The sequence below is a fragment of the Pleurodeles waltl genome, chromosome 2_1 (genome assembly GCF_031143425.1).
Source record: "Pleurodeles waltl isolate 20211129_DDA chromosome 2_1, aPleWal1.hap1.20221129, whole genome shotgun sequence".
Classification (NCBI taxonomy): Eukaryota; Metazoa; Chordata; class Amphibia; order Caudata; family Salamandridae; genus Pleurodeles; species Pleurodeles waltl.
The window spans coordinates 246,858,035-247,002,213 of NC_090438.1; positions in this window are offsets into that span (position 1 = coordinate 246,858,035).

Below are 144,179 nucleotides of genomic sequence, written 5' to 3' on the forward strand. Positions count from 1 at the left end.
ATAAAAAGAGCACTAATACCTAGCCCTGCTGGATAATCCCTAGAAAGTAAATAGCCATCAGTAGTTTCGCCTGAAAGACCATACCCTAGAGCAGCAGAGACTAGTTATGAAGTTCTCGCAACTCCTATTTCTTGCATGATGCTCTAAACATTGGCATGATTTATGTGATCAAAAGCAGATGAAAGATAGGTAAATTTTCCCCTCCTTCACCAAAGTGCATTTATTAATCAATAACCAAAGCTTTAGGCACTGTTCAACAGTGCCTAACCTGCCGTGAATCCATACTGCAGGTCAGACATAGGTGGTCATTATGACCCTGGCGGTATTATAACCGCAGGGCCAAAACGACGGGAGCACCGCCAACAGGCTGGCGGTGCCTCCCAGCGTATTTTGACCTCAGCGGTAGCGCCGCGGTCACACCGCCGGGGCCGGCGGTTTGGCGGATGTTATCCGCCAGGCCAGCGCTGCCCAGGGGATTACGACTCCCCGACCGCCAGCCTTTTTCTGGCGGTCTGAACCGCCAGGAAAAGGCTGGCGGTAAGGGGAGTTGAGGGGCCCCTGGGGGCCCCTGCACTGCCCATGCTGCTGGCATGGGCAGTGCAGGGGCCCCCTGAGAGGGCCCCATGCGGCTTTTCACTGTCTGCTTTGCAGACAGTGAAAAGCGCGACGGGTGCAACTGCACCCGTCGCACGGCTGCAACACCGCCGGCTCCATTTGGAGCCAGCTCCTATGTTGCGGCCGTGATCCCCACTGGGCAAGTGGGCGGAAACCAGGTTTCCGCCCGCCGGCCCAGCGGGGATCTCCAAATGGCCGCGGCGGGGTGCAGCCGCATTGGCGGCCGCATGGCGGTCAGATCTTGGCAGGCGGCTGATGCCGCCTGCAAATGTCGTAATGACCCCCATAATGTTATTGTCCTGGGCCCGGACATCTAGCCGGTGTGCAATAATTCTACCTGTGGTTTTCACTACATAAATGATCAGGGAAGTGGGCCAATATAATCTAGGACTGCCTGTGTCACCCTTCTTAAAAATAGGCACTATATCAGAGTGTGACCAAGATTTCGGAGGGCCAACCATGGATACACCGTTCAGGACGATTGTTAAAAGAGGAGCCCAAAGTCGATGTTGTCTTTAAAAGGAACAGTGGAAAACCTGTTGGGCCAGGTGCCTTGTCTGGAAGGCATTTGTTAATGGTGTTTATATCTTTGTCCAATTCAATGGACAATTTAACATTTGATGCCACAAAGCCACCCATCTCTATACGCTTAAATAGGGGAAATGGATGGGCAGAGCAGTAGATTTCTTTAAAATGCTCAATCCAATTGATGGGGCTGACAGTCAAAGCAGTATCAGATTGGGGGAACCACACACGCTCAGGGGTGTCAGATTAAGGAGATTCTTTGAAAAAGGGTTTGTTAATCACTCCCCAGAATAGGTGATTATCTCTCCCATTACTGCCAACTATCTGGGATTCAGAGGCATCTACTCTGATCTCATTTTGTCTTGTTTCGAGTGCCAGTTTGTATGACCTACTACATGACCTAAGGAGAGCACCATCACAGGGGACCACTTTTATTGCTTTGAGAATGACCGAATGTGACTTAGTACAATTGGTGTCAAACCACCTACCTGGTTCTTGAGGAGGATTTGTAACCTAAATGGTAAGCACCTTCTTGACCGTAGGAAGTTATAATATCTAGTGGGACTCCATTTCAATCTAAGGATGAAAGCAATACATCCCTGTTGTGCATCACTAAATTAGTAAACATCTGAGCCTTGCCCATTCTGACCCATTTGTGAATAGTGTTACACTAATTCCTGGGTTGGTTATAGCCCAGAAGTTACACAGTTAATAGGTTATGATCACTAAGTGCATTGCCCTCAACACTGTACCCTATGAGAAAATCTGTCAAATCACAACTAAACAGAATAAAATCAATTCTACTCTGGCAGTCTTGATCAATGAAGTTTGCTTTAATAACAGGGCGTTCATCTGTTGTAACAAAGACATATAGTAATTGATATTTCACAACCAACACACTAAGAATCTCCCCAAAAGGGTTAAGTACAAAGTGCATCAGGAGTGTGCTGTGGGTGTATCCTAGACCACATGCCATTTCATTGCCTAAAGTACAACAATGAGTGTGAAAATCGCACATCCAAATAATGGAAGATCAGACCCCAACCCCTGATAAAGCACCCTTGAGTTTGCTTCTCATGGTATTTATTAGACCTGACAGCCTTAGGATGGTCACCGTTAACTTTTTTTTGCCTGCCTCCCTCCACATTTTAGATACTGTTTTTGCTGGTTTAAAGACTCTGCACACTTTACCACTGCTATCCAGTGCTAAAGTGCATAATCTCTCTCCCATTAAACATGGTAGAACACCCAAAGCCAATTGGACTATTTAATTTACTTATAAGTCTCTAGTAGAGTGCACTATATGTTCCCAGGACCTGTAGATTAAATACTACTAGTAGGCCTGCAGTACTGATTGTGCCACCCACCTAAGCAGCCCCTTAACCTTGTCTCAGGCCTGCCATTGCAAGGCATGTGTGTGCAGTTTCACTGACAATTTGACTTGGCATTTAAAAGTACTTGCTAAGCCTAAAACTCCCCTTTTTCTACATATGAGTCACCCCTAAGGTGTGCCCTGGGTAACCCCTAGGGTAGGGCGCTTTGTAGGCAAATGGCAGGACATGTACCTAGGTAGTTTACATGTCCTGGTAGTGTAAAACTCCTAAATTCGTTTTTACACTGCTGTGAGGCCTGCTCCCTTCACAGGCTAACATTGGGGCTGCCGTCATTCACTGTCTGAGTGGTAGCTGCTGATCTGAAAGGAGTAGGAAGGTCATATTTAGTATGGTCAGAATAGTGATAAAAAATCCTGCTGACTGGTGAAGTTGGATTTAATATTACTATTTTAGAAATGCCACTTTTAGAAAGTGAGTGTTTATTGGCACTTAAATCCTTCTGTGCCTTACAATCCATGTCTGGCTGGGTTTCGTTGACAGCTCCCTTGTACATTTACTCAGACACACCCCAAACACAGGATACTCAGCCTCACTTGCATACATCTGCATTGTGAATGGGTCTTTCTGGGCTGGGAGGGTGGAGGGCTAGGCACTTGCATGTCAAGGGACAGTAGCCTGCCCTCACTCAAAGGACTGTCACACCCCCTACTGGGACGCTGGTAGTCAGGATTGAATTGAAAGGGGACCTTGTGCACTTATAAGCCACTCTTTGAATTCTCCCCCACTTCAAAGGCACATTTGGGTATTTAAACCAGGCCTCTGCCTCTACCAACTCAGACACTTCCTGGAGAAGAATCTTGAACCAGAACCTGCATCCTGCTAAAAAGAACTGCCTGACATCCCAAAGGACTCACCTGTCTGCTTTCTGTGAAGGACTGCTGCCTTGCTGTTGCCCTGTTGCTTTGCTGCTTTCTGGCTGAGGTGAAGAAGTGCTCTCCAAGGGCTTGGATAGAGCTTGCCGCCTGTTCTCTGAAGTCTCAGGACCAAAAAGACTTCATCTGTTCAAGAAGGACTCCTTGTGTGGTGAAATTCAACACACAGCCTGCCAGAAACGACACACAGCCTGCACAGTAGTGAACATTTCTCCGCACGCCAAACCAGAACAACGCAGCCCAACTTCGCAATGAGAACATCGACGCAGCACCAGCGTAATGACCGGAAGTTCAGTGCATGGCCCACCGAATCAACGCACAGCCGAGATGGAACGACACAGTCCGACTTCGAGAGAGGAATCATTGCAGTGCCTGCCGTGCGGTAGAAAATTTGATGCAACGCTCACCAAACTGACGCAGCTCCTGTGATTTCATCCTGCCAGAGCAGGAATTCCATGCATTGACCCCAGGGCTTCTGAAAACCCCACAACCCGAAGAGGATCCACAACGAGCACTGGAAATCGATGCACAGCCATCCCTGCGTGAAAGGTAAACAACGCATCGCCATGTGCGGCCTGAGAAATTGACGCACACCCCTTTTTTTCCACGCATTTCCTCCTCTGTGGTTCTTTGCAGAGATTTTGCACGCGAACCAGGTACTTTGTGCTTGAAAGAGACTTTGGTGGTCATTACAACCCTGGCGGTCGGTGTTAAAGTGGCGGTAATACCGCCAACAGGCCGGTGGAAAAAAAAAGGGAATTATGACCGTGGCAGAAACCGCCAACATTGACAGCCACTTTAACACTCCGACTGCCACGGCGTTACAGACAAGCAGCGCGGTGGTCACCGCCAACAGACAGGCGGAAGACAATATACCGCCGACAGTATCACAACCCGCCAATCCGCCACATTTTCTGGGGCGGATTTACCGTGGATAAAAACACGGCAGAAACAGCTTTTGCAATGGGAAAACGCTCACCTTAACCTAGTCCATGAGGAAGGAGGCCACCATGGAGCCCGAACTCCAAATACTCCCTGCGCTTGTCTTTCTGCTCCTCTACGATCACCATCTACCTAGGCGCCGAAGACAACAGTGAGTACTGCACCTACGACATAGGGGAGGCATAAGTCAGGGGGACACACATGCAACACCCCCACCCCCAACCCGACCCTCACCCACTACAACACACACACCAATGCATTTCCAAACAGCACAGTAACAACCCACAACCCCCCCCGGAAGAATGCAAAGACAAAAGGAATTTAGTTCAAACATTGTAATGTATCAAAATACAGTTACCAAATATATACAGATAGATATACACATTCCAGATTTCATACATTACGAGAAGTAGTGCAGGTATGCACATATCAATGTCCGTGCACCACTGGGCCCAAATGCATGGGCGAGTCCCACACTAGATACCTGTCCACAATCGGAGAGAACATTGCAGGGGCATCAGATAGAAATACAACAGCCACCTCAGGGGGAAGGGAAGGGGGGGGCACCTCAGCCGGATTACAGCAACACGCCAGATCCACAACGGGGCTCCATGCCCATTGATGTATCCTGGGGAGTGCAAAGACACAGTCTCTCAAGTCTCTCCAGTGAGTGGTTTGCCCACTGCTTTATCCTGGGGAGTGCAAAGCCACAGTCTCTCAAGTCTCTACAGTGGGTGGCTTGCCCACTGCTTTATCCTGGGGAGTGCAAAGCCACAGTCTCTCAAGTCTCTCCAGTGGGTGGTTTGCTCACTGCTTTATCCTGGGGAGTGCAAAGCCACAGTCTCTCAAGTCTCTACAGTGGGTGGCTTGCCCACTGCTTTATTCTGGGGAGTGCAAAGCCACAGTCTCTCAAGTCTCTCCAGTGGGTGGTTTGCCCACTGTTACATCCTGGGGAGTGCAAAGCCACAGTCTCTCAAGTGGATAACAGTCTCCACTGGTTCTGGAGGGGGACTGGTGCCCAGACTGCATCAGGCTCCCCATGACGGTTCCTGTTCCGTCACTGTCCCAGCTGCACATGGGATAACGATGCTTGATGTGGCGGTTTGTTCCCTGTCCAGCGGTGCTTTGGCATGGCGGTCTCTGACCTGTTCAGCGGTGCTTTGCCCTGTTCAGCTGTGCTTTGCCATGGCGGTCTTTGCCCTGTTCAGTGGTGCTTTGCCATGGCGGTCTCTGACCTGTTCAGTGGTGCTTTGCCCTGTTCAGCGGTGCTTTGCCATGGCGGTCTATGCCCTGTTCAGCGGTGCTTTGGCATGTCGGTCTTTGCCCAGTTCAGTGGTGCTTTGCCATGGCGGTCTCTGACCTGTTCAGCTGTGCTTTGCCCTGTTCAGCGGTGCTTTGCCATGGCGGTCTTTGCCCTGTTCAGCATTGCTTTGCCATGGCGGTCTCTGACCTGTTCAGCGGTGCTTTGCCCTGTTCAGCGGTGCTTTGCCATGGCAGGCTTTGCCCTGTTCAGCGTTGCTTTGCCATGGCGGTCTTTGCCCTGTTCAGCGGTGCTTTGCCATGGCGGTCACTGACCTGTGCATTGGTGTGTGGCATGACGGTCCCTCATTGCCCAGCGGGGCTGTGTCTGCCGGGGCCCTCCTGGGCACTGACTCTGGTGGTGGTCTCCGGACCAGTGACGATAGTGCTGCCCTCCTGGGCACTGACTCTGGCAGTGGTCTCCGGATCAGTGACGATAGTGCTGCCCTCCTGGGCACTGACTCTGGCAGTGGTCTCCGGACCAGTGACGATAGTGCTGCCCTCCTGGGCACTGACTCTGGTGGTGGTCTCCGGACCAGTGACGATACTCCTGGCGGTGGCGTCCGGGCCACCTGGGAGGATGGCGCCCTTCTCCGCCGTGCTGCTCTTCCCAGACTGTGCAAACTTCTTCTGGCCCTTCACCACCTTTGGAGGAGTCACAGCTGACTCTGCACTCCCCCTGTGACCCTTGTGAGCAGTTTTGCCGCCAGGAGTCTTCACCCTGTCCCGTCGGCCACTTTCCAACTTGAGGTGTTTTACAGGGGGTGGACTGGCAGTGTTTTGGCTCAATGTCACACTGCCTGCCCTGGTGGCCAGTGCACTCCACACACCTTTAACACGCACCACTGGTACTGGACTTTTTTTGGCTGAGGTGCTACTACAGGACCTATCAATTGGAGGGGTGGGGGCAAAGAGGTCAACGTTGCTGAGGAAGAGTTGCTGACGAAGACTGGGATGGGTAGCTGGAGGGGGTCTGGGAGTGGAGGAAGAGGAGGTGGTTGTAGGAGGTGTAACTTTAGGTGATTTGGGTGCAGGTGCAGGTACTGGAGGCTGTTGTGAGGTGGATGGATGTTGGGTGTGTGGGTGCCCGCGTTTGTTTACTTTGGGAGGGGGCGTCACAGACACACTGGGAGTGGACACAGGGGACGTGTAAATGGTAGTGAGGGTGGTGAGTGCAGGTGAGCTGGGTGTGGTGGTTTGACCGTGCCACTATCCAGGAACTATGTACACAGTTGGAGCCAGACCTGATGTCACCAATCTGCCATCCCACTGGAATCCCCCCTGACGGGCAGGTGCTGTCAGTGCTCCATTTCCTTGCAAGTGGGTCTTTTCAGACAACAGTGGCCATGGCATCAGGGATGTCCCAGCCTATGTTTTCCGACGTGTTGTCCAGAGTGTTGTCTGCCCTGCTGAAACACGTAAGGAGATACATTGTTTTCCCTCAGGTGGAGGATTTGGCTACAGTTAAAGGTGACTTCTATGCCCTTGGACATATCCCCAACATCATAGGTGCTATTGATGGCACGCATGTAGCTCTGGTCCCCCCCCCCCGCAGGAGTGAACAGGTGTACAGGAACCGGAAGAGTTATCATTCTATGAATGTACAGATGGTATGTTTGGCAGACCAGTATATCTCCCAGGTCAATGCTTTGTTCCCTGGCTCTATGCTTGACGCCTATATCCTGCGGAATAGCAGTATCACGTATGTGATGGGTCAACTCCAGAGGCACCGTGTGTGGCTATTAGGGGACTCTGATTTCCCTAACCTGTCCTGCCTATTGACCCCAGTGAGGAATCGCATGACCAGGGCAGAGGAACGCTACAATGAGGCCCATGGGCGGACTAGGAGGGTGATTGAACACACCTTCGGCCTCCTAAAGGCCAGATTCAGGTGCCTACATATGACAGGTGGTTCCCTATTCTACTCACCGAAGAAGGTGTGCCAGATCATCATCGCCTGCTCCATGCTTCACAATCTTGCTTTGTGACGCTAGGTGCCTTTTCTGCAAGAGGATGGTCCAGATGGCAGTGTTGTGGCAGCTGTGGAGCCTGTGGAGCCTGTGGACACTGATGAGGAGGAAGCTGAGGAAGAAGACATAGACAACAGGGAGTCAGTTATACAGCAATAATTCCAGTGACACACAGGTGAGAACATTTTATTTTACAATTACATTCACTTTCACACTTCTACCACTATCCTGTCTGTCATTTTGTAGCAGTATTTGGTAACTGAGTTAGACCTTTCCATTACGGTTTCACAGGTGTGGTTACCAACGTGTGTCATTTGCTTGCATCCTTCATGGCCTTGTGATGTGTGACATAGGTATGTTGGCATTACAGTTGAAAACGCATTTTGACACTGTCATTGATAATACAAATTTACCAAATCTCAGACTGACTCCAGATTGTTTTGTGCTTCAAGGGTGTTTATTTAAGTGCTCAAAAATGGAGGGGGGGTGTAAAATGGTGATGGGTGATGGTGGAGGAATGTCCATGGCAGAGTCCAGTCTATTGGTCACACAGGTGCACTGCCCATATGGGCATAGGAAGTGGAAGTGTCCACTAGCGCTGGCAGAGGTGGTGGGCAGTTCATCGTCCAGGCTAGTGTCAGGGGCCCCTTGGAATGCCACGGTGTCCCTCATGGTCTTCTGTATGTCCTTCAGCACACCTACGATGGTGCCCAGGGCAGAGCTGATGGTTCTGAGCTCCTCCCTGAACCCCAAATACTGCTCCTCCTGCAGGTGCTGGGTCTCCTGAAACTTGTCCAGGACCGTCGCCATCGTCTCCTGGGAGTGGTGGTATGCTCCCATGATGGAGGAGAGGGCCTCGTGGAGGGTGGGTTCCCTGGGCCTGCCCCCCCCGTCGTACAGCAGCCCTCCCAGTTCCCCTTTGTTCCTGTGCCTCCGTCCCCTGGACCACTGCCCCCAGGTCCCTGTTGTTGTTGGGGTGGTGGGTTATCCTGGGGTCCCTGTAGTGGTGGACACACCGCTGATTGACGTGTCCTGGGTACGGAGGTATGGGCCCGCTGGGTGGGTGCTGTGCTGGTGTTACCAGAGGGTGGAAGGTCAGTGTTGGGCTGTGCCTCTGCAAGGGGAACCGACTGTCCCGAGGCCCACGATGGTCCGGGCTGGTCATCAGGATCCAGTAGGGCAGAGCTGCTGTCGTCACTGTGGGCCTCTTCTGTGGGTGGAGTGGAGATGTCTGGACCCTCCTGTGTGGTGACGTTCCGTAGTGGTCCTGCAGGGATATGAGAGCATGATTATTGCATCTGTGTGTGTATTGGTGTGCAATGGGTGGGTGTGCGTGTACCCCAGTGCAAGCATTCCTGTGTGTGGGTTTGTGTAATGATGGTTAGGGGGTTGTTATGGGTATGTGCAGTGAGCATGCTTTGGTTAGGGGTGACCATGCTTAGTTGTGTCATGCAGGGCTTGGTGTTGGGATGAGTGGTTTGTGTTATTAGTACATTAGTGAGGAGTTGGAGTGATAGGGGAGGGGGTGAGGGTGGGGGTGTGTGATAGCATGCAGGTAGGGTGGGGGATATGATAGTTAAGATTTGACTCCACCGACTCCTCCGAGGCCCTCAGGATGCATGATGGTCAAGATTTGCTCCTCCCATGTTGTTAGTTGTGGGGGAGGAGATGGGGGTCCGACGCCAGTCCGCTGTACAGCAATGTTGTGCCTGGAGACCAAGGAGCACACCTTCCCCCGTAGATCATTCCACCTCTTCCTGATGTCCTCCCGATTTCTTGGATGCTGACCCACAGCGTTGACCCTGTCCACGATTCTGCACCATAGCTCCATCTTCCTGCTATGGAGGTGTACTGCACCTGTGAGCCAAATAGCTGTGGCTCTACCTGTAGGATTTCCTCCACCATGACCCTGAGCTCCTCCTCGGAAAACCTGGGGTGTCTTTGGCGTGACATGGGGTGGTGTGGGTGATGTGTGGGTTGGTGTAAGTGTTGATGTGTGTGGTGATGTGTAGTGGTGTGTGGTGCTTTGTGCGTGGAATGTTGTATGGGTGATGGTGTTGTGTGCCTCTGTGTGGTGGGGTTCTCAATTGCTGTGCTCTCTGTCTCTCGGCTTCCTCAAAATTTCTGGTCATAGGGGTTTGTGGGTGATGTGGGTGTGTGTTTTATATTGAATTGGGTGTGTGGGAGTGGTGTTTGTATGTGTATCAGGTGTGTGTATTTGGAATTGTCCAATGTGGTTGTGTTTTGTAGATGTGTGTGTATTTTGAGCGCGGCGGTGTGTACCGCCAATGTAATACCGCGGCTGAAAGACCGCCGCGTGGATTCGTGGGTCGTGATAGCATGGGCGTGTTTCTGTTGGGGTGACGGTGGAGGAATTGTTTTCGCCAGTTTAACACTGACCTTTGGTGTGGCGGAGTTGTGTGTGTGTCTGAATTTCGGTGGATTCCAAGATGTGGGTCATAATAGCTGTGGTGGAATTCCGCAGCGGCGGCGGTGTATTGGCGGTCTTCTGCACGGCGGTAAGCGGCGTTTACCGTCAATGTTGTAATGACCCCCTTTGTTTGCTTCTAAAAAACTTAAGACACTTTACATCACTTTTACAGTGATATCTGAACATATATTTTAATTGTTTTGACCTGCATCTATCCAGATAAATATTACATATTTTTCTAAACACTGTGTGGTGTAGTTTTGTGGTGCTATATGGTGTTATTGTATAATTTATTGCACAAATACTTTACACATTGCCTCACTGCTCAGTACCAAGCTACCAGAGGGTGGGCACAGGATGATTTGGATTGTGTGTGACTTACCCTGACTAGAGTGAGGGTCCTTGCTTGGACAGGGGATAACCTGACTGCCAACCAAAGACCCCATTTCTAACATTGGTGATAAGTGGTGAGGATAGGACTTGTATTTGTGCAGTGACATACAGTAGCTAAGTATTTTACTACCTACCCACAGTTGAAGATCAACTTTATTTTTTATCTTTTTCTGCATTTTCGTTTTTCCTGACAATTTTTTACTAAAATCCTCATTCAACATGTTTCTGGCTGGGTCTAAAGCAGGAGACGAAGATGTTGATCTGGCCATGCTGGAGACCTAGACTGTTAAAAAGCTGAGGGCGTTCTGCAGAGATATGGGTGTATCTATCCAGAAAGCCTCCAGAAAGGAGGAATTCCAAATGGAGCTGAGGGCCTAGGCAGAAGCCCATTCAGATGAGAATGTTGAGGAGGAGGGTCCAGAGGATGGCCCTCAGAGGATTTGTTGCCATCAGTGGATAAAGTTACCACTGCAATTGTGCCCCCTGCCAAACCAGGGAGCAGTGTCTCTGATCAGGGCCTGACCGCAGAGGAAAGGAGAGAGGAGAGGGAATTTCAATTGCAAATGGCAAGGCTGAAAATTGAAGCTCAACAGGAGGAAAGGAGGGCAGAGAGAGAAACCAAACAGGCTGAAGATGAGAGAGCAGCCAAGCAGGTTGCAGCTTAGAGAGCCTTGGCTGAGAAGAAACCTTTGTTGGCTCATGAACTGATTCTCAAGGAGCTGGAGATCAAGGCAAGATAGTCTGAGTCCAGCAGTGATGGTGGCAGCATACATGCAGGATCTGTTGGGGAGAAAAATGTTTGCATACCCAAGAATGCGGGGCCATGTTTTGTGGTGGGAGATTACATTGACAAGTGGTTGGCTGGCTGTTAAGTTGCACTAAGGGCCCATCGGACCTTTGAGGAGCAATGGTGGGCGGCCTTGTTTTTTTATGTACCAGCAATGGGCAGGGACACACTTCTTACACTAGCTCCATATGATCAGAATATCTATGCACCCATGAAAGCTGCTTTACTGGCCTAGTTTGGGCTGGACCCTGAGAAATGCTGTCAGAGGTTTAGGGACAGCACCAAACTATCCACACAAACTTGGGTAGATTGTTTAGATTTCTCCAGTAAGGCACTGAATGGATGGGTGTGGGGCAGCAAAGTAGATGATTACAAAGGGTTATATGACTTGATTCTGAGAGAGCATATGCTCAGTATTTCTTTTACAGAGTTGCGCTAGCACTTGGTAAATAGTAAGCTGACTGATCCCAGGAAGCTTGCTGAGGAGGCGACCTCTGGGTTAGCACCAGAATGTCCAAAAAGGCATCTGGGGTGGGACACCCACAAAGGTGGTCAGGGTTTCCAACTGAAGAAAGAGGGGTGACATAAACATAAAGTTAAGTAACTCTCAAAAGGCTCCCAAAACAATTGCCTGGGGGGGCTGGTAACCATTCCTCTTCTAGATGTGAGAAGACACCAAAGTTCTTTGACAAGAAGTTAGGGAAGTTCATCCCCAAATGCTTAGAGTGCTACCAGCATGGACACTCCAAGGGCGATTCTCAGTGCTCCAAGAGAGAACAGTCCACCAATGGACAGATACCTGGGTTGGCTAGTGTGGCGCTCGGGGGGAGATAGTCCCAGTTAGCTTTGGGGGGCAAACAGAGGCGTCCCTAGTATCCCTGGAAGATAGAGAGATGATGCCTAAACCCCACATGCCTGCACTTGGTAAATAGTAAGCTGACTGATCCCAGGAAGCTTGCTGAGGAGGCGACCTCTGGGTTAGCACCAGAATGTCCAAAAAGGCATCTGGGGTGGGACACCCACAAAGGTGGTCAGGGTTCCCAACTGAAGAGAGAGGGGTGAGATAAACATAAAGTTAAGTAACTCTCAAAAGGCTCCCAAAACAATTGCCTGGGGGGGCTGGTAACCATTCTCCTTCTAGATGTGAGAAGACACCACAGTTCTTTGACAAGAAGTTAGGGAAGTTCATCCCCAAATGCTTAGAGTGCTACCAGCATGGACACTCCAAGGGCGATTCTCAGTGCTCCAAGAGAGTACAGTCCACCAATGGACAGATACCTGGGTTGGCTAGTGTGGCGCTCGGGGGGAGATAGTCCCAGTTAGCTTTGGGGGGCAAACAGAGGCGTCCCTAGTATCCCTGGAAGATAGAGAGATGATGCCTAAAGCCCACATGCCTGCAAATACTCCAAAGTATAGGCATAGTGTCACTATTGATGGGCAAAGAGTGGAGGCTCTACAAGACACAGGAGCCAGTATGATTACTGTCAATAGTCAGCTGGTGTCAGCAGAGCAGATAGTCCCTAATTCATTTCAGCAGGTCATAGCCGCTGACAACTGTGAGAGTTGCTTACCGGTGGCTCTGGCTCCCTTTGATTGGGGGGGGGGCTCTGGTACTCTGAAAGTAGCTGTGAGTCCTGCCATGCCTGTAGATTGCCTGTTAGGTAATGATCTTGAGCATACTGCCTGGAAGGAGGTAGAGCTCAGATCCCACCTGGAGATGTTAGGTTTGCCTGAGTTGGTCTTCATGACTACAAGGTCCATGGCTGCCTGGAAAGGGAGTCAAGGGCATCTGGAGCTTGGAACGATGGCCCAGACAGCTGCAAAGAGGAAGGGCAAGAGGCACGGGAAACCCGCCTCAGATGTTCCCACTGTGGTGGAAGGGGCCCCTGAGGACGAGGAGGCCCCTGAGCCAACTAGAGAGGACATAGCTGACCTGGACAACCTTGCCAGCTGGCAAGTAGAGGGTGGGCCAAACCAGGCAGAATTCTGCAAAGTGCAGAAGGAATGCCTCACCCTTCAGGGTCTGAGGTGACAGGCCACTGCCTAAGCAGCTGGTAAAGCCTCTGGCGATCACCATATCCACTGGGAGAATGATCTCCTTTACAGTGAGCCTAAGGTTCCGGCCATTGGGGCAGCACGTGTGCTGATGGTCCCCCAGTGTTACCTGGCCTTCCTACTGGGTCTGGCTCACGACATACCCCTGACAGGACATTTGGGCCAAGACAAGACCTTTGCCATGCTTGTCACCCACTTCAATTAGCCTAGAATAAGGGTAGCCTCAGATAATTTCTGCAGGGTCTGCCCCACCTGCCAGGCTAGTGGGAAGACAGGGAAAAGGCTTAAGGCCCCCCTGATCCCACTCCCCGTTGTTGTCATCCCTTTAGAAAGGGCGGGCATCAATGCCATTGGTCCCTTGGACCCCAAAACTGCCTTGGGCAACAGGTTTATCGTGGTTTTGGAGGACCATGCAACCCGCTATCCAGAGGTGATCCCCTTGAGAACCGTAACTGCACTGGTGGTGACCAGAGCCCTGATGGGAATATTTACCCATGTGGGATTCACAAGAAGTTGTGTCTGACAGAGGCATGAACTTCATGTCTGCGTACATGAAGTCCATGTGGGATGAGTGTGGGGTGACCACCCCTTATCATCCTCAATCCAATGGGTTTGTTGAGAGATTCAACAAGACCCTTAAATGTCTTAAAGGCATGATCACAACCCAAAGCTTTTGGAAGCAGACCAAGAGTAACCTTGAGACCAGTCAAGAGGTGATGAAGGAATGGTATGACCGGAGGGCCACTCTGGTTGAGTTTCCACCTGGAGCTAAGGTTTGGGTAATGGAGCCATTAGAGCCTAGGGCTGTCCAGGATCGTTGGTCTGGCCTATTTGAGATCAAGGAGCAGAAGGGGGAGGCCACTTACCTAGTGGACCTCAAGACCCCTAAGCACCCTCTAAGGGTTCTCCATCATAACAGACTCAGACCTCTTTGAGAGATCTGAGGTCAGTATGCTCCTTGTGACAGAAGAGGGCATGGAAGAGGAGAGTGAACCTCTCCCAGACCTCCTCTATTCAAAAGAAGGTGATGGGTCAATGGAGGGTGTCAATCTCTCTGACTCCCTGACTCTAGATCATAGAAGAGACTGCTATGAGTTTTTGGAGCATTTCTCTTCCCTGATTTCCCTTACTCCTGGACTCACCGATCTGTGTGTCCATGACATTGACACAGGAGACAGTCCTCCTGTACAGAACAAAATTTACAGGTTGTCAGATAAGGTGAAGGCCAGCATCAAGGAGGAGGGCTCCAAGATGTTGACCCTAGGGGTTATTGTGAAGTCCAACAGTCCCTGGGCCAGCCCTGTGGTGCAGGTACCGAAGGCTGATGCCCCTGGTGCCAAGCCAGAACTCCAGTTCTGTGTGGACTACTGGGATCTCAACTCAGTCACACGAGTGATGCTCACCCCATCCCCCATGCTGATGAGCTCGTTCACAGGCTAGGCACTGCCAAGTTCCTGAGTACTTTTGATCTCATATCAGGGTACTGGCAGATCGCTTTGACTGAGAGGCTAAAGGGAGATCTTCATTTTCCACACCCGATGGCGATTACCAGTCCATGGTGATGCCCTTTGGGTTGAAAAATGCCCCCGCTACCTTCCAACGGTTGGTTAACGAGGTCGTAGCTGGCAAGGATGCCTACTCACTTCCAGATTCAGACAGAGCACTGGCCCCTCAGATGGCTCATCCAGTTGAGGGGTGAGAATCCTAAACTCTTGAGGTGGTCCATTCCCCTTCAGGGGATGGACTTTACGGTGGAGCACCGCCAGGGGTTTGACCATGACAATGCAGATGATCTCTCCAGATACTTCCTCCTTAGCGATGAGAGCTCCCAGGAGGTTCGGTAGCTCTCCCAACTTTCAGCTGGGGGGGCACATGTTAGACCTGACAGCCTTAGGGTGTTCAACCCAAACTTTTTTGCCTGCCTCCCTCCACTTTTTAGATACTGTTTTTGCTGGATTTTAGACTCTTCTCACTTTACCACTGCTATCCAGTGATAAAGTGCATATGCTCTCTCCCTTTAAACATGGTAACATTGAATCATACCTGATGGGACTATTTAATGTACTTGTAAGTCCCTAGTAGAGTGCACTATATGTGCACAGGGCCTGCAGTTGAAATGCTACTAGTGGGCCTGCAGCACTGATTGTACCACCCACTTAAATAGCCCCTTTACCTTGTCTCAGGCCTGCTATTGCAAGGCCTGTGTGTGCAGTTTCACTGACAATTCGACTTGGCATTTAAAAGTACCTGGCAAGCCTAAAATGCCCCTTTTTCTACATATAAGTCACCCCTAAGGTGCACCCTGGGTAACCCCTGGGAGAGGGTGCTGTGTAGGCAAAAGGCAGGACATGTACCTAGGTTGTTTACATGTCCTGATAGTGTAAAACTCCTAAATTTGTTTTTACACTGCTGTGAGGCCTACTCCCTTCATAGGCTAACATTGGGGCTGCCCTCATACACTGTTTGAGTGGTAGCTGCTGATCTGAAAGTAGTAGGATGGTCATATTTAGTATGGCCAGAATGGTGATACAAAATCCTGCTGACTGGTGAAGTTGGATTTAATATTATGATTTTAGAAATGCCACTTTTAGAAAGTGAATATTTCTCTGCACTTAAATCCTTCTTTGCCTTACAGTTCACGTTTGACTGGGTTTAGTTGACAGCTCGCTTGTGCATTCACTCAGACACACCCCAAACACAGGATACTCAGCCTCACTTGCATACATCTGCATTTTGAATTGGTCTTCCTAGGCTGGGAGGGTGGAGGGCCTGACACTTGCATGTCAGAGGACAGTAGCCTGCCCTCATACAAAGGACTGCCAAACCCTCATACTGGGACCCTGGCAGACAGGATTGAACTGAAAGGGGACCTTGTGCACTTCTAAGCCACTCTTTGAAGTCTCCGCCCCACTTCAAAGGCACATTTGGGTATTTAAAAAGGGCCTTTGCCCCTACCAACTCAGACACTTCCTTGCTGTCGCCCTGCTGCCTTGCTGCTCTCTGGCTGAGGTGAAGAAGTACTCTCCAAAGGCTTGGATAGAGCTTGCCTCCTGTTCTCTGAAGTCTCAGGACCATAAAGATTTGACGCACAGCCTGCCAGAAATGACACACAGCGTGCACCGCAGTGATAATTTCACTGAACGCCGAATCCACACATCTTCCCCGGGGCATCTGAAAACCCTGCAACTCGAAGAGGACCCACGACCGAGCACCGGAAATCGATGCACAGCCGTCCCTGCGTGAAAGCTAAACAACGCATTACCGTTTGCGGCTTCAGAAATCAATGCACACCCCTTTGTTTCCACGCATCTCCTCCTCTGCAGTTCTTTGCAGAGATTTTGCATGCAAACCAGGTACTTTGTGCTTGAAAGAGACTTTGCTTCTAAAAGACTTAAGCCACTTTATATCACATTTGCATTGATATCTGAACATATACTTATTGCATTTTAATCATTTTGACCTGCATCTATCCAGATAAATATTATATATTTTTCTAAACATTGTGTGGTGTATTTTTGTGGTGCTATATGATGTTATTGTTTGATTTCTTGAACAAATACTTCACACATTGCCTTCTAAGTTAAGCCTGACTGCTCAGTGCCAAGTTTTCAGAGGGTGGGCACATGATAATTTGGATTGTGTGTGACTTACTCTGACTAGAGTGATGGTCCTTGCTTGGACAGGGGGTAACTTGACTGCCAACCAAACACCCCATTTCTATTAGTACTAATAATAGCACAGTTATCAATAAAAAAAAATAAAAAAAAGAGTCTTCATCATTTTAAACACACACTAACACTGCTAGTGTGTAAATGTACCTTGGGTGCGTCAAAAATAAACCCACATGGGTGAGTGTGCATCATAAAGGGCTGCGATGCTTTGATTTCACTCACGAGCACAAGCTTGCGTCGTTTCTCCTTTCATCGGGTCGGGCACGTTGTTTCTTCTCTCTGCAGGAGAGCGATGTGTCGATCCGGTCAGTACTCTCGGGTCCGGGCAGGTATTGTGTTGTTTTTACACGCCCAGTGGTACTTGCGTCGGACATCACGCTGATCCGAAAACCACGCAGCGTGATTTGTGATCTCACAAGTTTCCGTCAGCGATGCTATGCGTTGTTTCTCCAGCCCTGGGCATCGATCTTCGGGGCATGTTGCAGGTGAGCGTCGATTTTCAGCTGCAAAACCGGCGGCACATTGATTTTTCAGCTGAAGATCGGAAGTTGCGTCAATCTTTTCCCCTCACGGCGTACTGTGCGTGGATTTCTTACTCTTAGGCTGTCAGCTTCTCCTTTTAGGGTCCCAGGAACTGGATGGGCACTACTTGGTAGAGTAGGAGTCTCTCCAGAGACTCCAGCTGCTGGCAGAGAGAAGTCTTTGCTGTCCCTGAGACTTCAAACAACAGGAGGCAAGCTCTAAAACAAGTCCTTGGAGATCTTCACAAGATGGAAGGCACACAAAGTCCAGTCCTTGCCCTCTTACTCTGGCAGAAGCAGCAACTGCAGGATAGCTCCACAAAGCACAGTCACAGGCAGGGTAGTTCTTCTTCCTAAGCTCTTCAGCTCTTCTCCAGGCAGAGGTTCCTCTTGGTTTCCAGAAGTGTTCTAAAGTATGTGGTTTTGGGTGCGCTTCTTACGCCCATTTTCTCCTTTGAAGTAGGCCTACTTCAAAGCAAGGTCTCTCTTGATTGTGAAATCATGCCTTGCCAAGGCCAGGCCACAGACACTCTCCAGGGGGTTGGAGACTGCATTGTGTGAGGGTAGGCACAGCCCTTTCAGGTGTAAGTGAGCTCTCCTCCCCTCCCTCCTAGCACAGACGGCTCATCAGAAAATGCAGACTACATCCCAGCTCCCTTTGTGTCACAGTCTACAGTAGTGTGAAGTGCAACCAGCCCAACTGTCAAACTGACCCAGACAGGGAATCCACAAACAGGCAGATTCACAGAAATGGTTTAAGCACGAAAATGCTCACTTTCTAAAAGTGGCATTTTCAAACACACGATCTTAAAATCAACATTACTAAAATATGTATTTTTAAATTGTGAACTCAGAGGCCACAAACTCCACATGTCCATCTGCTCCCAAAGGGAATCTACACTTTAATCAGATTTAAAGGTAGCCCCCATGTTTACCTATGAGAGGGACAGGCCTTGCAACAGTGAAACACAAAGTTAGAAATATTTCACTGTTAGGACATATAGAACACATTACCATATGTCCTACCTCAACCATACACTGCACCTTCCTTTTGGAGCTACCAAGGGCCTACCTTAGGGCTGCCTTACATGTAAGAAAACGGGAGGTTTAGGCTTAGTCGAATTTACAGTTTAAAATTGCACACAAAGACACTGCAGTGGCAGGTCTAAGACATGATTACAGGGCTACTAATGTGGGTGGCACAATCAGTGCTCCAAGCCCACTAGTAGCATTTGATTTTTCAGGCCCTGGAACCTCTAATGCACTTTACTAGGGACCTACTATTAAACTAAATGCTTCGACAACAGCTGGTATTGTGGACTTAATGATACCATAATGTTTTTTAAATCCTTTCTATTGTTCTTCGGCTGTGGTATTGTAATATTCATTTTGATTCGACAAAGAAATCAGCAACATGAAGTACACATACTCAGCTGAACACAAATGCAGAGAAACTCTATCATGCTGTCTGGGACATGCTTGGCTTTCAGAATGTAGTGAAAACTGGGTACTGTTTTTTCATAAAATAGATGCTAAAGAAAAGAGACCTGTTTTCTGGTGCATAAAATGTCCAGCAGAAATCATCTTTCTACATCTGAAACAGCCCGCAAAAATTGCAATCACATCAGAGACAATTCAGAGCAATGGAATTATCCCTATTTCAAGATGTTAATTGTGATGGATCAATTTCACCAGTATAACTTTTTGACGAGATTCTTAATGAGATCATTGCTCTCATTTAAACCTCCAAGTGAAGTACTCTTACTATTGCAGAGTTCCTTAGAATTATAACCACTTCCTGTCTATCTACTTTGCAAGCTAACAAAAACAACCATGCTGTGACTGTTCTTCTTTATGACCACATATATGCTGTATTTGAGCCTGTAGAAATGTTCAGATGAGGACTGAGATTTGACAAGAAACATCCCCATTATCTTGTATCTGCTATAAAGACTGTGTCCTGAAGCAAAGGAACAACAATCCTTTTTTCCTTTTCTTTTTAAAGCTGCATTATTTTTGATTTTGCATAGTTACTATCATTAAAATGGATCTCTCTTAAACCAACATAATGCTATAATGTGTTTTTATAAAAATGTTTTTATACTGTTTTTATTTTATAACCTTTTGAATATTGATTTGCTTGAAACATGCAAAGCTTATGAAAAGTGTTTATGCACAACCTACTGTATTATTCCTTGCTATTTTATGCCATGATACCTTTTATGAAGTTACATGTATGTATATTCATTTTCATTTTTTATATGTATGTGACACATTGTATGCAATTATCTTAGATATAGAGTTTTATATCTCACTGTTATGAAAGCATGGTTTCTTTATAAATTAAACAAATGCCTAGACATATCTACTCCTAGACTATGTTACAATCAGACGTACAAGCCGGGTATGACATTACATCCCTAAGTCCAACCTCAATTTTGAGCAGGTCGAGACTCCATATTCTCTGTTTTCATCTAATGATTGGCATGGCTGCCTTTGACGCAGAGTGCTGTCTGTCCTTATGAAAAAACCTGTGAAAGTGTCAAGTTATTCAGACAATGACACTGATAAGACACCTGATTCAATATCAGTCTGGGACAAGTGCCTTGTTATTTCAATTCCAAGGTCAGATAATAATACTACTATAATCAATGCAGTCTGAATAGATGTGTTTGTACATTACTAGTTCATAAGAAAGTGTATAAGACTAGCATCTTAATACATACAGGTTATGCCAAGCATTCCTAAGGTTATGTCAGAAACTCCCCATATTAGTTAAACCATGGCATAGAAAAGCGATAAAGTGAAAACATGGCAGGAGAGGTATTTTGCCCCAGATTATCACACAAGATACTGCCAGATGATATTGAGAGGGACTGCACTTGATGCTGCAGCATTCTGGTCTGCAATGAAAGTTAATACCCAGCCAAGACCGAGAGTAAAGGAATTAAATTAATGCATGTTTTTCAAGGGATTACTCTCTTGGTTACTGATAACTAGAGTCTCTTGCTGTAAACAGGTATGCAGGGTACTGATTTACCATAGGACATTCTAGATGCAATTTATGCTACTCCATGCTAGGGTGCTAGGTTGCTGGATGATATTTTCACCTTGCTAGAAAAGTTCATATTGGTTTTTTTTATCACAACATCCATTAGTGCTGTTTTAACAACATTCTGTATGGTTAGTGTGGTTATTTTAAATACACTAAGCAACAGGCTGAGCCTGTTAAAAACACATTTAAGCATAAAGTATACTTTTTAGTGCATTTAATATGTGTGATATTATTGAGAATGAAACAGGGCTTTCAATTTTCCTACTCCATCCCTGAATCCCGGAATAGGGCCTATTAGTGACCTAGAAAGCAAAAACACAAAATCAACTATGTATTGAGTGAGGTTCTGTGGGGTAAACCAACCTTTTATTTCATATTCAATTGCTGGTGCATTGAACTAATTTTGCTTGTGACACCTGTGGATGATAAGGCAAACTATGTAAAGCGAAGTCAGAAATAAAATAGTTTTACAGTAAATAAGGAGCAATGCTTCATTTGTGGTGCCATCTGTGAGTCCCTATGCAGTTTCTTGGAATTGGAGGAGTTTCTGTAGCTAACCACAACTAGTTAATTTAAATAGTTCATCTGTTTTAGAGCATAGAGCAAATCATGAAACGTTTATTAATATATAAACCCTTTTAAACATGTAGTTTAAAACACCATTTCAACAAAACTGTTAAAAAGAATTTAAGCTAAATATGAGGTGTCCCAGCACAGGGAATCTGCCTTTTTTCATTACGCCCTTGACAAAGGTAAGCATGAGCAAAAGTAGATGACCAGATTGACTTTAAATACCTGTAGTGTCAATGACATTCAGAATCTTTCTATCAAAAAGGTATGAGATTCCCTCCCTGCCTGTCATAACCTTAAATAGTATTGGATGGTAAAGTTGGGCTATGTAACAGAAGTATTGTTATGACGAAAATAAAGTGCTGAGAAACAACAAAGGAGGAATTCCCCTGCCGAGTCCCCCGGGGTCACAATGGAGAGAAAACTGTCCAGCGGAGAGGAGTGGTTCCGAGGTCACGCCCCACAAGAACTGCGAAAGTTTGGTGAGGAGAACGGATGCGGAGGAGCAGAGCGAGGAAGAGAAAAAGACGCGGGAGAAGCCGGTGCGAGAGGCTCAGAGTGAGGAAGAGAAGCAGACACAGGTCAAACCGATGAGAGAGGAGCAGAGGGAGGAAGAGAAGTAGATGCGGAAGAAGCAGACGCTGGGGTAGAAAATACAGGTCCCAACTGGAAGAATCTGGAACTACGTACTCGGGTGACAGTGAGGCGAGGAAGGGAAAAGAGCGTTGGCATAGGGAGCTGAGCGGCCCGGAGAGAGTTATCCAACAAGACAGCCACGCCACATTCCTGGAGAGACGTGGCTATACAAGTCCATGTTTTTTTTGTTCCAAGGGGGACCGGTCATGATTCTGACCCAGGGAGAGAGTTACCATACAAAGGCAGAAGTGATCTGGAAGGCAAGGGGATGCAGGATCTGACCTAAAGAGACAGGAGAGAAAAGAAAAAAAAGCAGTATATGAAGTTACTTGTTCCACCTCTGAGACAAATTAAATAAAAATAAATAAACTGGAAAAAAATCTTTAAGAGGACCGCGTTATTCCATGACATCCCGTGACAGGCTACTTTTATAGGCCAGAGTGTTTGAGGACACAGAGGAAGGATCAACACAATTATGGGATTTCTACATAAATTATTAAAATCAGAATAATGTCTGACTATAATTTCAATTTACTATTGGGTCCACAGAGGGGCTGTGACACAGAGGGAAGAAAGTCTTCTCACCCACCTTCAGATGATCATTACCAAACCCCCACTAATTTAATGATGTTACTATGGTACTTATTTAGTGTCCATCAAAACAATTTCTTCAGTTTCCTTGCTAATGATGAAAGTACCCAGGCTGATCCTGGTACACTACCAAACCTATTTTCAAGATTTGCTTCAACAGTACCCTGTAGTTCACCTCGTAAACCGTAGTTAATCATTATTACTGATCAACTTGATGATTTTAACTGCTAGAGAAAAATACCCAGAAATGTTCTTGTGTTACAAAAAACCTTAGGATTTTACTAGGGTGATCCTTGCTAATTTCTACACATAAGTATTTAAATCAAATGGGCCTGGATGTCCTTGCAGGCATGCCTACATCAACTCTGAAGAGAAGAGAATAAGGCTAGCAAAACATGGCGTGACCCTCTTGATACACCACCGGAAAGGGTTTAGTCTACTTACAATGTAAACTCAAACATACTTTGGAACTTTCCTCACATACAATGTTCATATGACTGAAATGAATCCCACTTCAAGCACCTGCCCCTGAGGTTTATCAAAGTAGTCTGCTTTTGATTCAAGAAAAGATGCAGTTTAAATCTTTAAAGGCTAGATAAAATAGTGCATTTTTGAATTTAAGATATGTGGATGCTATTTGCTGGAAGGGTATATTTTTGTCTCTTTAGACCAACGTCTATATCCCTGTTCAAGTTTCTATTAAAATGGTGGTGCAACAATTGTACACCGTTATTTTGATAGCAAAATGTGACAATCACATTAATTCAAATGTACCAAGATACAAGCAATCCCGAATAACCTCCTCAGCATAGTATCTGTGGGTTAAGAGATAAACATCATCATTAATCACAGCCAATATCTGTGTGTGCTGTGAACCATACAGTGAGCACTGCACATTATATGAAATCTGTGAGAATCACAGTGTAATAGATTTCAATAACATATAGTTTTTTCTTTTTTTAAATGCTCCACTATAGAAGTAGGTTTCCTAAAGCTTGATTAAAGAACACTGGATCACCTGTCAAATCATAGTTGCCTTTTCCCTTTTACACTCTCCAACTTTTAAGTAATGAAGCCATCAGTTCCAGGAGCACCAATTAACATAAAAAAGTCGAACCTCGTTAGAGAATGAACTTACACACAAATAAGCTAAAAGTTACTGTGGAATATATTTCTAATATAACTTGTTCTATCAACCTATAAGCAATTTGGTCATGATAATTGAGACGATTGCCTCCAAGTCTTTACTCTAAAATACTACAGTTTGGTGAATAACTGAGAGTAAAACACTGACTGGTGAACCTAGCATTTTAAAGTAGTTAATAGTCTTCATACATGGTACATTTTAACTAAAGTGTTGAGTAGTATCCTAACTACACTTTTGTAGCTTCCACAGTTCATCTCCTCCGTTAGCGAATGAGTGCTCCTATATTCCAGGTCTCATATCCAGCCATGTTGATGTTCACGATCACTTTCTCTAGTCCATTGTTGTGAAGGGACATTAGGCAATGGGTTGTAAAAGGGTAAAGATGCTCGCTTTTAAGCAGCGTGCACATCCATTGTGGTGCAATGAGATAGGGATGAGAGCTGTAGTAGCTGTGCATTTTGCCTTCATGCTGGCACTGCCAAGATGCGATCAGGCTGATCAGAATTGCTCTGCCTCATCTCCTACACTCCTCTCTGAGGTACCTGGAGAACCACCTGCCATCCAGCTCTGTGACTATTTTGTTTGCCAGCTCTTTGGCTCACTATATTGCCCACAGCCGGCTCTCAACATTCTCTGTCTTTCCCTGTCATATCCTGCCAGTACACTTGCGTGTACCAGGGCTGTAGAGGCAGCAGAGAGAAAAGTGTAATTGTGGCACCATGGTCAGTCCATTGAGAGGTAAGTAAAGGTGGTGCATGGAGGTGGAAGGATTTTGAACGTGGCCTGTGCCTAGAGCACATAACTTTAATCCGGAATTTGGTGACTTGTTCTGTGGTTGATTGGGAGTGGTTTTGGGTTATGGGATTCTGGTGATCTATAGTGAGTCTGAGTTAAGGAAAGAGATTGACTAAAATGTTGAAAAAAATATTGTGTGGCCACAATATTGCAGCATGAATATAGAAAACAAGAATATAGTGAAGCTAAGTCCCTATGGACAAGGAAAGTTTTACTATGCTTATCTCCATTTAAAAGTACCTTAAATATATAACAAATCTGCAAAGTGCATAGATATCGAGTTAAGAATAGTAATTCAGTACCTGCCTAAATGCACTTACCTTCTCAATATTCTTGCCTCAATAATTTTGGAATACTATTTTGACTGCATGATTGGTTCGTCTTCCATATTCTGTGAGACAGCTGTTGAGGAGTGTTCCTTGGCCATTGTAAGACTGGGAGGGCAGTGGCAGAAGGCTGCTTGTCTTCTGCATGTGTATTTGCTGCCCTGTGATTTAGAGCTCTTGGGCAATTCGGCAATAAACCATTGAGAAGACAGAAACACAACAACTGAAACTGCAGAAACTAGGGCACGGTCACAAGACACAAATATTGCACTTATTACCAAGTTTAGTGATACATATTTAAATGCAAATACAGACAAAATGATCAATAGGACAAATAAAACCATGAAAGTTCAGAAACAGTAAGCCAAACAATAACGCTGCAAGGAAATGACTTGCTCTCAAACTGATAGCGTTTTTACATATCAACAAATCGACTGTCCAGTGTGGATGTGCTGCAGATGGCAAATAAGTGGCCACAAAACAAGTATTGGTAGAGCCAATAATTCTAGGTTTCTCCAGCAGGTATGATGGCATTTGTTTGCAAGCTTATAAAAGAGAAACAAAAAGAAAACAAAAATGCAACTGCATGGTTTGTGGTTACCATAGGGCTGTAATAACAATTGTAAAAATAGGATACATTAGCTATTGCATAAAATGAGGACCGCTAGTATTGTGTGATTCTGTGGACTTTTTTTAGCATAATCATGGATTGGCTTTATTTGCTAAATAATCCGTCATCTGCTGCGCAATCTGCCGAGTTTCAGAAAAAACATATTTGTAGCTCAAACGGACTAAAGTTACTAAACAAAATTGCAACATGATCGTGAGCAGTGGAGGGCCCTCCTCAAAGGTCAACTGATCATCTTGTATTTGCTTATTTTTGTTTTTGGTTGTTAGACTGACACTAACGAGGAGAAATCTTTGCCGAGGCATTATTGGCATGAATAAAAAATGATAAAATTATGAAGTAATTTTATCAAGAAATGTGCCATATTATGCTGCTTCATTTCATTTTCATGTCACATAATTTAGTCAACCCCCAAAGTGGTGCTCCCCTGCCGCATAAATACAGTGGCACTACACATAATTTCAATGGAACAGTATCTTTGCTCTTCATCAAGCATATGTACTTAGGCATGGTATCAATACACTTTTTAGACAATGCACATTATCGAAAATTAGGATTTTTATTAGTACAAATAAAAGTTACCATTGGCTTTGAATTACTTTAACTTGAGGACAGTATAAACACACAAAGGGCACTAAACAAATAAGCAAGTGATGCCAAAGCCGATAGTTGTTGTATTTGGGGCCTATTTGCTACGTGAATGGATTAGGCCATGCCATACAACACAATCTCCCGGACCCTATGTCGCATGTCTAAAGAATTTTAAAAGAAAATTGATGCAGCCAGTCATAAATTTTGAAAGCATGTACACCATGCTTGCACACAGCTACAAAATAAATTGGTTGTTTTTTTTCTCTTTTTCGTTACCAATCCTACTTGCATTGGTACCTAAAAAAAAGTGAACATTTATTCTATAAAGTGGTTGGAGGAAACAACACAGGGAGGGAGATAGCAACAATGGTGAGGTAGCAACGTTTGGGAGGGAACCAACATAGGAGTCTGGGAGAGTTAGAAACAACACAATGGTTGAAGAGGGATGCCTGAAAGCCTCTAAATGTAAGCATATTTTATGTATAATTTATAGTCAAATCAAAAGGTCTTGGCTATAGCTAGATCAAAAAAGAATCGTAGAAGGCAGGCAAGACCACAAACAGCCCACCTCATGCAAAAATTGAAGTCATAATATAACCCTGCAGACATTTCGGTTATTCTCAAGCTCTAAAAAAAGATGAGAAATGTTGCATTAGAAACCTCATTCATGGAAAAATAGAACACCAAGCAAAAGCAAATTTCAACGATGGCGCTTTTATAGAAAATCACAACACAATAGAAAAAGCCTTAAAGGTGAGAATACCATGGACCCCATAGCCTCGGAGAACATTGCTCTGGAGGTACAGAGGGCCTGATTTATGAAAAGTTAGTGCCGCCTTTACATCTTTTTTTGATGCAAAAGTGGCGCAAACTTACAAAATCTAATTATATTTTGTAAGTTTGCTCCACTTTTGTGCCACAAAATGACGTAAAGGCAGCGCTAAACTTTCATAAATCAGGCCCTAAGTGTCCCAACACAAGCCCATGTACAAGCAATCAAGTTAAAGACCAACAGAGGCAAATTAAAAGATACCTCAATGCAAACGTTGCCTGCTTAAAATACATTCTTCAACTCTGCCCACAGGATCTGCTCACACTAGTGCCCTGAAGTGAATTACCAACACACTCAGTTGTTTATCAGTGGCAATTTCAAAAAGATTAAACAAAGACAAACCCTTCCTCATTCTTGCAATTATGAGCATTGGAAGAAGAAGCCAAGGATGAGGATGACCGAGGACCAAAGGAACAACAACAAGCACAGATATAGGGACACCTGTCATCATCATCATCCTGAACAAGGGCTTATGGAATGGTAGCAGGAATGGTCAGTTACTTCAAACACTCAGATATCACTGTTAGAACCAAGCGAACAAACAGAAAACTGGCAGAACGAAACACTCTTGGCTTAGCCATCCAATTAATTATTTCACAAGAAGCTTAACAAATAAAGAATGGATGCCAGTCAATTCCACATGTCCAACTAATAAGTACCATATGCTGGCCATAGAAAGAAGATCAACTGTCTTAACCCTCAAAGAAATACATGACTCCTGCAGCTAGATTTAACCAAAAGTACTGATCACATAAAAGCCAGAATATTTTAAATAAAGTACCAGTGACAGTGGCATCAAAACAGGAAAGTAGAATATACTTGGTTACAAATGAAAAACGAAATAAGGCAGTGCTAAGGAGCCATCATAAAGGTGGACAGATAGAGGGGACAATTGAAACCAGACATTGCTTGAAAATAGAGTGGACAATATAACTTCAATAATAAATACCATCAAAAAGAAGCCCCTAAACATGATAAGTGGGTGTTCAAGATAAACAGATGAGAGCGGAATGATACTTATTTTTTCACATGGCTAGAGTTGCAAATTAGATACAAGGGCCAAAATAACAATCAACAAGCAAGAGGAAGCCAACAAGCTCAGCCACACAGTAACCAACACTCATTAATGAAGTCAGTTGTGGAATTGACATGCAATTTTAGTGGGGAATTACTTGAATTAACAACACTTGCTGGCCCTCTTGTGACGTACGTTTTACTTCAGGGGAAACAATGCTTGAGAAGGACAGGGATAACAGTGCCACTGATTGACCAACCGAAGTAAAGGTTCACAAAATAGCACACCATCAGGAATGGCCAATTCCTTTAAATGGTCAAAGACACATAGGTGGTAATCAATATGAAATTATGACCACGGCAGAAACCGCTCAGACAGACAGCCACTTTAACACACCGACCGCCAGGGCGAAATCAAAAGGCACCATGGCGGTAACCACGTACAGCCAGGCGGAAGACAATGTTCTGCCCACTGTATTATGACACACCAATCCAACACCTTTTCCGGGGTGGTACCAATGACATCAAAAGCCGGGCGGAGGATGGGATGAGTGGATGGCTTCTTAAACTGGTTCTGGAGGGAGCATTGTGCCCAGTGAGCTTCATCCTGTGGAGGATGGGGTGAGTGGAGGGCTTCTTCCACTAGTTCTGGAGGGAGCAGTGTGTCCAGTGAGCTTCATCCTGTGGATAATGGGGTGAGTGGATGGCTTCTCCCCTGGTTCTGGAGAGGGCATTGTGCCCTGTGATGAAGAACTTGGGGAGTGCAAGGTCACAGTCTCTCAGCTGGGTTTCAGAACCACAGAATTTGCTGGGGCCAGGCTGCATAACAGCCCATGGAGGCAGGACTACACTGTCCACCGGTGGTGACGGCTGCTCAGTGGTGGTAGTGCTGGTGCTGCTGGTGGAGCTGAGAGTGTTGGGGATGCTCCAACCCATCCCCTGCAGCCTCGGATGGCTGCCCACTGGGGCTGCTGTTGCTGGCAGTGGTGCTAGGGGCAGTGATGGTGGCGGTGCAGGTAGTGGTGCTGGCAGTTGTGGGGGGAGGCTCCAGCCCTTCCCCTGCAGCCTTGGATAGCTGCCCACTGGGGCTGCTTCTGCTGGCAGTGGTGCTGGTGGCGGTGCAGGTGGCAGTGCTGGCAGTCGTGGGGGGATGCCCCAGCCCCGCCTGCAACCTCGGATGGCTGCCCACTAGGGCTGCTGCTGCTGGCAGTGGTGCTGGTGGTGGTTCTGGTGGCGGTGCAGGTGGTGGTGCTGGCAGTGGTGGGGGGAGGCTCCAGTCCTTCCACTGCAGCCTTGGACGGCTGCCCACTGGTGCTGCTGCTGCTGGTGGCGGTGCTGGTGGCGGTGCTGATGGCAATGCAGGTGTCGGTGCTGGCAGTGGTGGGGGAGGCTACATGCCCTTCCCCTGCAGCCTCAGATGGCTGCACCACCATGGCTGGTAGTGGGGGCTCCAACTAAGTCCCTGCACCAGACTCCTTTTCTCTACTACCTGCTGTTGCAGGTCCCTTGCCCCTCCTTCCTGCAGCTGGTGCTGCCTCCTTGTCCTTCCATCCTGCAGCTGGGGCTGCCTCCTCGCCCTTCCATCTTGTAGCTGGTGCTGCATCCTCGCCCTTCCGTCCTGCAGATGGGGGTGACTCCTTGCCCTTCCTCGATGCACTTGGGGAAGGAACCCTGTTTGCCTGCCTGGCTGGTGGCCGGGATCTTTTCCCACCTGGAGTAGTTGGGGACACTACTGTGCCCGTGGACTGGGTGGCTGAGGTGCTTGCCTGGATTTTGACTGCCCTGGCCTGACGTGAGGGACAGGGGGAGGGGTAGGGAAGAAGTCGATGGTGGAGAGGAAAAGCTTCTTAGAGACATTGGGGTGGGAAGAGGAAGAGGGAGATGGTTTGGGAGAGGAGGAAGAGGTTGTAGGAGGTGTCTGTCTGCTGTGTTTGGTTGCAAATGCATTGGCTGATGCTGTTGTGAGGTGGATGGATGTTGGGTGTCTGAGTGCTTGCGTTTGTGTACTTTGGGAGGAGGGGGCACAGACACAGTGGGAGAGGACACAGGGGACATGTGCATGGAAGTGGGGGTAGTGTCTGCCAGTGAGGGGCATGTGCTGTTAGGTGTGCTGGTGATGGGGGTAGTGGATAAGGATATAGTGCATATAGGTGTGGGTGGAGACGAAACTGGAAGGGTGGTGGATGACGAGGAGGAGGGGGCCACAGTGGAGGCAGTGGACGTTGGTATGTCTGCTTCTGGATGGTGTTTGTGTGAGTGCCTGTGGGATACAGTGTGGTGCTTGTGTTTGCCATGTCCACTCTTGCGTGATGTCCTGGGTGCATGCTGGTCTGACTATGTGCTTGTGATAGGATGGGGTTGAGGGGAATGGGATTGGGAAGAGGAAGTTGGAGAAGAGAGGCTGGAAACAGGGACAATGGCTGCCATCAGAGAGGACGCCAGATCCTGGATTGATCTCTGTTGGGCCGTCGAGCCAGTGTGAATGCCCTCCAGGAATGCATTTGTCTGTTGCATTTGGGCTGCCAGTCCCTGGACGGCATTCACAATGGTTGACTGCCCAACAGAGATGGATCGCAGGAGGTCAATAGCCTCCTCACTCAGTGCAGTGGGGCTAACTGGGGAAGGGCCTGAGGTGCCTGGGTCGACGGAGATGCCCACCCTCCTGGGTGATTGGGCACAGGAAACTCGCTGAGGAGCTACTGGAAGGGGGCTGCTGGCATGGGGGTGGCTGTACTGGGTGAGTGGGCACAGGAAACTCACTGAGGAGCTACTGGAAGGGGAGTGCTGGCATGTGGGTGGCTGTACCTGTAGCTGGGGTGGGCACAGACGTGTCCGCCACCACCAGGAAGCTCCCAATGGAGGAGGTATCCATGTCCAAACTGTTCCCTCCTGTCTCTGCCGTGGTGCTCCTCTCACCCTCCATCCTACTGGTGCCATCACCATCGGTGGATTTGGCCTCCTGGGTCCTGTGGGATGCAGCTCACTCCATCGCCGGTGTCTCTGCTCCTCTGCCAGATGATGCTAATGCACATAAGGACAGGGTGACAAAAAAAGGAGGGGAGACACAAAGGATACACTTGGTCAATGGCGCCAACAACACCACCATTGGCGTACACAACACACTCACACACAGGGAAGAGCCGTACGCACTAGGCAATGCACTTCCAGTCACAATGCTAGTCACTAGGCCATGGTTAGGGACACCTAACACCAATTCCAGTATACCTGAGACCCACAGACCCCTGCCCAGTAGTGGATGCCTACTAGCTTGGTTGGAGTACTTTCACATCAGAACCCTCCCCAACATGGGACCTACCCTACAATGCCAGGCCTGGCCTACGGGTTCCCACAGGGTCCAAACCCCCCACCCGCATACCATCCCACCAGGCGCAAGTTGTATATTGGGGCACTGTACTCACCCCCTTGTTGTTGCTGTGATGCCCCCAAGTGCCGATCTAGCTCCAGATAGGCCACTGCCAGTATGTGGGCCATCAGGGGAATCAGGGTTCGATGGGCACCCCTTCCTCGTTGGGAGGCCACCCCCAGCTGGGCCTCCACAGTCTTCCGTGCCCTCCATCTCCGGTCCTCCCACTGTTTCCGACAGTGGGTGCTCCGCCTGCCATAGACCTCCAGGGACAGCACATTCTTGGTGATGGCATGCCATATACCCCTCTTTTGATGGGCGCTGACCTGCAGGGAAACAGACACAGGTAAAGGTATTAGTCTGACCATCCTGCCTGTTACACTCATGGCCCACCATGCCCCTTCCCATTCCCATTAGCACAGACATGTCCTACCATACCTGCTGCACACTACCCAGGGCCCATCCACCACCCACCCCCTACATGAGGCCTTCGCACACAGCACTTCATGTATTAACGCACCATGCATCGTACTCACGGTGTACTCACCTGTTGGTCTGCAGGCCCATACAACATTTGGTACCAGGGTAGGACCCCATCCACCAGTCACTCCAACTCCACCGAGGTGAAGGCATGGGCCCTTTCCTCAGTCACTCAAGCCATGGTCAGTTCCAGACACAGGTCGCAGCAGCACATGCAGTGTAGGTCATCTCCTGTTGAAGGTCAGGTAGCAAGTGAGGAATTAGATAGAAAATGGCTGTCACGTCCGCAGCGGTGCATACCATCACCACCGGCGTACATCACAATTGGCGACTGTACCCGATAGGGCCCAATGTTAACCAATGAGGAGTTGCACAAGGTTCTCGTCCGCCTCCCACAACAGCGCATAACGTCAGCGGAATTACCTCATTACCACCTGTCCCTCCATACAGGACAGGCGGATGCCATTTCGGGGGAGGGGGGAGGCCATGGATCCTAACTGCATCACAGTACACAAATGCACCTTTTGGACATCTCCAACAAAATACTGTTACAATCACAACATGCATTAAACTGTAGTGGTTGGAATTAGGAGATAATGACCAGCTGCTCACTATTTTACCCCATAGTTTGCAACCGCTGCTGATGAATAGGAGATGGAGACATCCCCTGTGTACAGACCCCTGGTGGACTTGGCAACAATGGAGGACGGGCACATTATCCTCACCTATAGACTTGACAGGCCCACAATCACAGAGCTGTGTGCCCAATTGAAGCCTGACCAAATCTCTGCTATCCGTCACCCCACTGGGATCCCCCCTCTTGTGCAAGGGTGATCAGTGCTCCATTTCCTGTCAACTGGCTCCTTCCAAGTGATAGTGGGCTTGGCAGCAGGAATGTCTCAGCGGATGTTCTCAAGAGTGCTGACCAGAGTGTTGTCTGATTAAACATATGTGCAGCTACATTGTTTTCCCCCAGATGGAGGATTTGGCCACACTGATTTTTATGCAATGGGACCTATCCCCAACATTATTAGGGCTGTTGATATAACACATATAGCATTCCCCCCCCCCCCCTACCGGCGAATGTGCATGTGCGTGAATGTGCAGATGGCGTGCCTGGCGGACCAGTACATCTCCCAGGTCAATGCAAAGTATCCTGGGTCTGTGCATGATGCCTGAGGAATAGCAGCATCCCAAATGTGATGGCTCAACTCCAGAGGCACAGGGTGTGTCTACTAGGTGAGCCCTGGTTCCCACCCAGTATATGTTGGTTTATGGGTGGGGTGTGGACCCTAAGAGTTAGTGTGTGGCTAACAGTTGTCCCTCGATATTTGCAGGTGACTCTGGTTACCCCAACCTCTCATGGCTACTGACCCCTATGAGGAATCCCAGGACAAGGGCAAAGGAATGTTACAATGAGGTACATGGGTGAACTAGAAGAATTATAGAGAGGACCTTTGGCCTCCTGAAGGCCAGGTTTCGTAGCCTCCATCTAACATGTGGATCCCTGTGCTACTCACCCAAGAAGGTCTGCCATATCATCATGGCATTCTGTTTGTTGCACAACCTTGCCTTGCGTCAGCAGGTGCCTTTTCTGCAGGAGGAGGAGGCTGGAGATGGGCGTGTGGCAGCAGTGGACCCTGCGGACAGTGAAGATGACGAGGCAGAGGATGAGGATGAGGACAACAGAGGTGCAATTATTCGTCAATACTTCCATTGACACAAGGGTAAGACAGTGTAACTTCACATTTAATTGACAGTTTTGTGTTTGAGAATGTCACTGGAAGGCAGTTTTTCCCACTTCTATGGCCACACACTGTACTCTTTGGCATCTCTATTTGCAGATATTGGTGCCCCCACTATTGCTCCTGGTGTGTTCACTGCAGCCAACTACAGGTCTTTCCTATGTATACAAAATTGTACTGTTGAATTGCAGTGTTTAAATCTTGATAAACGAATACATACTTAATTCATTTGACATTCTCTATACTATTCTCTATAGTGCAATGGGCTGGGGTGATGATGGAGGAAAGTCAAGGATAGAGTCCAGTTTATTTGTATAACGGGTCCATTGTCCAAGGGGCATAGGAAGGGAAGCAATGACAGTTCAAGGTGGACAAGATGACAGAGTGGGACACAAGGGTGACAATCAGGAGAGTCTTATTTCCTGGTGGGGGTCTTGGCAATAGTCTCAGACTTCTGCCTGGATTGCAGTGAACATTTGTTGGGTGGTTCTCCCTCTGCAGGGGTAGTGGTGCTGGAGGCCTGTTGGTCCTGGGGCGGGGCCTCCTGTCCACTAGCAACAGCAGAGGTGAAGGGCTGTTTGTTGGTTTGGCTAGTGCCAGGGGCCCAGTGGTGAGCCACTGCCTCCCTCATAGTGTTGACCATGTCTGCCAGCACCCCAGCAATGGAGACCACCGTGGTGATGATGTCCTTCAAGTCCTCCCTGATCCCCTGGAACTGTCCCTCCTGCAGCTGCATGTTCTCCTGCAACTTGTCCAGTATCTGGTCCAGCGTATCCTGGGAGTGTTGGTATACTCCCAGGATCACGGTGAGTGCCTCCTAGAGAATTGGTTCCCTGGACCTGAAACACAGCAGTCCTCCCAGCTTCCCTGTTGTCCTGTGCCTCCGTCCCCTGAACCGCATGTCCACTGCCACTGACCCCAGGTCCCTGATCGTCCTGTGTTTGTGGGGTAGCCTGGGGTCCCTGTAGTGCTGGACACACTGCTAAATGACATGTCCTGGGGACAGAGGTATGGGCCCGCTGGGTTAGTGCTGTGGTGGTGTTTCTTGAGAGGGGAGGCTCTGTGGTGGTGTGAGACTATGGCTGGGTAACAGACTTTCTGGAGATCCCTGATGGGGCAGCTTGGTCATCCGGATCCAGGTGACCAGAGCTGCTGTCATCACTATGGGCCTCTTCTGTGGGGGGACTGGATGTTGCTGGCACGTCTTCTCCGGTTACATTGGCTGGGATATCTGTGGGGATGTAATTGCAGTGTTATTGTTTCTGCGTGTGACATATTGTGTATGGGTGTGTTGCCCTCTATGGTTGTTATTGCCCTGGTAGATTTGCCTTGTGTGAGTTGTTATTTGGTGGGCTAGGTGATTCTCTCCAGTGTGCATGCAGTGGTGATGGGTGTCCATGCAGGTCTGTGAAGGGTGTCCATGCATTGGTGTTGCATGCAGGGCTTGGTACTGGGATGAGTGGGTTGTGATGGTAGGGTATGTGGGAGGTGGTGGAGTGATGGGAGTGAGGGTAAGGGTGGGGGTTTGTGATGGCAAGCAGGTAGGGGGGGGTGATAGTAATAGAGATTTGACTTACCAGAGTCCAGTCCTCCTCCTACTCCTGCCAGGCCCTCAGGATGCATGATTGCCAAGACTTGCTCCTCCCATGTAGTAAGTTGTGTGGGAGGAGGTGGGGGTTCACCGCCAGTCCTATGGACTGCGAGATGGTGCCTTGCTGCCATGTAACACACCTTTTTCCCATAGGTTGTTCCACCTCTTCCTGATGTCATCCCTTGTTCTGGGGGTGCTGTTCCACAGCGTTGACCCTGTCCACGTTTCTCCACCATAGCTCCATCTTCCTAGCAATGGATGACTGCTGCACCTTTGATCCAAATAGCTGTAGCTCTACCCGGATGATTTCCTCCACCATGACCCTTAGTTTCTCCTCTGAAAACCTGGGGTGTTGTTGTGGTGCAGGGGTGTAGTGTGGGTGTTGTGGGTGGTGGTGTGTGGGGTGATGTGATGGGGTGTGTGATGTAAGGTGCGTGGGTGGTGTAGGGGTGATGGTGTTATGTGGCTCTGGATGTGTGGGTGCTCTTGCTGTATCTCTCTCTGGTGGCCACACTTTGTAGTCGTAAAGGGTTGTGGGTACTGTCAGTGTGTGTTTTATAGTGGTGTGGGTGTGGTGTGTGTATGGGTGTCAGGTGTGTGTAGTTTGAATTGACCAATGTGGTGTAGTTTTGTATGTGTGTGTGTATTTTGAGCACAGAAGTATGTACCGCCAATGGTTTACAGCCATTGAGGGGGTCATTCTGACCCCGGCGGTCAGAGACCGCCGGGGCCAGGGTCGGCGGGGGCACCGCCGACAGGCCAGCGGTGCCCCGCAGGGCATTCTGACCGCGGCGGTTCGGCCGCGGTCAGATGCGGAAAACCGGCGGTCTCGCGCCGGTTTTCCGCTGCCCTTGTGAATCCTCCATGGCGGCGGAGCGCGCTCCGCCGCCATGGGGATTCTGACACCCCCTACCGCCATCCTGTTCCTGGCGGGTCTCCCGCCAGGAACAGGATGGCGGTAGGGGGTGCTGCGGGGCCCCCGTAAGAGGGCCCCACTTTGTATTTCAGTGTCTGCTATGCAGACACTGAAATACGCGACGGGTGCCACTGCACCCGTCGCACCTTCCCACTCCGCCGGCTCAATTCTGAGCCGGCGTCCTCGTGGGAAGGATGATTTGCCCTCGGCTGGCGGGCGGCCTTTTGGCGGTCGCCCGCCAGCCCAGGGCAAATCCCAAAATACCCTCAGCGGTCTTTCGACCGCGGAGCGGTATTTTGGAGGGGGAAGTCTGGCGGGCGGCCTCCGCCGCCCGCCAGACTTAGAATGACCCCCTGAATGTCCACTGCGGTGATTCGTGGGTCATATTGTGATGGGTGTTGTTCTGTTGGCGTAACAGTGTGGGTTTTGCTACGCCCAATTTATCACTGACCTTTGGGCTGGCGGATTTGGGTGTGTGGCTGTATAGTGACGGATTGGTATGTTTGTGTCATAATATGGTTGGCGGTGATTCGCCACTGCGGTGTTATGTTAGCAGCAGTCGGCATGGTGGTAAGCGGGATTTTCCGCCATTGTCATAATGAGGGCATACAATGCAAGGAGGTGGTGGTAAGATGGGGCACAGAGAAGGCAGGCTTCACTTAGAAGGCAATATGTAAAGTATTTGTACAATAGCCCATACAGTAACACAGTGATAACACCACAAAAAGTACTATGTACCACTATAGGAGAAAAGATAATATTTATCTGAATAAAATCAGACCAAAATGACAAAAATCCAAAATGAACAATGTTGGAAATGGCCTTTCTGCAGGGTCACCCCCATACTTTTTGCCTTCCTCCTTCTTTTTTTCTGACCTCGTTTTTGCTGGCTTTAGGACTCTGCACACTTTATCACTGCTAATCAGTGCTAAAGTACATATGCTCTCTCCCTAAAACATGGTGACTTTGGCTCATTCCCAATTGGTATATTTAATTTACTTTTAAGTCCCTAGCAAAGTACACTACATGTGCCCAGGGCCTGTAAGTTAAACACTACTAGTGGGCCTGCAGAACTGGTTGTGCCACTCACATAGGTAGCCCTTAACCATGTCTCAGGCCTGCCTTTGCAAGGACTGTGTGTGCAGTTTCACTGACACTTCAACTTGGCATTTAAAGGAATTGCCGTGTGTTCAAGTCCCCTTTTTTCTACACATAAACCATCCCTAAGGAAAGGCCTTAGTATCATGTGGGGCGAGGTGCTACATAGGTAAAAGGCAGGACATGGACATGTGTGTTCTATATGTTCTGGTAGTGTAAAACCCCTGCATTTGTTTTACGCTGCAGTGAGGCGTGCTCCTTTCATAGGATAGCATTAGGGCTCCCCTCATATACTGTTTGAGTGGTAGATTCTGATCTGAAAGGAGTAACCAGGTGATATTTAGTATGGCCAGAATGGTAATAGAAAACTCTGCTTAATGGTGAAGTTGGATTTAATATTACTATTCTAGAAATACCACTTTTAGAAAGTGAACAATTCTCTACACTTACATCCTTCTGTGCCTTACAATCTACATCTGGCTGGCTAGCTGATAGCTCCCTTGTGCATTTCACTCAGACAAGCCCAAACACAGGATGCTCAGTCACACCTGCACACATTTGAATACTTCCTGGGCTAGGAGGGTGGAGGGCCTGACACCTCCATTTGAAAGGACAGTGGCCTGCCCTCACACAATGGACTGCTAAACTCACTTCTGGGACCCTGGCAGTCAGGGCTGTACTGAAAGTGGACCTAGTGCACTTCCACTCTTTGAAGTCTCCCCCACTTTAAAGGCAGGTTTGGGTATATAAACTGGGTCCCCCACTCTCCCAACTCCGACACTACTGGGGAAGAAACTCTAAACGAGAAAGTGCAAACTGCAAAGAGAAGCTTTCTAGCTGCCCAAAGGACTCACCTTACTGCTTTGCTGAAAAGGACTTCTGCCTTGCTGTTGCCCTGCAGCCTTGCTGCCCTCTGGCTCTGCTGAGAAGTGCTCTCTAAGGGCTTGGATTGAGCTTGCCTCCTGTTTTCTGATGTCTCATGACCAAAAACACTTCATCCCTGCAAAAAACTCCTTGTGTGGCAAAAATTGCTGCACAGCCTGCCAGAAATCGATGCACAGCTTGCTTCACAGTGAGAAAAATCACTGCACGCTGAACCGGAACAACGCAGCCAGATCCCCGATTGGAGATTGACACAGCGCCAGCTTTGCGACCGGAACTGTGACATACAGCCCTCTGGATCAAGGCATAGCCGAGCCAGAACAATGCAGTCCGACTTCCTGCGAGAGGAATCGATGCAGCACCTGCCATGTGACAGAAATTTCCACACATCGCCCAGTGGATCAACGAAGCTCTTGTGACTTCGTCTTGCACATCCAGGATTTCTCTGCATCGTCCCCGGGGTGTCCAAATATCCCACAACCCAAAGAGGATCCAAGTCTGCATGCCCGAAATCGACGCAAAGTCCTTGTTGCATGAAAAAGCATCAACGCATCGTCTCTGTGTGCCCGGAGAAACCAATGCACACCTCCCTGTTTTTCACACATCTCCTCCTCTGCGGTCCACTGCAGATAATTTCGGCACAAACCAGGTACTTTATGCTTGCAAGAGACACATTACTTTTTAAGAACTAAAGACTCTATTTATCATTACCAAAGTGACATTTCAACTTGTATTTATCAAATCTTGATCTTTTTGACCTTATTTTAACCAGATAAATATCCTATATTTTTCTAAACCTGTGTGTTGTATTTGTGTGGTGTTTATACTGTTATTGCATGTTTTATTGCACAAATACTTTACACATTGTCTTCTAAGTTAAGCCTGACTGCTCAGTGCCACGCTACCAGGGGGTGGGCACAGGGTAATTTGGATTGCGTGTCGCTTACCCTGACTAGAGTGAGGGTCCTTGCTTGGACAGCGGGTAGTCTGACTACCAACCAAAGACCCCATTTCTAACATTGGTGATCAGTCGTGGGATAGGACTTGTATTTGTGCAGTGACATACAAAAGCTACATGTACACAACCTGCCCACAGTTAAAGGTCAACTTGATTTTTTATCTTTTTCTGCAATTTCATTTTCTGCCAGACATTTTAACTTAATCCTCATTCAACATGTCTTTGGCTGGGTCTCAAGCAGGAGCTGAAGAGTTTGACCTAGCCAAGCTGGAGACAAACACAGTTAACCAGATGAAGGGGTTCTGCAAGTGGATGGGAGTACCTACCCTGGGTGCCTCCAGAAAGGAGTAATATCAAAAGGTGCTGAGGGCCTGGGCAGAAGCCCATTCACAAGAGAATGTTGAGGAGGATGAACCAGAGGATAACCCCTCAGAGGATTTTTTGCCAGCAGTGGGGAATGTTACCCCTGGAACAGTGCCCCCTTCTAAACAAGGGAGCAGTGTCTCTAGCTATGGCCTGACCACAGAGGAAAGGAGGGAAGAGCAAGAATTTCAACTGCAAATGGCAAAGTTAAAAATTGAAGCTCAACAGGAATAGAGGAGGGCAAAGAGAGAAGCCAAACAAGTTGAGGCTGCAGCTGAAAGATCCTTGGCTGAAAAGAAACTTTTGTTAGCTTAATAAAAGTCTCAAAGAACTGGAGATCAAGGTGAAGCAGTATGAGTCCACCCGTGATGGTGGCAGCATATATGCAGGACCTGCTGGGGAAAGGAAGGTTTGTATACCCAAAAATGTGGTGCCAAGTTATGTGGTGGCAGATGACATTGATAAGTGGTTGGCTGCTTAGGAAGTTGCATGGGTTTCTAAAGAGCAATGGTGGGCAGCCTTGTGGTGGTATGTACCAGTAGTGGGAAGGGACACACTCCTTGCATTGGATCCATGGGATCAAAACACATATGCTCCCATGAAAACCGCTTTAGTTGCCAAGTTTGAGCTGACACCTGAGAAATACCGTCAGAGGTTCAGGGACAGCACCAAACTCTCCACGTAGAAGTGGGTAGACTTTTTTGATTTCTCTGGTAAGGCCCTTAATGGATGGGTGTGGGGCAATAAAGTAAATGATTACACAGGGTTATATAATTTAATTCTGAGAGAGCATATGCTCAGTACTTGTTCTACAGAGCTGTGTCAGCACCTGGTTGACAGTGAGCTGACTAATCCTAGAAAGTTTGCTGAGGAGGCGTACATCTGGGTTTGCACCAGAGTGTCCAAAAAGGTACCTGGGAGTGACCCCAAGAAGGGTGGTTTTGCCCCCCCCTAACAGAGTGAGGGGGAGGTTAAAGATAGCCCAGACAAGTCCCAGAATAAGGGGGAAGGAAAGGGTTCCCATGCCCCATCTAAGAAACAGGTTGGTGGTTCTGGTGAACAGTGGCCCAAAGCATCTCATTCCTGACACTGCAGCTTTGAGTGCTCCCAGCTAGGGCACAGGAAGGGGGACTCTGTATATCCAAAGACATCACCCACTGGTGGGAACTCTACAGGGAGGGCCCATGTGGACTTAGGGGAAAGTAGTCCCCATTTAAGGTCATAGACCATTCCTTCATCTCCTTCAGTTGGGAAATAGACTCAGAGGGTAAGCTGGTGATCCCTGAAGGTGGGAGTCATCATTCTCACCAGGTAGGAGTGAATGAGGACCCAGTCACCGCTTTGAAGGACACATGGGCTAGTCATACCATGATGGTGGAGTGAGTAGTTTCCCCAGAGCAGTACATTGGCCAGGTGTGTAGGGTGACTCCAGCCCATGGAAATCAATGGATATCTCTTTAGCACAAAGTACATGGGATGCATCAAAAATAATGATGCATAGGGCCACAGAGGAGGTGATGCATAGTAAATTAAAGTGATGCAACCATTTTTCTGGCGTAGCAGAGGTGATGAGTTGATTCTTTCCTCGTGGGCAAGATGATGCATCAATTTCCGACACAGCCTTGTCTCCTTTCTGTGACACAGGAATAATTTGACGCCTAGGGACAATGCACTGATAATCCAAAATGTACTGCAAAGATTAAACAAGCACTGCGTCAATTCAGTAGGCACTGTAGTGATTTTCCAGCTGTAGGACGGGTTCTATGTTGATTCTGAAGGCAATTAATTGGTTTTTTGAAGGCGTTTCATTGAGTTTGCGGTGCAGTGGATTGTCTCACATTGGTGAATTATTTGATGTCCTTGAAACTTTTTAACAGGAGGCAAGCTTTTGGAGATCACTTATGGGGGAAGGCAAATTCCTTCCAGCAGGGTCAGGGAAGAAGACCACATTGGTCCTTTGGGCAGCACGGCAGTCCTTCTGACAGAGTCCGGTTGTAGGTCTAGAAATGTCAGATTTTGGGAGTCCACAGACCAAGTATATATACCCAAATGTGCATTTGAAGTGGATAAGACTTCAAAGAGTGATTTTGAAGTGAACTAGTTCCCCTTTCAACCCAGTCCTGTCTGCCAGGAGATCTGTGGAACTGTTATTAGTCCTTTGTCTGAGGTCAGACCACTAACCTTTAAATAGTAGGTGAGAACCCCTCCACCCTTCCTGATAAGGAAGACCCATCAGTATGTAGATTAATGCAGATGAAGCTGAGTGTCCTGTGTTTATGGCTGTTTGGCCTACTTTCTAAAGGAGGCATTTCTAAAATAGCAATGTTGAATCCAACTTCACGAGTAAGCAGGATTTCTCACTATCATTCAAACCCTACCAAACATGACAGAAATTACCACCTAAAAGTATATAAGAGAATTTCAAATGCTGGCCTATGAGAGAAACATGCTTCACAATAGTGAAAAACGACTTTGGGTGTTTTTCACTACCAGGACATGTACAACTTACAAGTACATGTCCTGTATTTTTCTTACATAGCACCTTGTCCTATTGGCTACCTAGGGCCTACCTTAGGGGTGACTTGTATGTCATAAAAGCAGAGTGTAAGGCTTGGCAAGAAGTTGTAAAAGTCAAAGTGGCATTGACGTCCATGCACTGGCCTTGTAATGGCAGGCCTGAGACATAGCTAAGAGGCTACTTATGTATGTGGCACAATCAGTCCTGAAGGCTCACTAATAGCATTTAATTTAAAGGCTGTAGGCACATGCAGTGCAATTTACCAGGGACTTACCAGTAAATTAAAAATGCCAACTGGGAATGAGCCAATGTTACCATGTTTTAGGGAGAGAGCACATGCACTTTAGGCATGGTTAGCAGTAGTAAAGTGCCCAGAGTCCTAAAGTCAACAAAAACAAAGTCAGAAAGAGAGGATGAGTAAGCCAAAATGTTTGGAGTGACCCCTCAGAGAGGGCCACTTTCCAACAATGACCTATCAAAAATGGGCTCCTCACCGACCCACAGTTTGATAAAGAGTTCATTAGGTGATGCGTTTAGAAGAGCTAAGAAGGCTCAACTCAATGACTCATCTGAACAAAGCTATAAACACCAATGCTGGGGGGTATACTATTGTACAGAACAGAGATATTATCTAGCAGTAGACCATATGGGAGAGCTAGAAATGGGAAAAGAGTCCTTGCAAACTATGCAAAGCTTACCTTTGGAATTCCTTAAAGCCATTATGCTATTTCGATGTTACCCTTCACTTAAGTCATTAAAATTGCAACAAGCACAAACAACAAACTAGATAACAAATGCTAGAGAAAAAACCAAATGGCCCTAACAGAGGCCAAATTACAAAAAAAGGAGCTCTACAAGGAAGCAGCAAAATTCAGCATTGAGGTCATCTTCGAGCTAGGGACACACTCCCTGCTCTATAGGGCAATATTGAACACAGTTAAGTTGGATATTTACATGTATTGCACTGATAAAAACAGAATGCATGAAGCACACTTAAAAGTGTGCCTTGGCATGAAGTGTTTTAACATGATTGGTTTATGAGTGCATTAATGCAACACCACTATGAAACGAAGAGTACCAACTAATACCTCCTAAAAATGAGAGACAATAGGAAGCTAAATGATGTCTAGCCAAGAGCAACACATGTATCCATGAAAAGGCGCTGACAACTCATCCTCCTGTGCCTGTTCTACAAAATATTCTGGAAAAATCAAATTCCTCAGTTATTGAGAAATTCTAGTGTTACCAGATGACATGAGATAATGACTTATCTAATAATAGATCAAAATCCATTTAGAGAGTCTCTTGGAAAAAATGATCCATATCACAGGCAACTAAAGTCTTGATTTAGATTTTGGCAGACTGGTAGTCAAATGGATAGGAAGTTGCTTTGGCCCTGATTAGGAGTTTGGCGGATGAAAATACCTGTACACCAAACTCCTGACAGGGTGGCCGCCCTGCTGCCCCCATTATGACTTTCCTACTGTGCTGATGGACAGAAACCAAGGTTTCTGACAGTCAGCCCAGCGGGAAAGTGGTGACAGTATTATCACCGGCTTGTAATTGAGCCTGCAGCAATGATGCTGCACGCAGGGGACACGAGCACCCTCGTAATTCGCACTGTATGCACAGAAGACAGTGCACATTATGAGAGTGTTGGGCAATGGGATCCCTCTGGCCCCTGCACCTGTTCTCCACCAGCCTTTTCATGGCATTGAAGCCACCATGAAAAGGCCGGCTGAGAACCAGATTGTAATCAGTAGGGCGACGCTGCGTGCCGCGAAACCCTGAGGATAGCAACCTGCACCCATTGTTACCCGTCACGATCACGGATCCTGGCAGAGACTGTGGTCCCATGGTGGTCAGACCACCAGGGTCATGATGTGGCAGTTGGACAGCCACAGCAGTAGTGGTCCACTACCACAGGTCTGGAAGTCCTAGGAACACCAGACTTGTAATTAGGCAATTTGTCTTTCATTAACTGATGTGATATTTGTTCCATGCCTGCATGCAGGTGTTGAGTTATGGTAGAAGTCTCAGATATTTTAAAAGGGATGGACCATTTTAATGTCTCTCTACTAGTTAACTGGTAGAAAATCTGACCTCTCTGCTCACCTTCTACAGTGACGCTTGGGTTCTCTTTCTTTCTCTAGTGAACACTTAGAGCCTTGTTCTCACCTTCTCTCTCTCTGAAAAACATGAACTATTGGTATCACCTTATGTTAGACCTGGCATCCTTGATGTGGTCTCCCCTTACTTTTTGCCTCTGCTTCCCAGGTTGTTGACTATGTGCTGGACTCTGTTTTTGCTGTTTTTGTTACTCTGTGCACTTTACCACTGCTGACCAATGCTAAAGTGCAAGTGTTTCCTATGTGAAATTGCATGTGTAATTGGCCTATTTGATTTACTAGTAAGTCCTTAGCAAAGTGCACTAGAGGTGCCATGGGCCTGTAAATCAAATGCTACTAGTGGGCCTACAGCACTGATTGTGCCACCCACATGAGTAGCCCTGAGAACATGGCTTGCACCTGTCACTGCAGTGTCTGTGGATGAAGTGTTAAACTGACAATTCAACCTGGCAAGTGTACCCACTTGCTAGGCCCAAACCTTCCCTTTTCATACATGTAGGGCACCGTTAAGATAGGTCCTAGCTAGCCCTATGGCACAGTGAAGTGTATTTTAAAGGTGAGACATGTACTGATGTGTTTTACTTGTCCTAAAAGTGAAAGAACTGCCAAATTTGGTTTTCACTATTGCAAGGCCTATCTCTCTCACAGGATAATATGGGGGCTGCCTTTATAAATCCTTAAAGTTCAGTTTCCCTTTGAGAGCAGATAGAAATTTGAAGTTTGGGGTCTTTGAGCTTACAATTTAAAAATACATCTTTTAGTGAAGTTGGTTTGAAAATGTCACTTTTAGAAAAGTATGCATTTTCTTGTTTTAACCATTCTATTACTTTTGTGGATTCCATTTCTGGGTCAAACTGAGAGGTGGGCTATTTGTGAATCTCCTATAGAGAGTGATACAAAAGGAGCTTGGCTGTATGCTGCATATCGTGATGAGCCATCTGGGCTATAGTGGAGGGAGGAGTTGTCACTTACGCTTGAACGGGCTGTGCCTGCCCTCACACAATGCAGTCTCCAATCCACTGGTGTGTGTCTATGGCCTGATCTGGGCCAGACAGGGTCCTGTAAACAACAATGACTTTCCTTTGAAGTTTGCCTACTTCAAGGGCAGAAAAGGCTATAAATATTGGACCCAAAAAACCAGGTTTTTAGATCACTTCTGGGACCAAGAGGAACCTCTGCCAAGGAGAAGAGCTGAAGAGCTGAGGAGAAGTGCTGTCCCTGCCTGTGACTGTGCTTTGTTGCGCTATCCTGAAGTTGCTGCTTCTGCCTGTGTAAGGGGACAAAGATTGCATGTTGGTGTGCATTCCTGCTTGAGAAGAATCTCCAAGGGTTTGACCTGGCTTGACTCCTGTTTTGAAGTCTCAGGACCATCAAAGACATTCTCTGCCAGCACCTGGACTCTCTGCTGAGAATCCTGCCCTGCCAAGTGGTGCCCTATCCAGTCCCTGGGACCTTTTTTTTAAAGGTGCAGTTGGCAGAACAAGGACTGAAACAATGCACAGAGCACGTGCAGGGAAATCTTCGATGTACCACCTGCAACACGGCTGAAAAATGACGTGCCACCCACTTTTCAGATGAAACCGGTGTGGCCCATCTGCATCACGGCTGAGAAATTCATGCATTGCAGCTGGAGAAACGAACAACACCCGCATGCAGCTACTGATAATGATGCACTGCCTCACTTGCGAGTAAGGAATCGACGCATCGCTGACTTTTCCAATGCACACTTGCCTGTGCGGCTTTATTTTTTACACAAACCAGGTAGTTAGTGTAAAATCAACGTTTCCATTGTTTTCTATTGGATTTTTGTTGTTTTGGTATTGTTTTATTTAGATAAATATTGCCTATTTTTTCAAAACTGGTGTGGTGTCCATTTTATAGAGTTTTCACTGTATTATCGTTTGTGTTGGTACAAATAATTTACACATTGCTTCTGGGTTAAGCCTTTCTGCTTGTGCCGAGCTACCAAGGGAGTGAGTGGGGGCTAGCCAAGTGTGCTTCTCCTTTACCCTGACTAGGTGAGGGTCCTTGCTTGGACATGGGGTAACCTGACTACCAACCAAAGACCCCATTTCTAACACATTAAAATCAAGGAAATCAATACTTTTAAGTAAAGGATGTAGTGCACACTGTAAGTAGCATACCTCAAGTATGCTTCGAGTTTTCTTCCTCAAAGACCAGGTGTACTGAAAAGCAACAGTTAAGACAGCAAACATGTATGTAATTTAGGGATTCAGATTTGTCACATCCTGCTTGAAATGTTTTCACACTGTTACAGTCTCTCAGAAAGTTTCCATGTTAGTGCTTATTTTATATTCTTTTTCTCTCCTCTTTATTTATAAGCTTTCGAAAGTAGCGAATTTGGGGATTCTTCAAGTTCTGCAGTTTACAAGGGCCCTCTGGTAAAGATTCCAAACTACACTAGGCAACACCCTCGTTCAAGATAAGTATTCTGCTGAGCAATTTCACATGTCTGATTGGATATAGCTTACATAGGGACTCCGCATCCAAAATGACTGAAGCTCTTGGGCATTTTTTTAATGTTAGCAGAGTTAAAGGAGTGTGCTGGTCATGTTCTTGTAGTTTTTCTTCCTTCTTAAAGGAAGTTCCTTTGGCTCCAAAAACATAAACAAAATATTCTAGGTGTACTAGACTTTTAGTGGTGTTGGGGGATAAAATTTGCTGATGATTTCTCAGACATCTTATGGGGGAGAACATGTTCCAGCTTTGGGTTGGGGGGGGTCCCTACTCTCCAATCAGTACCCATGTGATGACTGTAGAATTAGGGTCATCACCATCTATTTGATAGCCACTACAAAGGGGAGGATATATGAAACCCCGCCTAGATTTTCTAGTAAGTTCTGTCCAAGATGAATGTTCCTGTTTGCTAATACTCTTGGCATAGTTTGGTGATAACATGTAATAATCCTATTTTTAAAGACTTTCCTTAGGTCAAATCTCCTTCTGATCTCACACATAAAGGTTTAGCTCATTCTGTTGAAAGTCTTCATGAAGAGCGTATTACCATACTGAGTAGTGCAGTATACATGTAGGTACTGCATTACAGATGATCCAGGCCTGGTTTGGGAACTTCACTTCACCCATACCCATACCGATCTTTGCTATACTGTCAAAGACTGTTCCAATATAGGAATGACACTTGAGGCAAACATGTTGCATACCCATCAGTGGAGTTGAAATGATTTGAAAACTTGAATTGGTATCAGTACTTCAGCTTCAGATATAAGAGTTATCAAAATTGTCTTCTTGAGATTTGATATTTTGGGTATGTTAAGCTCCGCAGCAATCTCTTTCTGATTTGATTCAATGCATCACACCCTTTTTCCTCTAAGGATCTCTTAGTACTCTCTCAATTGGTCACCCTTGTCTCTACCATCATCTTGTGGCTTATTGTCTTAATGCCCCACAATACAGGTAGGGTTTTTCCTTGCCCCAACATGATAGCTAGTAGTGTGAGAGCTTATTTCCAGTTGTGTAGACCTCACACTTTACTGCAAGTGACATCTTGTCTGATGCATTCGTCAAAAACATATTACATTAGCATCTGATCTTCAATAACTTTACCAGGTTGCTATGGTTACTGATTGTTTTTGTTCCATTTGAGCTTCACTTTGAGCTTTGTTTAGCTCCTTCTCTAGCTTAGCATGGGCCAGTGGTCTACTTCTTTTGAGCTGCTGCTAGTGTCATAAGTTTAAGCACTTCTTTCAGGATATCCCATATTGCACCTTAAAAATGTTTCTAGTGTAAGTGAGTTCTATTTATTCCCTGATCACATTTTTAACCACTTCCCAGGGGACTTGTCTTGTAAGAGATGTCTCCTCAAGTGTTTTCTCCTGTATCTCAGGGAGAAACAGTGTAAAATAACTCAACCGTGGCAAGCGTGTTGTCTGAGATTGGAATGCATCCTATGTCTGTCTTTATTGCTCCTTCTATAAAAGCATTAGGTATGCTCTGGTTCCTCTAGCACTAACCATACCAGTCCCTCCTCCCTTCATAGGCAGACAAAAAGGCAAAACCTCTAACTCCCCCTTTGTAGTAGGCTGGCCGGGTTTGTAGTCGGTACCTAAGGTACTTACACCTTATACCAGTTCAGTTATCCCTTATTAGTGAAATGTAGGCAGTGTCTGGAAGCCAGGCTATATAGGGTAGCTGTAGCTGAGCAGCCAACGCTTATCTAGGAGGCATGCAAAGCTCATGCAATGCCACTGTAGTCACAAGGTGCTCACACACATGAAAGAAAATACTCAGTGTTACAAAAGTAAATGTACTTTATTTTGGTGACACAAATGCCAAAAATACCATAGAGACTATAATCCCTTAGGAGGTAAGTAATACACATTATATACACTAATATGCAGAGATAGCTGTAAAAACAGTTTGAGAACAGTGCAAATAGTGAAAATCACAATAGTTAGAAATGGGCCTGGGGGAACACAAACCATATACTAAGAAAGTGGAATCTGAAAGTTGGTTTCCCACCTAGGCAAGTGCAGTGTGTTGATGGGTGCTGGGGGTATTAGAAAACACCAAAGATAAGTAATAGAACCCACTCCAGAGCCCAGGAAAGCAGGAGTAAATCACAGGAACTTTCCTAGAACACACAAGAACAGGAGAAAGAAGATTATGCAAGAACCAGAAGAGACTGTGAGACACAAATGATGGATTCCTGGACCTGAAGACCTGTGGAAGAAAGGGACCAAGTCCAAGAAGCACTGAAGAGTCCAGGTAGAACAGGAGCCCCTGCCAACCCAGATGAAGGTGCAAAAGAAGAACCAGTGGTGAAGAACAACCATCACTACTACACCCAATACGATGGATGCGGGTTCCTAGTTGGTGCAGAGGATGTCCCATGCTGGATATATGATTGCAGTCTGGTTTGCGTCACTGGATTTCACCAACAAGCCTTGGCACATGCAAAGCTTGCGGTTAGTAGAAAATGGCACTGCCAGGGTCCAGGACTCTACCCAGGAGGGGGAGACAGAAAGGGCTCTCAGCAACTTAGAGAGCTTTCAGGAAACCAGGCAACATGCCCAGGAGTCCCACTGCATGGGGACAAAGAAGGTGCAAAAGGAGGCCCAATCAACACTACGCAAAGGGATCCCACTCCACCGGAGAACCACGCAGGTTGCTGTGCGTTGCAGGAAGAAGTGATGGGGCTGGAGCTGCAAGGTGCATGAAGAAGTTCATGGAAGAATGCCAACAAGCTTTGACAATTGCAAAACACACTGTGCACAGGGGTGCTGTCTTGTGTGGAAAGGCAAGCTCTTACCTCCACCAAAGTTGAATAGCTGGACCTCTTGACCATCGGACCACTTCAGTCCACCACCCATGATGATGAATCCACGCACTTTGTCAGGAAAGGGGACTCAAACCACAGATCATCGCTACAGATGAAGCAGGGAAGTGACTCCTTCACTTCCAGGGAGATTCTTTCATTCTTCTGGTGCAGGCTGAAGACAGGGAGTCCATGGAGGAAGCACGACCTGGAAACAGTTGCAGGTGGTGGCAGGAGGTGAAGATACAATGTTGCAGAAGTTGTCTTTGATTCCTTATTGCAGTTGTAGAGTTCCTGGAGGGACCAGATAGAGTTTCTTTGTTAAGAAGGTGACATAAAGGATACAGAGGATTGGTGCTAGAGCCTTTCAATCTGAATTTGAAGAACAACCCAAGAGAGAGACCCTAAATAGCCCTGAAAGTTAGATTTGTCAGCTAAACAGGTAAGCAGCTATCAGGGGAGGCCTCTGACGTTATGTGCTGACACTGGCCACTGAGATGCTCCCAGAGTTGCCTGCCAACTTGGAATCCAAGATGAGAAAACACAGGGACCCTCTGGAGGAGCTCTGAGCACCACCTCTGGGGTGGTGATGGACAGGGGAGTGGTCACTCCCCTTTCCTTTGTCCAGTTTCATGCCAGAGTAGGGACTGGGGGTCCATGAACTGGTGTAAACTGAATTATGCAAGGAGGGCACCATCTGTGCTCTTCAAAGCATTTCCAGAGTCTCTGGGAGGTTACATCTCCCATGCCTGTAACACCTATTTCCAAAGGGAGAGGGTGTAACACCCCTCTCCCAAAGGAAATTCTTTGTTCTGCCTCCCTGGGCTCGAGATGCTTGAGCAACAGGAGGGTAGAAACCTGTCTATGAGGTGGTAGTAGTTGAGGCTGCCAGAAACAGCTCAGAGGTCTGTAATGGCAGTACTGGGGGTCCTCTAAGGAGCCCCCAGAGTGTGCGGAATCATACAACCAATGCTTGCAAAAGTCTTTGGGTATGATTCCAACATGTTTGACACCAAACTTGGCCATATTCAGAGTTACCATTGTGAAGCTGGACATGTCCAGTGCACACATAAAATGGCATCCCCACACTTACAAAGTCCAGGACAATGGTCCTAGAGGTTGTGGGGGCACCTCTGCTAATGTAGTGGTGCCCTCACACACAGGTACTTTGCACTCAGCCTTTAAGGCTGGAGGCCTGCAATATGGGTGACTTATAAGTGACCTGGTGTACTGTAAATGGCAGTGAAGAGGTGCATGCACCATTTCACAGAGGCTGCAATGTCAGTCCTGTAGAAGCTTGTGCATATGCTCCCTATGGATGGCAAAAGAAATGCTGCAGCCCATAGGGATCCCCTGGAGCCCCAATGCCCTGGTTACCTAGGTACAATGTACTAGGGACTTATGAGGATGGACCAATATGCCAGTTTTGGGTAAAATAATGGGTTCCCAGTATGCAGTGACAACATTTAGAGGACAGAGAGCGTAATCACTGGGGTCCTGATTAGCAGGATCCCAGTGAACACAGTCAAACACACTGACATCAGGTACAAAATGGTGTAACATTCTAAAAAGAGAATACTTTTCTACATTTGACACCAAACATGCCTAAGTTTGGAGTTACCATTATGTAGCTGGACATAGGTAGTGACCTATGTCCAGTACACACGTAAAATGGCGTCCCCGCACTCACGTAGTCCAGGAAAATGATCCTGGAGGTAGGGGGACACCTCTGCCAGTGCAGGGGTGTCCTCACACACATATACTATGCACCCTACCCTCAGTGCTGGAGGTCATGATATAAGGGTGACGTATAAGTGACCTGGTGCAGTATAAATGGCAGTGAAAGGGTGCATGCACCTTTTCATGCAGGTTGCAATGAGAGTCACACAGAATACTTTGCATGGACTCCCTATGGGTGGCAAAAACAATTCTGCAGCCCATAGGGATCCCCTAGGACCTCAATGCCCTGGGTGCCTAGGTACTATATACTAGGGACTTATAAGGGGGCACCAGTATGCCAATTTTGGGTAAAATACTGGGTTACCACTATGCAACAACAACATTTACAAGAGAGAGAACGTAATCACCGGGGTTCTGGTTAGCAGGATCTCAGTGAACACAGTCAAGCACACTGGCATCAGGCAGAAAATGGGGGTAACCATGGCAAAAAGAGGGTACTTTCCTACACCCTTCCTAGAGAGTAAACTGGAGAAGGAGAATGCTCGACTGTGACAGGCCAATAATCTCTCTCAGAGATCCACTCAGCTTGTGATGCATCTTAGCATTTGACACAAGCATTGTGACTGGGGAGCATGGCTTATTACCACCAAAGATGGTTGCACGTCATACAAAACGTCCAGTGAAAATATATCACAAGGCCGATTTCCAGTTGCCCCACTTTGGAATATTTATTACTTCTCTGGCCTCTGCCAACATGTTTGTTGTCACATAGGCACCCTGCAACTTCATTAGGGTTAAAAATAAAGCAAAATCTCCATTTATACAAACTGTCCTGAACATAGAATTTCACTAATATCCCAAACCTGGTGGCAATATCAAAGTGGCAACATCCAAAATAAAACAAAATAAATACCATATTGCTTTATCCTTTGTTGAAACCCTTCAACACTCAAAGAATAGAGAGTACATTCAAAACACCCAAAATGCAAGTGTGTCTAACTAATTACTGTTCATCAGTATCACAGACAGTCCCATAAATAGATGTCCACAATACATGCTCACCCCATTGTGACACATTTTGCCTCTCCATCGCCATAGATAAAATTAAATTGAAAACATTATAGTGAAACACAAAAAAACAGTACCATATGATGAAACCTGTTGGCAGAGGGCAGGTAAGTGATGAAGATGGAAAGTGTGATAGCTGGAAATTGGACTTGTGATATATTGTCAGTGGACATTTTATATGACATGCTCAAGGACTTCTGTTATTGTGTAAAAACCCTTCTGGTAGATTAAGGGTGTGAAGAGACCATTGTTCCTTTGGAACACCATAATTGTGGTATCATTGTTCAATTTATAACTCTGTATAATATAAGTGGGCACAAGTGTTCTCCAGTCACAATTCGATTTGTTCTGGTACTTTTGAATGTGGCAGCTACTTATGTGCATATATTGATTGAATATACCTTGTGAGTGTGTTAGAGGATCACAACAAAATGGCAGAAGAGCTATTCAGGAATGTGGATACAGGTGGGACATATGTCAAGTAGTGGAAACCCACATAGAAAAGAAGGTTTAAGTGATTAAATTCATTTGACTTGAGAAACTGAAAAAGTCTAAAAAGTCTAAAATGCCTAAGTGGTGGGGTGGAACCACTCTTAAGAAATATTTGAAATTGAATAGGATACCGGGGGAACTTAGGTCAGAGAACATTTCCACATAAAGTGTTTTGGTTGAGGACTTATTTATGAAACGGTGGAAAGTAAGTACCACTAGCTCAATAAATTAATGGGTATCCTAATTGATAATGCTGAAAGAAAGGTTTTTAGATATTCAGACTTTGGAATTGGAGATCAATGATATGAATCTTCTGAAACCGACATAAAAGAACTATGGAATTTTGAATAATGTACTGAGGAAATACCAAGAGAATATCAAACAGAAGAAAGCTAGGACATTGAGAGGGAATGAAATTGATTATCACACTGGCAGGGTCTTTACTTCTGCAAAGAGATATGACTATTTGGTTAAAAATGATGAGACTAACAACTTCCAAGAGTCATCGTGATAAATTAGATTAGTACATTCTTGGGTAATATATCCAGTAGAAAGGCTGATGAGTTGGATGTAGCGGAGGGTACTTCCAACCAGAACCCACGTAATAGTACTTTACGAGAAGTGCAATAAATCAGAATGGACAATCAAGATCAAAATGCAAACATAGGAATGGACAATTCAAGAAAACAATAAAAGGATAAGACTAGGAAGACCAGCCAAGCAAAAGAAAAGAAAAGCAGACATGGAACAAGAAGAAGTAGAGACTGGAGGCAAGGAGGTATCCCCTGCTTACTTAGACATTTTTATTTTTAAACTGTCCAGTAATGAACTTAGTACTGACATGCAATCATTAATGAAGAAAGTAATGGGCTTTTGCCCAGGAATCAGTGGAGATTTGTGTAATTTGAAATTAGATGTGTTCAAATGTATTAGAAGACTGGAACTAAAAAAGTGCTTTTGTTTAAATCTGAAGATAAATAATGCAGATGGTACTATAAAATGGATGTGAAAAATATGGTTTGTAGTGAATTAATGATACTAGGATTTTATGATATTGTAACACTATAATCACTATCACATATGAAGCGGATCCGGTTATGATTGCCATTGTTCTTAATGATTTGGACATCAGTATGAATGCCAGTGTAGGCAGTGGACTTAAATGTATCTCGAGATGGACACCATAATTGACTGGTGGCAATAATTTGAAATCTTTCATAAACTTGTTTGTGCAGATTGAGATAAGTGGAATAGGAAGAGTATGAAGAGATCTGGCAGGGGTAGAGATAATCTCAACCCAGGTGAACGTACTGCCTTGAGACAATTGCAGTGTGACAGAAATTTGGTAATCACAGAAGCAGATAAAGGTGGAAATATTGTGGTTATGAACCCGAGTGGATTATAGTCAGGAGATTTGCATGCAGTAGAGTGATCAGAATGATTATGCAAAGTTGGGATCTAAACCTATCTTTGTATTGACTAAATTAATTGATGGTGAATTGAAGAAGTGGCATGATGGAGGTTCACTCAATGATGATGAATACTTCTATTTACAGGTTGATCGTCCTAGATATCCTTATCTTTATAGACTCCTTAGGGTACATAAGGATTTACTTTTTCTGCTGGGTAGGGCCATCATTTCAGGAATTGGTGGACCTACTGAGCAGATTTAAATGTGTAGACATTTTCTTGCAACCTGACGTAATAAACTTACCTTCTCATATTAGAGGTAGGAAACATATCTCAAATCTGTAGAATGATGTAACAATAGAACTGGTATATTAATGGTGACCTTTGAAATTGCCTTATTTTACATGACTATTAAACATGACAAGGGTGTCATGGCCTACACTGAGATTCTAAGTACATGGTCATGGTTAAAATGGTATTGGGGAACAATGTATTTTTATTCAATGCCAAATGGTTCGCTCAACTCCAGGGAACAGCAATGGGCTCCATATTTGCCCCTTCTTATGCCAACATCTTCAAGAAGTGGTTTAAGGAGGGACAGAACTAGGGTCTACTGGGTACACAATGGACTGCTTACATTCTTTTACTAGGGAATTTATCGACTAATTAATTTATTGATGACTGTTTTTTGATTTGGACTGGAGATGTCAATGAACTCAAGAGCTTTGGTGATGATTTGAATATGAATGATTCTAAAATGGGTTTAACATATCAATATAGTACAGATGTTGAGTTGTATTTCAAAATTAACAGGATTATCAGTAGGATATTTGAGAAGTTTACATCTTGCAATTCGATGTTGTATGCACCTCTGCTCAAACCCTAACTGTCAGATTCATGTTAGACTTTTGGTGACATGATGGGGAGCAAACGTAATTGTAGTGATGAAATGAATTTTGGGAATGCATTCAAGGCTTGGAAATGAGATTTGTGAAGAGAAGATATGATGCACATGTGATTTAATCCACTAGGAGCATACTTCAGAAAGTTGATCAGAGTAAAAACACTTTGTGTTAATAATCAGAGAAATGTTCAAAAGCATAATAAGGTATCATTAATCACTAATTATTGGAACTCTGGTAAACTTTGGAAATGTTTACGCAAACATTGACATTTATTCCAGTCAGATGGATTATTGAGAGAGTTTGTTTCAAACCAACCTGACATCACTTATCGTGAGGGTAGATCCCTAAGAAGAATTTTGAGTCCCAGTTACCCTAGAAAACAGGAACAGACTATTTGGTTGATGCAAAGTGTCTTCAAATGTGGTCACTAAAGCATGTGCAGATGGGTCCTAGATAGTAGCAACTATTTTAGTAATGTAACTGATGAGGAATTTGTGATTTACATGAATATCAATAGTGGTACTAAATTTGTTGTATATATACTTGTGTGTAAATGTGGCCAAATATATATGGGAGCAGAGGTACAACACTTAGAGATAGGGTTGGTGAACACTTACGGGCCTTGAAACAAGGTGATACCAAATATCCCATGGCAGCTAATTCTATGGAATGCACAGCACAGAAGCAATACCAGAGTTTTCAATTTTATGGTATAGATCATGTAGCCAGGGGTGGCAGTAATGGAAAACTAAACGTCCAATGCTGTGAGGCTATGTGGGTCATGAAATTGAAGTCATTGGAAAGAAGGTTGATTAGGGAGTATAAGTTACAATATTTTTAGGCAATCACTAGTCTAGATTACATTATTGCCTCACCATATATTGATCTTCTTGACTACTTGACTGCTAAGTTTATCTTACACAGTTTAAATTACTAGGCCTTGGGACGATGGGTTAAACATTAATACACACATACTGTGTATTTTCCTCTCCAGGATGGCAGCAGTTTTTGGCGAGTGATTATACTGATGTTGGCCATGAGTGGGTATGGAAATTTGTGCTATTCTGTGATGATTTACTATGTTGAAGTTTGTTACCATAATGGTTACTATTAGAAATGGGGTTTTTGGTTGGCAGTCAGGTTACCCTCTGTCCAAGCAAGAACCCTCACTCTAGTCAGGGTAAGTCACACACAATCCAAAATTATCCTGTGCCCACCCTCTGGTAGCTTGGCACGAGCAGTCAGGCTTAACTTAGAAGGCAATGTGTAAAGCATTTGTTCAATAAATCATACAATAACATAATATAGTACCACAAAAATACACCACACAGTGTTTAGAAAAATATATAATATTTAGCGGAGTATTTGCAGGTCAAAATGATCAAAGATGCAATATAAATTTGTAAAGATATCACTAAAAACGGATATAAAGTGTCTTAAGTCTTTAAAAAGCAAACAAAGTCTCTTTCAAGCACAAAGTACCTGGTTTGGAGTGGAAAATCTCCGCAGAGGGCCGCAGAAGAGGAGATGCGTGGAAAAATGGTGTGTGCGTCGGTTACGCCCCTTCACACACGGACTTGTATTTTTCACTCGGGGAAGACGTGTGTCGTTTTCCGGCACGCGGACTGTCTCCTTCTATGGATCGCAGGATTACCAGATGTCCCAGGGTCTGTGCGTGGATTCTTCGGCTTGTTTTCCAGCTGCGCATCGTTCGGCGAGGCTGTGCGTGGAATTTTCTTTCTCACGGCAGGCGTCGCGTCGATTTCCCCTCTGGAAGTCGGGTGGCGTTGTCCACGCAAGGCCGTGCGGCAAAGTTTCGGTTGCCCCGTAGGCATTGCGTCAAGCAGCGTCGGCGTGCGGCGATTTTCTCACCGCGGAGCAAGCTGTGCGTCGAAATTTTCGGCACACGAAGAGTCCAAATGAAAAAGAGAAGTCCTGAGACTTCAGGGAACAGGAGGCAAGCTCTATCCAAGCCCTTGAAGAGCACTTTTACAGCCAGACAAGAGTTCAGCAAGGCAGCCGGCCAACAGCAAGGCAACAGTCCTTTGTAGAAAGCAGACAGGTGAGTCCTTTGAGCAGCCAGACAGTTCTTCTTGGCAGGATGTAGTTTCTGGTTCAGGTTTCTTCTTCATCAAGTGTCTGATGAGGTAGAGCAAAGGCCCTGTTTTATACTAAATTGTGCCTTTGAAGTGGGGGTGACTTCAATGAGTGGCTAAGAAATGCACCAGGTCCCCTTTCAGTTCAGTCCTGTCTGCCAGGGTCCAGGTCCCCTTTCAGTTCAGTCCTGTCTGCCAGGGTCCCAGTAGGGGGTGTGGCAGTCCTTTGTGTGAGGGCAGGCCCTCCACCCTCCCAGCCCAGGAAGACCCATTCAAAATGCAGATGTATGCAAGTGAGGCTGAGTACCCTGTGTTTGGGGTGTGTCTGAGTGAATGCGCAAGGAGCTGTCAACTAAACAGAAGTGGATTGAAAGGCACAGAAAGATTTAAGTGCAAAGAAGTGCTCACTTTCTAAAAGTGGCATTTCTAGAATAGTAATATTAAATCTGACTTCACCAGTCAGCAGGATTTGTATTACCATTCTGGCCATACTAAATATGACCTTCCTGCTCCTTTCAGATCAGCAGCTGCCACTTCAACAATGTATGAGGGCAGCCCCAATGTTAGCCTATGAAGGGAGCAGGCCTCACAGAAGTGTAAAAACAAATTTAGGAGCATTATACTACCAGGACATATAAACTACACCGGATACATGTCCTGCCTTTTACCCACACAGCAACCTGCTCTAGGGGTTACCTAGGGCACATATTAGGGGTGACTTATATGTAGAAAAAGGGGAGTTCTAGGCTTGGCAAGTACTTTTAAATGCCAAGTCGAAGTGGCAGTGAAACTGCACACACAGGCCTTGCAATGGCAGGCCTGAGTCAAGGTTAAGGGGCTACTGAAGTGGGTGGCACAACCAGTGCTGCAGGCCCACTAGTAGCATTTAATCTACATTCCCTAAGCACATATAGTGCACTCTACTAGGGACTTACAAGTAAAGTAAATAGCCAATCATGGATAAACCAATCAATTGTACAATTTACACAGAGAGCATATGCACTTTAGCACTGGTTAGCAGTGGTAAAGTGCCCAGAGTTCAAAAACCAACAACAACAGGTCAGAACAAATAGTAGGAAGGAGGCAAAAAGTTTGCGGATGACCCTGTCAAAAAGCCAGGTCCAACAGTTACTATCAGATTTTATGACGGAGTATAGTAATATAGGATGGTATTGATATTATCATGGCTATTGGGTGGTTGTCCTCTCCAAGATGGTGGCAGTTTTGGGAAGTGATTCAATTAATTTCGGTCAGATACAATTGGGAGCTAAGAGTAGTACTAATATGTGATGGTTTACAATGATCAAGCTTGTGAGTGTAATTGGCATTATCCCACTTGGTGAAGAAATATACAAACGTAGGAAGGCGTGCTTTGTGTTATAGGCATTGTGAAACATGAAATTAAATTAGACAGATCTATTTGCATTGGTGTGATGTTGGAAAATACTCTGCCCAAAATGGCAGCTATTTTGCCTAAGTAAAAACCTAGTGTGCTTACAATATACTGATGAGGTATTCTGAGTTTTCTTAATGGAGGTCGAATTTAAACACTAATTTTATGAATAGATCAGTCAGGATCCACTAATGTATTGGTGTTGTCATTCAGTTTTTGATGATTTTGTGGGAGGTATTGTCCCCATAAAAGTGGAGTGGCAAGCATGGTGGACTATACCTTGGAAAATGATTTATTAGTAGGTGCAAGTAGGTACCTACAGAAAGTAATAACACAACAATCACAAATAAGGTCCAGTCAAAGACTTAGGTTAGTCCTTGCTCAACCCATGGAAGCTTGGCTGATGAGCAGTCAGGCTTATCTCAGGGGACAGATGTGTAAAACATTTGATATCAACAAAATAGTAAATAAGTAAGGCACAACACACAATAAAAATCCACAACAGCTCAACAAAATATAGAGAATAAATGTGTGTTTATCAAACCACCAAAATGACAAAAATCCAATGTAGGGAACAGGAGATAAACATTTTAAAAGATTTAGGCCCTCATTATGACCCTGGCGGTGAGTGATAAAGTAGTGGTAATACCGCCAACAGGCTGACGGTAATTACTGCCAAATTATGACCATGGCGGCAATAATTCCCATAGACAGCCAATGTACCACACCAACCACCAGGACTGAAACAACACTCACCACGGCGGTAACCATTAACAGACAGGCGGAAGACAAAGTACAGCCCATCATATTTTGACACATCAATCCACCATGTTTTCCAGGGTGGATTGATGCATCTGTTGCTTACTGGGAGTCAAATCTAGATGCAGTAATGCCAAGACTTGCTCCTCCCATGCTGTGAGCTGAGGGGGAGGAGGTGGAGGTCCACCGCAAGTCCTCTGTATGGCGAGCTGGTGCTTTGTTGCTATGGAACATACCTTCCCCTGAAGGTCGTTCCACCTCTTCCTGATGTCATCCCTTGTTCTTGGGTGCTGTCCCACAGCGTTCACCATGTCCACGATTCTCCGCCATAGCTCCATCTTCCTGGCAATGGATATCTGCTGTCCCTGTGCTCCAAACAGCTGTGGCTCTACCCTGACAATTTCCTCCACCATGACCCTTAACTCCTCATCAGTGAAACAGAGGTGTCTTTGTGGGGACATGGGTGTTGTGTGGTGTGTGTTGGTGAGAGTGTGTTGAGTAATGTGGTGAGTATGTGTTGAGTAGTGTGTTGAGTAATTGAGTAATGTCTAGTTGTCTCTGTGCTGTTCGTGTCAATCTCCTTGCACTAATTGTTGTCTGTAAAGGGTTGTGGGTACTGTGGTTGGGTATTTTATAGTGCTGTGGTTGGGTGGGTGTTGTGTGTGTATGAATGTTCATTGTGTGTTTTTTGTATATTGGCCAATGTTGTGTTGTTTTGTATGTGGGTGTCCATTCTGAGCGCACCGGTCTGTACCCCCAGTGGTTTACCACCATTGAATGTCCGCTGTGGTGATTTGTGGGTCATAATGTGGTGGGCGTTGTTTTGTTGGCGTAACGGTATGGGTGTTCATATAGCCACTTTATCACTGGCCTTTGGGCTGGCGGTTTGTGTATGCAGCAGTATTCTGTCGGATTGGTGTGTGTGTGTGTCATAATATGGTGAACAGATATTCGCCTCTGCTGCGGTATGTTGGCAGCCGTCACCGCGGCGATAATGAGGGCCTTAATGTAAAAACATGCTAACTCCAAGAAATCACCAACTGTAGCTATGTGGTCACACCTGACTGGGTCAAAGTCAAAGTTTTATGCTTCAGTCAAAAGTGTACCTTCGCACTTAATAGCTTTTTTGGTTCTTTATGTCTTGTCTTCGAGCAAGGCTACTTACAGGACAGCTTGCGAGTCAGCACCAGGTGAATTCCTGGAGGTCATGGTTCTCGTCATTGATAGACAGAGATCCGGAGCGTTCAGCAGGCAAACCTGAATTTCAGGCCAGGTCACTGTTCAAAATCGTCAGCTTGACTCTCAATGACAGGTCAGTCCTCTTATAGAGCTTCTTCACAAAAATTCTCCAAATGGTCCAAAACCTCTTGAGCTTCTTCTAGAAGTCCCTTTTGGGGTCATGAAGGGTCCACCACACCAGCCAACAATCTACAAGCTCTGAGTTCCGCCTTGCATAGTTGGGACTACAATTTCCACAATGCATCTGGTCAAATTCTTAAAAGTCTACTGGAAACTGGTAAGCTGGGCTCCTCTGGCAAGAATTGATACAGGTGACTCTTGGTAGATCCTTGGCATCTGTTGCTTACTGGGAGTCAAATCTAGAATCTTTTAAAGCAAAGCAAAGTTATTTTTGTGGAGCCCAAAGTCTGCAGCAGGTGCAGTCCTTATGAGTGCAGTCATTCTTCGTGCAGACCAGGAGTTCAGCAGGGTAGTCCTTCTTCTTCTTCATGTTTCCAGTGAGCAGAGATCTGAGGTGCTGTTCAGCTCTCCCACAGTTATCCTGGCAAGCAGGGGGGCAGCCCTCAACCAATGGTATACAGGGTATAAACCTCTATGATGACAATTACCTTAGAAGTGTGGCACATTTTTGTCCCATAAAGCACTGTTTAACAGCAATCCAAAAGTGAGAAAAAATCTCTTCTGGAGGTTCAGGTCTGGCTAAGCGCACCCACAGGTGTGGCCAACTTTCCCCTAAACTACCGTTCTCAGACCCTGTCCTAATTCAATTCCAGGAGCAGCCATCTGTCTGCAAGAGCAGGAAATGGGGGTGGGACTGGTCTCCATCGTGTCTTTCTCTCTTTGAAGACCAGTTTGACTACTAAAGCCCCCGTCCTCACATATGCTGCTGCAGATCTCCTCCAACCAGATGTATCTTTTGCCTCAGCCCAGGCCACTTCACTCCTCATCAGAGCTGCACAGCCTACCCAGGACTGACCAATCAAAAGAGGCTGCTACAGGGTTGATTTTAGGCAACTTTAAGAAAGAGTTATAAACTCTTTCCCTGCAATAGTTATTGTCAGAAATGGGGCCTTGGGTTGACAGTCAGGTTACCCCCTGTCCAAGCAGGGACCCTCACGCTAGTCAGGGTAAAAGAGATTCACCATCAGCTAACCCCTGCTCACCCCCTTGGTAGCTTGGCACGAGCAGCAGGCTTAACTTCAGAATGCTAGGTGTAAAGTATTTGTACCAACACACACAGTAACTTAATAAAAACACTAAAAAATAACACAACACAGGTTTAGAAAAATAGAAAATATTTATCTAAACAAAACAAGACCAAAATGACAAAAACCCATAATACACACGTCAAGTTATCAATTAAAAACCAAAAAGAATCTTCATGTAATTTTAAACATAACGCTAATGCTGTTAGCGTGAAAATTTACCTGGGTGCGTAAAAAATAACCCTGCATGTGCGAGTGTGAGTCAAAAAAGGCTTGCAATGCGTCGATATCACTCATGAGCGTGACCATGCGTCATTTCTCCTTCAGTCAAGTCAGCGTGCGTCATTTATTCTCTCTGCAGGAGAGTGATGCATCAATTCAAACCGCACTCTTGGGTCCCGGCAGGCCTTGTGTCGTTTTTGCACGGCAATGATGTTTACGTCAGAAATCCTGCTGCAAGATGATCCAAAAACCACACAGCGCGGGTTTCGATCTCACGAGTCTCCGGGGCAAATTCTAACAGCTATGATAGTGCTAGCCTTGGCAAGTTGTTGGATTTATCTGAGCTATTATTTTGACACTTTGAGTCACTGTTCCATTCCAATCCAAATATTGACTTTATTAAAGCCTTCCCATGTTAAGCCTACAGGGCTAGCAGTTCTACAATGGATAAAAATGAATTTGGTGTTTTTTTCATCACCAGGATATGTAAAACATATTTTATAATGAACTTGTTTATTATTACAAGGTACCCTACCCTGGGGGCACCCCATGGTAGACCTTAGGGGTAAACATATGTAAAGATATGGTTACTGAAGACTTTGAAGGCACTTTTCAATACAAGGTCGAATTTGGACATGTTTTTTAAAGCAGTCTGAAAGACAGGGCTGGCTTTAAAAAAACAGCAGACAACAGAGTAGTGCACATTTAAGTGCTTTATATCTACTGGGCCTCCAAACCTACAGGCCCTACCATATACTAGAGACTTCTAGGTAGGTTGTCAGTACCAATTTTAACTACACCTAATTACCATATACGTTTTGATCCAAGCACTGGCCCTGAGTGTGGTTAGCAGAGCCTATGGCACAAACAGCTTCAGAAAACACCAGTATCTGTCAAAAATAGAGACAAAAAGTGTGGGATGAATGCAAAAAATCTTTGTTTTCACACACTACACATGGGAGATTGTTCCCTCCCAGGATGGCAGCCAGAAACTGGAACCATGAGGATTTTTTTGTTTAAATACATGGTATTGTGTAGTAGGAGCAATAAAACTTATATGAACAGCCTCTATAGGATTTATTACTGCTGAATACTTTACAGTGGAATTAACCTTAGATGGATTGATTTTAATGGATGAGAGACAGAACTAATGTTAACATGGTAGCCATTTGGATGATGACATCATTGTTCTTTCGTGATAGTTGGTACTATTTAACCTGTTCTGTGCCTTGGATGAGATGATCTCGTCCAAGGCTACAGTTCCCCTGTGCCTTGGACGAGATCACCACAGGGGAACTTGGGGGAGCGCTAGCGCACCCCCCGTGCACCCCCTCCCCCCCTAAGGCGGGGATGGAAGGGGAAGACCTTCCCCTTCCACCCCCGCCCCCCCGGCAATCCGATGAGGTCAGCGCGCGCACACAGCGACAACGTCATCTAGTGTTTCCGGGCGCGCTGGAAGCCATTTGCTTCCAGCGCGCGAAGAGGAAAGGACGAAAAGGTGAGTCCTTTCCGTTTTTGGGGGGCAGGGGGGGGTGAAAACAGACACAGGGGGAAAGGAAAGGGTTTTTCCTTTCCCCCTGTGCCTGTTTTCACAAGATTCATGCTCCACGATCGCAGGCAGGGCCCGCAATCGTGGAGCAGGAATCTCCACTAGACCTCAGGGATTTTTTCAAATAGGTTTCTTTTGGGGGCGACCCCTTGGGCAAGGGTCACCTCCCTGGGGGGCAATTTTTTCAGTATTTCGCCACCCCCCTGGGGGCAGATCCGCCGATTTTTTGGGCGGATCTGCCCCCGGCGGGGGAGCGAAAACCACTAGACACCAGGGATTTTATTTTTGGTGTGTATTTTGGGGGTGACCCCTTGGGCAAGGGTCGCCCCCCCCGGGGCAATTTTTTTTTGTATTTCGCCCTCCCTGGGGGCAGATCCACCGATTTTTCGGCGGATCTGCCCCCGGGGGGGGCGAAATCCACTAGACACCAGGGAATTTGTTTTTATTGTGTTTTTTGGGGGTGAGCCCTTGGGCAAGGGTCAACCCACCCCCGGGGTCAATTTTTTTAGTGTTTCGCCCCCCCCTAGGGGCAGATCGCCTTTTTTTCAGCCAATCTGCCCCCAGGGGGGGGCAAAATCCACTAGACACCTGGGATTTATTTTAGTGTTTAGTATTTCGCCCCCCCGGGGGCAGATTGCCAATTTTTGGGCTGATCTGCCGCCAAGGGGGGGGGGGGGGCGAAATCCACTAGACACCAGGGGCCATATTTATACTTTTTGACGCAAAACTGCGCTATCGCAGTTTTGTGTCAAAAAAATTAGCGCCGGCTAACGCCATTCTGAAGCGCCATGCGGGCGCCGTATTTATTGAATGGCGTTAGCCGGCGCTAGCAGACCGGCGCTGCCTGGTGTGCGTGGAAAAAAACCACGTACACCAGGCAGCGCCGGCGTTGGGGAAAATGGCGTTAGGGCGTCTTAAAATGGGGCAAGTCAGGTAGAGGCAAAAAAATCGCCTCCACCCGATTTGCGCCATTTTTAACGACGCCCAGACGCCATTTACACGACTCCTGTCTTAGTAAAGACAGGAGTCATGCCCCCTTGCCCAATGGCCATGCCCAGGGGACTTATGTCCCCTGGGCATGGTCATTGGGCATTGTGGCATGTAGGGGGGCACAAATCAGGCCCCCCTATGCCAATTTTTTTTTTTTTTTTAATACAAAATTATACTTACCTGAACTTACCTGAATGTCCCTGGGATGGGTCCCTCCATCCTTGGGTGTCCTCCTGGGGTGGGCAAGGGTGGCAGGGGGGTCCCTGGGGGCATGGGAGGGCAGCTGTGGGCTCATTTTGAGCCCACAGGTCCCTTAACGCCTGCCCTGACCCAGGCGTTAAAAAGAGGCGCAAATGCGGGGTTTTTTGCCCCGCCCACTCCCGGGCATGATTTTTGCCCGGGAGTATAAATACGACGCATTTGCGTCGCAGTCATTTTTTTAGACGGGAACGCCTACCTTGCATCTCATTAACGCAAGGAAGGCGTTCACGCAAAAAAATGATGCTCATTCCTCATACTTTGGCGCTAGACGCGTCTAACGCCAAAGTATAAATATGGCGTTGGTTTTGCGCCGAATTTGCGTCGAAAAAAACGACGCAAATTCGGCGCAAACGGAGTATAAATATGCCCCCGGGGATTTTGTTTTTATTGTTTATTTTGGGGGCAACCCCTTGGGCAAGGGTCGCTCCCCTGGGGGGCTATTTTTTTTTTCTGTTTCGGTCCCCCCGATGGCAGACCAGCCATTTTTTTGACGCTCTGGCCCCCGGGGGGTGGAAGCACACTAGGCGCCAGGGATTGTGTGGTGTGTGTGTCTGTGGTGTGTGTGTGGGGGCACCCCTTGGGCAACGGTCGCCCGCCTAAAGTGGGGAAAGTTCGTATTGGCCATCTCTGCCCCTATTTTTGTAGGCCCATCTGCCCCCATGGAGGGCAGAAACTACCAATACGGCAGGGATTTTTTTGTTTTGTTTTGTGTTGTGCTGGGGGTGCACCCTTTGGAAAGGGTCGCCCCCTAAAGGGGGCACAGAGGTGTTGCCCATTTCTGCCCCCCTTGGGGGCAGATTGGCCAATTGTTTTACGCCCATCTACCCCCGGGGGGGGGCAGGATCCACTTAGGTACCAGGGACAACTTCTAAGATCTTGATGGTGGGGTGTTGGTCAACTGGCAAAGTATTTGTACAGTATTTGTGACTATAACAATTTATTTCTTCTTTTTCTTCTAGTTCAACGCTTTTGCTTCCTTTGCTGTGGATCTTTGCGGTTTTGGGAGTAGTTGTCCAGCGGTTTGCATAGTTGCATGTTTTAGGTAAGTGAAAGCAATTTACTCCAAAGGAGTATTGTTGACATGCATGAATGACAAGTTTGTAGGTGGTGTACTAAATGCAGTATTGTGTGTTTGACATTGTCCTTAGATTTGAGCACAGTGATGTTTGTGTTGTCATATGTCTAATTTGCGTTTTTCTTTTTTCTTTTTAGTGGGATATCATTGGTGATTTCTGTGTCTGTGTAGAGTAGTTGCTTGGTGAGTAGCTTTTTCAGGCAAGTGAGTGGTATAGTTTTTTGTAGTACATAACTCTTTGTGATAAAGCTACACTTTGTTTATTACTTATTTTAGTGCTAGTTGTTGTTGGCAATCCATTTGTTGTTAGGATCATGGCTAGCCGCAAAGTGACCACTCAGCAGGTTGTTCGCATGCTCTTTGAGTCGTCTTCAGACCATGATTACGACACTGACTCTGCATCTGAGGCAGAGGAGGAAGCAGGAGATTCTGGAAGTGAGTTTTCTGTCCGAGAGTATTCTTCTGATGAGGAAGCTACTCTCAGTGCAGAAGAAGGGCCTGTGTTAGAGGAGGACATTGATGTGCCAAGAGTGCAGCAGCCTGAGGCTGAAGGGTTTCCCATTAGTAGACCTGACACCTGGATTGCCCCAAACATGGAGCAGCCACAGTTACCCGCATTTACTGGTCTCCCAGGGTGTAGAGTTAATACGGAAAACTTTTTGCCTGTCCATTTCTTTCACTTGTTTATGGACGATGTATTTTTGGAAGAGATTGTGAAGCAGACAAATGTGTATGCAGAGCAATATTTGCGGGACAACGCTGCCAGACTTAAGCCTCAGTCTAGAGCAACTCATTGGGTTCTCACATATCTGGAAGAGATGAAAAGGTTTTTAGGTTTGTCTTTTTTGATGGGGTTGATCAGGAAGCCGTCACTGGCTTCTTATTGGTCTACTAGTCCCTTGATGGCAACTGCTATATTTCCTGCAACTATGACACGTAATCGGTATTTGCTTCTTCTTCGTATGCTGCATTTTGTAGAAAATGCTTTAGCCTTGCCACGAGATCACCCTGATTGTGACCGCCTTTTTAAGATTAGGCCTGTCCTTGATCATTTTGTGGATCGGTTTTCAGAGGTCTATGTTCCAGGCAAAGAGATAAGTGTGGAAGAGTCTTTGGTCCTTTTCAAGGGGCGTTTAGTTTTTAAGCAGTACATTCCTAGTAAGAGGGCACGGTATGGGATTAAATTGTATCTGCTGTCAGAAAGCAGTACAGGATATGTGTATAATTTCCAGGTCTACACTGGTAGGGATTCCAGTATTGACCCTCCTGGTTGTCCAGCCACTTTTGGAGTTAGCGAAAAAATTGTGTGGGAACTTGCTAGACGGCTGTTTAACAAAGGTCACCATTTGTACGTAGATAATTTCTACACTGGAGTGCAGATGTTCAAGGAGTTGTTTAGGATGGACACTGTTGCTTGTGGCACAATCCGTTCTAACCGGAAAGGCTATCCAAGGGAGCTTGTCTGTAAAAAACTTGAGAGGGGACAGTGTAGTGCCTTGCGGAATAATGAGCTGCTAGCTCTGAAATTTTCAGACAGGAGGGATGTGTACATGCTATCGACCATCCATGATGAGAGTACTTCCTCTGTGGCTGTTTGGGGTCAGGTTGCGGAAGTGCGCAAACCTGCATGCATTTTGGACTACAATAGGCACATGGGTGGTGTTGATAGAGTAGATCAGAGGTTGGAACCTTACACTGCTCTTCGTAAGTCTTATGTGTGGTATAAAAAGTTGGCCCTACATTTATTTCATTTGGCAACTTTTAATGCCTTTATTGTATACAAGGATTGTTCACCTGAGTCAAGGATGACATTTATTAAATTTCAGGAGTCGGTAATAGAAAGCCTTATTGTGGTGGAACCAGCAAGAGTTCCTAGAGTAGAAGTGGTGGAGGATGTGGCTAGATTGAAAGATCAGCACTTTCCAGATCACATTCCTCCCACTCCCAAAAAAGACATGCCCACAAAGAAATGTAGAGTATGTGCCCGGAGATCAATCCGGAGGGAGAGCTGGATGTACTGCCCCGAATGCCCTTCAAAGCTTGGGCTGTGTGTGCCCAGCTGTTTTAGAAGTTAACACACAAGGAAAAACTTTTGGGAAATACTGTGAGCGTAAGCTGTCTGTTTTATATTTTCATATGTTTCACGGTTGGCATCTCTGTCGTGTATTTAGTTAGAGCTTTTGTGTTTGTAGTTTTGTGCTTATTTTATAATTAGTGGTTTCTTTGTTGTTTATAAACAAAAAAAGTGATGGCGGTGTGCGTGGGGTGGCGCTTGGCTGTCGGTGTGCGTGGGGTGGCGCCTGGCTGGCGGTGTGCGTGGGGTGGCCTTGGCTGACGGTGGGCGTGGGGTGGCGCTTGCTGGCGGTGTGCTTGGGGTTGCGCTTGGCTGGCGGTGTGCGTGGGGTGGCGCTTGGCGTGGGGTGGCGCTTGGCTGGCGGTGTGCTTGGGGTGGCGCTTGGCTGGCGGTGTGCTTGGGGTGCCGCTTGGCTGGCGGTGTGCGTGGGGTGGCGCTAGGCTGGCGGTGTGCTTGGGGTGGCGCTTGGCTGACGGTGTGCTTGGGGTGGCGCTTGGCTGGCGGTGTGCGTGGGGTGGCGCTTGGCTGGCGGTGTGCGTGGGGTGGCGCTTGGCTGGCGGTGCCAGCCAAATGGCAGTCCACACTCCCATCAGCTGGTGTGATTCTTGTATCAGGCATGTGGGCGTATGTAAGTGATGGGCCCTTGAGTGGCGCGGTCTGCCGATGTGAGTGTTGTAATGTGCTGGGCCCGTGGCTGGCGGTGTGAATTGTCTTGTGCTTGTCATGTATGAAAGGTGTGTGAATGGACTGTAAAGCGGTTGGTGCCTTGTCGCTGCTTTACAGCTCACGAGCTGTGAGTCATTGGTTCACTTTTTTGCCTTTCAGTTATTAGCAGTGCATTTAATTTTTGTGAAATCTCTAGTTAATAAAATTTGATCCACTGAACCATCACTCACCCTCGTGCCAAATCCAACCAGTATGTGTGCTAAAAAATGACAAAACCTGCTCCGCTGTAATCAGGCATCGCAGCACACCTGTGACACGCTAGGTGCCTCGGGTGGGACCCCGATGATGAAGCATGCCACCAAATTGGTTGGTGGGTGAGGGGTCTTCTTCACATAACCTAAGTGTGTTTCTTTTCACAATTGTAGTGTTTGGCACATCACGGACGTATGTGCACACATCAAAATGATATATTACAAAAATACCTGTGTTTGGGGGGGAGGGCCCACCTATGTTTTTGGTCCTGGGTGCGGCCTTCATCTAGGGAAACCTACAAAACCCAGAATTTTTTTTAAACAAGACACCCCAAGGAGTCCAGGGAGGTGTGGCTTGCATGGCTCCCCCAACATTTTCTTACCCAGACTCCTCTGTGAACCTCAAAATTTGCATAAAAAAGCATATTTTCCTGACTTGTCTTAGTAGGATCACCGCTCCAGCACAAAATTCCTACTCCCCAGTTTTCCCCTCAGTCTCCCAAGGAAAATGACACCTCACTTAGGTGGGTCCCCAAAGCAGAGTCCGTCTAAAGATGTATAAAAGAATATGCCCTTATAAACTCGCTGTGCTATCCCTTCTATCTCTTCAAGTTTTGGGCCTTATTCTGTTGCAGGCACCTGGCCCACCCACACAAGTGAGGTATCATTTTTATCGGGAGACTTGGGGGAATGCTGGGTGGAAGGAAATTTGTGGCTCCTCTCAGATTCCAGAACTTTCTGTCACCGAAATGAGAGGAAAGGATGTTTTTTTAGCCAAATTTTGAGGTTTGCTAAGTATTCTGGGTAACAGAACCTGGTCCGAGCCCCACAAGTCACCCCATCTTGGATTCCCCAAGGTCTTTAGTTTTCAAAAGTGCACAGCGTTGGTAGGTTTCCCTAGGTGCCGGCTGAGCTACAGGCCAAAATCCACAGGTAGGCACTGTTTTCTTTCAAAAAATGGGATGTGTCCACGTTGTGCTTTGGGGCATTTCCTGTTGCGGGCGCTAGGCCTACCCACACAAGTGAGGTATCATTTTTATCAGGAGACTTGGTGGAACGCTGGGTGGAAGGAAATTCGTGGCTCCTCTCAGATTCCAAAACTTTCTGCCACAGAAAGGTGAGGAACATGTGTTTTTTTAGCCAAATTTTAAGGTTCGCAAAGGATTCTGGGTAACAGAACCTGGTCCGAGCCCTGCAAGTGACCCCTCCTTGGATTCCCCTAGGTCTCTAGTTTTCAGAAATGCACAAGTTTGGTAGGTTTCCCTAGGTGCCGGCTGAGCTAGAGGCCAAAATCTACAGGTAGGCACTTCGCAAAAAACACCTCTGTTTTCTTTCAAAAATTTGGATGTGTCCACGTTGCGCTTTGGGGCGTTTCCTGTCGCTAGGCCTACCCACACAAGTGAGGTATCATTTTTATCGGGAGACTTGGGGGAACGCTGGGTGGAAGGAAATTTGTGGCTCCTCTCAGATTCCAGAACTTTCTTCCACAGAAATGTGAGGAACATGTGTTTTTTAGCCAAATTTTGAGGTTCGCAAAGGATTCTGGGTAACAGAACCTGGTCCGAGCCCCGCAAGTCACCCCTCCTTGGATTCCCCTAGGTCTCTAGTTTTCAGGAATGCACAGGTTTCGTAGGTTTCCCTAGCTGCCAGTTGAGCTAGAGGCCAAAATCTACAGGTAGGCACTTCGCAAAAAACACCTCTGTTTTGTTTAAAAAAATTGGATGTGTCCACGTTGCGCTTTGGGGCGTTTCCTGTTGCGGGCGCTAGGCCTACCCACACAAGTGAGGTCTCATTTTTATCGGGAGACTTGGGGGAACGGGGGTGGAAGGAACTTTGTGGCTCCTCTCAGATTCCAGAACTTTCTGCCACAGAAATGTGAGGAACATGTGTTTTTTTAGCCAAATTTTGAGGTTTGCAAAGGATTCTGGGTAACAGAACCTGGTCCGAGCCCCACAAGTCACCCCATCTTGGATTCCCCTAGGTCTCTAGTTTTCAGAAATGCACAGGTTTGGTAGGTTTCCCTAGGTGCCGGCTGAGCTAGAGGCCAAAATCTACAGGTAGGCACTTCGCTAAAAACACCTCTGTTTTCTTTCAAAAAATTGGATGTGTCCACGTTGCGCTTTGGGGCGTTTCCTGTTGCGGGCGCTAGGCCTACCCACACAAGTGAGGTATCATTTTTATCGGGAGACTTGGGGGAACGCTGGGTGGAAGGAAATTTGTGGCTCCTCTCATATTCCAGAACTTTCTGCCACAGAAATGTGAGGAACGTGTTTTTTTAGCCAAATTTTGATGTTCGCAAAGGATTCTGGGTAACAGAACCTGGTCCGAGCCCCGCAAGTCACCCCATCTTGGATTCCCCTAGGTCTCTAGTTTTCAGAAATGCACAGGTTTGGTAGGTTTCCCTAGGTGCCGGCTGAGCTAGAGGCCAAAATCTACAGGTAGGCACTTCGCAAAAAACACCTCTGTTTTGTTTAAAAAAATTGGATGTGTCCACGTTGCGCTTTGGGGCGTTTCCTGTTGCGGGCGCTAGGCCTACCCACACAAGTGAGGTCTCATTTTTATCGGGAGACTTGGGGGAACGCTGGGTGGAAGGAAATTTGTGGCTCCTCTTAGATTCCAGAACTTTCTGCCACAGAAATGTGAGGAACATGTGTTTTTTTAGCCAAATTTTGAGGTTTGCAAAGGATTCTGGGTAACAGAACCTGGTCCGAGCCCCACAAGTCACCCCATCTTGGATTCCCCTAGGTCTCTAGTTTTCAGAAATGCACAGGTTTGGTAGGTTTCTCTAGGTGCCAGCTGAGCTAGAGGCCAAAATCTACAGGTAGGCACTTCGCAAAAAACACCTCTGTTTTCTTTCAAAAAATTGGATGTGTCCATTTTGCTCTTTGGGGCGTTTCCTGTTGCGGGCGCTAGGCCTACCCACACAAGTGAGGTCTCATTTTTATCGGGAGACTTGGGGGAACGCTGGGTGGAAGGAACTTTGTGGCTCCTCTCATATTCCAGAACTTTCTGCCACAGAAATGTGAGGAACATGTGTTTTTTTAGCCAAATTTTGATGTTCGCAAAGGATTCTGGGTAACAGAACCTGGTCCGAGCCCCACAAGTCACCCCATCTTGGATTCCCCTAGGTCTCTAGTTTTCAGAAATGCAGAGGTTTGGTAGGTTTCCCTATCTGCCGGTTGAGCTAGAGGCCAAAATCTACAGGTAGGCACTTCTCAAAAAACACCTCTGTTTTGTTTAAAAAAATTGGATGTGTCCACGTTGCGCTTTGGGGCGTTTCCTGTTGCGGGCGCTAGGCTTACCCACACAAGTGAGGTATCATTTTTATCGGGAGACTTGGGGGAACGCTGGGTGGAAGGAAATTTGTGGCTCCTCTCATATTCCAGAACTTTCTGCCACAGAAATGTGAGGAACATGTGTTTTTTAGCCAAAGTTTGAGGTTTGCAAAGGATTCTGGGTAACAGAACCTGGTCCGAGCCCCACAAGCCACCCCATCTTGGATTCCCCTAGGTCTCTAGTTTCCAGAAATGCACAGGTTTGGTAGGTTTCCCTAGGCCCCGGCTGAGCTAGAGGCCAAAATCTACAGGTAGGCACTTCGCAAAAAACACCTCTGTTTTGTTTAAAAAAATTGGATGTGTCCACGTTGTGCTTTGGGGCGTTTCCTGTCACGGGCGCTAGGCCTACCCACACAAGTGAGGTCTCATTTTTATCGGGAGACTTGGGGGAACGCTGGGTGGAAGGAAATTTGTGGCTCCTCTCAGATTCCAGAACTTTCTGCCACAGAAATGTGAGGAACATGTGTTTTTTTAGCCAAATTTTGAGGTTTGCAAAGGATTCTGGGTAACAGAACCTGGTCCGAGCCCCACAAGTCACCCCATCTTGGATTCCCCTACGTCTCTAATTTTCAGAAAAGCACAGGTTTGGTAGGTTTCCCTAGGTGCCGGCTGAGCTAGAGGCCAAAATCTACAGGTAGGCACTTCGCAAAAAACACCTCTGTTTTCTTTCAAAAAATTGGATGTGTCCACGTTGCGCGACTTGGGGGAACGCTGGGTGGAAGGAAATTTGTGGCTCCTCTCAGATTCCAGAACTTTCTATTTATTGTACTCTCTGTGATATTGATAATTAGTAATGAGTTTAGACACAATTGCATTTTGGGTGCAGTGAATGTTCTATGAATTATGTTAAGTGTTAGAGGGTTTTACCACAATGGATACACCTATATGATATTTACTCTGTATTATTTTGGATGTTGCCACAAGGTGTGGGTTATTAGTAGCGATGTTATATTCTGGACATCTTGTGTAAGTAGAGATTCTGCTTTATTTTTATCCCTGACAAAGTTGAGGGGGGAAAAGCCTGAGTGACTAAATATGTGTGGGCTGATGGCAGACAAGTAATAAAGACTTCGAAGTGTGGCAACTGGAAATTGGACTTGTGATATATTTTCAAAGGACTTTGTATATGACTCAATGACTGCTATCATTGTGTAAAAACCGTTTGAGTGCATTATGGTTTGAGGTGGCCACCCTTCATTTGGAACACCGTAATTATGGTAGCATTGTTCAGTTTATAACTCTGTGTGCACTAGTGTTATCCAGTCACCATTGGATTTATCCCACCAAAGATAGTTACTTGAGTGCAAAGCTCTGCACCACTATTATTCTTATACAGTTAAACCCTGGCATACTCACCTGTGCTTCTAGCACCATAAGTGCTGACAATGTAGAGACATGGCAGTCAAGCCATGGTGGTGTGTGTGCCTCAATGCCATTTGTTGGGTGTCCAGGCATGTGAGCCTTGGTCTTCTGGGCTCTATGGGCTGCATGTAGTGCCATCAACAACACAGGCTTTCAAATCTGCCCCATGTTAATGGACACAAAAATCTACTACTTTACCACCAGAATGGGCCTGGTGAAAGAATGGCTGGATGGTCATGGTGACCACATAATGAGGTGGAATGCCTAATATCAACTCTGCATGATGATACAATAGCCTTTTGTGCACAATTAAATGCTTCAAGCATAAACTAGCCAAAATAGTAGCAATGAAGATCTAGAGTCATGCTTCTGTTGGAACAACATCAGGATTACTGGTATACCTAAAACTATGAGGGTGTGGTAACCTAAAACATTCTCTGAAACACTATTAATCACCCTCTTTCACAAAGTCTTGCCCGGAAACACAGTTTTTTTCATTTTGTAGGATCCATTATTTTGATATACCCAGACCTAACAATGACAGGACAGAAGGCGTGACAAGCCTTCACTGAGGTGAAAAATGTGCTGCCATCTCAAGAAGGTAAATACGCTATTCTATTTCTGGCCCTGGTGCATATACATGGTGGGAGAACATGCATCTTCTTGAACTTTGCAGGAGCCATGAAGTTTGGTAAAACAACCATTAAAAAGGCTAAGGACTGTGGGCATCGACTTTCCACAGAGGAGTTGGATGGGGAATAATGGAACTGTATTCTACGACAAACATTGAGACATGGGTAATACCTTTTTGGGATCCCAACAAAATTGACCTTTCCTGGGCTATTTGTTTATAAACTTGCTTCCACAGTAGCAAGACCTACATGGGAGATGAGAAACCATGGGGCATATTTACAAGGAACTGGAGCATCGGTTCCGATGCACCAGTTTCCTTATGTTGCCCAGCCAATGACACCATGGTAGCGCTATATTAACGATGCAGTGCGCCATGGAGCACATTAGCACAGTAAAGTCAAAATTGTTGATGCTATTGTGGCACTTTGCTGGACTACCTATCTCGGGCCCATAGGAAATAGCCTAGCATCACTTTAACGCCTGCAGTGAGCAGGTTTTTAAAACATGACACTAGAATGACGCAGTGAAACCTTGTAAATTTCACTGTGCCATTTTTTGGGCAGAAAGTCCTCCTTGTACACATTATACCCGTCACAGGTACAAGGTGGGGCAAGGGTTTACAAAGTGGTGCAATGCCAGCATCGCACCACTTTGTAAATAAGATGCAGGGTGCGGTCCTGTTTAGGGCCACTTATGCTTAAGAAATAAAGCTATAGTGACTCTAAGGGGCGCCAGGGGGATGTAAATGGGCCCCTATGCTTCAGCACTAGATGTGCACTTTAGAATATGCATTAAGCATTCTCTATGAGTCCTGACAGGGATCTCCAAAATATTTGTTGGAAATGGCCCTTTCTGCAGGGTCATCCACAAACTTTTTCTGACCTTGTTTTTGGTGGATTCAGGACTAGTGCTAACGTGCTTGTAGTTTCTCCTTAAAACATGGTGCTTTTGGCTGATATCCAATTGGCAAATATAATTTACTTATAGTTCCTTAGTAATGTGCACTACATGTGACCAGGGCCTGCAAATTAAATGCTACCAGTGGGTCTGCAGCACTGCTTGTGCCACCCATATTCATAGCCCCTTAACCATGTCTCAGGCCTGCCATTGCAAGGCCTGTGATTGCAGGTTTACTTCCACTTCAACTTGGCATTTAAAACTACTTGCCAAGCTGGAAACTCCCCTTTTATTATATATGTCATCCCTAATTAGGCCCTATATGACCCACAGGTCAGGGTGCAGTGTATGTAAAAGGTAGGACATGGACTTTTAAGTTTTACATGTTCTGGTTGTCACAAACAGTCTATTTTGTTTTTCACCACTGTGAGGATTTCTCCTCTCATATGTTATTGGTGAATTACATTATATCATTTTAGGTGGTGATTTCTGATTTGAAAGTAGTGGCGTTGTCATGTTTGCTATGTTTGGATTGATAATGAGAAATCCTGCTTACTGGCAAAGTTGGATTTAACATTACTATTTTAGAAATATCACTTTTGGAAAGTAGGCATTTCTCTACTCTTACTGCTCTCTGTCCCTTACATCCTGTCTCCAACACAAATCTGGTCTATGCTGGGTGACCGCTCCCCTTGTGCATTCCATCCAGACAGCCATATTAACAGGATACTCAAGTGCATCTGCATTCATCTGCATACTGCTAGATTTTCCTTGGTAGGAAGGGTGGGGGGACTCACACTAAGGGGGTAGTGGCCTGACCCCACATAAAAGACTGATAACACCCCACAGATAGCTTGGCAGACATGACTGGACTGAAGGGGAACTAGTGTACTTCGAAACCTCTCTCTGAATTCTGCCCCACTTCAAAGGCCCACTTGGGTATACGTACTGTGTCTCTAACCCATCAAATCAGATTCTTCTGGACCTACAACTGGACTCTGTCAGACAGACTGCTGGGCTGCTCAGAGGAGTGAACTGAACTGTTTTTCTAGAAGGACTACTTTTCTGCGTCTTACCCTGCTGCCTGCTACTCCCTGATTGCTGCAATGACTGTACCTTCCCACTACAACTGATCTCCAAGGGCTTCATAACTTGCTTCCTGTTTCCAAGTCTCAGAAACATCAAAGACTTGGACCATCTGAATCTGGACTCTACAAGCTGTGAGTCTGCCCTGGCTTGGAAGTGGGCCTCAGGTATTCTAACTTCTGTGGTGTTCATCGGAACTGCCATGAAACAACGCAAAGCCTTGCCATGCAGGTGCCAGCCTCACTAGACTCCACACCAGGAGGCACGAAGACTCACAAAGCCTTGCCGTGCAGCTACTACCCTAAGGAGACCAACTTACATTGACAACAAGCCATAGAAGGCATTGCCGCACAGCTCCACAGGATCAACGCAAAGTGACACCAAGCCCTGGAAAGCGTTACAGCACTGTTTCTTGGAGCCAACATCAGACATCACGAAGCTTCGCAAAGTGACACAACGTTGACCTTGCATCAGGATTTAAGGTACTGTGTCCAGGGGGCCCAAGTGGGTCACTGGAGCCGGGCTGCACTCAGCCTGATCCTATGCGTGAATTAATTTACATTGTTTGTATTTTAAATCAGGCACATACACTGACATTTGGGTGATAAGGGTGGTAGTTTTGAGGGGAATCAGTTTTCTTACAGAGGATTCAGTTTTTATGACAGAATATGGCTTAAGTGGATTACAGGATGGCATAATTTATGGATGGATTAAGACATTGTTTTCAAGATTTTTCCATGCGCGTCCTTTAGCACCCTCCATGAGACAGATTAAGAATGTAAGCATGAACATTAAAGGCCTTGGGAATCTCAGGAAGTGATGGCCAGTATTAGCCGACTTGGGGAGACAATGGCCCATATTTATACTTTTTAGCACCGCATTTGCATAATTTTTTGACGTAAAATTGGCACAAACTTACAAAATGCAATTGGATTTTGTAAGTTTGCACTGCTTTTGCATCAAAAAATTACGCAAATGCGGTGCTAAAAAAGTATAAATATGGGCCAATGTGTTCAGACTGCCTTGTTTCAAGAGACACAGTTGAGGAATGAGGTATCCTGCCCATTTGCCTCCACATGGGACCCTCACAGATACTTTCCTTCTTGCAGCAAATATTCATGCAGAGTGGCGATCCAGACAAAGTGCTCTTTCAATCTTAAACCATACTCTACATTTTTGTATGTTATATTAGGTTATGTTGTATCATTTAATGTGTGACAAATACCCACAAGGGTGTCCTTGTGCTCAAGACTGAGCATTACAACAAGATCAAAAGTAGCAGGCAGAAAATTAATTGCTGAAAAGCCACGTCTGTTCATTAAACATGTCATCTCCTTGTCTAGAGAACACTAACCTGGAAGTATCGAATGGTGCAGCGATTTCAAACTCACAGTTCAGTCCACATTTGATAGTGATAACCCACATCATTTAGGCCATGCAGGGTTAATTAACATTATGAACCATGTCCTAGAAAGTGATGACATGCAAAATGTTTGCTGAGAAAGGCATAGGACGACAAGTCTTTTTCTTTTTATCCCTCAGATAACAGCTTGTTGTACCATAAAAGTGGAGATTGCAAGACATTTCTCAAAACCTTCCCACAAAAACTACAAAGCATCAATCAACTGGCAGTCCAGTGGAGACAGCTAAAGAGGCATACACCAAGGTTGGAAACTACCCCAATGCTGCTCATGAGAATGGAAAGTGGAAGGCTTGCAGGAATGATTATGGATGACCACTGCTAAGTGCAGGGGCAACCCCTTTCCCTCTAAATGCTGCCTCATAACTTCCAAATGACAGAAGATTGTTGTTAAAGAGACAGGGACAGGAATGGGGCAGACCTGAGAGGGGAAGGGGAGCACGGCGACTCTGGATCTGCAACAGCTTGAGGTGGGAAACCACAACCTTCTGGGCCAAAAAAGGGACCACCACAATCATCACCCTATCCTCCACCTTCAGAGGAAAGATCAATGGTACAGGAGGAAAGGCATATCTGGCAACAGGAGAGTCAATGCATCCAACCCCCAAGCTCCTTCCTTAGGACCCCAAGAACAAAACCTGGGAATTTGAGCACTGAACTGGGAAGCAAAGAGGCAGACGAAAGGCACACCAAACCTCTTGCACAACTGATGAAACTCCTCTCTGGTCAATGACAGTTCCTGAGAAGGAGGAAACAATCTGCTGAGGAAGTTCACCCCTATTGTCCAACCTTCTGACAAGCATCATCACTACAGGGAGCATTCCCCCCACTGAAAAATCAAGGTAGCTACTGAATTGCGGCACCATGACCAAATACCTCCCGGGTTCAGATCGGCCACTATAAACTGATTGTCAAATATGACCACCAGATTGCAACCGACCAAAGCAGACCTGAAATCATAACACTGTATACAGCCATGGGTTCCCTTCAATTGGAAGCATGTCTAAAACAACAAACTATCCTGAAGAGGCCTATCACCCAGCATAGCCCCCCACCAGAGGTAGAAGGCATCTGTTGTAAGCACCAAAGGAGGATCCCACTGAAGAACTATCCCCATGATCAGGGTGGCAGGCGAGGACCACCACCACAGGAGCTCCATCACCCTCTCTATCACCAGAACCATGCAACGGGTATCCCAAATACTATGGAGATGAGACCACAGGGGATGAAGGTAGAAGTGAGCCCAGGGCACCATGAACACTGCTGCTGCCATATGCCCCAACAACCTCAACCACTGTTGCACAGGTAGGGACGGACAACCCATGGAGTGCAAGGCCAAAGGACCTCAGAACCACTGCATTCATTCCTAGAAGAAATAACCGGTTGAGGTTCATCCAAAAATGTGCCTCAATAAATGCCAGATCCTTGGAGGGGGCCAGTTGGCCTTTAGCTGATTGATGAGGAACCCAGGAGTCTGAACTGAGAGCAGATGGGGTCCAAATCCTGAAGCAGTTGGCATCTCATAGGAGAATGCAGCAGTCAATCGTCGATGTACAGGTGAAGTTGGACCACCTGCAGATACAGAAAATCTGCTATAGGAGTCACCACCTTCATGAATACCCAGAGCTCTGACTTAAGCCCCAACGGCATCACCCAGAAATGAAAGTTCTAGCTTGAATGCAAAACCTCCAATACTGTTGGTGCAGGGGATGTATGGGGACATGTCAATACATGTCCTTTAAATCCAACATACACATCCAATGCTCCCTGAGCACAAAAGGAATATTCCTCAAACTAAAGAGCCTCCATCTTGAATGGTAATATCATTACAAGCTTGTTGAGCCCAATACTACAATAAACGTCCTCCTCCTGCTCTGAACTAGGGACATTCATGATGGCATATTCCAAGAGAAGTGAGTCTATTCCTTTAGAAAGTTCCAGGCATTTCTCTACCCTTGGAGGCCAAGGAGAGAGCCAGTAACCTTCACACAGAACACCCAAGCATCTAAAGTAGATGCCTCCTAAACAGGAAGGAACCGCCAAAGATGACCACCTATAGCCTGCTCCTGGGATGCTACCATATAGTCAGAAGTTGGGTTTTGGAGGTGATTTGACCTTCTTGTCTCTACCCATCTGGGCCTGAAGCCTGCTCTGCTGAGGTAATCACCAAAATGGATGAGGAAAGGGTGATTTGCACTTAATCAGAAGCTGGATGCTGGATGCTTTAGGGAGGAGAAATGCTTCTTCTCCTTGAACAACTTGTGCAGTTGCTCCTCACACTCACCTCAAACAACTGAGCTCCTTGAAAGGAAGCCAAAGGAGAGAAACCTTTTGAGCAGAATCAGTGCTCCTGTCTTTCATCACCAAATTATGCCAGGCTGAAATGCAAGCACCCCCAGACAGTGCAGAAGCCCTGACCACTTCAAAGGAGATGCCAGATAAATATTCAACCTGACACTCGATGATCTCCAGTAACCCAGCGCAATCAGAGCCGTCCACCATGGGCCAGTAGAGAGCCTTACATTCCAAAATCAAATATTGTGCCACATAAGGCCCTTAAATCCCAGCATGTAGCGCCAAATGTGCACCAGAATAAACCTTTTTCGAGGGTGCCTCCACCTTCTTGTCAACAAAGTCCTTAATTACAACATCCCCTGCAAGGGACATAATCCCTGCCAAACTGGACACAAAAGAGTCAAAAGAGTCAATGGGGATAGAATCTGGGAGATCCCTCTGCGTATCCTGAAAAGGATACAGTTTGGCTATGAAGAGAGACAAGATCATTTTATCAAGGTTCCTCCATTCCCACTTAAGTACCTCTGAAATCCAAGGACGCACCAGGACAAAACTCATGTTCCGCTTCACATGCCCCAGCAGATCATACAACATATTCCTGGCAATATAGTTCTTCTTATGCTCCCCCACCCCAGGGACTGCCTCTGCTGACTCCAAGGAGCTAGAAGAGGGCAGAGGTAACACATCTTTGTGCTGAATGGGCCAGATTACATTTCCTCCCAATGTCTCCTTAGTCAGTCAATGCAGCCTGACATCCAAAAACTCCTTTAGGTAGGAGGGAGATGAGGAGGAATCCCAAGAGGAGGAAGAGGGCTCCATATTCCTACTCGTTCTCATATGCTTCTCCATTGCCTTAGGTCAAAGTGGCAGCAAAAAACACAGTACCAACAACAAAACACCTCTTAATATTGGATTAATCAATGTCAATGCACACAGTGATACATTTACATATATGAACAAAGTTGCATCACTGTTATTAGATTCCTCTTTTTTGAATTCTCCACCAACCCCAGCACATTGAGGTACATGTCAGACAGGCTCTGAGACCTATGCGTGAAGTTAATGACTGACAGGTTACAGGTGGGGTAACACCTAGCCACCAAGCAAATGTGCAAACAGGGAAACTTGGATCAGATCCCACCGTTAGACACAGCAACACCACAATGGTCCCAGGATATTAGCCCCAATTAAACACACATGGACAGAGCGATGCATGCATTCTTTAAAAAAACATACAATTAAATGCCAGATGCAGTTAGGAACACTTAGCCAATCTGAAAACAGCACACACATGACCACATGCCCCAGTGGCTGGACACCTGGACATGTGCTGCTGACCTACATTGTGTTGACGCTAGGTCGAGGCACACCTGCATGCGGAAGTATATTTATGATTCCATGGCAACTGTTCACATTTTTACCAAGAAAGGAAAGTCTTTTATTGGTTTATGGAACTCAGAGAAAGTCATAAAAACCTACTCCAATCTGACAAACTTCGAGAGACAGTCCTCATAACTCTGTTTTGCAGCTGCTCACCTTGGCATAATGTTTAATTAAACAAACTGTTACTGCTTTGTCAAGATGGCTCTTGTCTTTTGTGCTTTAAAGGAAAAGTCTCACATGAACAACATTTTGGTGAGTCAGCCAAAAGCTGATTGGCTCCTTGGACCTGACTCTGACCGAAGGAAGGGGACCCTGCTCGTCGGATTCACATTTGTGCAACAAGAAAGGTGAGCAGATGCCGCAATTGATTGAAAGTTCTTCTGAATGTGGATATTCACCCTGAAGCCATTGTCAGAGGATAAGAGACTACATCAGAGCCTTAGCCCTAGTGTTTTGCATATGGAAAACTAGGCAAAACTGTAACCCTGTGGGAGTTCACCTTTTTTGTGAGCATCAGGAAAGGTGAATATTGCTTTGAATGTTATTTGGGTTGCTGTTCACTTGGACTACTAGACGTGACACCAATGGTACACAAAAGACTCTTGGTGTGACATAGGGCCAACACCTCTGTTTTAAGGGGGGCCTTTTGTTTGGAAGGCTGGGTGTGACAGAGATGGTAGGCATAGGTGATTTAGGATGCACATTTCAATCTTACTAGCCCAAAGAGGTTTTCTCAGTGCTCGATTTCTTAACATTCTTAGGGGCTGATTTAAGAAAAGTGGCACTGCACCCAGTGCAGCACCACTTTCCTTGCGCCCCCCAATGCCACCATGTGTGTGCGTATTAAAAATACCATGGTGCAGGGTAGGGGCAATAGCAGTTTTTTTAACGCTTATGATGTACGCTGCAGGAGTAGCGCTAAAATGTCAATAGCATGCCCCTTTTAAGACCTGCTCTGAGCAAGCATTAAAAGTGTTCAGAAAAATGGTGCAAGGAAATCTCTTAGATTTAGAGAGAGAGGACACTATAGATAGGAAGTCCTTTACTGGGTCCTTGCTTAGCAGGCAGCGCTGCTTCCCATTCCCTGTTGCTTGGGGAGCTGAGAGATAGGTGGGAAGAGAGGAACCTGAAGCTTCAGCTAGCTGGGCTGACTGTAGAAGAGAGATGGGCTGAGGTAGAAAAGACCTTAGTTCAGGAGAGGATGGCAGATGCTGAAAGTGCCTTTGCCAGGGAAAGACTCGCTCTAGAGTGCTGTCTGACAGATCTGAACTCACCAGCACTGCAGGTGGAGTCCAGTGGTTGCAGCATTGATTGTAGTGTTTGGCACAATCCTTACCTATCCACAGACTTGGTGCTTGGTTTCAAGGAGGGGGATGACATACGTCAGTGGCTAAGGCAGTATGAGGAAGCTCTAGTTGTACGCGGGATCTCTAAGTGGGATTGAGAAACTGTCCTAGAGAGCTATATTCCTGAGGTGGAAAGGGATGCCCTACTGTCCATAGAAGGGAGTGACAGGCAGGGGTATCCCCACATCAGAAAGGCCCTGATAGAAAAGTATGGTCTCACCCCTGAAGACTACAGGTTGAGGTTCGGGGGCAGAAAGAAGCCTTCTCACCAGTCTTGGTAGGATATCATGGGGAATTGTTGCAAAGCACTAGAAGGATGGGTGGAGAGTATCACAACAACCACTTATGAAGGGCTGTTTAATCTCATTATAAGGGAGCACATCTCCCTTTGCTGTTTTTCAGAGCTACCCAACACCTGTGAGTTCTCTGATCCCAGGGAACTTGCAAATGAGGCCTACCTCTGGCTTAGTGCTAGAGGAACTGGTCAGGCATTAAGGGCTGTCTTAGGTTCACGCCGGCATGTGGTGGGGAAGGTTCTGTGTTAACTAGGCCAAGTTCTGGGCGGGGAGGGTGCAGGATCCAGAGGGGCCTGTCCTCTTATGCTAGTTTTGAAAGGCACCCACAAGGGGCCCAGGGAAGAAACTTAACCAACCCCAACAAGATCCGGAGTGAGGAGGGTGCAGGATCCAGAGGGACCTGACTTTTTCCGCATGTCCTGGAAGGCACCCAGAAGGGGACCTAAGGTGGGAAAGGGATCCCCTGGTTAACAGGTTATATGTGCTCCTGCACTGTATTTGACAGTACATAGATAAATTGAGGAGTCCCTTTTAAACATCAGTACATGTTATAAATGACACTTCATGTGATAACATCTTGGAGAAGTCGATGACAATACAACAACACATAACCCACATGGGCAGAAGTGCACCAAATGCAGTTATCCTAAACATTGACACTGTCTCTTTCTTTCAATTTCATCTGTTAAGGGCTATGGGATACAGCAGTGGGTATTGACCCTGTAAGCCAAACCCCAGACAGAGCTGGAGAAAACATATAAGCAGGCCCATATAAGGACATGTAATGTGGTGGGGCAGACCTTTGACCTGATCAAGGCCAGGTTACTCTGCTTGGATGATTCTAGGGGTACCTTGCTGTATTCTCCTTGGTCTGCAAAATTGTAGCGGTGTGTGCCATACTGCACAGAATGTGTGTGCACAAATGTCCCCTGGTAGGAGGATCAACCACAGGAAGACCCAATGGAGGAAGAGGATGCAGCTGAGCATGGAGACTCTCAGAACTCTGCTGCAGGCACTCTCAGATGCACATACATCATCCAAAATCTTTTTACTTAAATCACATCTGTGAATGTATCACTACAGTATGTATGACAGTGCTTCCACATCATAGTACATAATCAATGTGTACTTGTGTTTCGTTCATAGTTTCAGAAAAAACTAAATGTAGACCACAACACTTGTCAATTAGGTTTGAATGCCAACATCATTCTCAAAGTGCCAAACACAATGCACTGATCTTTGTAAAATGTTGGGTGTAATGTGTGCATTGCCCGTTGAACAATCATGTTGTTCTCAAGACACACATATCAGAAAACTATGGCCCTCATTGTAACCCTGGCGGTGGGTGGTAAAGCGGCGGTAAAACGGCCAACGGGCATGCAGTAAAAATGTTTTAATTATGACCGCAGCGGAAACCGCCAACATAGACAGCCACTTTAACACTACGACTGCCACGGCGGTACAAACAAAAAGCATGGGGGTCACCTCCAACAGACAGGCAGAAGACAATGTACCGCCCACACCATTATGAGAGGCCAATCTGGCACCTTTTCCAAGGCGGATTCAACGCAAACAAAACACGGCGAAAACTGGACTTGGAAGGGAAAACTCTCACCTCTACACACCCCATGAGGAACCAGGACGCCATGGAGCCGGAACTCCAAATTCTACCTGCGATTGTCTTCCTGCTCCTCTACCAGGAGCACAACTGATGGCGGCGACGACCACAGTGAGTACTGCACCTACAACACAGGGGAGGGGGGAGGGAAAAGAGATTGACACACACACGCAGCACGCAACAACCCCACCCCCACCCTCACACACAAAACACACACACCAATACATGCTGAAACATTACATGTACACCCCCCCAAAGCCCCCACGGAAGAACGCAAGGACAAATGGAAATGAGGTGAACAAATTGTAATCAGGAAAAAGCCATTAGTCAAAAATATATATGCACTTTTAACAAATATGTACACCAATTATTCAAGTCCATGTACTGCACCTATATAGTCCGTGGACCACTGGGCCCAAACTGCATGGGTGAGGCCCACACTCAATACCCAATCCAAACAGAGAGAACACTGCAGGGGCATCAGATCGAAATAAAACAGGCACCTCAGGGGGAAGGGAAGAGGGATGAGTGCTCCACGAGGGGGCTCCATGCCCACTGCTTTATCATGGGGAGTGCAAAGCCACGGTCTCTCAAGTCTCTACAGTGGGTGGTTTGACTACTGCTTTATCCTGGGGAGTGCAAAGCCACAGTCTCTCAAGTCTCTCCAGTGGGTGGGTTGCCCACTGCTTTATCCGGGGGAGTGCAAAACCACAGTCTCTCAAGTCTCTCCAGTGTGTGGTTTGTCCACTGCTTTATCCTGGGGAGTGCAAAGACACAGTTTCTCAAGTGGATAACAGTCTCCACTGGTTCTGGAGGGGGCTTTGTGCCCAGAGTGCTTCATTCTGTCAAGGACTGAGGTAGTGGATGTCATTCTCCACTGGTTCTGGTGGGGGCTTTGTGCCCAGAGTGCTTCATCCTACCAAGGACAGAGGTAGTGGATGTCATTCTCCACTGATTCTGGAGGGGGATTTGTGCCAGAGTGCTTCATCCTGCCAAGGACTGAGGTAGTGGGTATCATTCTCCACTGGTTCTGGAGGGGGCTTTGTGCCCAGAGTGCTTCATCCTGCCAAGGACAGAGGTAGTGGATGTCATTCTCCACAGGTTCTGGAGGGGGCTTTGTGCCCAGAGTGCTTCATCCTGCCAAGGACAGAGGTAGTGGATTTCATTCTCCACTGGTTCTGGAAAGGGCTTTGTGCCCAGAGTGTTTCATCCTGCCAAGGACAGAGGTAGTGGATGTAATTCTCCACTGGTTCTGGAGGGGGCTTTGAGCCCAGAGTTCTTCATCCTGCCAAGGACTGAGGTAGTGGATCTGACACTTCACTGATGGTGGGGCAACATGGAAGCTGTCCAGGCCCCTGGAACTGACCACCAGCCTCGTACGACTGACCACTGGGGATGGCAGCCGTGTCTGCGGTGGTGCCCCTGGTACAGGATGTGGTGTGGCCGCTGGCGGTGCTGGCGGCGGCCTCAGTAGCGGCAGTGCTTGCGGCGCTCATTGGGCAGCGGTGCTGGTGGGGGGCTCACTAAGCGTGCTGCTGGCAGCGGTGTCCTGGGCGGCTGTGCTGCTGGGGAGCTCACTGACCGTGCTGCTGGCGGCGGTGTCCTGAGCGGCAGTGCTGGTGGGGGGCTCACTGAGCGTGCTGCTGGCAGCGGTGTCCTGAGCAGAGGTGCCTGTGGCGGCGGTGCCTGTGGCGGTGCTGGTGGGGGTCTTGTCCCCCGTGCAGGTTGGCCGCGACTTCCCTTTCTTTCTCTGGCCCTTCCCCACCTTGGATGGTGGCACAGCTGTCTTGCCACTCCCAACTGTTGTCCTGGCTGAGCCCTTGGTGCAGGTGTTTTGGCCTTCTCCCTCTGGGCTGTGGGCAACTTCTTTTGTTTTGGAGGTGGGGGAATGTCCTTGGCCTGGCTCCTTTGGACACTGGCTGCCCTGCTGCTTGGCGCACTCCAGAAGCCGGTTACTGCTGGCACCACTGTTCCCGGTGATGTGGTGGCTGAGGTGCTGGGTTGGAACCTGGAAAGGCGGGCCCTAGGGGATGGAAGGGGTGGGGGAGGTGAAGGGAAGAGGTAAAGGTTTGACAGGAAAAAAAAAATTTACACACTGGGACGGGTAGATGGAGGGGGTTTGGGAGTTGAGGAAGAGGTAGTGGTTGTAGGAGGTGCTCGTTTGTTGACTTTGGGTGAAGGTGCATGGGCCGGAGGCTGTCGTGAGGTGGATGGCTGTTGGGTGGGTGTGTGACTGCACTTGTGTAGTTTGGAAGGAGAGCTCACAGACACACTGGGAGTGGACACAGGGGATGTGTGAATGGTAGTGGGGGTGGTGAGTGCACGTGAGCAGTGTGTGGTGATGGGCGTGCTGGTGATGTACGTAGTGGCTGAAGATGTAGTGCATGCAAGGACCCCTCCAGAACCAGTGGAGATTCACATCCACTACCTCAGTCCTTGGCAGGCTGAAGCACTCTGGGCACAAGGCCCCCTCCAGAACCAGTGGAGACTGTTATCCACTTGAGAGACTGTGGCTTTGCACTCCCCAGGATACAGCAGTGGGCAAATCACCCACTGGAAAGACTTGAGAGACTGTGGCTTTGCACTCGCCAGGATAGAGCAGTGAGCAAACCATCCACTGGAAAGACTTGCCAGGCTGTGGCTTTCCACTTCCCAGGATACAACAGTGGGCAAACCACCCACTGGAAAGACTTGAGAGACTGTGGTTTTGCACTCCCCAGGATACAGTAGTGGACAAACCACCCACTGGAAAGACTTGAGAGGCTGTGGCTTTGCACTCCCCAGGATAAAGCAATGGGCAAACCACCCACTGGAAAGACTTGACAGGCTGTCGCTTTGCACTCCCCAGGATACAGCAATGGGCATGGAGCCCCCTCGTGCAGCAGTGGCGTCGTGCGTTCATCCAGCTGAGGTGCAACCCCTTCCCTTCCCCCTGAGGTGACTTTATTTTCGATCTGATGTCCCTGCAGTGTTCTCTCCGTTTCGAGTCAGGTATCTTGTGTCCGCTTCGCCCATGCGTTTTGGAACCACTGGTCCACGGACAATGATTGGTACAGTATCCGGACTTGTGTAGTTGGTGTACATATGTGTATATACTGAATTTTGAAATTGCACTTTTTCAGATTTTTCATTATTACAATTGTTACAATCATTTAATTTTGTCCTTGCGTTCTTTCAGAGGGTGGGGGGTGTATATGTAATGTTGCTGCATTTATTTGTGTGCATGGTGTTGTGGGTGAGGGTGGGGGTGGGGGTATTCCCTGTTGTGTGTGTGCATCACTCTCTTTTGCCTCCCCCTGTGTTGTAGGTGCAGTACTCACCGTAGTCGTCGACGGCGTCCGTCCTGCTCCTGATAGAGCATGAGGAAGACCAGCATGGGCAGGATGTGTAGTTCAGGCTCCATGGCGTCCTGGTTCCTCGTAGGGTGTCGAGAGGTGAGTGGTTTCCCTTCTGTGTACTGTTTCTGCCGTGCTTTTGACAGCGTTGGTTCTGCCCCAGAAAAGGTGGTGGATAGGCCTGTTGTAATACAATGGGCGGTACTTTGTCCTTCGCCTGTCTGTTGGCGGTTACCGCCGCAGTGTTTGTTTCTACCGCCGTGGCGGTCGGAGTGTTAAAGTGGCTGTCTATGTTGCCGGTTTCCGCCATGGTCCTTGTTAGACCTGACAGCCTTAGGGTGGTCACCCCTAACTTTTTGCCTGCCTCCCTCCACTTTTTGGACACTGTTTTTGCTGGCTTTTAGACTCTGCACACTTTACCACTGCTAACCAGTGCTAAAGTGCATATGCTCTCTCCATTAAAACATGGTAACCTTGAATCATACCTGATTGGACTATTTAATTTACTTATAAGTCCCTAGTAATGTGCACTCTATGTGCCTAGGGCCTGTAGATTAAAGGCTACTAGTGGGCCTGCAGCACTGGTTGTGCCAACTACTTAAGTAGCCCCTTTTCCTTGTCTCAGGCCTGCCACTGCAAGGCATGTGTGTACAGTTTCACTTTCACCTCGACTTGGCATTTAAAAGTACTTGCCAAGCCTAAACCTCCCCTTTCTCCACATATAAGTCACCTCTAATGTGTGCCCAGGTAACCCCTAGAGCAGGGTGCTGTGTGGGTGAAAGGCAGGACATGTACCTGTGTAGTGTACATGTCCTGGTAGTGTAAAACTCCTAAATTAGTTTTTGCACTACTGTGAGGCCTGCTCCCTTCATAGGCTAACATTGGGGCTGCCCTCATATAGTATTGAAGTGGTAGCTGCTGATCTGAAAGGAGTAGGAAGGTCATATTTAGTATGGCCAGAATGGTAATATAAAATCCTGCTGACTGGTGAAGTTGGATTTAATATTACTATTCTAGAAATGCCACTTTTAGAAAGTGAGCATTTCTTTGCACTTAGATTTTTCTGTGCTTTACAATACACGTCTGGCTGGGCTTAGTTGACAGCTCCTTGTGCATTCACTCAGACACACCCCAAACACAAGGTACTCAGCCTCACTTGCATACATCTGCATTTTGAATGGGACTTCCTGGGTTGGGAGGGTGGAGGGCCTGCTCTCACACAAAGGACTGCCACACCCCCTACTGGGACCCTGGCAGACAGGATTGAACTGAAAGGGGACCTGGTGCACTTCTTAGCCACTCTTTGAAGTCTCCCCCACTTCAAAGGCACATTTGGATATAAAACAGGGCCTCTGCCCTAACTCATCAGACACTTGCTGGAGAAGAAACCTGAACCAGAACCTGCATCCTGCCAAGAAGAACTACCTGGATGCCTAAAGGACTCACCTGACTGCTTTCTACAAAGGACTGCTGCTTTGCTGTTGCCCTGCTGCCTTGCTGAACTCTTGTCTGGCTGTAAAGGTGCTCTCCAAGGGCTTGGATAGAGCTTGCCTCCTGTTCCTTCAAGTCTCAGGACCAAAAAGACTTCTCTTTTTCACTTGGACGCTTCGTGCACAAAATTTTCAACGCATAGCTTGTTCCGTGGTGAGAAAAACGCCGCACACCGACGCTGATCGACGCGACGCCTTCAGGACGACCGGAACTTCGACGCACGGCCTCGCAAGGACAACGGCACCCGACCTCCAGAGAAGAAATCGACTCAATGCCTGCCGTGAGAGCGAAACTTTGACGCATAGCCCCACAGAACGACGCGCAGCCAGTAAAAAAGCAGGAGAATCCACGCACAGACCCGGGACATCTGGTAATCCCCGCGATCCACATAAAGAGACCGTCCGCGCGCCGGAAAATAACGCACGACTTCCCCGCGTGAAAAATAACGACGCAAGTCCATGTGTGCTGGGGAGAAATCAACACACACACCCTTTTTCCACGTATCTCTTCTTCTGTGGCCCTCTGAGGAGATTTTCCACCCCAAACCAGGTACTTTGTGCTTGAAAGAGACTTTGTTTGCTTTTTAAAGACTTAAGACACTTTGGCCCTCATTCCTACTATGGCGGGCGGCGGTCACCGCCCGCCAGGCGGGAACCGCCAAACAGCCGCCACGCGGTCAAAAGACCGCTGGCGGCATTCCGACCTTCCCGCTGGGCCAGCGGGCGCTAATTATGTTAGCGCCCCCTGGCCCATCGGGAAGGTGGCCTGCAACACAGAAGCCGGCTCTGAATGGAGCCGGCAGTGTTGCAGGTGTGCGACGGGTGCAGTTGCACCCGTCGCGCTATTCACTGTCTGCTAAGCAGACAGTGAAAAGCTTCATGGGGCCCTGTTAGGGGGCCCCTGCACTGCCCATGCCAGTGGCATGGCAGTGCAGGGGCCCCCAGGGGCCCCAGGACACCCGTTCCCGCCAGCCTCTTCCTGGTGGTGAAAACCGCCAGAACAGGCTGGCGGGAAGGGGGTCAGAATCCCCATGGCGGCGCTGCTTGCAGCGCCGCCATGGCAGATTCGCCCAGCCGGGGGAAATCCGTCAGGAAACCGCCGGACCCGGTTTTCTGGCCGCGGCTTTACTGCCGCGGTCAGAATGGGCCAGGAAGCACCGCAAGCCTGTTGGCAGTGCTTCCGTCATTCGCGGCCCTGGCGGTTTTTACCGCCAGGGTCGGAATGACCCCCTTTATATCACTTTTCAGTGATATCTCTACAAATTCACATTGCAACTTTATTCGTTTTGACCTACAATTATCCTGATAAATATTATATATTTTTCTAAACACTGTGTGGTTTATTTTTTGTGGTGCTATATGGTGGTATTGTATGATTTATTGCACAAATACTTCACACATTGTCTGACTGCTCGTGCCAAGCTACCAGAGGGTGGGCACAGGATAATCTTGGATTGTGTGTGACTTACCCTGACTACAGTGAGGGCTTTTGCTTGGACAGGGGGTAACCTGACTGCAAACCAAAAACCCCATTTCTAACATTGGTGATCAGCGGTGAGGATAGGACTTTTATTTTTGCAGTGGCATACAGTAGCTAAATATTTCACTACCTACCCACAGTTGAAGGTCAACTTGATTTTTATCTCTTTTTGCAAATTCATTTTTTCCTGACAATTTTCAAAAACAAAATCCTCACTCAACATGTCTCTGACTGGTTCTCAGATAGGAGACTTTGACCTAGTCCTGTTCGATACATATACGGTCAAACAACTAAAAGGATTCTGCAGGGCAATGAGGGTACCCACCCAAGTGGCAGCCACAAAGGAGGACTTTCAAGTGGCGCTGAGGGCCTGGGCAGAAGCCCATTTAGAAGAGTATGATGAGGAAGAGGAGCCAGAAAATGGCCCCTCAGAGGATTTGTTGCTATCTGTGGATGGTGTAGTCTCTGTGCAAAGCCTGACCACAGAGGAAAGGAGAGAGGAAAGGGAGTTCCAATTGCAAATGGCAAAACTGAAAATTGAGGCTCAACAGGAGGAAAGAAGGGCAGAGAGAGAATCCAAGCAAGCTGAGGCTGAAAGAGCAGCCAAACAGATTGAAGCTGAAAGAGCTGAAGCTGCAGCTGAGAGAGCCTTGGCTGAAAAGAAACTGTTATTGGCTCATGAACTGAGTCTCAAGGAGCTGGATCTCAAGGCAAAGAAGTCTGAATCCAGCAATAATGGTGGCAGCATACTGACAGGACCTGCTGGAGAAAAGAAGGTTTGTATACCCCAAAATGTGGTGCCCAGTTTTGTGGTGGAAGATGACATAGATAAATGGTTAGATGCTTATGAAGTTGCACTAAGGGCTCATGAGGTTCCTGAAGGGCAATGGGGGGTAGCTATGTGGGGTTATGTGCCGCCATTGGGGAGGGACACACTTCTCACATTGGATCAACCTGATCAAAACACATACCCACTTCAGAAAGCCACTTTACTTGCCAAGTTTGGGGTGACCCCTGAGGGATACCGTCAGAGGTTCAGGGACAGCACCAAACAAACCACACAAACATGGGTAGATTTCTGTGACTTTTCCAGTAAGGCACTGAATGGATGGGTGCGGGCAACAAAGTAGATGATTATAAAGGGTTATATGACTTGATTCTGAGAGAGCATTTGCTTAATAGTACTTTTACAGAGTTGCGCCAGCACTTAGTGTATAGTAAGCTGACTGATCCCAGGAAGCCTGCTGAGGAGACAGACCTCTGGGTTAGCACCAGAGTGTCCAAGAAGGTACCTGGGGGGGACACCCACAAAGGTGGTCAGTGTTCCCAACAGAAGACAGAGGGGGGAGATAAACTAACAGATAAGGAACTCTCCAAAGGACCCCAAAAGAATTCCCAGGGAGGGGGTGGCAACCATTCCTTTTCCAGATTTGGGAAAAAGTCAGGGACATATGATAGGTCAGGAAAATCCAACCCCAAATGCATGGCCTGTTACCAGTATGGTCACTATAAAGGCGACCCCCAGTGCTCCAAGAGAGCACCGTCCACTACCGGACAGGCACCTGGGTTGACTAGTGTAGCGCTCGGGGGGGAGATGGACCCAGATAGCTGTGGGGAACAGGTAGAGATTTCCCTAGTGTCCCTGGGAGAAGGAGAAATGGTGGCCAAAGCCCACATGCCCCAAAATAGTTCCAAGTATTGGCAGTGGGTCACCATTGATCAATCAATCAATCAATAAATTTATAAAGCGCGCTATGTACCCGTTAGGGTTTCAAGGCGCTGAGGGGGGGGTAGCTGCTATCGGTCGAAGAGCCATGTCTTGAGGAGTCTCCTGAAGGTGAGGAGGTCCTGGGTCTGGCGCAGGGAGGTGGGGAGGGAGTTCCAGGTCTTGGCGGCGAGGTAGGAGAAGGATCTGCCGCCGGAGGTCTTGCGCTGGATTCGGGGAACTATGGCGAGGGAAAGGTTGGCAGAGCGGAGTTGGCGTGAGGGGACGTAGAAGTTGAGTCTGTTGTTCAGGTAGGCGGGTCCGGCATTGTGTAGAGCTTTGTGCGCGTGGGTGAGAAGTTTAAAGGTGATCCTCTTGTCCACGGGGAGCCAGTGGAGGTTCTTCAGGTGGTGGGAGATGTGGCATCGACGGTGTATTTCGAGGATCAAGCGGGCAGATGCGTTCTGGATGCATTGGAGTCGTTGGATGTCTTTTGTTGGGATGCCTGTGTAGAGTGCGTTGCCATAGTCAAGTCTGCTGCTGACGAGGGCTTGGGTCACAGTTTTTCTGGTTTCCGTTGGGATCCACTTGTAGATTCTGCGGAGCATGCGGAGGGTGTTGAAGCAGGAGGAGGAGACTGCGTTGACCTGTTTGGACATGGTGAGCGCGGAGTCGAGGATGAAGCCGAGGTTTTGTGCGTGGTTGGCTGGGGTAGGAGGAGGGCCTAGTGCGGTGGGCCACCAGGAGTCGTTCCAGGCCGAGGGGGAGCGACCGAGGATGAGGACTTCCATCTTGTCGGAGTTTAGTTTCAGGCGGCTGTTTCTCATCCATTCGGCGATGGATTTCAGTCCCTCGTGGAGGTTGGCTTTGGCAGTGTGTGGATCGTTAGTAAGGGAGAGGATGAGATGTGTGTCGTCGGCGTAGGAGAGGATGCTGAGGTTATGCTGATGGGCCAGTTGTGCGAGGGGTGCCATGTATATGTTGAACAGCGTTGGGCTTAGCGAGGAGCCTTGGGGGACGCCGCAGATGAGGTTGGTGGCTTCGGAGCGGAAGGGTGAGAGTCGGACTCTCTGGGTTCTACCAGAGAGAAAAGAGGGAATCCAGTTGAGGGCTTTGTCTTGAATTCCGGCTTCGTGGAGGCGAGTAAGTAGGGTGCGGTGGCAGACCGTATCGAAGGCAGCGGATAGATCTAAAAGGTTGAGGGCTGAGGTTTCGTCGTTGTCCATTTGTTGTCTGATGTCGTCTGTGGCGGCGAGGAGAGCAGTCTCGGTGCTGTGGTTGCGTCTGAAACCGGACTGGGAGGGGTCTAGGATAGAGTTGTCTTCGAGGTAGTGGGTGAGCTGTGTGTTGACGATCTTCTCGATGACCTTCACTGGGAAGGGGAGGAGGGAGATCGGTCTGAAGTTTTTGAGGTCGTTGGGGTCAGCCTTGGGTTTCTTGAGGAGGGGTTGGATATCGGCATGCTTCCAGCTGTCCGGGAAGGTTGCGGTGTCGAAGGATAGGTTGATGATCTTGCAGAGTTGGGGGGCGATGGTGGAGTCGGCTTTGTTGAAGACGTGGTGTGGGCAGGGGTCAGAGGGAGATCCAGAGTGGATGGAGTCCATGGTCTTTAGGGTTTCGGCGTCGTCTACGTGGTTCCAGGTGGTGAGGCGGTCGGCGTGGGAGGAGTTGTTGGGGGTGGGGTCTGGCGGAGGTATGGTGATGAAGCTGTCGTGGATGGCGGCGATTTTCTGGTAGAAAAAAGTGGAGAGTGCGTCGCAGAGTTTCTGGGATGGTGGGACGTCGTTGACGTTGGCGTTGGGGTTGGAGAGCTCCTTCACGATGCAGAAGAGTTCCTTGCTGTCGTGTGCGTTGTTGTTTAGGCGTTCTGTGAAGTGGGAGCGTTTGGCGAACCGGATAAGTTGGTGGTGCTTGCGGTTGGCTTCCTTGTGGGTTGCTAGGCTGTCGGGTGTGCGCTCGAGAATCCACTTTTTCTCGAGTTTCTGGCAGCTGCGTTTGGAGGTGATCAGTTCGTCTGTGAACCAGGCTGCTTTTTTCTTTTCTTGGTTGACGGTGGGCCTCTTGAGAGGTGCGAGGGTGTTGGCGCAGTTGAGGATCCACTGTTGGAGGATGATGGCGGCGGAGTCCGGGTCGGTGGGGTCGGTCAGTGGGTTCTTGGCGAGGGTGCTGGTTAGTTGGTCTTCGTTGACTTTTCCCCAGCGGCGGTGAGGCGGTAGAGGGGTGCGGTGGTGTTCGGTGTTTTTCTTGAATGTGAAATGGACGCAGTGGTGGTCGGTCCATTGGAGTTCGGTGGTGTGGCTGAATACGATGTGGTTGCTTGCAGTGAAGAGTGGGTCTAGGGTGTGACCGGCGGCGTGTGTGGGTGTGTTGACCAGTTGTCGGAGTCAGAGGTTGGAGAGGTTGGTGGTCAGAGATGCGGTGTTGGCGTCATTGTTGTTCTCCATGTGGAAGTTGAGGTCTCCCAGGAGGATGTAGTCTGTTGAGGCGAGGGCGTGGGTGCTTGCGAGGTCGGAGATGGTGTCGCTGAAGGGGGCTTTTGGTCCTGGAGGACGGTATATGAGGGTTCCTCTGAGGGTAGTGTTGGGGTCCGTGTGGATCTGGAAATGGAGGTGTTCGGCTGTCTTGAGGGTGTCGTCCGTGTGGGTGTGGATCTTGAGGGTGGATTTGTGGGCGATGGCTATCCCTCCACCGATTCCATTGGTGCGGTCTCTTCTGGTGATCTTGTAACCATCAGGGATGGCGATGGCGATGTCTGGGGCCGAGGAGTCGTTCCACCAGGTTTCGGTTAGGAAGGCAACGTGTGGGGCGGTGGTGTCGAGCAGGTCCCAGAGCTCGATGGCGTGCTTTCGTGCGGAGCGTGTGTTGAGGAGGATGCAGTGGAGGTGGTTGCTGTTGGCTGTTGCAGGCTTCGTTGTTCTGTTGCAGGTGAACTTGCAGGTGCGGCAGGAGAAGGGTCCTTTGGTGTGCTTCGGGGTAGCCTGGAAGCAGGCTGTGGAGGGGCCAGGGTTGAGGGCGAGGAGTTCGCTGGCCGAGTAGCGAAGGCTGGGGATGCGGGGCGTGAGGACCAGGGGGGTGGCGCTGGGCGCGATCCAGGCCCGGACGGGCGCAGACGGGCTTGCCCCTGGCGCGCCTCCGGCACGCCAGCGGCACGGACGCACAGCGCCAGCCATTAAGAAGGGCAGAAGGTGGAGGCTCTGCGTGACACAGGAGTCAGTATGACTACTATCAAAAGTCATCTGGTGTCAACAGAGCAGATAGTCCCTAATACATTCCACCAGGTCATAGTCGCTGACAATTGTCAGAGTCACCTACCGGTGGCTCTGGTTCCCTTTGAGTGGGGAGGGTCTCTGGTACTCTGAAAGTAGCTGTGAGTCCTGCCATGCCTGTAGATTGTCTGTTAGGCAATGATCTTGAGCATACTGCTTGGAAAGAAGTGGAGCTCAGATCTCACCTGGAGATGTTAGGGTTACCTGAGTGGGTCTGCATGACCACACGGTCCATGGCTGACCGAGAGGGAAGTCAAGGGCGTCTGGAGCCTGGAACAATAGCTCAGAGAGCTGCCAAGAGGAGGGGCAAGGGGAGCGGGAAACTGGTCCCAGAAGTTCCTGCAGTGGTTGATAGGACTCCTGAGGAGGAGTCTCCCGAGCCAACTGGGGAAGACATTGCCACCCTAGGTGACCTACCTGAGCTTGCTGGCTGGCAAGTTAAGCGTGGAACCACAAGGGAGGAATTCTGCAAGGCGCAGAAAGAATGTCCCACTCTAGAGGGTCTGACGAAGCAAGCCTCAGACCAGGCAGCAGGTGAAGCCTCTGGCAATCACCACATATATTGGGAGAATGATCTCTACAGTGAGCCTAAGGTTCCGGCCTTTGGGGCAGCGTGTGCGCTGGTGGTCCCCCAGTGTTACCGAACCTTCCCATTGGGTCTGGCTCACGACATTCCTCTGGCAGGACATTTACGGCAAGGCAAGACCTTTGACAGACTTGTCACCCACTTTTATTAGCCCAGAATGAGAACAAACTCAGATAAGTTCTGTAGATCTTGTCCTACCTGCCAGGCCAGTGGTAAAGCAGGGAAAAGGGTTAAAACCCCCCTGATTCCACTTCCTGTCATTGGCACCCCCTTTGAAAGGGTGGGCATCGACATTGATGGTCCATTGGAACCCAAAACTGCCTTAGGCAACAGGTTCATCCTGGTTTTGGTGGACCATGCCACCCATTACCCAGAGGCCATCCCTCTGAGGACCGTAACTGCACCGGTATTGACCAGAATTCTGATGGGGATATTTCCCTGTGTGGGATTCCCAAAGGAGATAGGGGGTCATTCTGACCCCGGCGGTCATGGACCGCCGGGGCCAGGGTTGGCGGGAGCACCGCCAACAGGCTGGCGGTGCCCCGCAGGGCATTCTGACCGCGGCGGTTTTGTCCGCGGTCAGATGTGGAAAACCGGCGGTCTCGCCGCCGGTTTTCCGCTGCCCAAATGAATCCTCCATGGCGGCGCAGCTCGCTGCGCCGCCATGGAGGATTCTGACACCCCATACCGCCATCCTGTTCCTGGCGGTTCGCCCGCCAGGAACAGGATGGCGGTATGGGGTGTCGTGGGGCCCCTGGGGGCCCCTGTAGTGCCCATGCCAATGGCATGGGCACTGCAGGGGCCCCCGTAAGAGGGCCCCACTTTGTATTTCAGTGTCTGCTTTGCAGACACTGAAATACGCGACGGGTGCCACTGCACCCGTCGCACCTTCCCTCTCCGCCGGCTCCATTCAGAGCCGGCGTCCTCGTGGGAAGGTTGTTTTCCACTGGGCTGGCGGGCGGCCTTTTGGCGGTCGCCCGCCAGACCAGTGGAAAACCCAGAATCACTGCAGCAGTCTGACGACCGCGGTGCGGTGTTCTGGCGGGGGTACTTTGGCGGGCGGCCTCCGCCGCCCGCCAAGGTAAGAATCACCCCCATAGTGTCTGACAGAGGCACTAACTTCATGTCTGCATACATGAAGTCTCTGTGGGATGCGTGTGGTGTAACCTACAAGTTCCCCACACCCTATCACCCCCAATCTAATGGTCTTGTGGAGAGATTCAACAAGACCTTGAAAGGCATGATTGGTGGCCTCCCTGACGCCATGAGGCGTAAGTGGGACGTCCTCTTACCATGCCTTCTCTTTGCTTACCGAGAGGTCCCCCAGAGGGGGGTGGGGTTCAGTCCCTTTGAGCTTCTCTATGGGTACCCTGTCAGGGGACCCATAAGCATTGTCAAGGAGGGGTTGTAGAGAGCTCCAAAGGCACCCCCTCAGGACGTGGCCAGCTTCATGTTGGCCCTCCGCAACCAGATAACCAGCTTCTGGAAAGAGGCCCAAAGTAACCTTGAGGCCAGTCAAGAGGTAATGAAACGCTGGTATGACCAGAAGGCCACCCTGGTAGAGTTTCAACCTGGAGACAAAGTGTGGGTAATGGAGCCAGTAGAGCCTAGAGCTCTCCAGGTGCGCTGGTCTGGCCCATTTGAAGTAAAGGAGCTGAAAGGGGAGGCCACTTACCTAGTGGACCTCCAAATCCCTAGGAACCCCCTAAGGGTGCTCCATGTCAACCGACTAAAGGGTCATTTTGAGAGGTCTGAGGTCAACATGCTTCTGGTCACAGATGAAGGAATGGAAGAGGAGAGTGAACCTCTCCCCGACCTCCTCTCTGCCCAAGAGGGTGATGGGTCAGTGAAAGGGGTCATCCTCTCTGACTCCCTGACTCTGAACCAGAAAGGAGACTGCTATGAGCTGTTGGAGCAGTTCTCCCCCCTGTTCTCCCTTATTCCTGGACTGACCCACCTCTGTGTTCATGACATTGACACCAGTGACAGTCTCCCTGTGAAGAACAAAATTTACAGGTTATTGGATAAGGTGAAAGCCAGCATCAAGGAGGAGGTCTCCAAGATGTGAGCTTTAAGGGTTATCGAGAAATTCAGTAGTCCCTGGGCCAGCCCAGTGGTGTTGGTCCCTAAGGCTACTGCCCCAGGTGCGAAGCCAGAACTCCGGTTCTGTGTGGACTACCGGGGTCTCAACTCAGTCACCCGGACTGATGCTCACCCCATCCCCCGAGCTGATGAGCTCGTTGACAGGCTAGGTGCTGCCAAGTTCCTGAGTACGTTTGATCTTACTTCAGGGTACTGGCAGATCGCTGTGACTGAGGGGGCTAAAGAGAGATTCGCATTTTCAACCCCTGATGGCCATTACCAGTTCCGGGTGATGCCATTTGGATTGAAAAATGCCCCTGCTACCTTCCAACGGTTGGTTAACGGAGTCCTAGCTGGCAAGGATGCCTTTTGTGCAGCCTACCTGGATGACATAGCTTTCTACAGTTCCAGCTGGGAGGAACACCTGCTTCACCTCAAGGAGGTGCTTCAGGCCCTGCAACAGGCAGGCCTGACCATCAAGGCTAGTAAGTGCCAGATTGGGCAGGGTTCCGTGGTGTACTTGGGACACCTAGTGGGTGGTGGCAAGGTGCAGCCACTCCAGGCCAAGATTGAAACTATCAAGGTCTGGCAACCACCTAGAACTCAGACTGAGGTGAGAGCCTTTTTAGGCCTCACAGGATACTACCGCAGATTTCTCAAGGGCTATGGTACCATTGTGTCACCCTTGACAGAACTAATTTCCAAGAAACAACCTAGGTTGGTGAATTGGACAGAGGCTTGTCAGAAAGCCTTTGACTCTCTGAAGGAAGCCATGTGCACGGCCCCCATGCTCAAGGCCCCTGACTACTCCCAGGAATTTATCGTGCAGACAGACGCTTCAGAGCATGGCACTGTGGCGGTCCTAGCACATCTAAATGAGGAGGGCCTAGACCAACTAGTAGTCTTTATTAGCAGAAGGCTATTACCACGGGAACAGAGGTGGAGTGCTATTGAAAGAGAAGCTTTTGCTGTGGTCAGGGCACTGAAGAAGCTAAGACCCTACCTGTTTGGGACTCACTTCTGGGTTCAGACAGACCACAGGCCCCTCAGATGGCTCATGCAGATGAGGGGTGAGAATCCAAAACTCTTGAGGTGGTCCATTTCCCTACAGGGGATGGACTTCACGGTGGAACGTCGCCCCGGGGTTGACCACGCCAATGCTGATGGTCTCTCCAGGTACTTCCGCCTTAGCGATGAGAGCTCCCAGGAGGTCGGGTAGCTCTCCCCACTTTCAGCTGGGGGGGACACATGTTAGACCTGACAGCCTTAGGGTGGTCACCCCTAACTTTTTGCATGCCTCCCTCCACTTTTTGGACACTGTTTTTGCTGGCTTTTAGACTCTGCGCACTTTACCACTGCTAACTAGTGCTAAAGTGCATATGCTCTCTCCCTTAAAACATGGTAACCTTGAATCATACCTGATTGGACTATTTAATTTACTTATAAGTCCCTAGTAATGTGCACTCTATGTGCCTAGGGCCTGTAGATTAAAGGCTACTAGTGGGCCTGCAGCACTGGTTGTGCCAACCACTTAAGTAGTCCCTTTTCCTTGTCTCAGGCCTGCCACTGCAAGGCCTGTGTGTGCAGTTTCACTGTCACCTCGACTTGGCATTTAAAAGTACTTGCCAAGCCTAAACCTCCCCTTTCTCTACATGTAAGTCACCTCTAATGTGTGCCCTAGGTAACCCCTAGAGCAGGGTGCTGTGTGGGTGAAAGGCAGGACATGTACCTGTGTAGTTACATGTTCTGGTGGTGTAAAACTCCTAAATTCGTTTTTGCACTACTGTGAGGCCTGGTCCCTTCATAGGCTAACATTGGGGCTGCCCTCATACAGTATTGAAGTGGCAGCTGCTGATCTGAAAGGAGTAGGAAGGTCATATTTAGTATGGCCAGAATGGTAATATAAAATCCTGCTGAGTGGTGAAGTTGGATTTAATATTGCTATTCTAGAAATGCCACTTTTAGAAAGTGAGCATTTCTTTGCACTTAAATCTTTCTGTGCCTTACAATCCACGTCAGGCTGGGCTTAGTTAACAGCTCCTTGTGCATTCACTCAGACACACCCCAAACACAGGATACTCAGCCTCACTTGCATACATCTGCATTTTGAATGGGTCTTCCTGGGCTGGGAGGGTGGAGGGCCTGCTCTCACACAAAGGACTGCCACACCCCCTACTGGGACCCTGGCAGACAGGATTGAACTGAAAGGGGACCTGGTGCACTTCTTAGCCACTCTTTGAAGTCTCCCCCACTTCAAAGGCACATTTGGGTATAAAACAGGGCCCTACCCTACCTCATCAGACACTTGCTGGAGAAGAAACCTGAACCAGAACCTGCATCCTGCCAAGAAGAACTGCCTGGCTGCCTAAAGGACTCACCTGACTGCTTTCTACAAAGGACTGCTGCCTTGCTGTTGCCCTGCTGCCTTGCTGAACACTTGTCTGGCTGTAAAAGTGCTCTCCAAAGGCTTGGATAGAGCTTGCCTCCTGTTCCCTGAAGTCTCAGGACCAAAAAGACTTCTCTTTTTCAGTTGGACGCTCTGTGCGCCGAAATTTTAGATGCACAGCTTGTTCCGCAGCAAGAAAAACGCTGCACACCGACGCTGATCGACGCAACGCCTTCGGGACGACCGGAACTTCGACGCACGGCCTCGCAAGGACAACGCCGCCCGACCTCCAGAGGAGAAATCTACGCAACACCTGCCGTGAGAGCGAAACTTCGACGCACAGCCCCGCAGAGCGACGCACAGCCGGTAAACAAGCAGGAGAATCCACGCACAGACCCGGGACATCTGATAATCCCCACGATCCACAGAAAGAGACCGTCCGCGCACCGGAAAAAGATGCACGACTTCCCCGTGTGAAAAATAACGACGCAAGTCCATGTGTGCTGGGGAGAAATCGACGCACACACCCTTTTTCCGCGTATCTCTTCTTCTGTGGCCCTCTGAGGAGATTTTCCACTCCAAACCAGGTTCTTTGTGCTTGAAAGAGACTTTGTTTGTTTTTTAAAGACTTAAGACACTTTATATCACTTTTCAGTGATATCTCTAAAAATTCACATTGCAACTTTATTCGTTTTGACCTACAATTATCCTGATAAATAAATATTATATATTTTTCTAAACACTGTGTGGTGTGTTTTTGTGGTGCTATATGGTGGTATTGTATGATTTATTGCACAAATACTTTACACATTGCCTTCTAAGTTAAGCCTTACTGCTCGTGCCAACCTACCAGAGGGTGGGCACAGGATAATCTTGGATTGTGTGACTTACCCTGACTAGAGTGAGGGCTTTTGCTTGGACAGGGTTAACCTGACTGCCAACCAAAAACTTCATTTCTAACAGTCCTGATTCCATTTTTCTTTTCGCTGGCCTGTTGGCGGTATTACCGCTGCTTTACCACCGTCTGCCAGGGTTGTAATGAGGGCCTATGTGCCTTAATTACAGGGTCACAACAAGCCATGAAAGGTGGCATCATTCAGTTTGCCAAATATGTTCCTGCTGTGCATGTCACATGAGCCCCATAGAAAGTTGTTCTTCGAGGACTGAGGGACTTGTGAATGAAGTCTCTAAGTGTAGCAGGACAGATGAAAATATTCCACACTTGGAAATACAGTTGAAATGCCAAATCATGCTGTGTGATGTCCCATACTCTATGTTGGATAGATCAACATTACTATCCCCTATCATCTTCATAGATATAGCAATCTGTGTTTGACAAGAAGAAAATGTCTGCACAACAAAGTCATACGACAAACCAATACCCAAATCATCTTTGACTAGTGCTGGCCATGAGAGTCTCCAAAATGTACCTCAAACAGGATCATACTTTGGACGGCATTTGACATTGACAACTCAACATCCCTGTGCCGATGAGATGGTGGGCATGCATGCTTACACCCATCTAATGGTTGTGCTGATGTGCATCAAGGTGATATGAATATCTGCTACGTATGTGCAGACAATAGGCTGCTTAGCTGGACATATGCAGTTACACTGGGAGTATGTAAAATGTCGGGGCACAGCACAGCATATACTTTCAGGTGTTCATATAGGAGTTGTTTCACCTATCTTTGTGTGATGTGAGAGAGCCATCCACTCTCCATTCTTACATATGATACAAGGCACATGTAAATTCTGTGTATCAATGTGTCTTAATATGTTTTTGTCATACCAGGCACCAAACACTGTGACACAACACATGTCATTTTCAGGTCTAGCTCATCTTACTTTGGCTAGTTCCAATGGAATTAAGGGCAATGCAGGATGCAGAAGATACACTAATGATCATTGAAACATGAAGGGGGCAGATTTACAAGGCCTAGTGCCTCTAAGTGCCACACCAGCTCCAGGCATAATGTGTTGGAAGGGGGGTGATCAGGCAGTGGGAGGCCTGTAAAAGTGGCACAGTGAAATTGACAGCATTTCACTGTGCCATTTGTAGCGTCATTTTTAACACTTGCTCATAGCAGGTGATAAAATGTTGCACCCATTACTTTCAATGGGCCTACCTTTACTTTGCAAGATTAGCGCCATTATTTATGGTGCTAATCTTGCGAAGTATCACAGTAGCGTCAATGGAGCTATTGGACTAACTTGTGCCATGCTGCACCTATTGTAAAGAAGGTGCTACCATGGTGTCGTTAGGTGCTGTTGGGGGGATGTAAGAAAAGTGGCACATCACAGCTGATGCACCACTTTCTTGTAAATCTGGTCCGAAGTGTGTGCCATACCATGCTCACAAAACAGCATTGTTCCTAAGCATACTCAATGCTGACATGGTAATATCTAGTTGTTCCAAGACAGTGCATTTATATTATGCAACATTTGCTTAACGATGGTACTTTGACCATAGTAACATTGGACATTATAGATATTAGGCAGATATATGATTACTTTGACCGTTGAGATATATTTGGGATATGGAAAGGCAACATATGGTGTTTGAAGATATGATAAATGTATGATGGTTGATCTTAACTTTACAAATTAATCTTTATATAACACGACCCCGGCCATCCAGGGGCTAGCAGCCCAGATGCAATAATCTAATCCATTCCTGGAGGTCATTCACACTGGATTGGTGGCCCAACAGAGATCGATTCAGGCTCTGGCCTCCTCTCTGATGGCAGCCATTGTCCCTGTTTCTACCGTCCCCCCTCCAACTTCCACCTCCCAGTCCTGTTCTCCTCAACCCAAACCCATCCCAGCCACACATACAGACAAGCATGTACCCAGGAGTGACACAGGCAAACACAAGCACCACACTTCATCCCACAGGCACTCACACAAACACCATTCATTTTTAGACACTACAACATCCACTATTACCACTGTCTCCACCTCCTCCCCTTCTACCACCTCCGTCCCAGCCACCTCTACACTCACACCCACATGCATTAAATCATCATCCATTACCTGTATCACCACCACACCAAGCAGAACACACACCTCACTGGCAGACACCTCCACAACATCCATGCACACATCCCCTGTTTCCTCTCCCGCTGTATCTGTCCCCCCCCCAAAGTACACAAGCGCAAGCACTCAGACACCCAACAGCAATCCATCTCACAACAGAATACAGCCCAGGTACCTACACCTAAATCCAGCAAACAGATACCTCCAACAACCACTCCCTCATTCTCCACTCCCATTCCTTCTCCCTCTTCCCGTCCCTTAAAAACTTTTCCTATCCACCATTGACATCTTCCCTACCCCCCGTCCTGCATGTATGGCCAGGGTAGGAGAATCCAGCCAAGCACCTCAGCCACACAGTCCATGGGCCCACTTCCATCTGCACCTACTTGTGATGGAAAGGGATTCAGACCACATTTACTAAAGGGGAAGAAGCCTGCACCAGCCTCCCTAAAGGGGAAGGAACCTGCACCTGCCACACGAAAGGGCAAGGATCCTGCACCAGCAGGCAAGAAGGGCAATGAGCCTTCACCTGCCACCCAAAAGGGCAAGGAGCCTGCACCAGCAAGCAAGAAGTGCCAGGAGCCTGCACGAACAGCTGTCACAGAGCCCCCACCACCAACCATGTTTGTGCATCCATCCGAGGGTGTAGGAGATATGCAGGAGCCTCCCACCACCACCAGAACCACCAGAACCACCACAGTGCATCCATCTGAGGGTGCAGTGGATGTGCAGGAGCCTCCAACCACCACCGGCACCACCACAGGGCATCCATCCGAGTGTGCAGGGGATGTGCAGGAGCCTCCCACCAGCACCAGCACCACCACAGTGCATCCATCTGAGGGTGTAGGGGATGTGCAAGAGCCTGCCACCACCACCAGCACCACCACAGTTCAGCCGTCACCGCCGGCAGATGCGATGTAATCCTGCCTCCATGGGCTACTGTGTGGACTGTCCCCTCAAGAACCAGTGGGCAAATCACCCACTCCAGAGACTGTGGCCTATCACTTCCCAGGACTAAGCACAGGGCATGTTGCCCCCTTCACAACCAGTGGAAAAGTCACCCACTCCAGAGACTGTGGTCTATCACTCCCCAGGACCAAGCACAGGGTATGTTGACCCCTCCAGAACCAGTGGGCAAGTCACCCACTCCAGAGACTGTGGCCTTGCACTCCCCAGGACCAAGCACAGGACACGTTGCCCCCTCAAGAACCAGTGGGCAAGTCACCCATTCCAGAGATTGTGGCCTATCACTCCCCAGGACCAAGCACAGGGCATGTTGCCCCCTCCAGAACTAGTGGGCAAATCACCCAATCCAGAGACTGTGGCCTATCACTCCCCAGGACCAAGCACAGGGCATGATGCCCCCTCCAAAACCAGTGGGCAAATCACCCACTTGAGAGACTGTGGCCTTTCACTCCCCAGGACCAAGCACAGGGCATGTTGTCCCCTCCAGAACCAGTGGGCAAGTCACCTACTCGAGAAACTGTGGCCTTGCACTCCCCAGGATCAAGCACAGGGCATGTTGCCCCCTCCAGAACCAGTGGTCTTGTTTCTGCTCCCGCCTGAGGTGCCGTCCCTCCCCCTGAGGTGCCTGCCTATTTGCCAACTGATTCCCCTGCAGTGTTCTCTCTGTGTTGATGAAGGTGACAAGTGGGGCCTTGGACTTTGGCCTGTGGCCATGTGGCCCATGCAAACTGAAGACTGGGCATTGTCCCTTGTTCTGTACATTTGTGAATATATGTTACATTGACCAACTTAATATTTTATAACTGTGTTGATATTATTACACTCAATTTGGTAAATTTGTTTTGCATTATTCTGCCGGTTTAGGGGGATAAATTGTTTTCTTGTGCATCTGTTTATGTGTATGGTGTGTGTGTCACTGTCGCTTTCCTCCCTCCCTTGTATGCTAGGCGCGGTACTCACCGCTGTCGTCTTCGCCGGTGTTACTGTTCATGGTGGAGCAGAACATAAAATATCATCGGAAATACAAGCAGTTCTGGTTCCCCGGTGGCGTTGTTCTTCCCTGTATCTCCAATGGTGAGTCCTTTCACTTCTGTGCAGTGTTTCCGCCAGGCTTTTGATGTTGTTGGTACCGCCCCGGAAAAGGTGGCGGATTGTGTTGTTATAATATGGTGGGTGGAACTTTACCTTCCACCTGGCTGTAGGCAGCTACTGCTGTGGTGCCTGTTGTTTCCACCCCGGTGGTCGGTGTGGTACATTGGTTGTCTTTTGGAGATCTTTCCACAATGGTCATAATTTGCCTTCAATTACCAATGGCCTGTTGACGTTATTACCGCCACTTTCTCACCAACAGTCAAGGTTGTAATGAGGGCCTATGTTTGTTTCCAGTTTCCGTAACTCAAAAACAGCTCATGTTGGTGCATTTCCAGATTGAGACATGTCGGCAAGTCAAAAGTGAAAAGTTCCAAGGCAGATAAAAGGGTTCCCAATGAGAAGTTCAAAAATTTACAAAAAGATCACCAAAAATATGGAAGCAGGAAAAAGTCCAGAAAGAGAAAAAGCAAAAATAAGTAGTAGGTGGGCATGTAATGGTCTGCACTACTCGCAAGTTAGACCATGCGTCATTTCCTCCTCTGGTCAGGTCAGCGATGTGTCGTTTTGCTCCCTCGTAAGAGAGCGATGTGTCAATTTCCAGACAGGGCACCTCGGATCTGCACAGGCTCACAATGACTTTGCCGCCCAGTGACGATGCGCGAGAAATCCGGTCACACAGTGTTAGGAAACCACACTGCGTGAGGTTTGCATCATTATCAGCAGCGGCAAGTGGGTGTTGCGTCGTTTCTCCAACCGCGATGCGTTGAGCTCCCATCTGCGAAGCAGATGGAGCATTGATTTCAGCCACAAAGCAGCCGCATTGCAGATGGTGCATTGAAAACTTCCCCCACACGTTCTGTGCCTGGATTTGAGCTCTTGTTCTGCCAACTTCGGCTTTCAAGGGCCCAGGGACTAGATAGGATACCACTTGGCAGGAGTCTCAGCAGAGAGTCCAGGTGGTGGCAGAGGAAGTCTCTGATGGTCCTGAGACTTCAAAACAAGAGGCAAGCTCAGTTCAAGCCATTGGAGATTCTTCTAGCAGGAATGCACAACAGCATCCAGTCTTTGTCCCCTTTCACAGGCAGAAGCAACAACTGCAGGATAGCTCAACAAAGCACAGTCACAGGCTGGGGCAGCACTTCTCCTCAACTCTTCAGCTTTTATCCTTGGCAGAGATTCTTCTTGGTTCCAGAAATGATTTAAAGTCTGGGGTTTTGCATCCACTACTTATACCCCTTTTTGTCTTTGAAGTAGTCAAACTTCAAAGGAAAGTCTCTGTTGTTCACAAGATTCTGCCTGGCCCAGGCTAAGCCCCAGGCACACACCAGGGGGCTGGGGACTGCATTGTGTGAGGGTAGGCATAGCCCATTCAGGTGTGAGTGACCACTCCTCCCTCCACTCCAGCTCAGATGACTCATCAGGATATGCAGGCTACACCCCAGCTCCCTTTGTATCACTGTCGAGAGGAGATTCATAAACAGCCCAACTGTCAGTGTGACCCAAACAGGGAATCCACAAACAGGCAGTCACTGAATGGTTTAAGTAGCAAAATGCCTACTTTCTAAAAGTGGCATTTTCAAACTAACAATCTAAAAACCAACTTCACTAACAGATGAATTTTTAAATTATGATTTCAGAGACCCCAAACTCTCCATTTCTATCTGCCCTCAAAGGGAATCTGCACTTTAAGATTATTTAAAGGCAGCCCCCATGTTAACCTATATGATTGATAGGCCTTGCAACAATGAAAACCGAATTTGGCAATATTGCACTATCACGACATATAAAACACATCAGTACGTGTCCATCCTTTAACACGTAATGCACCCTGCCCATGGGGCTACTTGGGGCCTACGTTAGGGGTGCTTTACATGTACAAGAAGAGAATATTTAGGCCTGGCAAGTGGGTACATTTCCAAAGTTGAATTGGCAGTTTAAAACTGAACACACAGGCACTGTAGTGGCAGATCTGAGCAATGTTTACAAGGCTACTAATGTGTGTGGCACAACCAGTGCTGCAGGCCCTCTAGCAGCATTTGATATACAGGCCCTGGGTACTTCTAGTGCAATTTACTAGGGACTTACTAGTAAATAAAATATGCCAATCATGGAAAATCCAATTACAGATACACTTTATACAGGAGCACCTGCACTTTAGCAGTAGTCAGCAGTGGTAATGTGCTCAGAGTAACCAAAACAACACAAAACAGAGTCCAGCACACAGTCAAAACATGGGAAGCAGAGGCAAAAACGACAAAAGAGACCACACCAAATATGTTTTACTCTGTCTGAGAGTCTTTGACAATAGCTCCAATCCCACATGTTGCTTTGGCAAGTAGTCAATGAATTTGAATCACACTATACAACATCTTCAAACTAGTCCTGGGTCAGACACACATACAACACACACAATACCACACACAGTTTGCAGTTAGTGCTTTTATTTTAATGTGAAAAATGATATGATGTTCAGAGGTACAATTCATAAGACAAACATCAGTGGACATCCAGACAGTGTCCATGAGTAGAACATGTCATGGGAAATGTGTAGGAGAGGAGTGCTCCAGTGAGGACGTGGACCACATTGTCATTAGGGTAGATTGACCACAATAGCATTCCTCAAATGTGTAAAGTCAACAGAGGGAGAGTCTAATTGAAGACAGTGCCAGTTGATTTGACACTGACATGTTCTTAAGCACAGGGCAAAGGTGAAAGTGGGAATGTGCCACAGAAAAATGCTACTGCATACATTTTTGGGTGAAAGATGTGCAGCCCAGTGGTGTTGTAGTTGTCGGAGTAGAGGGAGGCACACACATATCAGGATCCTGTGTCCTCAACAGCTTTCATCTTTGGAAACACAAAAGGCAGCACAGCAGCAAGGATGATCTGCTGGTATTTGCAACACAGCAGCAAGGTCACTGTAGTATGCACTCATGGTGGCAATGAGAGAGTTCATCTTCTGCTCCAGGGACTTCAAAATGTTCCTGATTGCCCCCAGCTGGTTGGCAACATTACTGGTGCCACCTTTGCAGGGTATTTGCTCAAACCTCTGCCCCAATGACACTAGTGATGTTAGCCAGGGGCCACTGGAGGCCATAGAGCAGAGAGTAGGTGCTTTGTATGGCGGAGTTGTCCTTATTTGGACTGAGGCAACTATGGACTGCTTCTAGGGTGCCTGCCTTGGTCTCCATCCCCACAGGCACCTGACCTGCCAGCTCCCACTGGACTCCTGCTGCAGGCTGTTAAAATGCTAGTTGTGGGTCCTGGGAGTACAGAGCTGTGGGTGAGCTGGCAGGTGGTGTCTGTTGATGTTGGGTGGATCATCTGGAGACCTCTCAATGCTGTCAAACCTCTCCACAACCTGAGATGCTTTCTGGATGGTAGACAGGATTTCTGGAGGGTTTCTGGGTTAATGGTTTGCAGCTCGTCATCCACATCATCGGTAAAGTGCAGGACAGTCAGCTGGACAGGAGGTATGGGTTCATGCTCTGTAATAAGATAGAGAAATGTTATTGATCATCTCTGTTAGATGTTAACATGAGTAATCAGGTTGACAGGGAAAGTTTCAGATGCAGCACTTTCAGTTCAACTGTGATGTATATTATACCTGCTAAGTATGTGTAGTGATGTGAAATGTTACTGTACTTCCGCTATAGATTGCAGTATATCTGTATTGTTCTCACAAGCACTGTGTGCATACGCTGAGGAAATGGGCCCTGTCCTACTGGGTAGATGGCAATCACTGACATCACACACTTTCATCACGCTCAGAGTTATTTATCTGCAGAGTGTAACACGTCATGTGACTCAGGTCCATCACATTGGATGTGTACATGCCTCCTCAGATTAGCTACTTTTGAACATACATTCATTTTCATGTGACTGCAACACATTGATAAGGCTTGACCATATCCAATGGTGGTACATGTTGCTTTGTTATTGAAAGCTACGGGCCAAGCATCTCCACACATGGTAGTAGTTCTGTAAATAATGGCAAGCACCTACATATGATTCCCACACCAGTAGGCCCACCCACTCCAGTCTGGGTGCTTCCATGAGTCCTGTAATTTGTGATGGCTAGGTAGTTCTTGGTATCCCTTGCCAGGTCCCTGCTTAACATCCTCCAACATATGCATGTGGCACCTTGAGACAATGTTGCATTAGACTCCCTCCAAGCATGTGCTACATCTTTCCCCAGGTCCACATGACATTGAGCTTATAGTCTCCCAATGGGCTTTTCTCTGCCATCCCTCCCCAGGTGTGACACAAGTCTTGCACAGTCAGACCTAGCCATGCATGTGCATTCATGAGAATACATTGTAGTACACATGTTCATTCTCACCTCTCCAGTATGCACAGTCTCCCCTTTCACAACCCAGAATCCAGGAGCTGTGCACTAGGCCAGAGTGGGACAACACAAAATTGTGCAAGTCCATTTGGGCCTGAAACAACCCCCTCAGCCCAGAAGATGCTCCAACAGTCCAATCACTCCCAGGCCAGTACAACCGGTAAGCTGACATGCTGGTCGGGCGTCCAATAACGAAAACAAGTCACCCATGCCCGCAAGGGCAACACCCAATCCACGTTCCTTTCATCCCATTCGGGACAGAAAAAAACACAGGCAAAATGCTCTGTTAGTGCTACCGATAAAGCCTCTAGCAGGAGGGGAAAGGGGCACTTGCTTTAGCATTCCTTTGTTCTTTTTGTTCTGTGTGTGAGATAAAATATCTTACTTGTGATGAAGGGGGCGAGGACAGGGGACCTGGGGGTAATGGTGTAATAAGTTTGACATGAGCTTATTTTCAAATAGGAGTCATTATTCCTTGACTATGGATGTGGTCAATAGATGGCAAATCCATGAAAGACTATTGGTCTATTTTTCATTTTTCTTGAGTGAGTACTTGATTCTTTCATTGTAGGCACACAAGTGTTGTTTTATTTGGTATAATTTTGAATTTCTAATGCTTGCCAGAAACTTTCTAGCTCCTTCATTATACATAATTTTATAGGAGATTGACCTTTCATAGATGTTAATTAAAAATAAACCCTGGCACAATGATGTTACTTAATCCTAATTGTCAATCAGATTAGTAGTATTTATTGTGTTCATAAATCTCCTAGATTCCATGGCACCAATTTTGCAGCCCCCCTAATGGGTGATTGCCCCCTTACATACATTATACCTGACACAGGCATAATGTGGCACAAAGGGTTACAAAGTAGTGCAATGCATGCATTGTGCCACTTTGTAAATCTGGGGTGGCAAATTTGGCCTCGTTGAACCACATTAGTGTCATAAAAAATTATGAAGTTAATGTGGTGCAGGGAGGTGCTAGGCCCTCCTAAATTTGGGTGTATGTATCACATTATCACCAACATAACGGAGGAGGCTCAGCACCTTTATGCCAAAGAGTCCTCTTCACTCAACATTTGGCCGAGCTGAGCTTGTGTATCTTTTGATTCATGTTTGTTTGAATTAAATATATTTCTATTCCCTTCGACAACATGTTTTCTAGTGTGCATGCACTTTGCCCCACTGTTTCTCAAATTGATCCAAGACACACATTTGTTAAGAGGTTGTAGTTAAATACCAACCCAGAAAAATGTATGCCTGCAAAGTGTCACCACATATCATTTGTGACACCTTCAAGTCTCATGTCTATCCTATTATGTTTTTCTTTGCAATAAGAGCATTGTGGCAAATTCACAACCTCTTTTTTTATTTTGAATGTGCTCTAATTTTTTTATCCTTTCTGATTAATTTAGAGGCCATTCATTTTATTTCTGATTCCGTAATCATGCAAATATACACTCTTCAAATCCACGGTGGCTAATATAATGACGGCTAATCAAAATATGTGTTGCAGTTGACACAAGTGATACAGTTGTCTGTGCTTTACGGTTTGTACAAATCTCTGGATCCTGTAAACCCTTAGTGATTAGAATGTGACACATAGGCCCATGTGTATACTCTGTTTTCCCCTGATTTGTGTCATTCGTTTAATGCAAATCCCTCCAAACTTAACTTCATATATATATTTTGATGTTAGACCTGTCTAGTGTAAATAAAATATGGAGTTTACCTCACTGAGATGCAAGGTAGGTATTCCTGTCCAAAAAATGACTCAAACACCTTAGCGCCATATTTATCCAACAGGTCAAAAAGGATGCACAGGTGGACCTGAAAATTAGCCAAGCCCGATTTGTGTCAAATTTTAACGCCTAGGTCAGGGCAGGCGATAAAATGAGGCAAACACACCACTACTGAAGGAGAACACACACAAGCAACATCATTGCTCAATAAGGACATCATGGAGGTGCTACTGATGCACAATGCTAGATGATACAGAGCACAGGACGAACAGCAGCAGCCACCACCATGCCAACATGGCCCCCAAAGGCAACGTAGAAGGCAGAGGAGGGTCTTCAGGACCAGGACAATCCTCCAGGGCCTCAGGGAACAGGACATCATCCGGAGGTATAGACTCAACTGGCAAGCCATCGAGCAGCTGCTGCGCCAAATTGAGCCACATATAACAGCCAGCCTGCAGACACCACACAATATACAACCAGTGACCAAGCTGCTAGCTGTCCTGAACATGTTGGCAAGTGCCTCTTTCCAAAGAACGAGTGCCCTGGTCACTGGGGTATCACAGCCCTCATTCTCCGCGTTCCTTCCCAGGGTCCTAAATGCCATCATTTTCCTCACACCCGCCACATTATCTTTCCCAACACCAAGCAGAAGCAGCAGGAGATCAAACAGGGATTTTATTAAATACATGGCTTCCCACATGTGCTTGGTGCAGTTGACTGCACCCATGTCCGGATTGTACCACATGCAGCAACAGAGCATCTATACCGGAACAGAAAGCACACCCACTCCATAAATGTGAAGACCATAGTTGACCACCAGGGATTGTTTACCAACATCTTGGCCAAGTATCCTGTGAGTTTACATGATTCCTTTATCATTTGCCACAGCACCCTCAATCAGCACTTACAGGACGGACGATATGGCAATGGCCTTCTTGTCGGTAAGTCCATAAACCTACCAATATTCACATGGCACAGCAACCCTGTAGGACACACAACACATACACCACTACATTGACACGTGGGCAGGAAGACACTGAGGTGTGACACAAGTAGTTATGTTGTACACCCTCACACAATGGGATACACACCTATGGACAAATGACGGCTGCCAATAACATTAGCTGCCACTCCAGAGTTACAAGAGACCACTGTAAAGCACATAGTGACAATGACATGGCCTGCACTGGAAGTACAACTTGGAAGATGAACCAGTTGATAGTACATTAGGCAACATAGCCAATCCAACACCCTCCCAAGCAATATGTACCATGGAAGGGGTGTGCAAGGTGTGTTGCTGCAGGTCAAACACCATGAGACACAACGCATGATTATGCAGACTCAAATGTAGGTGAAGCGGAAAAATTGAGGCAGTCCCAACATCATACATCACTCCTGGGGTGTGGTAGCCAGGTAGAAATAAGGAAGTGTACTGTGCTATGAACACATATTGATGTGTCACTAATGCAAACTGCACACTGCTGCACACACTGAAAGAGCCAATTGTCCATCTAAAAAACAGATACATCCACCTCCACAAGGCAGTCCTCCAGGTGACCTGGAGCAAGTTTGGTAGTGTAGGTGCATGGTTGCACATGAGCCACTGGCAGAGGGAGCTACAAAGGTTTTCATAAAACCAAGTCACACATGGGACAATTGTGCATTGTCAACACTGAACATCTCAGTGCTGCCAACTTATGGATGTGTGTTGTGTATTGTCACCAAGCCTAATCAAACGGCCTCACTGTTGCATTTTATCTGGAATGATATATGTCTAATTGGATGGGATGTCCAGGCCATGTAGTGCAACCATGTTACCACAACATCGGAATCTATTGTGTGTGTGGAAGTATGATGTCCCCTCCAGTGAAAACACACTAAACCATGTTGCTTACTTTACTGGTACATACATACTGACCAGCAGTTTGGAAACAAAATCATAGATACTAGGTCAATGAGCCACACACAAGTTGTCAAGTCAAACAACCCACTGCAGAAAAAACCTCACAGAAGCGCAGGATCTCACACAATACCACAAACACATATGAGTCACAGACGACACAAGATATCAACTGCCATGCTACATGACATTCTTGGTACAAGCACTCACAAAATACTTACTCCTGCTTTATTTTTCAGCTGATCAGGGTTACGGGATCAATCCATGGATCAAGACCCCATTCCCCAACTCAAGCACAGCAGCAGAGCGTGCCTATAATGAGGCACATTGGAGGACACGCACCATTGCAGAAAGGACCTTTGGCATCCTGAAGTCCAGATTCACGTGCCTGGACATCACAGGAGGCAGCCCCCTATGTGTATGCCCCATAAATGGTATGCAAGATAATATTGACTTGTGCCATCCTGTACAACATTTGTGTGAGGGGGAACATCCCCCTATATGAACCCGAGCAAGAACTACCTGAGAAGGAGGAGGATGGTGCCAGGGAAAATGAGGGAGAACATCCAAACACAGCTGCAGGAATGCACTGCAGACAGCAGATTGTTCAAAACGTTTTTCACCAATAGTCACTCTAAACACCTTGTTAGGATATGTAATTAAACACCTCACTTTATCACACAATCCTGCTATGGTTCCTTTTCTCTCCATCACATATTCTTTAGGAATGTGAGTATTAATCACCTCAGGGAGCAGCTCACAAAGAAAATTCTGATTACTTCTGATGCAACATCAAATGTGATGCATATGATTGTACTGTAAACAACACACACATATCAAAAAAATAATCTTTTGAATTTCACATATGAAGGACAAAATCATAGGACCAGAGCATATCACACATATCCATGTTGCCAACATGGTCTACTGTAGCACATGACACACAACTATGAAATCTCCAATCATAAGGTAAATAAGTGCCTCATACATGAGGCAGTGGATGTGAAATATCAATGGTAACAGGAATGTATGTACAAACCCCTGACATTAGTAAGTGTGACATTTGCTATCTCTGCAAGGAGCTTGTGTGACAAGAGGTGCATCATTTCTGAAAATGGATAGCATGAGCATCCTAGGCATGACAAGCAATGTTCACTACATATGCCCTGCGCAGTCCATCCCTGGAAATAATTCCTGCCACTGCATTGTGTTAAGTCTCTGCCCTCCCATCTCAGGGGGTGCTGTAAATTGACTATCTGTACCTTGGCAATCATCATTAACACTAATCCAGACTCCCATTCTGACTCCTGTTTGCTTACCTGTTTCCATATGGCATGCTAGTGTTTAACTTTGTATTTGTTCTGGCACCTGGTTTCCAGCGTGGTGACTAGCTGTGAGATTAATCTGCACAAAGGCACTGGCATTCCCTGTTGCTGTGGGAAGTTCTGAGCCCTACCCTGTGTAGAATCTTAGTGATAAGCCCTGCATGTTTGTCCATTGTTGATCCGCTCCATGTTAGTCCACACTAAGGTTGCTCTGTATTCACTCTTCTATATTATCTGCCTTACCATAGCTGCCCTATCCCCTTGTATGCCTTTAGCTGCTCTTCTGCTTTGGTACACTTCTTCCTTGCAAGATACTCTGTGAACTCAAGGGTTGCCCTTAACAGACTCCTGACTAGACCTGCACGAAACTGGAACACCATGGATCCCAGTTCTGACACATGGTACACATTCCCACACACTTGAACAGGACACTTCTGTTGAATGCACATCTGACAATATGTGACACATGCAGCTAGGGCTGCAGGTCCACCACAGGTACATGAGTAACATAGATAGAAATTCAGAAGCACACATATTGTTGTTACAGTTCATTTACACACAAAACGCCCAAACCATGATTTACACTTCCATAGTGCCACATTACCATCATTTATTGACACAAAAGTAGCGCAAACGTACAAAATATAATTGTATTTTGTAAGTTTGCACCGCTTTTGCATCAGAAAAATGAGGGAAATGCGGCGCAAAGATAGTATAAATCTGGGCCGCAGTGGCATGCTCTACCACATGTGACCAACCACTATACCACACACTGCAGGCAATACCATCCTATCTCCATCTTGATACAGGGTGCATGCATGTTAAATAACTGAAAATCACAAAACAGTTTGAGTTTAAAATGTTGACGCAAACGCGTAAAAAAACAACGCAAACGCTAATTAAACATACATGGGCCCTTAGTGTTAATTCCACCAGTGCACCCCACGCATGTGGATGTCCATTAAAATAGAAGTTTCCGGTAATGTGTGGTATTTTGCCGTACATGTAGGTTATGCTTCAAATATATTCACACAAACATCGTTCGTGTCCAATAAAATACAAGCAAGACAGAAAACAGGCCGCAAAGGGGACAAGAAGTGATGTAATAGGAAATCCTGTTTACAGACATTATAATTGTGGGTGTACTTTCATTTTCACTTTAGAGTCTGTGCATTGTCATGACTGTATGGCTGTGTCCTGGTGTTGTTGGTGTCTGGATTGGGTTTCTTGTATCTTGTGGTGTCTCTCTTGTGTTTTTTTGTCTATTCTATTTGTATATTGTACCTGTTTAAGTGCTTTTGTGTAGTTTATTATTTTTGGGATTGTATTTGTACTGTCAGGTGTGTGTTTGGGGGTTATATTAGTTGGGTTAGTTGGGGTTTATATTTTTGGTTGTAAGTTTCCTTCTTTCAGATTTATTTTCCTTCCTTTTTCCCTTTTTCTGTTTTTAAATTGTTGGGCACAAACATGTTGGGAAGGGCGAGGCTGACCCGCATGGGTGAGCAGGAGCCTGGGGCCTTTGTGTGGCTGGTGTGCCACTTTCTGCTGATGACGCTGGAGTTGGGTGGGCGTGTGATGCAGGCGTATCACACAGAGGCAAGACGGCTGCGTTGGGCCAAGGTGCTCTACCACCTCAAATGTGTCTTCAACACAACAAGGAATGAGCACCAGCTGAACATCGCTGGGCTGACCTGGTGGCCTGAGAACAGGACCTGCTGGACCACCTGAGCGTGGTGATCAGTGGCCCTGTTGGTGAGTATCAGATTGACAAATGTGTACAGTAGAATGCTTCTGAGTGACAGTAGGAGATGTCTTGATGTGCTGCATGCAATGTTTCTGGCCATGTTGAATGCAAGTAGAAACAACCTTTAGTGTCCCAGTACTGATATGTATCCCACATGTATATACATGTTAATAATACAGTCCTGAGCTTTTTTTAAATCATATCGGAATATTGCATAGGGACACATGTACCAAGCTATTCTTAACTCTCACAAATGGCCTCGTTTTCAGATTTATTGTGTTTAAGTCAGTTAAAATGTTAATTCAAATGCACTCCCCAATTTTGCCATTCTGTTATCACATTGCCCATCACAAAACAGGGTTTGATGGTGGTATTTAGGAAGGGGCATTACTTTCCTATTAGTGAGTCGCAATCCAATGATTGATTCATTCTTGACCACAAAGTCTGGCACTAAACAATTACAGTTGCCATCCATTTCAAGTTGGTGCTAACCCATTTGCAAAAGGGAGTGGTCCTCATGGGATCCCTTCCACTTTGTGAATGCATGCCCAAAAATTGTTGACCACAAATGTTGGCACTAAACAATTACAGCTACCATCTGTTTCAAATTGGTGCTGACCCATTTGCAAAAGAGGAGGGGACCCATGGTATCCCTTCCCCTTTGTGAATGCATGGCCAAATATTGTTTCCGAGCAGGAAGTTGTCCCACGGACCACTGACTGCTTCCAAAACATTATTTGAGTCATAATATTGGTTTTTGAAATGCTTTCTGTTTACCCCTGCTGAAATATGGCTGCATTTAAATGAAAATATCCATCCCTATTTGAAAGCAGTCACAGATATGGTGGTCTGCTGAGCCCAGCAGGCCAGCATCCCTGTTAATGCTGCCATTTCCAAGAGCTTTTCAAAATGAGACCTACCTCATCAAAATTCACGAGGTAGGTAATTTGCCACCCCTTTTGTGAATTGCAAACAGTGTCACTGACAGTGTTGTACCTCAGATCATCCTCCTTGCAAATTGCTAGTTTCTAAGTCTCTCAATATGTGACTCACAAAACCTGATCTTGGTACATTTGGCCCTCAGTAAACTGTGCCCATGCATTCTGTCAATGATGATCAGCTAAGACACTGTCAGCATACCGCATTTCATTGCATTGGGACAGCAAAGTGGGCTATCCATGTTTAGCGCTACATTGTTATAATTACACACACATGATCCCTGCCATTATGTTGGCAAAGGGGGCATATATGGCTTAGGGGACACTGCCAATGGGGCATTTGTTACCTACATACAACTGTGCCACATCTGTCATGGACCACAGAATGCACAATAATTGCTTACTCAGAATGTTCCCACATGTCCATCACTCATTGTCCCTTGATGCACAAGCCACAATACCTGAGCCACTTGTATTGCAGTGCACCAGGGAAGTGCTATTGAAATTGTCACCCAATTACAAATCATGACATGGAGTACAATCTGAAATGGATTAGCCACAAATGTTTGTAGTCAGGTTTAGCACCACATGATTCTTAGGCCCAGTGCAAGTGTGCATATGTGTGTCTATCACTCACTGGAGTATCAGTGTTAATGCAAGTTTTCAGTGATATGTCTGTTGGAGTGTCCACATGCAGGATCAGCAGCTCGCTCATATAAAATGTTACACTCTGTGATATGTTGTCCACACATTTGTACAGTGATCTAACATTGAGAATATATTTCCTTTCGATGCCATACAGATGGACCGGTCCCCTATACCATCAGGGAAGTGGCTCTATTTGAGGATCCAGAAATATCCAGTAAGTGTGAAAATGTCTGTCCTGTGTAGTGATTGCAGCTGTTGTGTGAGTGACTCTTGTGTGTTGCACTCATTGCAAGATATGATGAGTTGGCACGTGATCTGATATATTACTTGACTGGATGTTGACATAGTGTTCCAAGCAAGGGTTCGACATTCACAGGCAGAGAGTCATATTTTGGGAGTCTTGTGCTGCGCAATAGGCAGCAGCATGTGAACAAGGTGATTAGTAGCCACATTTAGGCCCACATTTGACTTGGAAGTTCTCCAGTGTCAGAATATTGTCACCGAGTCATACCTTCATTATCACAAGACAGAGATGCATCAGTTTTCCACACAGAATTTTGCATCCCTGTATTGTAATGTACATTGCGGACTGTATGGGTAATTGTCTCCCAGCACCTAGCCCAATTTAAGTGGCATTTATGTGGTATGTGATAGGCGTACATGCAGGTCAAGCCCAGATGTGTGCTGTCATCAATGTGGGTGATTTTGGAATTGTGTTTGCAGATCAGGTATTGATGGTTGTCCACAAATGGAAATATGAATGTAGATGTGATTGACCTATGGATATCTCATTCCTCAGTGGCAGCCCTCCTCTCATGTGTTTCACTCATTAAATCCATGTACAATTGGACATGGCTTCTTGGTTGTCCTCAACAGTTGTGATGATATATTCCATGCCCATCCCCCCTGAGGCACAGGGGTAGAGGAAGAACATATATGTAGGTAGATGTGATGGTCACAGTGTAGATGACAGTCATCTCATTCAAGCATGCATGTGTCCCAAACAACAAGACCCCTTATGATTAGCAAGTTTATACCATCCTGCCAATTACATCTACAAATCACTGGACTTTGGTGCCTTGAAGTTGACTCAGATGATAAAGATTGGTGGGCCTGACCCTTGTGAAGTACTTGCTGCATTTGCATTGTGACACATTGCACTGCATCAATGCACAGATCGCTTTATTTGGTACATCTCTTGTTGTGCTTTGCTGTGCTGTTAAATACTTGATGGGTAGGCAGTGTTGCCATTTCATTCATCGGGGACATTATATCATCTGTACTGTGATTTGGACTGCGTGTGCTATTTGAGGGAGAGTGTTAGATTATCATCTGTACATGCATCACACAATGATGACACTGATGGTTGCCTGACTCATTTTTACAGCTGCCAGCATGAATGCAGAGGAGATCAGGGATTTCCAGAAGTGGGCAGTGAGGTACAGACTCATCTTGGATGTCGATTCTGGGTTCCGGAGGATAGCAAGACACTATCGGAGAGAGAGAGCCACAGGAGAATGGCAGGCTTTCAGCCAAGGGGGACCAGTATTGGCCACAATTGGTGGAGCCACCACCACAATTGCACCCAGTAGCACAGAGGCCACCATAACATCAGTCCCACCCTCAATACCCACCACACCTGCTGCATCTTCCACTTCAGCACCACCGACCACCACACCTGCAGGAACAACAATGTCTGGAACACAGACCACCACATCTGCTGCTTTGGACATGGCCGCCATTTCCCAGCTCCAGAGGGACATGCGTAAAGTAATGAAAATGCTTGACACTCTCCAGCGGGACGTGGATAAAAATAGCCAGAGGCTAAAATCTATAAAGAAGACTCTAAGGAGGGCAAACCTCTGAACTCCTGCCTCCCATCACCCCTAATTCAGTCCCCTCCCTCCTCATTCCTTATCCAGTTTTTAGTGGGTTTAGGGGGTTTAGTGATATGTTAGAGTAGGGTAGTAGTTTAGATAGGATAAGTAGGTGGGGGGTTTCATTTCATTACATGTTAGTTTGTGGGTGGGTGAGTGGGGGTTAATGTTGGGGCTTTTGTGTATTTTACAAAAAATATACATTTGTTTAGTATTAGTTAGTATATGTTTAGGTTAGTATATGTTGTCCTAAATGTGTCTTGTCATAAAAGGGGGGTGGGGGCAAATGTTTAGAGTGCATTGTTAAATGTGGTAAGTAAGCTTAGCATAGAGTAGTTAGGGCCAGTTGTGGGTAAGATATAGTTAGGATAGATTAGGTTAGTACAGGTGGGTTACATAGTTTTAAGTTATTTTACTTGTCATATACTTAGGGAAATTGGTCTTTGCATGAGTGTACAGTGCCAATTCTCTGTTGGCCTGTTCATCCACATCCCACTCTTTACATGTTAATTCCCACTTCCAACGGAGCTGTCACATTGACAGCTACAACAAATCTAAATCTCTATGTATCTGCCATCCATTGTACCCACCCCTCAATGTGGCTCTGGTTCCCATGTATTGGACAGGTAGGTGTGGTTTTAAAGCTGTCATCCTTTGGGTCCTGTGTTGGAATGTTGGGCACTGTGGGACGTCTGCCTGCAGCCTGATGTTCATGTGAACACTGCTAAACTGAGTAGTGTACTCCCAGCTGACGTTATTGGCCAAACTCTCTTACACAGCAATTTCTGCTGTATGTTGTGGGTGAGGCATGTATGTTTTACAGCAAATGTCACATACACAATGACTTTCTTGAAGGGGATGTGGCCAGCATTGAGTTTCATCCTGAAGATACCTTGGGGCAGAAATATACTATTGCACTGCATTTGCCTCATTTTGTGATGCAAAAGAAGCGCAAACTTACAAACTACAATTATATTTTGTAAGTTTGTGCTGCTTTTACTTCACAAATGCAGTGTAGAAGAATTAGAAGTCAAGGCCCTTTTGCATAAACATCTGCCCACATTTTGTTCTGCACTCTGATATTGACACTCTGTGACCATAGACATGTTATTTGCATCACAATTCTCCAGCAAAGTAGATGTGTCACATTACACAGAGACAAAGTGGTTGTGTGGGTGCTGTTTATTTTAAAGTGCTGAAGTGCAATATTTACATAGTCCAGGTTTGTGAGCCCATTAGTTTAAAGCATTCTATTGTGATGCAACACAAGTGCAAGGTTGAGGGACGTGTCATTGGACATGCTGAGACGAAGTGTCATTCAGTGCAGAGGAAAATGAATTACCAATTGAGTAGTGAGAAACAATTGTAGTCCATAGTGGTAATGTAAACAGTGTGTCAGTGAAGAGTGCATGTCACCAACTGTAGCAACACTGGCATGCTGTCAAGCAAAGGAGAAAGGAAAAACAGTGCCCATGTGGCATGGGCTGGTGCTACTGGGTACTCCTACGGGTGAATATGATCTGTTCAACATCTTCATCCCTTGATGTGTATGTCATATCCTCTGCCCTTGACAATGGTGGTGATGGGTTTGAGGGGGGCAACACACACTTCAATGGTTGGAGAAGTGGACTCCAAATTCCCGGCAGCTGCCATCTGTGGAACTACATATGGCATTTCTGCAGCAAGGAGGAGCTGTTGATTATTGAGCATGGCAGCAACATCCCTGTGGTAGGCAGCCATGTGTGCCCTGAGGGAATCCAGCTTTTTGTCATGCATGCAGCTGCAAGATTGGGAGGGCAGGTGTTGTGGCAACTCCCTCACAGCAGTGGTGAAATCCCTCCCTTGTGTGACATATATGGCTGCTGACTGTTCTGCGGACATCATCATGCACATGCGCATCCCCTCAAGGCTGGCTGCCATAGCTTGCACCCCCATCCGCATCTCCTTGGCCAGCTCCCACTGTACTCCCACTACTGTCCTCTCAAAGTTGGTCTTTGTGTCATCAGACTCCTCAGCTGAGTTTGAGCTGGCAGTTCGTACTTTTGGGGTGGTGTGGAGGTCCTCTGGAATGGCTGCTACAAGTGTGCTCCTCCTTGCAACTGGAGGTGGTATCTGGAGGGTTCCCAGGACATCTTGGGGGGTTTCCTGGCTGACTGTTGTCAGCTGGTCATCCAGGTCATCAGGGTAGTCCAGGCCAGACAGATCCACAGGAGAGCCCTCATCCTCAGCAATGAGATATTTTACAATTAGTGTGTCTGTGTTGTGCCAGTTGTAATGTGACATCACTGACTTCCTATTGGTGGTACATTGTAATCTTGGTTCCCATGCATTGTTCCTGTCATGAATGTTTGCAGTCTCTCAGCCCTATGCCCCACCTGCATGTCACATGTAGTGTGGGCAGTTTGGGGAATTGTCTGCATCACATCTTCTAGGTGTGGGTTCTGTCCAAATTGTGGCTTGCCACCTTCTTGTCCTAATCAACCCTCTCTCTGCTTCCATTAGCTTAATGAGCCCTTGCAATGATTGTTGGTGTGCTGATGCCGCATGCACCACACATAACAATATGGCCCTGTCCCAGTCTATCATTTTTCACATACACCTATATGGTGCTGAGACCTAGCACCAAACCATGTATTGCATTTCCATGAAACAGTACAGGTGTCACTATTGGTAGTTTCTCATGTTGATGTTTGCGTATGTGTGCTATATTGCATTGCACTGATGGGCCTGCAGAGTTTCATTTCCTCTTATGACTGTGCAGGTGTGTTTGCCTAGCTACACACAAATGTCCTCTCCCTCAATGCTGTTGTCTTGGCACTATGACACCTGAGATGTTTCATGGTGGCATTGCAGCTATAGTAGCACAGGCATAGGGGTACATCCTGGAATGGGCGGCATGGGTATGAGATTACTGCTGTGTACTTCATAATGTATGTGACAGTGCCTGATGTTTATTGAGTCTATGGACATGAGCAGTTGACAGGAGTTGCACTTGGATAGGGATTGATGGGGATTGATCACGTAGTCATACTGATCCCTCATTTTGAATGTGTTTGTACCAGGGGCACCTAACTACCATTTCCTAATTGACCAGCACACACAGCACAGGTAGTAATGGCAAGCGTTGTCAACGGTAAATGTCATTTGAGCCAACGGCCTGAGACTGAGCATTGTCCTCTAGTTTACATTCTGACAATACCAGCTATCCTGTGACAGCAGCCCAGTTTTACATTCTACCCTACCCTCCTGGTATGTTTCAGCATTTCCAGCAGCCTTGACATGGTGGTGTACCCCATGCAAAGGTTGTTGGTGCTGTGTTGCACTGTGTTCCAGGATGCCCCTGCACAGCCCATACACCTGGCATGGGCAGTGCAGGGAGTCCTGTTCCGTGCTCCTTTGCCCTTTCCACTGCCTGATTTTCAGGGCTGACATGCATTGTGTAGTAGGTATGTGCCTCACCCTTCTTGCACTTGACATTTAGACATTTTGATCTCCCATGCAACTTACCCTGCATATGTGTTGTTTCCTGGTAATCTGCGCTGTCCTGCGATACCAGTCACGATTTCCTCTGGGATGATGGCTACAACCATCTCCTTTATCTTGCTGCCTTCCTGTTCCTTGCCATTTTTTCTTTTGTCCTGCACTTGCAGTCATGCCAGTGTTTCTTGCACTCTGTGACAGTTCTCCTGACCTCTGCCACACTGTGAATCTTGTCCACAATCTGTTGCAAAATTGCCTTTCTCCTCCCAATTGGCAATTTAGAGGTTATGAAGAGTTGATGCTGGTGCTGCGTCTCCTCTCTGACCAGGATTGCATGCTCCTCTGCACTGAAGCAACACTCCTGGCTGGTTCCTGGTTGTGTAGGGTCTCCCAGGGGTCTCTCCTGGCTTCTGGGAGCCATTTTAGGGCTCATTGGCACCGTTTGCTGTGTTTGTGTTTCGTTTTCACGCTATTGCAGTGGAAAATGGTGCATATCTGTTTTGCAATGCTTTTCCATGTCGCAAACCGAATTAGAGTCATTTTTCCTGCATTAACGTCATTTTGCCATATGGCAAGGAGCAATGGTTAGCATAAGGAAAACTCTAGACTCTAACCTGTTCTTAGCTCCATCCTGCGTCAAAGTATAAATTTGACGCCCGCTTGCCCGTTAAGCAATTACACTAGCCAGCGCTAACATTTTTGACACAAAACTGTGTTTGCTCAGTTTTGTGTCAAAAAGTATACATCTGGTGCATAATCCTCACACCAATGTATAGCGCAAAGGAGATTAGCAATACACGGCACGAGTGTCACAGACCTCCAATAACTTTGAAAGGCCACTACTCCTCAGATTCGACCATATGTATATTACCTAATCAGGAATGAATTTTCCTACAATTGACCAATTTGCATTTAAATTCAAGCAATTTGCATACAAATAGAGTAGACTTCCAAAGACCTCACACAGGTCGACTTCACATCAGCTACATTTTCGCCAGATTTGTGTATCTTATCTTACAGTATATAGAAGGAGGGGAATAAAATGTTAAGACAGACACAGGTATTCCCTCAAAAATCTTGAAATAGATATGATGATTCTCATTAAATATATAAAAACTGAAATTCACAATCAAGCAATAGAGTCAACATGGGAACTACCAAAAAACCTACCTACAGCAATGTACACACATTTCTTGTAACGATTTAGGGGCACAACTCTGCGGATTCTGTAACCGGAGCCACGTTGTCCTTTACCCTTTTTAGACCTTTCCTGGCCTGCCTTGTATCCTTATGCCGGTAGATTAGAAAGTATGTGAGTTCACTGAAGTGTTCAATGATGTTTGTGTCAATTCACCGGGCTCTGCAGACCAGAGCACATGACGAAAGGGATCCCACACCAATAAAATGACTTATCGGGATATTCGATGAGGAGCATGAAGTGTCAAAAGATCTTAATTCAGGACATTTTAATGTATCTATAAAGTTTACGAAGTTGAAAACCTTCTTAATTAACACAGGCTTGAAAATGCTGGGAGGTTAACCTGCATGCATTTATTCTTGGAAAATATTTTTTTGCAATGTAATCTTCCACAAGACCTTCTTTTCTGACTAAATCTTGTTGTTCTCATGTTTTCTCTCAATTAAAAAAACACAACATTTAGAAAGTTTGTAAAGCCTTGGAAAAATTAATTGAACACTTTTGCCCACTATAGCAGACCAGAAAGACATTTACAAGGAATGATTACTGACTGTTTTACTCTGTTCCAGGTACAGATCTCGAACCAGGAGAAGACATACAACTGCGTCCTGTCCTCGAAGGATTAAGGCTGGTGTGCGATGATGAGCAGACCTGTGATCAGGAAGACACGCACTATCCCCATATGCATCTGTGTGACTAGCGGGCAATGACGTGCAGCATCAAGGCTAGAAGTAAGGATTTTCTCAAGTTCATGCTTCTGTTTGTCGAAGTGAACGAGTATGCCATTCAGTAGTTATCTCGATTTTGCATTTTGCTAAAAACAACATGTAAGTTGCAGCTACCACGGTGAAATCCTCAAAAAAGGAATAAAAAACAGGGCAAGAAGTCTCCAAGGAAAATCATTTAAATTTCTTAATCGCTACACAACGAAGGACCAAAAACTGAACAGCCGTAAGTCGGGGAATAGATCTGGCTTTTCTTTTCCTACTTCTTCTGGAAGAGAACAATATTCAGAAGAACAAAATAGGACAAAAATAGAGTCAAACCTACTGAAAAAAAACTTCTAACTGTGTTTCAATGCAGTGTGAAAGGGAATTTGCTAGAAGTAGGAATATGACGCCCTGCCAAATGCAGGCCTCATCAAAGCATTTCTTCAGGCACTCTGGAAACAAAACCTGTTGTTAGGCCCAAAGATCACTGGACACTATATGACCTCTGTGTTGGAAATTGAGTTACAGGTTGAGGAGGTTGGAGCCCTAAGTAAGCAGCAACCACAATGTTAGGGTGGAACAGAAGCAAACTTCCAATTTACCTGCTCTTGACCCTCTAGTAGCTTGGTGTGAAAGCAGAGGAAATGTGCAAAGTATTTAGGCAGCACTTCTAACAGTCATAAAGTGAAAACACAACACCAATTTTGAAAAATAGAGGGAAATGTATTAAATTATTCGAGACCAAAATTACAAAAATCTAATCAGTAAAACCAGAGATATGCAATTTTAAATATTTAAGTGAAAATAGTACCTAGAAGCTCAATGCACCAACTGAGATTATCTGGTCAGACCAGGACAAAATGTCACAGATTCAGGCCGATTGTGATGGAGTGCGGACCGGATACAGGGACAAAGTTAGACCCTCTCAAAAAAGTACCTTAAATACCGGTTTGAGGAGCTTTGGGTGACCCAGCATCGATGTGCTATGCAGCAGCAGTTTAGAGGAAGGTGTGGGGCTGTGATGTGGCGTCCTACATCGTCCTTGAGGAGACTGTCAATGAGGGGCTTGTGATGTTTATTCCTGCATTGAAGACATGTCACTCACCAGCTGTTACGAAGGAGCTTCCTGGCTGTGATGCAAAGTCCTCTGTTGTCACCCAGATCACCCACGAAGAAAGGCTTGCAATGCGAAGGCTTGCGTTGAGGATGCCTCGCTTAGCAGTGGTTCTGATGAGAATGTGGGCTGCACTGTGAGGTCTAGCATCGGGGATGAATGTCACAGTGGTGATTATGAAGTGAAGCTGTGAGGAGGCTGTTGTGCTGCAGTGGTTCTGCCCTCAGGACCTCAGCTGTGCTGGCAGAACACCTTCAGACCCATGTCCAGAGGTGTAGGACTGGGGTGGCACCATTTGAGGGGGAGGAGAGACTTACAATGGGTTGAGTCCAGATGGTGGGTTCAAAGTCGTTGGAGCCTTTTTTGTGAAAGCTCATTATTTTTACCTGGTGCCTAAATTGAAGTAGGAGAAGGATCTGGAGTTTCCACTCCCCAGGGTGTTTGGAATTTCCTGCTTTCCAACCATGACTCCAGCTTGTTTGGTGTCACAAAAGACCAGTCTCAAAACGCTTTGTGAGTGTCAGTGTGGTAGGTGACAGCCCCTCCCCCTCATCAAGGCAGAAGTGGCCCATCCTGCAAGATCTATTCCGCCTTTGTCTCACTGCCTGGGAATAATACACAAAGGGCAACTGACAGCTAAACCGAGTCATGTGACACAAGAGACAGGCTACAGGTCTGGTTGGGACAAAAAATCTTAAAATCTGACTTAACAATTGAGAGGACTTTAAGTTACACTTCCTTAGATACCAAACTCAACATTCCCATCTTCTCCCAATTGAAAGTTAACACTTTTTAAATATAATAAGGTAACCACATGTTAGACTATGGAGATGGTAGGCCTTGCAGTAGGTAAGCGTTTTTAACTATGAGGCCAGGTAAAGGGTAAAAGTGCATGCCCAACATTTTAAATATACTGTACACTGCCCTATGGACTCTTTAAGACGTGCTCTAGGGGTGAGTTTTATGTATTAAACAGGAAGCTTTGAGACTGCCAAGAGTTTATTTTGCCAGGTTGAAATTTCAGTTTAAAACTGAACACACAGGCTGCAATGGCAGGCCTGGGACATGTTTAAAGGGCTACTTAAGTGTGCGGCATAGTTAGTGCTGCATGTCCACTAGTAGCAGTTAATTTACAGGCCCTGGGTATATGTAGTAGCACGTTACTAGGGACTTACAAGTACATTAAATGTGTTGATTGGATGTGAGCCAATTCAGTAATGTTGTAAGGAGATATCACATGTACTTTAGCATTGGTTAGCAGTGGTAAAGTATGCAGAGTCCTAAAAGCCAAAAACAGTGGGTTCAGAAAACAGAAGCTTGAGCATCAGCACAACACACGGGCCGTTGTGTTCAACAAAAAGCATTTTAAGATTTTAAGTTTTTTGTCGAAGCATCTGTCATGATTGGCCTTGTACCACCCCTGACATCAGTAGATCCAATACCGATTTCTTGATATTCCCGGAGGAGTATTGTGATTCTCCTCTACACTCAAGGGTTTATATGTAACTGATTAACTGCAGACAGGTGCCATGATTCTGTAAACCATTGAAAGGCGCATCTTGTCTTTACTTTATTAACATTTAGCATCATTTGAATTTGCTGTTAGGCACTAATTAAATGCTCCATTTCCCCAGTCCCAACTGTACACCAATGGATTTAGTTATTATCCCTGATTACCTGGGAGCATTCATCTATCTAGAGTGCTCAAAGTGACTTGTTTGTTCTGAAATCTTGCCCCCTAATATTTAGTTTCCATGTGTGCATACATTGATCCAAACCCATTCCATCTACCTACATTGCTTTGAGACCTGTTGGTTATATACCGGGGCTCCATCTGTAATGTGCCCCGTGGAATACAGTTCCTGGGCCCCTCATAGGCCCGTTAACATAAAACCAAGACTGAAATGGCTCATTTTCACCTGAAAAATCACTGTTAATGCTTAAGAAGTGTTTTTTAGGAGTACTGGATATTTGAGAGCGGCATTACATTTGAGTAAATAGCTTAGTGCTCTTTACAATTATACATTAATCACACTCGTTGTGTGATAATGATATTAACTTGTGTACATTAATTAAACTGATAGTACTTGACTATAGTAGTGAGAGTTACATATGTGCACAATTATAATAAATGTATTTACTCATGCTATCTGTACCCAGATGTCTTCCACCTTTTTTTTCTAAATGTTAACATGAGTTGCGCCTAGGCCCAAAAGCCTTGAAGATTTTCCTTTTAAATTGCATTATAACTTTCATCTTTTTCTCTTCCCTGCAGGTGCTTTATCAAGGAACATTTGTTAGTTAGAATATATCTATGTTTACTATTGACAACTGTTAGATTAGGCAGTCTAATTGAAACTGACATGTAGCACGTGGTGATGGGAAAGAGCCCCCCGTACCAGGCAGGGCAAGCTATTGCTAACTTCAAAGACGCACAGATGAACATTTATTTGTTAGACGCTGGGTACCTGAAGAGTCTACCTGCTACCAGAAAACATTAAGTTCTGACTGGACCATCCAGAGGCAGTTGGCGGGACGTACCTTCTTGAACCTTCTATTGCATGTTAACAGTGTGTTTCACAGAATAGTCTAGCAGAGTCTGCTCTGATGTCGTGAAATTAAGACCTTTCTCAATCTCTGCTGATCCTCCTTGTCCACTGTGCTAAGATTCATGCTTGAGCACCCATGTCTTTCACCTGAAACATTTTGTGGTTCTTCTGATGCTAGCACCTTCCCCTTTGCAATTCCCCATGTCACATTTGATGCTTTATTTAGGATAGGGACATTCATATATGGAGCCAATTTATTTCTTATTCTGTTCTCTCTATGTCATTTCATTTTGCATTTTTTTCATTATAACATACACATTTAGATTGTATATCATATTCATGTAAATGCTTTTGCATAAATTGACATACTAAATGATTGCTGTGCAACCTTTATTGAATTTTACTAGAAAACATTCATGGTTTGGACACCATATTGTCTTTTGTATTTGTGTATTTGGGGAGCCACATTGGTTTCTCTGTAATTGAAATGTGTTGCTGATGCTAGATCCTTTCATGTATTTCCATTTGACAATTGAAGGTCCATACAGTCCATTCAGGATATTATACAATGACAATATTAAAATATTTAGGTACAGAGAATCAATTGATACATGCAGTTCCAGTGCCATCCATGCCTATGTAAGTTTCTGTTCTTTCACATCAATTTAATGAGCTTGCTCCAACAGCAAAATATTTACATAATTTTGTTCAAGAAAACTTGACATTTTTTACTTTCATTTGCTTTTTTATTTTCTATGATTCAGTCTTTCACATAGTTGAAATCAATTTAGTTAGAAGCATGTAGATACAGTATTATTCATATTTTATACCATGTGCATCCATTAAATAACTACAGGTGTTTTTATTGGTAAAATATTACTCATATGGTACAATAATGAGGCAACTTCTACACAGGTTTTAGGAAATGTAATGACTACTGTTCTGACTGTAGCACTGGATGTTAAGCCATTAACAAACTCCATACCTATTACTTCTTACTTCTAATGTAGTATGCTTACCCCTATATCTTTTCCTTCCTAACTTAAACATTACATAGGTTAAAAGGTTTCCTGAAGCTACTGCAGCTTTAGTAAATGATTACTACTATTATTACTAGTGTCTAGTGTTTTTACTTAAGTCCTGGATTCTAAATCATTAACAAACTCCACATCTAAACCTACTTTTGAAGTAGTATGCTTACCCCGCATTCATGGACGTCAGTTCACCAGAATGCCATGGGTAGCGGAAGTGACATCACACACCCTTTGACCTTACTTGCATCACAGAAAGTGGCATCATATGACATTTGACCCTGAGTCTTCCCAGTAAATGACACGACATGATCTTGAATATAATTAACCTTCCTAAGTGGTAGCAACTGATGCAAGTGAGCCCAACCTGTTCCAGGAAGGGTTTTGAGGGGGAGATAACCTCTCCCCCAAGAAAATTATTAAAATGAGCCAAATAGTTCCTTATAAAGAACACATTTCACATAAATGTACTAAAACAAATAGAGCCCCACAGTACTCTCATTAAATATTTATAGATTTTTAATGGTAAATAGGCCAATGAATCCAGATGTTCTCCATGAATTGACTGTATTGTTTTACAAATGCATCTGAATGTGCTACCATATCTCAAAATGATCTTCATTACGCCAGGGCCAACAGTTTGCCAGGGGTGCCTCTTATATGCCATGGGTGCCCCATGGCCAAAATATACATTTGATATGTCAATGTCAGAATTTTGTAATTAATGCAGTCCATATATCATGGATGACGCTAATGTCAAAAGGTATCCAGTGGTGCTGGAACAATTTTCAGAGCGGGAGTGCAGCTATCAATGTTACATCATTGAAGACCACACAAACAGCAAGTGCAATAAATAAACAATGGCCATTCAGCGGGAGAATGGTTAGGGTGTAGTATGTAGCTGGGGTGAATTTTGGAGCACACTGTTGCAAATATATTTCTAAAGCATGGAGTGGTAGCACGCTCTCATTTAAAGGCAGCTCTTTTTTATTGAAATGGGCACTAAATTTGCCGAAACATGAAGTTGTACTGATAAAAGTATACTGTGCACAAAAGAAACTGCCTGAAAATTGTGTTTAGGAAATGTCTATCATTTGTGATTCAGTGAGTAAAGTGTTTTGATCCTAATAAAAACTTTGGTTCTGATTTAGAGTTTGGCGCATGTAGCACTCAGTCACAAATGTGACAAACACCCCATCCGTCATGTAATGAATCCCATAGATTTTAATGGGATTGTAATACAGCAGAACATTTGTGTAACCCATCCACAAACTTTAAATCAGGCACTTTGTTTCCATCATACTTCACAATTACAAAAACTGTGCTTCATTTTTACTTCCCTAACAGCTACTATATTTTGGAATGCGTGTACAATTCATTTAGTGATCTAGAGATATTCATTATTGTTGTGTGTTAAAAGTAAATTACATCCTACACAGAATTCGAGCAACATTATCATATAGTCCAGTCTACAGAAGGCTCCCAAATTGCAGTCAGAAGAAGAAAAGTATAAGCAATCTCCATTTTAAAAACTTTTTCAGAATACATAGCCTGACATTCAATCTTTGAACAAATAGGAAATGAGTCAAGATGAGGACATTTTTATTGCTCATTCACTGTCTAAATCAAAGCATGATTATTTTGGGGGTGCTGCAGGACCCCCATTCATTCTTCTTCTAGTTTTAGAGACTATATAACCACACATCTATATTAAGTTGCAGGTTCAAATTAAAAGGTTTTTGTACGGGTCATACTCCTAGGCAAATGAGGGAACATTCCCAGGAGAATCTGTAGACACACTTGACCTAAATCTTCGACTCTGCCCTGTCCAGCTTAACCAGCTTAACCAGATAGACCTGTTTGACACTTTAAGGTTTTTGGCCACTAAAATACCACTACAACCCCTGCTCATCATTCATGCCAAAAGGGCAGGGTCTGGTGGGATATTGCATACTAAATTCAGAGAACCAGATTCTGTTCCTCTCATTGAATGCTCAATATCTCAGCTATTCCTGCTCTTTGATCTGACTCCACAATAATTTGGAAATTAATAAATAGCAGGGAATGTATCAGTGTTGCTGAAGGGTACATAGTAATTTAGAAAAATCTGATACTATAATTTTTGCATGGATGGAAATCCATTCGCTCCCCTTGGCAGCTTGCACCATCTTCAAAGTAAGCTGCACCATTCAGAAAGTCTTCACAACCAGGCAAACGTATCATCTCTAGTGTTTCTCTGCACACCCACAGTGAGAAGACCATCAGAACGCAGACTAAGAAGTGTAAAAAAATTAGATAAAACAATAGAGCAAACCTTTTCAATCTATGTACCCTGGATCTGAAACAACATATCCATATCCAATGCACCTGCCCCAATGCTGCTCCCATTTGGGAAAGAATCGAAGACTCGACTCTTTAAAGAATGCTATATCACACTGCACTAAACATCCACAACTCAGCTCCCTTTGACCGAGCACAGTACTCCTCTGTCTTTGACTAGTTACACACTAGAAATACCATATACATACATAGAAGCATACATGCATACATACATACATCCATACATACATACATAGTAGACTCCTTCAAGACACTCATTTTTGTTTCTATGTGAAGGCAGACTTTGGATGTGAATAGATCTTGTGGTGGTCCTGAAGACAGCAGACCTGCCACACAGGAACTGACCCTCCATATTTTGTACACTGAGCAGTGCTGCCTGCATCTCTTTTCCTGCTCTAGAAAAAGAGTGGAGCAGGTTTAGAAGAATTAGAAGAGTGTGTGTAATTAAAGTCATGTCTTTGCGCAATATCTGCAATAGTCCCTTTTTTCTCATTGGTGGGGGGGGGCACAAGTAGCTGTCTGATCAATGCTGTTGTAGCAGTACAAATGCACTTCACTAAAGTGGTAGCAGAGTGTTGAATATTGTTAATGTCTATAAAATCTCTAAAAATTATGATGTGCAGTTAAGGGGGTTGCACCTTGAGGGTCCCCATTTATGCTCCAACATGATATTTTGCACAGAATCTCAATGACTTCTTCTATGCTATTGACGTGAATTCTGCACCAAGTGCTCTTCAAGCCAGGTGTATTGATTTGGAAGTCATGTCAACACGCCAAGGCAGGGAATCCCTCTGGTGCTGGCACCTGAGGGATTTTCTTTTTGTCATTTCAGGCCACTCAGCTGGGAAAGAGCTTCCCCAGCATACAATTCTGTTTATCTTAGTTTTTGTAATGTAGTGTGCATGGCACCCTGATGTCATTATTGTAAAAGTAAATGTCAGGACTCCTGTTGACCATAGTTTGGTATTTTCCCACAGCAGCCAGTAGGCCCAGGAATACAAGTGGGTGGTATATATTTAACAGGACATTTGTGGAAATGCTGGATCATAGGAATGTGGATCCCTGCAGATTCTGGAAGATTCCATCACAGATATAACTAGGACATGCATGATTGTAGGCAAAGGTTGAGGATTGCAGAGCATAGTATGTAAGAATATATCAAAGGATGCAGACAATGCAAACCACCCTGGGCTCCCCTTGGTGGCTCATTTTCAAAAATGTTTGGGTTTGGTAGTTTTTCCTGGGTGGAGTCCGAGTCTGGGCCTAAGTACCTCACCTACCCCGTACTGCCAATTCAGGTGATTTTTTTTTTAAACTGGAAATTTTGATTTCCCCACATAGCATTTTAGGGTCTATTGTTTCATAGATGTTAGGCCCAACCACACAAGTGGGCTAGCATTTAAATGGGAGCAAGTGTTGGAATGCTGGGTGGTAGGAATTTTGAGGATTCCTACAGTTTTGAAAACGTCTGCATACAAGTGTGTGTGTTTTAGTCAAGGTTTGAGATTACAAATACCTTATGGGTAATACAAAATTGTGTGATCAACACAAGTTACACAACCCTGGACTCCCAATGATGTTTAGTTTTCAGAACTGCCTGGGTTTGGACAATTTCCATGGGTGGCAGCAGAGCCCTTGCTACTAATTCACAGATATCCTCATGGCAAACAAGGCTTGTTTTGAGTGGATACATTTGGCTCCCAAATATTATTGAGTGATCACACAATAGTTTGAGTAACCCTAAATTCAGAAATATACAAATGAAAACAGTTCCTAGATTTAGTATTTTGTTCACATTGCAGAAATACAGGTTCCTTATCACTTATTTTTGTTTCTTAGGATTTTGCTATATGATTTGCTGCATGGACAGTACATGATTAAACATTATAATAAGGCATAGCACAGTTGTTGTCTCTAGGTTTCACATGTTTTTGGACAACCCATAAATCCTATATATCCTGTGAACCAGAAAGGTCTGACTGACATTTTGTTGTGTTATGTTATGTCATGTTATGTTATGTCAGGTTATGTTATGTCATGTTATGTAATGCTACGTTATGTTATGTTATGTTATGTTATGTTGATTTGTATAGTGCATTAATCACCTGTGAGGGTTTTCAGTTTCTTGGCTAAGTGTATGGGTGAGTGGTCCCCAAGATTCATATACAAAGAGCCAGGAATTGAGCTTCTTGTGGAACTCAAGAAGTGAAGAGGAGGCTTTGATGTCTTGAGAGGTCATTCTATATCTTGGTTGCAATGTGGGATGTGTAGCATGAGTCTTGGGGTTGTGTTTTAAATAGTTTGAAGTCTGTGTAGGAGTTGTTTGGAGATTCCGGCAAGAGAATGTTGCCGTAGTCCAGCCTGCTGGATATATCACATAACAGTACATTGCTTTTGTAAATCTGAAATTGTGACAAAAAATGATATGTCAAAATGTTGTCACGAATGGCTGTTTTCTCACTCATTTTCATTATTTTTTAACTTCCTTATGAAAAACTTCAGGAGTTGTGGGAAAGTGGATTATTAGTTGGGGTGGATAATAGTCAACCACAAGTAATAATAACAGTATTCTTCATATACCCAGTAATTTTCAGTAATTTCAACCTGAACTCAACACCTGGGAGATAGCGGCCATGCTTAACTTAGGAAAATGTGCAAAGCATTTAAAAGATCTGTAGTCGAAAACAGAACACAAAAAAAAACAGTTTATGAAAATAGAGACCATTTTAATAAACAGAATGTCTCCAAAGTGACAAAAATGTTATAAGGGCAACAGAAGAAAGGAGTTTTTAAAGTTTTAAATAAAAATAACACCAAAAAGCACAAAGAGCCAACTGCAGACAACTGGTCATACTAGACGGGGCAAAGGTAAGTTTTAAGGCTGACCACAATAAAGCGTGGGTTAGATATAAGGACCTGGATGGTTCTGGGAAAAGATATGTAATCAAATGTAGATGTTTTTCTGATGAAATGGTGGTTATTGATGAGTCATCAGCAAGGCAAGCTGCAAGCTATGGATCTGAGTCAGGGGTCAAGAATGGTGGGCTGCTGAAGGGTGGGTTCCTGGCAAAGTCATTACTGAAGAAGGAAACCCCGAGTGGGTAATGTTCAGTGCTCTTGCCAAAGAATGTTTCGATATTGATCAGCTCCGGGTCTGCATTGTTCTCAATGAGGCCCTATACATTCGGACTTAGAAACATCCAAGTACATCAGAACTCCTTCAGCAGGGGTGACAAGCAAGTTAAATTTTATGATGATGGGCTCAGCACAAGGGTAGTCCCAGTCTCCCACTGATTCTTCACTGGACAATTTGTGAGAAAGTTTCTAAGTTCCATGTTTTGCAATTTTGGGTACATTCTTACACCAGCCAAGTGTTTCAGGACTTTAGGAACAGTTGTTGGGGTCAGGCCTCACTCCAAAAGAAGTTGCAGGGTTCTGGGCAGGTCTAGTTGAAACTGGTCAGTTGGCCTCTTCAGGAAAGTGGCCTTCTTTCCATTTTTTGTCCCTGTAGATTGACAGGAGATAAGCCAACTGATCTTTTGTGCTCACATCTTTGACCTGCATAAGAGTGGTAGCAGGTCATTAGGGTTCTCCTCACAGGTCACAGCAGCAAATGCTGTCCTCCTTCTGTCTTCCACAGGTCAAGCAGTCTTATGAAGAAGGTGCAAAGAGGTGCCACTTTTATGCCTGGCACTAGTCTGTGGGTGGGAGTAACACCTGCCCCCTTCCTAATCAATAGAGAAAAAGTTTCCAGTTACCTAATTTTGCAGCAGTTCATGTGTGTCCTACTGCACATAATACCACAGTGTCCCTCTACCTGAAACCAAGATGACAGAACCATTCTTCCCTTGCTCACCCTAAATGTGTGACTAGAGAAATGAGCTACCCTTACCCTGTAGACACTCAAAACTTGTGCTGGGGCAGATCCTTTACCACTGCAAGTTTATTCCCTGACTGGCTAAGTATACAATAGAACATGCCCAGGTGTGAGTTATAGCTGCACTTGACAGGGCAGGTAATTTAGCCAGAGGAACAAAACACCTCCCATGCCCAAGGCCACTCTGGGAGGCCATTCACACCTAATCAAGGAGCTATTCAGCTCTTGGTGACAACTGGAAGCTCAGGCAAATGGCTTCTAGGAGCTTTAGCTAAGGAAACATTTAAAAAGTACCTTTTGTGAAATATTTGTTTCAAACCTGACTTTGCCTATGGATTGTTTTTCACTTTCATCTGGTTCTTAATAGGAGACAATTTTATTAAATTTAATAAAGTACCCAAATGCTTTTGTATGCCAACCTAGCAACAGTGAACATAGATAATAGTTAATTTTCACTGTAAATACATGGTTCCTTCAAATATTATGCAGCCTGCCTTATGGGCACTCACAGCTTACTCGGGGGTGGCTTATTAAGAGGAGGGTCCCGTCAGTAACTTGAATGCAGTCATGTTTTGCATTGTCACTTTAGTGGTGGCACAGTACATTTTGCAGTCTACTTGTTACATTTGATTTAAAGGCCCTGGCTACACTTTGATCCTTATGCTAGAGGTACATTAAATGTGTCATTCATGATTATATTACAAAAACCCAACTCAGCACTAATGTTTATCAGTTTCTATATAGCCGCAATCACAAGTGGTGGTGCATCTTTCAAGTTACAAAATGAAAAAGAGCAACACAATCATGTGCTGTTTCAAAGTAAAAAACATGTTTAGGTACTTACCATGGGTGGTCTTCAAACCAAGCTGTTGGAGGTCCCAGCATAAATGTTTTGTTTAGGGACTGAAAGTCAAGGTCCACAGAAGTTCATCAGGATCACTTGGAAGTAAAATGAGTATCCATTGCCAATCTCCTTAATAGCTGGAATTTTGCAGTTAGTGTCTTGATCCACCAGAATCAAAAATGTGGCAGCAGCATGATGACAGACATGGAGGTATGGCACAATTTAGGACACATAATTGATATTTAAATAATTTTGAATGCTAATGGGTATGACTTCGGGCCTGATTTTGGTTTTTACGCAATGTCCGTCGCAACGGTGATGGACATTGCGTACACTGAAATATAAATCCCATTATTCCCTTGGATTTATATTTTGGCTGATGCGATATATGTCACTGATGTGATGCATTAACTCATCCTTCAAAATCTAAAACAAGCCCCAAGTCTTGTCATTGGCTTGTCTTTTAGACCACTGTTTCCAAGAAAGCATAGCTTATAATAGGTACTGGTGTTTCTTGGGTAATGAGGTTTATAGGGTGACTGCAGTGATCATCCTTGTCTTTGCATTCTGAACAAAAGGCCTGCCACCTTCCAGTGCCAGGGATGTTAGTGAGTCATAGAGCCAAGGACTCTGCCAGTGGAAGACAGTGGTGAGTACAGTGCGGTCATTAGAGTGCCTGACTTCTTTAAAAAAATAATATTTTTTGGTTAACTGGAAGCAAACCCTGAATTAATTGATTTGTTTTCATTTGGATCTAAAAATGAGGTAGGAATTACAATATGGAAGGGACATGTTAAGGACATTTGTTCCAAACTGTGGGTCAGTAAGGTGTGCATCAATGCTTGTCAGCCGTAATTCCCGTCCCAAAATATTGATGTGTTTTTGACTCGCAAGGTGGAGTGGGAACTGATTTGCAAAGGAAAATGAGTTCCCTGTAGGCCACTTCCCCGTTGAGAATTGGTGTTGAATCTTTGGGGGTAGGCGGTGGTCCAAGGATCGCTACCAACTCTAACGGAAGTTTTCCAAAACTGTTTTTTCTCCTTTGAAAGCAACCTGGGATCTTTCAATAAACTTGTGCTGCTTTAAACAAAAAGTGTACCATTCTGGAAAGAAATTGCAGGTGTGGTTGTCTGCTCTTCTTGCAGGCCACCATCGGTGTTATTTTATGTAGTCACAGGGGGCCAGAATTTGTGACCCGATTAATGAGTATTAATTAGGCAGGTCATTCTGCAAACTCCTGTAATTTGCTATTAGTGAACCAAACTATTTATGCATGGGTCGGTTCACACAATCAGACTGTATTTTAAAAACGTTGACATATAATTTACAACCACATTTTGCACATATAACCTTTGTACATCGAACGCTAAGGGCCTGATTTATGAAAGGAGGTGCCGTACCCAGTGCAGCACCATTTTGCCTGTGGCCCTTAGCACGTGTGCACCGTATCTAAGATATTGCACACCATGGCGATAGTTAGGAGAATCAGCATAAAAATTGTTGATGCTAGTTCGGACCTTTGCAGGACAACATTTTTTATGCTAATCCTGCAAAGTCATGCTTATTTAATGTTTTGAATAGCAAGTTTTTGATGATACAGCAGAGAATCTGTCAGTTATTCCCTCACTGGATGTTTCTATGTTTTTGTGTTTTTCTATTGATGTAAATGTCATTAGGTGACTTGAGACAGTCTTATCTTACTGTTACTATTCCTTCTGCTGGCTATCCATTAGTTATAGAGCTAGGACCCTGGGAATTTTATGAAGCAATTTGCAAAAGATGAATGGCTGAGTGAATTCTTTTCAATTTCTAACAATCATTTCATGAAAAATGTATAGTGTTGCAGCTTAATTTTGGATTAAGTGCAGTAGTAGGGCATTGATTGCATTTGTAGTAATGGTAATCATTGCAAACAAGGCTTGTTTTAATATATCTTTTTATGGTACAGACTGGGAGGATAGAGTAGTGCTATGAGGATCGAGATGTTTTTCACACAGTCAGAGATCTACCTAATTTCATGTAGTTGGATGTTGGACCGGGCCATTACTTCATGGTGAACCCCAGACTTTTTGTCTTTTTCCTCCACTAATTGCTGAATATGTTTTGGTGGTTTTAGGACTCAGGGCACTTTACCACTGCTTTCTATTATTAAAGTGCAGGTGCTCTGTAAACATGGTAACATTGGTTCATCCATAACTGGCATGTTTAATTTACTTGTAAGTCCCTAGTAAAGTGCACTATATGTCCCCAGGGCCTGAACATTAAATGATACTAGTATGCCTGCAGCACTAAGGCCCATATTTATACTTTTTGACGCAAAACTGCGCTAACGCAGTTTTGCGTCAAAAAAATTAGCGCCGGCTAACGCCATTCTGAAGCGCCATGCGGGCGCCGTATTTATTGAATGACGTTAGCCGGCGTTAGCCGCAGTCGCCGTCTGGTGTGCGTTAAAAAAAACGACGTACACTAGGCAGCGCCGGCGTAGGGGGATATGGGGCTTGGGCGTCAAGAAATGGGGCAAGTCAGGTTGAGGCAATTTTTTCGCCTGAACCCGATTTGAGCCATTTTTTTTCACTCCCAACCCCCATAGAAATGACTCCGGTCTTAGCAAAGACAGGAGTCATGCCCCCTTGCCCAATGGCCATGCCCAGAGGACTTCTGTCCCCTGGGCATGGTCATTGGGCATAGTGGCATGTAGGGGGGCACAAATCAGGCCCCCCTATGCCACAAAAAAAAAAAAAAAAAAAGCACTTACCTGAACTTACCTTAATGTCCCTGGGATGGGTCCCTCCAGCCTTGGGTGTCCTCCTGGGGTGGCCAAGGGTGACAGGGGGGGTCCCTGGGGGCATGGGAGGGCACCTCTGGGCTCCTTCAGAGCCCACAGGTCCCTTAACGCCTGCCTTTTGCAGGCGCTAAAAAACTGCGCAAAAGCGGCCGTAGGTCATTTTTTTTGACCCGCCCACTCCCGACGCACATGCCTCGGAGTCGTTTTTTTAGACGGGAACGCCTACCTTGCATATAATTAACGCAAAGTAGGTGTCCACGCTAAAAAATGACGCTAACTCCATGGACTTTGGCGCTAGACGCGTCTAACGCCAAAGTATCAATATGGAGTTAGTTTTGCGTCGAAATTGCGTAAAAAAAAACGACGCAATTCCGGCGCAAACGGAGTATAAATATGCCCCTAAGTGTGCCATCCAATTAAGTAACCCTTTAAACATATCTCAGCCCTGCCACTGCAGAGCCTGTATGTGCAGTTTCACTGACATGTCGACTTGGCATTCAATACCCCTTGCCAAGTCTTAAATTCCCCTTTTATTACATATAAGACACCCCTAATGTAGGCCTTAGGTAGCCCATAGGGCAGGGTGTGGTATAAATTAGAGGCCTGACATGCACTTTTGAGTTTTATATGTCCTGCTAGTGAAAAACTCCCAAATATGTTTTTCACTACAGTGATAATAATTTTAGTATGCGTAATTCCTGATTGAGAAGTAGTAGGACTGTCATGCTTTGTACTATTGACCTGTAATAATAAATCCTCTTTAATGGAAAAGTTGGACTTATGATTGCAATTTGAAAAATGCCACTGTTAAAAATTTGGCATTTTTCTGCTCTTAGCCCTTCATGCCTACTTCCTGTCTCCAGTACACTGCTGTAGTGGGGACAGCTGGGCCTTGTTCATTCCATCTAGACTGACACACACACAATGGGAGATGAGGTGTGACATAGAGCCATAATGGGTCATTAGGGGACTTGATGGTTGGACGAATCTTAGCGCTGCCTCACTTATGCCCGGACAGGCTAGTCCTGTGCACACACAATAGGGCCTCACAACCTTGCATTGTCACTACGACCAGCTTGGAGAAAGGACAGGGAAGGCAGGACCTCATTGCACTTCAAATGTATACCTATAGAAGCTTCTCCCACCTTACAAAACCAGGGCCACAAAGTATAAATACTGGACCTCAGACACTACCACTTCAATACACTTCTGGCCCTGTGAATACTCTACAAGGAAGAAGGTGATGCTGGAAGGACTACCGCTCTGCTGTACTTCTACATTGCTGGACTCCTGCTTTGTTGTGCTGACCTGTGCCTGAATTTCTCCTGCCTGGGATTGAAAAGGACTGGACCTACATCTTTAAAACCTAGAACCCAGAGCGACCCCAAGGGCCAGCTGACTGTCCTCCTGTTTTCTGAAGATTCCGGAACACAAAAGACTTCCAACGAACCTACTCCTGGACTCTGCTATCACTGACTCGGCCCTGCCAAGTGGTACCATCCCATTCCTGGACCCTTGGAAGTGGGCCTAATGTGCTCTAGCCTCTGTGGTCCTCACTGGAACAACTACAAAGTATTGCAAATCAATGCTGCTCATATCACACACCAGGATTTAAGGTATTGTGTTCAGCAGGCCTAAGTTGGACCCTGTTTCTGGCCAATGCTCTATCACGGATGGCCGAAACTCTTGACTATGTCCCGGTCTGGTGCTTTGCACCTTAATGCGCTATTTTCACCGAAATATTTAAAATTGCTTTTCTCAGAATCTACTTATTGGATCTGTGTAATTTTGGCTTGTTTTTCTCAGATAAATATTCTCTATTTTTCTAAACTAGTGTGGAATCTTTCATTGTGTTAGTGTATTTTAAGTGTTGCACAAATACGTTACACATTGCCTCTTAAGTTAAGCCTAACTGTTTTGTACCAAGCTACCATTGGGTGAGCACAGGTTAATTTAGGTTGTGTACCTGACGTCCCTTGACTAGGACTGTAATCCCTAATTGAAGAACATGCATACCTCTGCCCACTAGAGACCCAATTTCTAACATTGGAGCAATGCATTCAGTCATGCTAGCAGGATATCCCAGTTTGTTACAAAATGGCTTCTGAAATATTGCAATGATCTTAAGGTCATTAGTTTGAATTATGGCTGAGGCAATTCAGCTAGCCATCCTTTTGTGGTTAATATCACTGTTTCATTGTTGGACTAGCCATTCTGCTACTCAATATTTTTCCTTGGGAGCTGCTTCCAGAATAGGATGAATTACCACAACCCTCCCTTGAAAGCCCACATAGCACATTATATTTGTGGTCTTCAGCAGTGTGGGGATGGTTTAAATGCTTTTACCATGTCTCCTTTTGTTTTGCTGCCTGTCCTGATTGGTATACAGTGTATATCTAATTTGGATAACTGTAAAGTCTGTTATTTACTTTTTTTTTTAATGGTAAATGTGGTGGTTTATATTAGAAAGGCATGTTTGTATCATTTTAACTTATGTTTAACCAATGCATTTCATACTACTTAGAAACTCCCTTACTTAGGGCGGCCTGATTTAAATTTCAGTGGATGGGTTAATCCTTCACAATGGTGATGGATAGCCTGTCAGCAAAAATCTAATTCCCATTATTTCCTATTGGATTTAGATTTTGGTGAATGGGATACTCGTCACTGTTGTGAAGGAGTAACCCACTTGCAAATATTTAAATCAGGCCCTTAGTTTGGCCAGGCCAACTTAGTGTGGATTGTTAGTAAAATAGCTCAGGGTGTTTCTGATGTAGCTGCAGAGTTTTCCGTGTAATCACTGAGAATTAAGATAGTGGCACAGTTCATCATGGGCCTGGCTCAAAGATTTCCATAATACTCTGCATTTGACCTGCAGGTGCTGTCTGTTGCCAGTCAAGCCTGCCACACAAATCTGCTGTGCAATACCTTCTGATGCCATTTCAATATTTTTGGACCCTGTGAGGCTTAGTTAGTGATTTTATCTGTCTGATGAAAGCAAAGCTCAAATGACTAATCAGTAACTTACCTATATCTGTTATAACATGAGAAGACTGGATAGGCAACCCACATGAGCATAAGGGCCAGATGAAAATATGTTCCAGATAAGAATGAGTGGGTAATGCTTTGATTTAGCTATAACGTGGTATGGGTAATGCTTTGATTTAGATATAAGGTGGTAGGTAAGTTGCACATTTTATTTCATATCTAGCCTTAAACTAAACTTAAAGCAACTGGAAAGCCAATAGCCACAGTTTGCCACATCCTAGTGGTAACTTACCCAGCAGTGATTAGCAACTTTCACTTATAAAATAGCTATCCCTATTGGCTCAACCAGTAATAAATGAAACATCTCAACTGTGGCCATCTGTCCAGTTAATTTTGATGCCGGAAGTTCTACAGCAATAGCATCTTTTTTCTTTATGGCAATACTTGTTTTGTATTTAAAATTTTGCTTTTAGTTTTTTCCAGTTGTGAGAAACTGGTACCTTCTTGCAGTACCCCCCCTTTTTTTGTCTGGTTTCTGAATGCAACTTGGACTGAAGTGCACGGGGATCCTGCTAACCAGGTTCCCAGGGCCACTGTTCTTTTAATAAAACATTGTAGAGGTAATTGAATATATCTTTAGTTACCACTATAAAACCCTAGTAAAAGGTACTTAGGTACCCAGGGCATGGGGTACTAAGGATACACCCCTGAGGGCAGCATCACAGTTTGTGTCACCCCCTAGTGCCATGCATCCGGATGCACGAAGCACTGCCATTGCAGGCTTGACTTTCCTGGTGCAAACCTAAGACTCAAACTCAACATGGCACACTGTCTGTGTGCCTGTCCACCATGCACTGCATTTGCTATGGGTAAGACACCCCTCTGGCAGGCCTCATAGACCTAACACAGGGTGCTCCATGTTATATGTGAGGGCCTAGCTGCATGAGCAATATGCCCCCACTGTCTCCTAGCCAAACCTGGGACATAGTGAGTGAACAGAACAGCCATTTTAATATATATGCTGGACACTGGTCAACACGGGTTTCCCAGACACATAATGGGTTATTTGGTATCAAACAACCCAAAATGATAAATCCAAACTGGTACCAGTACTGAATTTATTATAAAATGTACCCATGGGTCACCTTAGAGATGCCCCCTGCAAAAGCTAACTATTCTGCCATGGTTGCTGATTGGCTTCAGCCAGCCGGCCACAGCCAGACAGCAAATACACAAACTTTGGGGGAGAGCCCTGTCTCTCTGGTTTGTAAAACAATGCATTTCCTAGATGGAAGAGCTAACTTC